The 123,473-nt window shown below is 32.8% G+C and overlaps 8 protein-coding genes across 11 annotated transcripts; 5 read left to right on the forward strand and 3 right to left on the reverse strand.

Moving 5' to 3' along the window:
* The first annotated feature begins 51,422 nt into the window (after positions 1 to 51,422).
* Positions 51,423 to 54,367, forward strand: LOC137811502 (protein SHI RELATED SEQUENCE 1). Of its 2 annotated transcripts, XM_090298604.1 has the most exons (3): positions 51,425 to 51,659; positions 52,136 to 52,829; positions 53,545 to 54,367. In XM_090298604.1, exons 2-3 carry the CDS (start codon positions 52,217 to 52,219, stop codon positions 53,892 to 53,894), a joined length of 963 nt encoding a protein of 320 aa, XP_090154730.1. In that variant the 5' UTR covers positions 51,425 to 51,659; positions 52,136 to 52,216; the 3' UTR covers positions 53,895 to 54,367. The 2 variants fall into 2 exon arrangements, with proteins under 2 accessions (XP_068469387.1, XP_090154730.1); XM_068613286.2 differs by having other exon boundaries at positions 51,423 to 52,829.
* A 16,385-nt stretch (positions 54,368 to 70,752) lies between these two features.
* LOC137811503 (FG-GAP repeat-containing protein) lies at positions 70,753 to 77,256 on the reverse strand. The gene is made up of 13 exons (XM_068613287.1): positions 76,998 to 77,256; positions 76,720 to 76,878; positions 76,240 to 76,488; positions 76,038 to 76,157; positions 75,478 to 75,558; positions 74,962 to 75,057; positions 74,187 to 74,282; positions 73,439 to 73,492; positions 73,141 to 73,344; positions 72,514 to 72,639; positions 72,168 to 72,233; positions 71,753 to 72,052; positions 70,753 to 71,441 (listed from the first exon to the last, which is right to left on the reverse strand). The coding sequence occupies exons 1-13, from the start codon at positions 77,058 to 77,060 to the stop codon at positions 70,965 to 70,967; spliced, it is 2,091 nt and encodes a 696-aa protein (XP_068469388.1). The 5' UTR covers positions 77,061 to 77,256; the 3' UTR covers positions 70,753 to 70,964.
* A 1,160-nt stretch (positions 77,257 to 78,416) lies between these two features.
* LOC137811504 (protein WALLS ARE THIN 1) lies at positions 78,417 to 81,064 on the forward strand. Of its 3 annotated transcripts, none has more exons than XM_090298605.1 (6): positions 78,417 to 78,797; positions 78,913 to 78,970; positions 79,058 to 79,174; positions 79,547 to 79,949; positions 80,260 to 80,411; positions 80,658 to 81,064. In XM_090298605.1, exons 3-6 carry the CDS (start codon positions 79,065 to 79,067, stop codon positions 80,830 to 80,832), a joined length of 840 nt encoding a protein of 279 aa, XP_090154731.1. In that variant the 5' UTR covers positions 78,417 to 78,797; positions 78,913 to 78,970; positions 79,058 to 79,064; the 3' UTR covers positions 80,833 to 81,064. The 3 variants fall into 3 exon arrangements, with proteins under 3 accessions (XP_090154731.1, XP_090154732.1, XP_068469389.1); XM_090298606.1 differs by having other exon boundaries at positions 79,863 to 79,949; XM_068613288.2 differs by having other exon boundaries at positions 78,419 to 78,797; positions 78,908 to 78,970.
* Positions 81,065 to 82,042: 978 nt separating this feature from the next.
* Positions 82,043 to 83,903, forward strand: RTH (RTE1-homolog). Its single transcript, XM_068613289.2, has 3 exons — positions 82,043 to 82,243; positions 82,737 to 83,068; positions 83,384 to 83,903. The coding sequence occupies exons 2-3, from the start codon at positions 82,796 to 82,798 to the stop codon at positions 83,804 to 83,806; spliced, it is 696 nt and encodes a 231-aa protein (XP_068469390.1). The 5' UTR covers positions 82,043 to 82,243; positions 82,737 to 82,795; the 3' UTR covers positions 83,807 to 83,903.
* Positions 83,904 to 86,154: 2,251 nt separating this feature from the next.
* Positions 86,155 to 88,656, forward strand: TRX1 (thioredoxin H-type 1). Its single transcript, XM_068613293.2, has 3 exons — positions 86,155 to 86,423; positions 88,082 to 88,204; positions 88,277 to 88,656. Exons 1-3 carry the CDS (start codon positions 86,328 to 86,330, stop codon positions 88,418 to 88,420), a joined length of 363 nt encoding a protein of 120 aa, XP_068469394.1. The 5' UTR covers positions 86,155 to 86,327; the 3' UTR covers positions 88,421 to 88,656.
* Positions 88,657 to 90,665: 2,009 nt separating this feature from the next.
* On the reverse strand, positions 90,666 to 96,511 carry LOC137811507 (beta-galactosidase 3). The gene is made up of 19 exons (XM_068613292.1): positions 96,036 to 96,511; positions 95,850 to 95,945; positions 95,641 to 95,753; positions 95,463 to 95,529; positions 95,235 to 95,327; positions 94,958 to 95,101; positions 94,615 to 94,703; positions 94,431 to 94,536; positions 94,251 to 94,338; positions 93,912 to 94,030; positions 93,643 to 93,807; positions 93,295 to 93,479; positions 92,862 to 92,971; positions 92,664 to 92,773; positions 92,253 to 92,363; positions 92,054 to 92,167; positions 91,765 to 91,967; positions 91,343 to 91,679; positions 90,666 to 91,240 (listed from the first exon to the last, which is right to left on the reverse strand). The coding sequence occupies exons 1-19, from the start codon at positions 96,213 to 96,215 to the stop codon at positions 91,112 to 91,114; spliced, it is 2,559 nt and encodes an 852-aa protein (XP_068469393.1). The 5' UTR covers positions 96,216 to 96,511; the 3' UTR covers positions 90,666 to 91,111.
* A 6,024-nt stretch (positions 96,512 to 102,535) lies between these two features.
* On the forward strand, positions 102,536 to 104,401 carry DIM1B (Ribosomal RNA adenine dimethylase family protein). Its single transcript, XM_068613294.1, has 2 exons — positions 102,536 to 103,058; positions 103,180 to 104,401. The coding sequence occupies exons 1-2, from the start codon at positions 102,723 to 102,725 to the stop codon at positions 103,861 to 103,863; spliced, it is 1,020 nt and encodes a 339-aa protein (XP_068469395.1). The 5' UTR covers positions 102,536 to 102,722; the 3' UTR covers positions 103,864 to 104,401.
* Positions 104,402 to 113,181: 8,780 nt separating this feature from the next.
* Positions 113,182 to 119,316, reverse strand: LOC137811510 (3-epi-6-deoxocathasterone 23-monooxygenase CYP90C1). The gene is made up of 9 exons (XM_068613295.2): positions 118,745 to 119,316; positions 116,454 to 116,778; positions 116,210 to 116,359; positions 115,582 to 115,863; positions 114,118 to 114,207; positions 113,928 to 114,006; positions 113,720 to 113,826; positions 113,498 to 113,625; positions 113,182 to 113,415 (listed from the first exon to the last, which is right to left on the reverse strand). The coding sequence occupies exons 1-9, from the start codon at positions 118,957 to 118,959 to the stop codon at positions 113,325 to 113,327; spliced, it is 1,467 nt and encodes a 488-aa protein (XP_068469396.1). The 5' UTR covers positions 118,960 to 119,316; the 3' UTR covers positions 113,182 to 113,324.
* Positions 119,317 to 123,473: the final 4,157 nt, after the last annotated feature.

Below are 123,473 nucleotides of genomic sequence, written 5' to 3' on the forward strand. Positions count from 1 at the left end.
TCAAACCTCCAATTTTCAAGTTTATACTGCAAAGATGTCTTTTCCTTTCAAAACTTGAGTTGCCTCCCCCAACAAATCCTCTCGCTATAGCATTGATTGTCCCTCTAATGTCATTGGGATTTTGTTGAGGTTGCTCCCTTTATTCTTGCTCATATTAAGGAAATAATAATTATCAAATTATATGCAATTATTGTATGCAATATTTGACGATATTGTACTCAATTATATGCAATTAATTTAATAATTATAGAATCTCATGATTAATATCCTACCTAATTAGATTGTAATTTGGGGGAGAGAAACTCCCTATATATTTCCTATACATGAAGTGATGTAATATACACATAAGAGAATAAGAAACATCTCTTCTTCTTACCATTTTTTATCATTTTCTTATATGGTATCGGAGCACCGATCTTGGTGCCTTGACAACCTCTCCATTTTTATCCCCTAAATAAAAAATCATGTATGGCAAAGAAGTCACCAGTAACGAGTCCGATAGAAACCTCGTACAACGCTTCAGTGCCGAGCAAATTCAGCAATTGGCAAGGGCTATTTACTCGCTCAACAATAACGGTAAAAGTGACACATTTGTTAGCTTTGTAGGTCTGCTTGCCCATAACTCCTCTTCTAGTTCTGCTTTTACGAAACCATGGATTTTGGATAGCGGAGCAACCCATCACATTGCATCTGATTCACAATTTTTCACACACAACTCATCATCATTTATTTCAAATTTTAATCTGCCCACAGGCTCAACTGCGCCCATCTCATCTATAGGCACAATTAAATTCAATGACAAAATCACTCTCAAAGATGTTCTTTGTGTTCCTTCTTTTAATTTAAATCTCATGTCCATTAGTAAGATAACCAGTTCACTAAATTGTTGTGTCGGTTTTACTCCACATGGTTGCGTTTTACAGGACTTGGCTACGGGGAGGATGATTGGCTCGGGTAAACAACACGCATGCTTATACTACATGTCCCCTCTTCCAAACCAAGCCCACGCATCTCAAATATCAACCGATCCTGATTTATGGCACAAGCGCCTTGGACATCCTTCTCCGGCTTGTATCTTCCTTACTACCTATCCCTATCAGTAAAAATCTCATTCCCATTTATAATCATTGTAGTATTTGTCCCAAAGCTAAACAGACAAGGCTACCCTTTCCTTTAAGCACAATAAAATCTCATTCTCCATTTAATCTATTGCATTGTGACATTTGGGGTCCTCATAAAACCCCAACTCATTTTGGAAAACGTTTTTTTTCTCACTATAGTCGATGACTATACTAGATGTACTTGGCTATTTCTTATGAATCACAATTCTGAAACCCAACATCTCTTAGAGTCATTCATTACATTTGCACAAAATCAATTTCAAGCATCTATTAAAACCATACGCGTTGACAACGGACTGGAATTTATTTCAATGTATGATTTTTTTCTCAAAAAAGTATTGAATGTCAACGCACTTGCGTTTACACTCCTCAACAAAATGGAGTAGTAGAACGCAAACATAGACATGTTTTAAACACAGCACGAGCCCTCCTATTTCAGTCCAATTTACCATTAGAATTTTGGGGAGAATGCGTTTTAACCGCCACATATATCATTAATCGTTTGCCATCACCTTTACTAAAAAATAAATCACCTTTTGAGCTACTATATAATCAACCACCTTCACTTTCTCACCTAAAAACTTTTGGTTGCCTCTGTTACGCAACTGTTGTTTCACCTAAGCAAAAATTTGATCCGCGCGCCCGACAATGCATCTTCATTGGTTATCCTCACAGTCAAAAAGCATACAAATTATTTGATATAGATGCAGGCACTTTTTTTACAAGTCGGGATGTCATCTTCCATGAAAGTGTTTTCCCATTCTGCCAACAGTCACCGACACAATCCTCACCTCCATTACAAGGTATTTTGCCCACTATTGACATTGACTTACCCACTCCTGTCCAACATTCACTCGATCAACCTTCTTCTCTTACTCATCACAATGCACCTGAACCTCCATCAAACCAACCTTCTTCTCCTACTCGTCACAATACACCTGAACCTCCATCAAACCAACTCTCTTCTCCTACTCGTCACAATGCACCTGAACCTCCATCAAACCAACCTTCTTCTCCTACTCGTCATAATACACCTAAACCTCCAGTAGACCAACGTTCTTCTCCTACTCGTCATAATACACCTGAACCTCCAGTAGACCAACCTTATTCTCCCATGCCAAGAAGTTTAGCACCCATTACCAAACCTTCTCCAACCGACCTTCCTGTTCGACGATCCAGTTGCACATCAACCCAACCTTCCTGGCTTCAAGACTACGTAACGGGATCCCAAGCCAATCATTCGACCACTGCCCAAGACCGACCAAATGGAACCAGGTATCCTATGCATCATTTTCTTTCTAATTCACGATTTTCTTCTACACATAGTGCATATCTTGCTAACATCACAGCCACCAAAGAACCTCACACTTATGCTCAAGCTATCCTTGATCCAAATTGGCAAAAAGCAATGGACGAAGAGCTTTCCGCCTTGCAGCTAAATCAAACGTGGACCTTGACACCGTTATCCGCTGGGCAGAAACCCATCGGATGCAAATGGGTCTATAAAATAAAGTACAACTCAGATGGTAGCGTCGACAGATATAAGGCGCGCCTTGTCGCAAAGGGGTACACTCAGATTGAAGGTGTCGACTATTCTGAAACTTTTTCACCAACAGCAAAATTAACAACTTTGAGGTGTCTCCTCACCATTGCAACAGCCAGAAATTGGTTTACTCACCAGCTAGATGTGCAAAATGCCTTCTTACATGGCACATTGCATGAAATTATTTACATGGACTTGCCACCCGGGCATCATCGACAGGGGGAGAACATTGTATGTCGACTCAACAAATCCCTTTATGGTCTCAAACAAGCATCTCGAACATGGTTTTCAACATTTTCTCATGTGATTAAATCTGTAGGATTTCAACAGTCCAAGACAAATTACTCTCTATTCACAAGACAAAATAACTCATCATTTACTGCCCTTTTGATTTATGTGGATGATATTCTTTTGACAGGAAATGATTTGACAGAAATTCAGCGTGTTAAAGATTGTTTATTACAACAATTTCGCATTAAAGATCTTGGAGACCTAAAATATTTTCTAGGGATTGAATTTTCCCGTTCCAAAGCTGGTATTTACATGTCCCAAAGAAAATATGCGCTTGATATTTTGCAGGATACGGGACTCACAGGTGCTCGTCCAGACAAATTTCCAATGGAACAATACCTAAAACTCACACCAGACGATGGAGAGTTATTAAAGGATCCAGTCAAATACAGGCGACTTGTGGGACGACTGATATACCTCACGGTTACTCGGCCTGACATAGCATTTTCGGTTCGGACCCTAAGTCAATATATACAGGATCCACGGAAACCTCATTGGGATGCCGCAATTCGAGTCCTAAAGTATATAAAAGGATCACCAGGACAAGGATTGTTATTGCCATCCGAAAACAATCTAACATTGACAGCTTATTGCGACTCAGACTGGGGAGGTTGTCAGACAACTCGGAGATCAGTATCTGGATATTTCATTTTTCTTGGTTCCTATTATCTCATGGAAGTCAAAAAAACAGACAAACGTATCAAGATCATCAGCGGAAGCAGAATACCGCGCAATGGCCAATACTTGTTTGGAGATAGTTTGGTTGCGATATCTATTGCAGGATTTAAAGGTGTCATGTAACTTGCCAGCTCAACTTTTCTGTGCAATCAAGCGGCATTACATATAGCAGCAAACCCAGTATTTCATGAACGCACAAAACACATTGAGATAGACTGCCACATTGTGCGAGAAAAATTACAAGCTGGGATAATCAGTCCTTCATATGTACCGACACAGTATCAGCTCGTAGATATTTTTACGAAGGCATTGGGCAAGGAACGATTTTTGACGCTACGACACAAGTTGGGGGTTCTTGATCTTCACCTACCAACTTGAGGGGGAGTATTAAGGAAATAATAATTATCAAATTATATGCAATTATTGTATGCAATATTTGACGATATTGTACTCAATTATATGCAATTAATTTAATAATTATAGAATCTCATGATTAGTATCCTACCTAATTAGATTGTAATTTGGGGGAGAGAAACTCCCTATATATTTCCTATACATGAAGTGATGTAATATACACATAAGAGAATAAGAAACATCTCTTCTTCTTACCATTTTTTATCATTTTCTTATAGCTTAGGCTCTAAAGTCACATGGTCCTTGAGATTTTCCTTTCCTCTACCATGGAAACCACCTGCCTTCGGGATAGTAACATCTTGACTAACATTCAAAGGGGTTTTATCATACTTAATAACATACCTTCTCTTAAAGGCTTGTGTGGTATTCAGGGTAAAGGTAGAAGCAAATTTTCTCGCCTTTTGTTGGCTGGTGAGTCATTATATAGTGTGTCAAGGAATTTTTCAGGGCGAAAGCCTACCAAATAATGTATGCTTGACCACCATTACGTGTAGGTTTAGAATATGTATTCTATAACAAGAAATTATTCCCATTGAACTTCTTTATCTTATATTTTGTTGCCATGGATTTAAAACCAACTTATGCACTTATCACTATGAATAGTATTGTCTATTAGGACAATGACCTTAGACCATGAACTAGTACACCAAGTAAATTATTAGGAAAAGGAGGTGGGTGACTAATGAACATGCTTAAATACCAATTATTTCCTTTCCAGAACTTTCTTAGATATGCACTTTTACACTACCGCAGTCTATATTCAGTAACAAAAATAATTCTTTTCTAATGTAAGTTATCAACTACTTGCAATCACAAAGCATAAATTCTAGCAATAATATAAGCGAAATATAATTAGGAACTAAGCTCTCATACTACTATTGGATATTAGAGTAACAATATAAGAACTCACAACTAAAATAAAAGAAGAACTGACGGTTGCGAGGTGCATTATGGTGATGATGATGATGAAGCAAGAATTATGCTTCTAGTTAGTACCATAAGACTTGTGGTCAACAATTTTACATGTGCTCCCATAGTAGGCGTCAAAGAGTGTTGGTCTCCCGAGATGGAAGAATGTGATTTTCCTTACAAGTTGACTTATGACTTGAGATATTATTGCAAAGTTTTCCAAAAATGATGATAGGAGATCTACCTGCAAAAAATTCTTCAACCCTAAATTAATAAGAGTATAGAGAATTATAAGTATATAAGTGAATATCAAAATTGAATAAGTACTTACTGGGTGATTAATTTGTATTTGTAAACCTTTTTAATTTCAGTTGAAATATTCAAAAAAATATTTAAAATAAATAAAAGGTATGTTTAATTATTGAATATTTAGCATTAAACCATCAATAATTACTTTACAAATACATAATTTGATTGAATTATATATGATTTGATTATACTATATTCGATTTAATTAAATTTTATATTAATTATATTATATTATTATATGTATATCCGTATCTGAAAAATTACACTAAGATTGTTTTTACCGGTTGTTTCTTCCATTCTTTGTCCAAACCACTTAAACTTGGTTACTCTTTTAAAAGTAATTGGTTGTTTTTTACTGATTATAACATTATATAAACAGAATAAAATTATTAACAAATAATTTTTTTCATTATTTTATATATTTAGAGTTTTTTTTTTATCGTCAATACAACTGTTAATAAAAAATTTCATCCAGTATGTCGATAAATATTATATCATACTTTTTATCTTGATAAAATAATTTATTGCTTAGACATCACAACACTATTGTTCATTATTACACAATAGTCGTTATTAATATTTTCCATTGCATAATAGTCATCACAATTTGTCATTGTATACCAGTTCTCGTCATCACCTACGATCATACAACAGTCCAATTAGTGTAATTGTCGTCACTGTTAAGTTGATCCTTTAACTCATAATATGTTAGAATTTTAATTTAGATTGGAGTGAAGTCAAGTGAATGAAAAAGGATTACACACTATTAATGCATTTTGTATAGATTGATAATAAGGATTTGTGTTCCTGAAGATTGGTAATGAAATTTTGGATATTGGTTTTACTTTATTTATGCGTGAAGATTTTCGCATATATAGTTTTTTTTAATAATTTTCATTTTGTAATATGCTTATAATATTTTTGGGAAAGTATACTCCTTTTATTTATGAATTCTTTAGTAATCACTAGTTAAATATTTTTTTAATCTTGACTTGAACTAAAAAAGATTATAATATAATAAATTAGACTTCTAAAATCTTTTTTCATTCATATTTGTTTCTTCTTAGAAGCATCTTTTGAGCACATTACTAGATAAATTCCATCTGGGTATGTAAATATTAAAAAAAGGTATTTAAAATAGACATTTCATTTGCTAAAATCGGAGTTTTATAAAAAAAAAAGTTATCTCTTTTCAAATTGTAGGTTTCTTATTTATGAATATCGGTTTCTATACATACACTAATACACTTTGTTTATTTTTTTCTATCAGATTTTTTTTAGTAAATATATTTAGAAGTCTCAATCCTATATAAAAATAATTATTTGACATAGTCACCTGAAATTACTAAAATTTCCTATTCTTGTTACAAGTAGCTAATTTATGAAGAAATATACGTACTTTCCGTAATAAAACATGACAGCATTTGTTTGTGTTTTTGTCCATTTTATTTATTTATATAGATATCTTTGTGTGTTAATTTTTTCAATGTTGATATATTCTTCTTGGTATAACTTTTGTCACATAATAATTATATGCAAGATTCTTGAAATATTTGCAGGGAAGAAAATGAATAAGCAAACAAAATATTTAAAAACAATTTTCTATTTTTATCAGCAATAAAAAATAAATAAATGAGAACCACTTGAGGGGTGGTCCAACCCTTATACATAAAGAGCTAGAGTCTTACCAACCTCCAACCAAGGAACACCTTCCAACTTAAATAAGGAACAACAAAACCAACTCAAGAAAGCATTAAACAACCAGCCTCATACAATCCACTGAGTTCAAAACCCAGTTGGGGGTATGTAAAGGAATTACAACAGGACTTTGCACAAATCCAAGACCAAACATTTACCTGCACCAGTGCAAATACCTCGAGCGCATCTACCACGCCCCTATCGAAGGTCACCGAGTTCCTATGTCTCCAAATTCCACTCACAACACCAACCCAAATCGTCCCTCAAACGTCATTAACCACATTAGAAACCGAAGACAACCTGAATTGTTGGAAGTTATAACCACGTCAATGATAGTTATAACTGACATAAAAACTCAATTCTTTTGTCATAAGTCTTCATGTTTTTTTGTCATTATATGATAGCTATAAAGAAATTATAATATAAAAAAGTTCAAAAGAATGGATAAAGAAAATATCCTTGTTATAGTAGTAATGCATAATTTATTTTAAATATAATTATAAGTGTTTATTTTAAATTTACTTTATTGAGGTTTATTGTTTTCATGTTGAGTGTTTGTGATTCATTCACTGGTCTAAGTATTCATAGGTTTATGCACCAGTTTATTACGATTATCTTATAAAGTTGTAATTCTTTATAAAAATATTCTTTTTGTTTACTAAATAAAAACAAAAATAGTCAATTATGCTAAAAATAATCAATTGTCATAAGATATTCAATTATCTTGACTCACAATTAATTAGTATAAACGACATACTCCATTATTATTTTAGGATTTAGATCTTTAAATCTAAACTCACAAATAATTGTTATAAACAACACACTCATAAGTCAACATTTGCAAATAATTAATTAAAATAATTAAATGATTAGCTTGTTCTTTATTAGTTTTTAAATATACTTAAGAACACAAAAATCAATTATCATTTATAATAATCGATTACCTATTTTACGAAAAAATTTAAGATGTTACCTTATGTATTGTAATTTTGCTTCATTTTTTTATTAAAAATTTATTTTTGTAAGAATAGCTACTTGATTCAAAATTACAATACATAAGCTTGCTAAAATGTCTACGATCTTCATTCCATTTTCTTTCCATCACTAAAATTCTTGTAACACCTAGAGCTAGTACTGTTGCTGATAAAAAAAACCTAGATTTAATATAATTGTGTAGTAGGTCTCTTCATTTTTTTATTGTTTTTTTTATAAGTTTTATATATTCTTGAATGCATTGCATAGTAGATGTGAAGTGTGTATCTAACGTTGGTCTTTTAAGAATAGTGTAGTAATCCAACTCAGGTTGTTTGAATTGAAATTAGATGTAAATTCGTAGTAGGATGTTAAATTTGAAATCAAACAAATTTATAAAAACTTTTGAGTTTTTTCTCTTCTACTATCCTTGGTTTTTTTTATTGACTTTCTTAACTTTGCTTCTTAAAAATATTATTGATTAAGTGTTTTAAGAAATTTTTTTTAGGTATCCAATTTAATTAAAAACTTTATTACACTAATTCATCTCCTAAAGGGGGTGTATAACCTTTTTCTTTGAAAAAACAAGATTTAACTACACTACTACAAGAGAATCACTAACTAAAAACTAATTTTAGAGACAAAAAATAATTAGTCACTATATTAGTTAAATTGTTTTTTATAAAAAGCTTTCATGTTAGGCATCACTATGCTACTTGACATCTCAGCTAGACTGACACCTCAAGTAACAACAATTATTTGTCATCACATGAAAAAAGTATTATTAAAAAAAAATACAAAAATATGGGGAGACTAGACCAAAACACATATGTTAACAAAAATGATACATAGGTAGACTCTATGAATAAATCCTAAATTAGCCAACTTATCAGCACACGCATTTCCTTCACGAAAAATATGAGTAACCATAAACCTGATTTTTCTACAGTAATTAAGACAAGTATTTCATTGATTACGAAGCATCCAAGGAACATTTGTCCTAGCAGTGAACACAGCACAAACCAAGGCAGAGTCACATTCCAGCCAGACATTAGTAAGACCCAACTTTTGAGTTTCCTCCAAAGCATATATAACTCCATGAAATTCAGCAACCAAAGCAGTTTGAACGTCAAGAAACGCAGAGAAAGCTCCAATAAACTCCCCATATTCCCACGGAAAATACTTCCACAAGCGACAAGACCTGGATAACCCCTAGCAGCCCCATCAATGTTAATTTTAACCCATCCCGGTGAAGGAAACTCCCATCTAACAGGAAGATGACGTAGAACTTTACCACTATGAGTGTTAATACCAAAAAACTTGAGCACATTGAAATCGAACATATCATTCTTCATTGAAGCTTTAGACGAATTACCCACTAGACAAGTTAAATCTTTAATAACCAAAATAGCCCTAAAAACTTCAATCTTATCTTGAAAATGAGTATAATTCCTCACACGCCATATCATCCAAATAGAAAAAGTTATCACATCTAGCTTAACCAATTTAACCAACGGACTACCATCACTCTTAATAAAAGAAAGAAGATCATCCTTATTAGAAAAATCATAAGTAGGAAAAATGTGTCGAACACAACTCCAAATACGCAAAGCATTAGCACATTCAAAAAATAAATGTTGAATAGATTCCTCGTGCTTTTCGCAAAGCGTACACATAGAACAAATATGCAGACCTTTATTTTGAATATGTTGATCTGTAGGAAGCCACCCATGAAAAACTTTCCAAAGGAAAAGAGTTTTGGAAGGCGGAATATATGAAGACCAAATAAATTTACCCCAACCACAGGAAACCCCTGGTTCCGAGAAAAAAGTCCTAGCTGATTTAAGAGTGAGACGACCAGACTCATCTAGAATCCAACTAGGAATATCCTATTCCACCCTAACCATGATATGACTAAAAAGATGAGGCATCTGTTGTAAAGACAATGAAATATTCCAATCACCACCTGTCCAAAACTGAGAGACTGTATCCGGAATACTAGCACCATCAGATAATCCTACAATATTTGCTAAAGAAGTAGAAGCACACCATTTATTATTCCATAAATTAATAAAAGAATTTGTACCAACAGTCCAAGAAGTATAATCAAGTATAGTAAAATGTTATATTAATTAAATTAGATGTTATTTTAAATACTAAAAAAATTATTTGTATCTAAATTAGTTTCTATTATTAATAAAATTTATAAGCTAGTTTCTAAATTGGTATCTAAATTATTAAATAGAAACCAACTTTAGAATTTGAAGTAATTAGTAGTTAAAATCTTAGTAGCTAATTAAATACCAATTTAGAAACTATTTTATAAATTTTATGAATAATAGAAACTACTTTAAATATCAATAATTCTTTTAGTTTCTAAAATAATATATAATTTAATTAATATTGTAACTAATTATTTTTAATCTCTAAAATTGGTTTTTATTTAATTTTAATAATTTTTTTTAGCTATAATATTTAACAGTAACACTTGGTAAAAGTTTTACGGATGTATTGATGAATTTAACTGTTACCAAATAGTAAACCATTAGTACCTTTAGCTATGATATATAAAAGTGAATTTTGTCAACTACACGGAAAAATTGTAATTTATATCTAGGTCAAATTTTGTTAAAATAAAATAACAATAATAAAGTAATTAAATTATTTATATATTTATATCAACATACAGACTATTATATAGATACGTAAGTAGATTCAACATAACATACACATATTATATTATATAAGTAATGTTCCTAATCATTACATGCAAATTATAGTTATAGTTGTAGATAATGCACCTAATAATTATAAATAAGTTATTCCGTAGATAATGATCTAGTCATTATATGCGAAAGCAAACAACAATAACAAATAACAAAGTAATCAAATAATTTATGTATTAGTATATTTTAAAAAGTATGTATTATATCACTTTTAATCTATACAAATAAGACATTAAATTATTTTATATTAACATTAATATTTGTAAATCTGATTTATATAAAAGAAGTTTTCATTCTAACATTGAATTTTTTTTTCTAAATGCAATTTAATATATATTATTGATCTTGTTGAATAATTATAATATAGACGATAATATCTTATGATTGTAGTTTTACCTTTATAATAATAGTTAGATAATATGGAATTAAATATTTATAATTGTTTTTAATAGAAAAAGTAATAATGATTTATATAATATTTGATGATTCAATATGAATCTTTATAATTTTCACGTGCTTTCTCAATTTTTTTTTTTTTCCTTTTACCTAAATAATTGACATATTTAATCTTTGCTATTGTTAGAAAAAAAAAAAATCAATAATGTGACTTTTTATTTTATATTTTACGTTATATGTCACGGAGGCTTCAAACACTTAGAGTCACTAAATTAAAATTAAAATTAAAATTTTATAACAATTCGATTTAATTTAACAAAAAATAATATTATATACAATAGCTTTAAGCAAATTTTGAGTACCTAAACCAATATTGCATTTCCTTTGGTATGGATAGAACATATTACAATTTATTTAAATGAAAAAAGAGAGAGTTGAGGATAGACTCTTTTTTTTATTGAAAAGGTTAAAGAAAATAATTAATGTATTATTAAGTCAATCGATAATGTATAGCGTATATATATTGAATATGGTGTATTTTGATGTCTAATCAAATGTCCTATTTAATTTGTAAAACTTGAAACTTGAATTATTACCATTATAAATCTATATTTATCTATAACAGTATTTTGTTTTGGTAATTAATATTAATTTTGAATTTTTGGTTACATTGCGTGCTAGTGTTCTAATCCTAGATTAATTTTGTAAATGTTAAGTGATAATATAAAATATTGAATATAAAAGAGTTAAGTAGAAGAAAGAAGAGGGAGGCTAAGATTGTGATTAAGCATTTGTTTTGGAAGTTGTGCGTGCATATAGGGTATGGCATGGTAATCTTAAAAAGTTAGTGAGAAGTGACATTGTAATCTCACATGTGATCCTTAACTTTATCTGGGTATTTTAATTTGGAGAGTTGAAAACTTTGGAGAATTCTGGTAGGAGCAGAGTGGGCAGTGCTGGTTTCACTTTCAAGGGTCACCTCCTATGATTGATTTAAAGAAAGACTCCTATCTTATGGCCCACGACCAATGCCACAACTTATTTCATTCTCCTCTTTTCAACTCTCTCTCACAACCACAACCTCAACCTCTCTTCTCCGTCCAATGCAACTTCACCTTCTGCAGATTCTCCTCCTTTATTTCCTTTTACATCTTTTTCACATCCATAAATTATATTTCATACTCTCATATTTTAAGAAAAAGTATTTTCACTCTGATATCACATAATCTTCCTATCCTTTAAAATAACTTGATTTGTTCCTGCTGGAAAGAAAAGTTTATGTAGGGTTAGAGTGATTTTTCCTGAGTATTTGGGTTGTCTCTCTAACTTGAGACACCTCTATTGTATCTAGAATGAACTTTTCATATTGTAATTAGGAAATGAATAGGATTTCCTTAAGGAGACCAGTAAAATATCTCTTATATCATATTGCATTGCATGATTTTGTCATATTTTAACATTTAAATGCAACTATACCAAATAATATTATTTCATGTGAATTGTTTTGGATCTTGTCCAGAGTGGCTCAAATGGATTCTTACTATCCAATCTCAGCTCAAATAAAGACCAATTAAGAATTAAAAGGTAAAAAAAAAATAGAATTTATAATTTAGATCGACATATAGATTGACTTGAAGGTAATATAGGGATGTAATTCACATTAAATAACATACATTAGTTAAAAATCATAATAATTATTAATAAAAGAGGTGATTGATTAGCTAATTAACTAAGTAGCACTATGGGCAAATTAACTTCAAAAAAATTCGAACTTATCATTGAACAATGTTCGCAATAGATTTTATAAATAAAAAATATTTTACAGATAAATGTATGTTCTTTTAACTTACTTAAATATTAGAAAATCTTTTAAAGATATTCTTTCTATCTCTAAAATTCAGACATTGTTAGGATCTGAAAAGTATTAGACGAACAACGATGACTTTTAAAAAAGTTGAAGATCATATTCCAAACAAAAATCATAAATAATCTATGATAGATTACAATTTTCATTGTTATGTGGGTCATGGTTTCATTCAACTCCTCACTGGTTCACTAACTTAGTATTTTCTTAAAGAATACTAATGACATAGTTAACTAGGAATTGACTTGGATCTCACTTGTAAAACTCACTTATTCAACTTCACTAGTACAAAATTAATAAAAGAAATTAAGTTATTTTAAAATGGTAAGAGTAAAGCATAATTATAAGGTGTAAAAGTAAATTTAATCCAAAATTATGATAATAAAAAGATATTTAGTTAGGGATACTATTAATGTCGAAATATAATAGAAAGATGTTTAATAAAGAATATGACATTTTTTTAATGAAGATGTAATAATAATAGCAAGTGTTCCTACAACCTAATGTCTAAGGGTGATAAACCAGACCTATAAATAACTAACGTTGGTGTAATGTTACTGTGAATAATGTATTTTTTTCTAGTGCAAGCAGGTATTGGCCTAGGGCATAGATGGCATCTTACTTTGAACCCCAAAATGACTTGAATATAGGTCAAAGTTTAATTTAATTTGAAAGGAAAGAAAGGACCAAGCTAAAGGAAAATAATAATTGGAAAGGTAGCTGCACCAAAATGTTCAGTCATTAACTAATTATTAGCTAGGTTCTCAACCTAGCTAGCCTCCTTTTTCTTTTTTTCTATCCCAAACTTGATCCTAGTCCCAATAAGCAATTAGTGGGAAACACAGGCATCTCTTATATTCAATCTATGTTCGAACTTTCATTTGTCCTTAAAGTCTTCTAATAATTACCTCAATACAACTTTGTACTCTTTAAATTGAGTTCAAATGGAGGAATATAAGTATTAGAGATATATAGGTGTTTCATTTTAGCATTATGACGAGTAAGCACATGTTAAAAAATAATTAAAAGGAGGGTTTATGCAAAAGATTGGTGTTTCAATTTTACTATTTTGGCCTGTCACTTTCAGCTTGCCCTACACCAAATTGTATATGTATGGTACTAATAATAACCTGCTTGTCCAATCTAGGCAACTTCAAAATTTTGTAGAAATTCCTAAAGATAAGGTAAATTAACACATGAACTATGTTCTCAACCAACAAAATATATCTTTCATATTTTTGGTTGTCATTTTTTTTTCAGATGCAAGGAACATATATAATTAAACTATATGATTGGAGGGGTTTTAAAAGATAAAATTTCTTAGGGACAAGTGGACTGACAAGAAATTTGTGACTTTTTTTTTATCAACAATAAACAATAAATAAATGAAAATCACTTTAAAGGTGGTTCAATCCTTATACAAAGATACACAAATAACTAGAACCACTTACCTAATCAAACGAAAGCAAGCATAAACTAAAATCACAACCTGAAAACATCAAGAAACCATCATCATGCACGTCAAAGATTTCAAACACCAATCAAAAAAGGAAAACGAAGCAGAACGAGATTTTGCAGAAATTCAAAACTAATCATTTACTTGCACTTACAACCCCGCCCAAATTATACTCCATACAATATTAACCGAGTCAAATGGTGACAGTACATAATAGAGAACACACAAGTTGAATATAATGTTTAAGGAATTTAATAACGAAAATGATACTCTGCGCTTTTGGAACCATAACAATCAATTTGATGATCTAATAAAAAGATTCTTCCCTTTTGTTCACAGAATGGGTTTATTACTATTACAGTATTTAGAGGCGTGGTTAAGTGATGCATGTGTACGTACTTACGCGTGCAACCAAATCTGAATGTAATGCATACTGAATAGTGAACAAGGACTTCAATCTGGAATTAAATGTTTTAGTCAGTGTATACTACTTCAAATATATAAAAGAAATTGGTTCAGATATGTCCAGATTTTGGTATTAAAAGAAAAAAAAAATATTACTTTGATAACTATAAATTAAAATCCATAAATTTATAATTGTGATTTAATTTATACAACTGTAATTTGATTTATATAATTTTAAAATTATTTTATTCTAATAAAATATTATTTCTCTTTCTAATTATATGATGATATATTCTATATTCAGACATTGAAAAGCGGATCCTTAATGCCTCTGTGTGCTTCTTTTAAAACTACTTCATATGTAAAACTAAATCCAGCTCAAAATTAAATGAGTTTTGTAAATGATTAAGAACTAGAATCTGACTCATCAGGAAACTTGGTGGGTCAGACTGATACACTAGCTCACTTAAAAAAATCATCTCAATTAAAAATTAATATTAAAACTTGAAGATTTTATAGGTTAAAAAGTTGAAAAAACTTTGTAGTTGACATATAAAATTTAATTTATGAAAATAGAAAAATAAGTTAGTGTGATATTTTTAATCATGTAATTTTTATTTATTTATGAAGTTTTAATTTTTATGGACTGTTATTTTTAAAATATATATAATAAATTCTAAAAATGATTTTTTATTTATTTTGTTATAATTTTTTTTATTGATCTCTTCAACCCGTACAATATGTGGAAAACTAAAGCAAATCAAATTTTTTAAAGATTAAATGCCAAGGGAGTTAAGCTGGACAGACGAATGCTATAAAGTGGATAAAGATCAACAATTTGGCAACTTTACAAAATTATTTGTTTCCATGTTTTTTTCTATTTTTCATCAATGATTAAACAAAAAAATACTATCTTCATTTTTGTACTATGTAACTCACGTCATAATTAATATAAATTTTAAGATAATTATAATAAAGTTCTTAAATTTATGGCATATATAATTATGCTTCACTGGTAATATACAATTATTTTACATATAAGAAAAAAAATATGTTTACCTTATAACCACGTTTTTTTCCCCTCAGCTATAAATTACACATAAAGAGCTAGGTAGGTGGTGACACTCCCAATATCATTTCATGGTGTCTACTATATGTTTGTGAATGAGAAAAAGCAAAGTTAGTGATGACAAGGAGTGAATGAAAATAGTATTAGTATCTTACTGTCAATGAACATTTGAAAACAAACAAACGTTAAGTGCAGAGTATAGTTGGGGTTTTGTATCCTAATATACTTATTTCTTTTCTTAAGAATTGGTTAAACACAAGTACACGGTTTTAAATGCAGTGAAAGTGGGGATAATTATTTTTTCTCTTACATTATATTTTCTGCATGTCCTAACATATACGCTGCCTAACAATGTTGTAAAGTAGAAAGAATGATTGAAACCAAATGGTGGTTCCTCTTCTTGTTCTTTTCACTAAAGACTGGTTCCTGCGGTCACATTTGCTTTCACTTTCTTAATTTGTTTTCCACATGATGAATTTTGTAATAATTAAGTTAGTGTTCGTAAAGCTAGTAAAAGGTATCATCAGCCCACAAAACCATAATTGATCCAAAAAATAGTTGGTAGTTTAGTTAATTACACCAAACTTTTGAAAGTCAACTATCACACGTCTTTAAACTTGATTAAGTATTTAAGTATTACTGTTAACATCAGTTCATCGTACTTGAATTAGCAAGATGTCAATTACACTTGTAAGAGATGAGGAATAATATGTGTTTTAACAAGAGTTTAATTTATTAGAAGATAATAGAAACTCTATAGTTCCAGTATATTAAATTATTAATATTTGTTATCTAAAGAAAATAAAAAGGTCTCAGAACGAATAAGGTGATTTGATTAAAAAAATTACATTGATATACACCTTTGTACACTTTTTTCATACTTTTGGGACCAAATGTTAATCATAATCATGAAATAAAAATTAATTTTAGAAATCATTTTAGGTACTAAATAAATTTTTGATTTTTAAATTAGTTTATTATTATTGTTAAATGGTTTCTAAAATGGTATCTACTTAGCAACCAAAATTTTTTTTACCAAATTTAGAATCTAAATAATTGGTAGTTAAAACTTTAGTGGCTAATTAGATATCAATTTAGAAATTATTTAACAATAATAGAAACTAATTTATAAACCAATTTTTTTTAAATGGTCTTTAATTTAATTACTATTTCAACTAATTATTTTGGTCTCTAAAAATTGATTTCTATTTGATGATTTTCTTGTAGTGACGGGTTCTTAATGTTCTATATTAGTTAAATTGAAATTTGTATGTCCTTGCTATTTGAAACCAAATAATAATTATAGTTCAAACAAATCAATAATTTCAAATATTATGTAAAAAAAAGTTTCATGAAAGTCCAAACAAATCAATAATTTCATCTAACTACATAGAAATACATAATCATATTATGTGATGTCAACTATAAATATAAACTACAGGTTTCTGAAAAAGGAATGAGGTTCTACCTCTTCTATGACATGTATTTTTCCTGTTATTCTCCCTTGTCATTTTCTTTACAATGAGTTATATATTATGAACATTGTTTTCACAATAGAATGTAACAAACTTTTGCATCATTATGTCGCTATGAGCCTTTTGTGTTTTTACCTTTTTTTCTCCCATGTTTGACATTCACACTCACATTGATCCTGAAATTTCCCTTGACAACGGGATTACAAATCCTAGTTTTCATCCCTCCAACCCTTATTACATTCATCACAGTGAAGGATCCAGTTCTGTAACCATTACCTATGTCCTCGGTGGCTTAAATTATTATTTGTGGTCCTGAGCCATTCGTACAACTTTAATCTATGAAAACAAAATGGAATTTCTCATTGGTGATGTTACTGAACCTGCACCCATTGATCCTCTATATGCAACATGGAAATGTTGCAATTCCTTAATTATGTCTTGACTTTTCAATCTTCTGTCTCAACCTATTGTCTAAAGTTAGCATATATCCTCACTAAAACTCTTCCACCACAACTATTTCACTCCAATTTATCCAAGTTGAAGCTTCTTTACATCTTCAAACCTCTATCTTGTGAGGGGTTGAAAGAATGTTACACAATAACCCAAACAAACTAGTAATTCCAGCCCAATCACATAGAAATACAGAGTCATATTATGCAATGAAAGATGTTGTAGTATGAGATGTAAATATGCACTATGTACCTCTCATATGAGTTGTATTTCTTTTTTTATTCTCCTTTATCATTTTCTTTACATAATGAGTTGCATATATTTTGAGCAATGTTTTCATAATAAAATGTAACAAACTTTTGCACCATATTTATGCATCATTCTTTTGCTATGAGCCTTTCATGTTTTTACCTTCTTTTCTCGAGATTTTTCCTCATATATCACTATTTTCATTTTTATATTTCCGTCTAGCATTGTTTAGTTTTTATTTTCTTATCTAGCACAATTTTGTTTTTATTTCCCTATCTAGCATGTTTCAAAAGTAAAAAAAATTAATAAATTAAAAATAATTGAGAATTTTAATTCTGGATGCATTAAAATAAATAAATATATTGGTTGTAAAAAATATATTTTTAATTTTTAAAATAGTTAGAAATATAATTATTGAAGAAAGAAATTATTTTTTACAAAATAAAAATAAAAATTAATAAATTAAAAATGTTTAGTTTAAAATTTAATTTTTTTGTAAGAATAAAGAAAATAAAAAATAAAACCTTACAACAACATAAAAGTTGAATCTATAAACATAAATTAGTATTTATTTTTTCTTCTCATTTTTAAGTCTCAATTGTAGCATTTGTATTATTTTTTTTAGTGAATTTAAATATTTATAAAATTGAAATAGAAAAAAATTTGAAATTTGAAAATTAAAATTAAATATGTAAAAATTTATGAAAAAATATCAATACAAAGAGAATGAAATAATGTATTTTATTGGTATTTTGATATAAGCAAATATTATGAATAAAATAAATATAAAATTGTAACATTATTTTGCTTTTTTTTGTATTTTTACAGTAAATTTGAATTGTGGAGAATAAATTATAATACATTTGTAAATATATTTTTATAATGAAATTTGGATGAAAAAATTATAATATTGGTACCAAATTAAATGCTGATATTTTAAAAAAAAAAGATATTAAAATAAGTAATAGTAAAAATTAAATAAAATTGTTTGGATATTTTATAAAAAAATATTAAATAAATGGAAATTATAAATAAAAATTAAGTTATTCATGATATGTATGTAATAAAAAAAATTAAGTGAATAAATGTATTATTAGGTTTAATAAGAAAATAATTTTAAAATAAAAATTAAGAAAAAAAATTATATTTAAATTGAAAGATTATGTAAATAATGAGTTATATATAAATGTGTCATAAATTATAATAATAAATATTATATAATCATATTTAATTATAAATAAATATAAAAAAATTTAAAGAAATGAAATATGTGGTGAATACTAATTAAAATAAAATTTATATATTAGTTAAAAGTGAAAAAAAGACAATACATGATATTTAAATAACATAAATAAATGTGAATTGTTTTTAAATGTTTTAATGTTTATTAGTTGTGAATTGTTGTTAATTATAGAAATGATATAGTATATGTTGAACATAAAAAATGAAAATAAATTAGAGATGATCATTCATTTAATATTTTCTTCAATGGTAAATTAAATAATTTATGCGAAATGAAACATAATTAATGACGAGAAGTGGACGCTCTGCAGTAATGTTGGGACACGTCCTTATTACTTTTATTCTTATTTTTTTAAAAACTTATTTATTTCTTCAATAATTATATTTATAACTATTTTAAATATTAAAAGTATTTTTTTTTACAACCAATGCATTTATTTTTTTATGCATCCAAAATTAAAATTATCAATTTAATTTAATTTATTAATTCCTTTTTAAAAATTATTTTATTTTATTTATTGGTTCTAAAATATTAATAGCTAAAACTTAAGTAGCTAATTTAGATACAAATTTATAAATTATTGTATAATTTTTTATTAATAATAGAACAACTTTAGATATGAATAAATTTTTAGTCTCTAAATTAGTATCTAATTTAGTTAATATAGTGACTAATTATTTTTTATTTCTATATTTGGTTATTATTTAATGATTTTTTTATAATGATAAATTTTAAAGAAATATAAAATTAAAGTTTAAATAATTTTTTGATAATTAATATTTCTCTCTTCACTAATTTTATTTTATTTCTTAAATTTAAAAATAGCATGAAATTTCCTTTCCATCGTAATTGTCTATTGTAATAATATTATTATTAATAATAATAAATATGATTTTCTCATTAAACACAACTAGTGGGAAAACTAGATGCGAGAGTGGATAAATGCTTATCATTTCTAAGTAGAAATGTAAAATGTTCTTACAAGGTTAGATTCTTCCTGAAGTAACTTCTTCTTCGTCCACTTCCAGTCTTCTCGGTTTTTAGGTGTTATGGTCCTTTCGTATTCATCAATGACGGGTATACCTGTAAAGATGCTTCGATACTCAAGTCAATATGAGTAAAATCTATAGATGTAAGAATTAAAAAAAGTTACTTTGTGTCTCTTGAATGTCTCTCTTATTTATACTTTTTTGTTGGATCCTTATATATTGTCATGGGCCTATGCGTAGGCCCTAAAAGAAGACTCAATTATACCTTAATAATGTTTTCCATATAATTTAGCATGTTAGCTAATGATATTTTAAGATATCGTAATTTGAGTTTAACTATGATGAATAACATTCGACGATGTCGACCTTCCAACCAAGCGATAATACGTAAAGTAAGGGGTAAGAAAACATAACAATGTTACAACATAAAGAGACGACAATGGAATAATATTGTGATGTAGGAACATAACTCTTAAGTTCTCATATTTATTTTACTTTTTTGTGCAGATGTAACTTGGCTTTAAGAAAACATAACTCTTAAGTTCTCATATTTATTTTACTTTTTTGTGCAGATGTAACTTGGCTTTAAGAAAACATAACAATGTGACAACATAAAGAGACAATGAAATAATATTGTGACGTAGCAACATAACTCTTAAGTTATCATATTTATTTTACTTTTTTGTGCATATGTAACTTGGCTTTAAGTGAACATAGTTTCTTAAGCGAAGATAGATTTTTTTTGTTTGACTACTTAATTAGATTGTAGGTAGGTAAAACAGAGTTCTACTATGTTTATTTTATTATCATTTAACCGAGTGGAACTTGAACCGAAATACAACATAATAGTGTTTATGATCAAGATCAGTTAAACATAACCTTTTCAGTAGTTCTTCTATTATTTCTTAGTACGATGGATTGGAATGTCTAACTTACAAGTTTGGTTCGTTGGCAAAATAAGCACATACACTTTAGTTTATTTTGTCATCCAATATTCACTATAAATATAACTCTTTCCTGTATTTACATAGTTACAAATATTTAGTGAGCAGATTTTCATTGGAACCAAATCATCCTCTTTGAATATTTAACATTAGAAAAATATCTTTGAGTTAATTATAAATATGATTTAAGAAAAATCTGTTGTCATTTTATACCTATCAAAGGAATTTCTCTCATATCCATTGACATTAACATCTAATATCCTGCCACATATTTAAAAAAAAATAAAATCATAAAACTTATCTTTCCACAGTGCTGAAGTTTCTACTTGAGAGTGACCTTTTTATTTTGAATCATTTCTCTAATTTTCACATAGTGAAATAACCAAGTACTATAAAAAAAAGTGTAAGAAAAAAAAAATAGTGTTGGTAGCATAGTAATAGAGGAAGAAAGAAGGGAAGCATGATTCAGTAAGAAGGTAGTGGTAGCAGTGAATTGATCTGAGCACATCTTGCATCTCATTGGTTTGTGAATCTATGACATGAAAAGTTGATTATTTTATGATAAAATAATGTTTCTGCTATTTATATCAATATTTATGATACAAGAGACAAGAGGAGGAGAGTGGGACCAAAAACCTAAGTGCATGTGATGAGTTTGATATGATATGGTCAGTAGTTTGGATTATTTGAAGCGTCAAGTTTATTGACGACTTGCTAGATTTTCTGGCACTCCATATCTCTTTTATCTGAAGCAAGCAACGCGTGACATTTTTCCCTTCTACTTTTTTCTTAACCACAAATAAATATTATTTGAGGGGAGGGAGTGTGAGGCTTATTGGCTTGTGACAGTGAATGTAGGAATAGGGAAGAAAGAGAAGAAAGAGAAGAAAGAAAAGAAAGAAGTAATTGCTCACATTTTAGACTTCACACATCACATGCTTGATGGGTTGTTTTGTTCCCATCAAAAGCCCCCCTTCATTTATGGTTCTGACTGTGACCCTTAAACACTTTCTCTCTCATCTTTTTTGGAAAAATATGTGAGGGCTGCCTGGGGGGACTCAACTGCCAAGGGAAACCAAAAACACAACACAAACATTTCACCAAACACTTCTGCACCCATTCACTAACGCCACCCAAACATTCTATTTTTACTTCTTTTTTTCTTCCTTTAATCAATTTTTTTCTTTTTTATATTACTATCTAAAACATAATATTATTAATCATACAATATTTCATTTTAAGATTCTTTTCAAACACTCAAAAAGAATACATGAATTTACATGTATGCCTCTGTTGTCTATATTGAAATGAGATGAGATGACATTGCCAAAAATAGCACTTTTCTTAATAAAAACAAACCAACAAACTCCTCACATTTGTTGTGTTATTTGCCGCAATTGGCTTTGTGGAGTTAGTTAACTTTGGGATTGGTGGATGCTTTTGGGACCCATAAAACCTCTGCATTCTACAACTCTTAACAGACCTCATTCTTAAATATAATTAACAAAAATATATTACATTAAATAAATTATTGATAAACTAGAAATAGACCAAAAACAAATTACACACTCTGGATACTTAATTAAAAAGAATGAAGGAATAGAGATAAAAAGGAAAATTTATATAATTACGGGTTATTATTATGAAACATTGAATTATTATTTTTGTCTATAATTGAATATGAGTTTATATGTTCTATATCATGTTGGTAATTTGGTTTATTCATAATATTTGTATTTATAATATGAAACTATAATTTTAGATTTAAAATTTGAAAAAGAAATTTTAGAAATGATTTTTAGAATTGGTTTCGATTAAAATTGTTCTTTTAATATTAAATTATTAAGAATAAATTTTACTATGTTAATTTATTTTATTTTTAAAAATTGTTTTCTGATGACAAACACAAATTTTTAGGTTAACATCAATAAATATTATTTTTATTTGATATTATTTAATTTTTTTTAAGATGTTAGTTAGAATGAGTTCGAATTATTTATCAATCAATATTAATAAAATTTTCTTAACTAATATTTAATTAAATAACGTGTTATTTTTGTCTGATATAAGTAGGATTAAGTAATAAATTTTATATTTTATATTTGGTGAAAACTAAAATAATTTATCTAAACATATAAAAACTAATAAATATTTTAAAGGGTATTATCCAAACAAAAAAATTTAAAAATTAAACAATTTGAATTAAAAACAATAAATTCAACATATATTTACATTTTCTGAGAATTTTAAAATATTATATCTAAACATAACATGTGTGATTATATTAAAAATATTAAAAAAACACATTTAATTAAAGACTTTTTATTTTAAAATGTGTAACCCATGGATATGTGATAAAGTTGAACCAGATTAAAAAGTTTTGTAACTACACAAGTTGAAGTGGATTGATCATGATGGAGCTTATGAATTTAAAACTGAAGATATAGTAATGAAGTGAGTTAACCTTTTTTTAGCATTTGTATTGTTTTAAATTTTGAACATGTTTATGTGATTGGCATGATTTGCATGAATGAGAAAAGAGGTGATTCTGTGAAGAAGGGTGAGAGTCCCAACAATTGTGGTGTCTCTCCTCGAGCCCACCGTCTGCTTCCTGGTTGACTACTTCTCCTCTCTTACTTTATCGCAAACATAGTCACTAACCCAAATGCTCATGGAGAATTAAAAAATATTTGCTTTATTACTAGTGGATGTAGATGCAATAAAGAAAGACAAAACAACATGTTGCTATCACAAAAGACATGGATTATAATAATGCTATGAGTTATGAGAAGTGATATTTTCATTCATGTAAAGTTTGTGTACCTCACCAACCTCATTTCTCCACACTTTTTCAGTGTGTTTGAGGTTGAAACAATTGGATTCTATCACTTAGTATCCTCCCAAACTTTTCCCATTAGAAAGGTCAAGTTTTGAACTTTTGAGAATCACTCAAGTCTATCAAATTGATCTATTTAAATAATAATAATGCATATTATATAAATAATATATAACTGTTAGTATTAATGATAGATTTTATTATAAAAATCATATCAATTTAAAGCTGTTGGACATATTATAAGTGACCTACTGTTATTTATCTATATTTTTTCCTTACTTATAATATAAGTCATAACAAATTTCTTAATTTATTTAATATAAATATTACTTTTGCATAGACAAGAAAATCAAGAACAAGATTACAAAGTCAAATGAACAGTGAAATAAAAGTCTAAATCAAATTAAACTCGAGTCAAGGTTTGAGAGTTTACGTAATTTTATGAAAGTTTGGTAAATTCATAAGAATTTATTTCATGTGGAAAAATAATTTAAGTAACAAACATACCATAGTACAAACCTACAGATATCTAAGAGGCCATAAAAAACATGGTACACATATTTTATTATGTACTCCATTTTGAATATTGAAATAAAGATATCAAAAGTAGTGTGCATGTGAGAATTCGATTATACATGTGTATAATTGTTGAAAGAGATTAGAGCCTTTCATTGTATATAAGTGGGTGCAAACCTCACCCCATTGAGCCGGTTTTATGGGGTTGAGTTAGGCTTAAAGTCCACTTCGTAATAGTTTAGAGTATGGTTTTAAAAGTAACAAGATATGATAGTCATATTGAGTGTCTAAATTGGTGGTTTGAAGTAATTAAAAATGTAGAATATCTATTGAAATGGAAATGTTGTAATTTCTATTTTTAGGTTGATATCACTAAACAATGGGTTACTGCTTTAGTGACGTCCAAGCGGTGAATCGTCGTTATGTATATCGATCAATGTTGTTTAAGCGCCACCATGAATGTTCAAGTAATAAAACATATTGCTCATGTTAGAGTTTTCTTTTTATCATCAATGAATAAATAAATAAATTAAAAGGGGACAGTTTAGGGGTGTCTCAACCCTTATACAAGAACCAAGAAAACCTTACCACCTAAGATACATTAGGCCTAGGCTTCTTTAGCATTCCACCTCATCTAAACATAACAATTATACACCAAGTACTGCATAACCCCAACACTGATGTCCGAGCTGTTTTAAATTACAAAACTGATTTTTGCCTTAATTTTACAAAAGAAATCATGAGCCCTTCCAAACCCAAAAAAGCAAAAGAGAGAAAACGAAGCCCAAGTGCCTGTGGAGTGATCTGAAATCACTGCAATGCCATGTTAGAGCTCAAGACATGAGTGAGAGAGATGCCAAAACAATTCTTTCTTCTCTTAAACAAATGACGTGCAATGAGATATCGTTCAAATGTTGAGATGTTATTATAGTAGTGCATGAGTTTTTGAAATATGTGAGATTATATAATTATGTTATATCACTCAAACAAGAATATGATCGCTCAAACGACAAGATATAATGTGTTTGATATTTTTGAAACTTATTAGATTATATAACAAATAACATGTGAAGAGGACACTCAAGTAATAAACATGAATGTTGGAACAAGCAAGAGACTAAATTAACTTTCTCCTATGGAGATGGTTTCTCAAGTCACGACAAACTAGTCGAACAAAAAGGAGGTCTATTAATTATCTTTTTTTTCAGTATTGCTCAAGTAAGAAAGTTTTCCTTTGTGTAAGGAAGTAAACTCACTTAAGTAAGAAGATATCACTCAAATAAGAAGATATTATATGTATAAATATGAATTGACATGATAATATAACTAATATGAGAATAAATAATATTGTTAGCATCACTCGATAAACCAAATAAGGGTAGGAGAATAATTTTTTTCAAGTGCTTTTGAGTTCTATACATGACTACAAATATATTTATAGCTTTAGAGACTTAGAAGTTTGAATGAGTAATATTACATGTATTTTTTTAAGTTTGTTGACATAATTAAATTTATTATCAATTCCTATGAATTTTCTAGGTTAAGTGGCTAAACTCCATCTTAAAAGATAGAGTAAATAAACACGTAAGCCTTTTTCTTCATAATAAATACATATAAGTAAAAGCTTATCCTATTTTGAAAGATATTATTCTAAAAAATATTGTAGAATCGTGTGATATGATCTCATAGTGTTCATAAATAAAGAACTAATACATAAATATATCGAACAGACATAATCATGACAAACAAAACAAAATCTCTAACTTTTAAGTCTAAAATAACGTATGATATGAGTTTTATAAAAATAAATTCTAATACATAATTTCTTTTATTAAAAATTTCTTTCTCTAAATATCTAGTTATCTAAAGTCTCTTCTAGTTTTTAGAATAATCAAAAGATCATATTGGATATTTGAGAAGATATTAAGGTGATTATTAAGTAGTTTTTTAATTAGGGATTATATTTTTTTCTTTTTTTGGATAAAGTTTGATAGTGGAAACTTAACGATAGTTGTGTTATACTTCTGAAAATAAAAGGTAATATTCTACTTATCTGAGTTCTTTTTTACACATACTCTTAATAATATTAACTAGATGGGTGAGTGGTATGATTATGGAATGTATGATAGTTGAAAAACTATATATGTGAAAATGTGATCATGAAATACTAACGTGATTTGAGTAATTCAAAGATTCCCCAAAACTTATTTTTTTATTGACAATAAATAATTGAATTAAATGATGTACTTAGAATGTACCAATTCATAAACAAAAAGATATATACAGTCTATTAGTGGGTAACTCAAATAGACAAATCATTAAAATGTAAGTCTAAAACCAAAATACCCCCACTGAATTCAAAATGTATGTAATAATCCCACGCCATCACAAAAAAATCCCATAGAGATTATCTGCATATTACTCCTACACCCCCGTTTTGAGAAATGATGATTATTGCATAATCATTAATGCTATGTTAAGATGTAAGAATTGAAACTTTATTATGTTAACACTAGCTTTGAAGATATAGTCCCCACCATGTTGTACATATAATATTACAAGAAAAAAACTCATTTATTTACGAAAAATTTCATAGATAAAAGTCAAAATTCGTAAATAAATTAACATTACATACAGATTATTTATGGACCAAAATCTGTATGTAATATGGGCGTAGATAATTTACCTACGAACAGTTTGTCCATGGATAACGTAAATAGTAGTTACCTACCAACTTTAGTCCGTAAGTAAATCAACATATTTTATTTTTATATTTTTAATTATTATTTGATATTTTTTATTATTGATAACTATTATTTACTAATATTACACAAATGTCTATTTTTAGGATTATTATTAACAACTATTATATACGTTATTATAATTATTATTAATATTAGAAATAAACTATATCAGATGAGACCCGAAATCAAGTCTCTTGAATAATTAATCATGTTAAAATCAACTGCATCAAGTTTAGTTATCATGTTATGATTATTATTATATTTATTAGTATGATTATCAATATTACTATAATTAATAATATTTATATATTTAATATCATTCATATTATTAGTTTCATTAATATTATTAGTTATTATAATAATTGATCCGATCGGTCATCGGTAGTCGATGACATCAGCAGCAGATAACCATGTGGACCACTCGCGGGGTGACACGTGGATCAGGTGGCAGAGAAATCAGGGAGGAGATCACCCGGTATGGAGATCGGTGGTCAGTAACCGAGTGGCCACCGACAGATCAGTTACAAAATAAACACCTGGGGGAGAACGCAAGAAGCAATAGAGCACCGATCAGTCATCGGGTGCATGGTCATCGGGGTCTCGTGTTACACGCAGTTAAACTGGGACTGAGATTCCCAGCGAGAGCGTTACGCATGGACCTCGCATGATCATACCTCAGAGAAAGAAGAGCTCCTTGTCGGTATAGTCGTGCACGAGAGTGGCCTGAGGGAGTTAGTAAACCGGTCAGTGATTGGTTACTCTCTCAACCCATTACGTGCATGGCATTGTGAAGGGGGAATCGTGTGTGCAGAGAGCAATGCTTGGTGAGTGTGCCTAGTCCAGCCACACCTGGCGTTCTCCTGGGAACGTGCGATTCACCCAGATGGAAGAAACGCGCTAAGTTACTCCGCAAGGGAATAACTTAGGCGCACAAAGAGATGCGCTAGAGCCCTTCAGGTGATGGCACGTGCACGGTTAGATGTGAGTTGCATGCCTCCACGTGTCGCTGTCTGAGAGGGGCGGGGCCCAGATAAAGGTGCACTCCGTGTCGTGAAAGGTACAGACAGAAAACCCAGACACCCACCACCCTGACTGTGGTACGTTTTCGTACAAAAGCATAACAGAATTCTGAAACACGCAGAGAACAGCGAATAGAATTCTGCTAGGCACAGACACAGAGGGGGATAAAAAGAAAATCAGAGAGAAATACAGACACACTTTTTTTACACACATTATTTTTCATTAGTGATTCTGTGACCTAACTTGAGCGTTGGAGTGCAAACGGCCGCTAGAGGCGCCGTCTGTGTATTTTGCAGGTTGCATTTGAAGTTCCCAGAGAAGGTTCTAAGAGCACTCTTGCAGATAGCACAGTTGCCATAGGCGGGGCAAGGAAGCGACGAGGCAATTCCTCCACGCTTGAGTTGTCGGCAGGATCATTTGGCGCCCACCGTGGGGCCCGTTTGAATCGTGGTCCCATCCACACCAAAGTTTCTAGGGTTTCTCAGAGTCTTTGTTAAGAAAATGAGGAGAACAAGACAAACATCACCTGAGCCATCTGTCGAGGAAGGAGCTGTGACAATGAGCAGTACATCGTTAACAGAGCACCTTCAGTGGTGTCGTACGATCTGTTCGACGTACGCCAGTACCAAGGTGAGTCGTTGAAAGACTACCTCAACCGCTTTGGAGCGCAAGTGGTTAGATTGCCCAGCAAGGACGAGGATATGTTGGTGCATGCGTTTAAGAAGGGAGTGCTGCCTAGTCCTTTCAGTGAATCCCTAATCAGGAGCCATCCCAGCACCTTTGCAGAGATACGGCGACGCGCGGTGGCGCACATAGTGGTAGAGACAGAGGTTTCTGAGAAAAGAGGAAGTGCGGCACCGCTGAAGCCGCGTGGTGGACAAGGGAAGCAACAACAGCACACGAGGGTGCATGAGGCAAAGGAGGGAAAGAAGGTGCAGGGGAAACCTCGTCCTTATGCACCCAGGAAGGACCAGGGCAGGGGGCGTGCAAAGGAGAACAATGCACCCCCAAGATATGATTTCATGGTAGATTGGCGGATCTGAGTGCCCTTCCTGCCGTAGCCGCGGGACTCCGAGTACCAGAGAAGACAGACAAGGTACTAGGGAGAAAAAAGAACGAGTGGTGTGAGTTTCACCAAACCTTTGGTCACACACTCCACTCCTGTTTGGCGTTGGGGCACCAACTGGCAGAGTTGGTAAAGTCTGGGTTCCTAGCAGATTACTTGCGAGAGGCGCCGGGTGATCGCTCGTCGAGATCCCAGGCAGGAGAGCAGCAGCATGAAATCCCTGTGCATAGGGAGGTGCAGACGATTGCGGGGGGCTTCTCCGGTGGGAGATGCACCGCATCACAAAGAAGGAGGTATGCTCGATCGGTAATGGCCGTGGACTCGGTAAACGAGGGCCATTTCCCCGAGGTAGATATCACTTTCAGGAAAGCTGATCTGTGGGACGTTGTACCGCACGACAACGATCCTGTGGTCATATCCCTCATCACAGCAGGAAGGCGAGTGCACAGAGTGCTCGTAGACCAAGGGAGCTCGGCAGACGTCATGTTCTGGCCAACGTTCAACAAGTTGGAGCTGTCCCCTGATCTGTTAAGGTCGTATACTGGATGTCTTTATGGCTTTGCAGGGGATCAGGTAGAGGTGCGGGGGTACATTGAGCTGAGGACGACGTTCACCGATGGAACGACAGCCCGCACCGAAAAGATAAGGTACTTGGTGGTTAACGCCCCTTCTGCGTACAACATCTTGATGGGAAGGCCAACACTCGGCGCAGTGCCATCGACGAGGCACATGAAGCTGAAGCTGCCGTCGATGGAGGGGACCATGATAACCATCAAGTCAGATCAGGCTGAGGCTAGACGCTGTTATGTGAACAGCCTCAGGCAGAAAAGGAGCGTATGCCATGTCACCACGACACCACCACCAGGTGTGCTCGAAGAACGATCGGTGGCTAGGGGAACACGTGGCGATCAAGAGATGGAGGCTGCTACGCTGGGGGGCTCCCAGGTAGCTCAGGTGGAAGCAGAGGAGGAGGGCATGATCACTCCTCGTGAGTCAGGCATCGTGAGGGCGGTCATCGCCAGCGAGAGAAGACCCCACCCAGTTGAGGGGTGGGTAGAAGTAGATATAAAGGGGAGAAAATTCAAATTGGGAGGATCGCTCGGTGAAGAAGAGCGAGGGTTGATCGCCGGGGTGATCGAAAGGCACATGGGCGCGTTCGCATGGTCAGCATCTGACATGCCAGGAATCGACCCTGACTTCCTCTGCCATCGCCTGTCGATGGATCCTAAAGTCTGACCTGTGCGGCAGAGGCGAAGGAAGTTCAACGAAGAGAAGAGGAAAGTGATCCATGACGAAGCGCAGAAGCTCCTTGCCACAGGGCACATCAGGGAGATCCAGTACCCATAGTGGCTAGCGAACGTGGTACTGGTTCAGAAGCCAAACGGCAAGTTGAGAATGTGTGTGGACTTCACTGACCTCAACAAGGCATGCCCCAAAGATTCCTACCCTCTACCCAGCATAGACGCTCTGGTGGATAGTGCGTCAGGGGGGAAACTGCTCAGTTTCCTGGATGCATTCTCGGGATACAACCAGATCAGAATGCAAGACAGCGTTCATGACTAAACGGTCTTGCTACTGCTACAAGGTAATTCCGTTTGGGCTGAAGAATGCGGGGGCTACCTATCAACGACTTATGGATAGGGTGCTCTCGCCCATGCTTGGCAGAAACGTGCATGCTTATGTAGATGACATGGTGGTCACGTCCCAAGAAAATGAGCAGCATGTGGCCGATCTGGAGGAACTACTCACCACCATCGCTAGGTACAGGTTGAAGCTCAACCCTGAGAAATGTATTTTTGGCGTGAAGGCAGGGAAGTTCTTGGGTTTCCTCCTGACAGAGAGGAGAATCGAGGCCAATCCAGAGAAGCGCGCCGCAATCGTGGCAATGAGGAGTCCAACGACGGTGAAGGAGGTGCAACAGCTCACCGGTCGATTGGCGGCATTATCCCGGTTCATGTCCGCGGGAGGAGAGAAAGGTCATCCGTACTTCCAGTGTCTCAAGCGCAACAGCAGATTCCTTTGGACACAGGAGTGCGAGGAGGCCTTCATCAAGTTGAAGGAGTACCTAGCAAGCGCGCTGGTCTTGCGTAAACCACAGGTAGGCACCCCTCTTCGTCTATACTTTGCTGTGACGGAGAGAGCAGTCAGTTCAGTACTGGTGCAAGAGCAAGATCAGGTCCAGAGACCTGTGTACTTTGTGAGTAAGGTGCTGCAAGGCCCTGAAACAAGGTACCAAGCCCTCGAGAAGGCTGCCCTGACGGTGGTATTCTCAGCAAGAAGACTCAGACATTATTTCCACAGCTTCACAGTAGTGGTAATGACAGATCTGCCCATCGAAAAGGTGCTAAAGAAACTAGATGTAGCGGGAAGGATGGTCAAGTGGGTGGTGGAATTGTCTGAGTTCGACATTCAGTACGAGCCCCGAGGATCGATAAAGGGGCAGGTGTTCGCCGACTTTGTGGTTGAGCTGTCGTCGGTCGCGACACCTTCAGAAGGACTAGACTTCCGATGGGTATTATCAGTGGATGGTTCTTCCAATCAGCAGGGAAGCGGCGCTGGGGTCATCTTGGAAGGCCCGAACGGAGTGCTGATCGAGCAGTCCCTCCGCTTTGCCTTCAAGGCTAGCAACAATCAGGCGGAGTATGAAGCCCTGATCGCAGGAATGTTGCTAGCAAGAGAAATGGGAGCAAGAAGTCTGCTTGCTAAGAGTGACTCTTTGCTAGTCACCGGGCAAGTTACGGGGGAGTTCCAGGCGAAAGATCCCCAGATGGCAGCTTACCTAGAGTATGTACAACTCCTGAAGACATCCTTCACCGAGTTTGAACTGGTTCATGTGCCCAGGGAGCAAAATGCCAGAGCAGACCTGCTTGCCAAGCTGGCCAGCTCAGGCAAGGGGGAAAAGCAGAGGACCGTCATTCAGGAGACCTTGAAGGTACCGCGAGCGTTCGTGTCAGACAACCAGGTACTTCAAGTGTACAAATCGATGGAGCGTCTGGCGATCGGTCATCGTTCACTAACCCAAGAAACGTTGAAAGCGCCAAGGGTTAGAGAGCGACCGGCAAAGACCGATGAGATGATGGAAGTCTGCGCTATGAGGGAGCCCGACGCATGGATAACACCGTACCAGTTGTATTTAGAAGATGGTGTACTCCCACTGGACCCGGCAGAGGCAAAAATAATAAAGCGGAGCTCGAGTAAGTTTACCTTGATTGATGGAAACCTGTTTAGTTTGGGTTTTCTCATCCTGTGCAGATCTGCGTGTATGGAGAGCAATGCACTAGGCTTATGTCAGAGCTACATGAGGGGGTCTGCGGAAGTCATGTGGGCGGTCGCGCTTTGGCAAGTAGGATCCTCCGTGCAGGGTACTACTGGTCAACGCTGAAGGAAGACTGCATGAAGTATGCTCAACGTTGCAAACAGTGCCAACTTCACGCAGATTGGCATAAGGCACCCCCCGAGGAGTTAAAGTCTATCCATTGCCCGTGGCCATTCCACACATGGGGAATCGACATCCTGGGACCTTTTCCCCTGGCGATAAGGCAGATGAAGTTCCTCATTGTGGCCATTGAATATTTCACCAAATAGGTGGAGGCAGAACCAGTCGCACACATCACCGCACAGAAAGTTGAACACTTTGTCTGGAAGAACATCGTATGTCGTTTTGGAGTACCCAAGAGGCTGGTCTCCGACAATGGCACCCAGTTTACAAGTCATCAGCTAAGGAAGATGTGCGAGGAGTTAAAGATACAACAGGTCTTCGCCTCAGTGGAACACCCACAAACCAATGGGCAGGTGGAGTCAGCCAATCGAGTATTGCTCAGGGGGCTGAAACGAAAATTAGAGAAAGCTAAGGGAAAATGGACAGAGGAGGTCCCCAGAATCGTATGGTCCTACCATACCACTCCACAGTCCAGCACCCATGAGACACCCTTTAACCTTGTCTACGGGACGGATGCCATGATCCCTGTAGAGATGCAGGAGAGCTCCCACAGGTTTTTGAATTTCATTGCCGAAGAATCCAATGAAGAGCGAAAGGTGAATCTCGACTTACTGGACGAAGTGCGAGAAGAAGCCAGAGTTAGTGCTGAAGCCGTCAAGAGAAGAGTAGAACGGAGGCACAACTCCAAGGTGAGGCTCAGGCGCTTCCAGGAAGGTGATCTGGTGATGAGAAAGACGCATCAGAATGAGATGGAAAACAAGCTGTCTCCAAAGTGGACAGGCCCATACAGGGTGGTTGAGGCATTGGAGAATGGAGCCTATCGGCTAGAGACTCTGGAAGGAGGAGCAATCCCCAGGACGTGGAACGCCACCCACTTGAAATTTTATTTCAGTTAAGTTGTAAAGTAGTTGCGTTCTCGCACTAAAGACACACTCAGTGTATATACTGAAGACAGTTGAACAGATAAGGGGGCACTCTTTTCCCTAAGGAGAGTTTTTAATGAGGCCACCCAATAAAAAGATTATCAGTATATCAAGTGTGCGAAAGTTTTCAAGTTAAAATCCTCCTCGCCCCAGGCGCGAGTGCAGGTGGCCGGTTAGGCCTTATTCGCCCTAGGTGCGAATATGGGCGCTGATCTAAGTCCTCCTCACCCCAGGTGTGAGTGCAGGCGACTAGGGTTCGAAAGGCCAGGGGTGCTAGTAAGACCAAGAGAGGGAAAGGAAGGATTTTGACAAACGTCCTTACCCACTTGGCATGTACCAATACTGGCCCAGTAAAGCTCTCAGTTTAAACCCTTCTCACCCCAGGAGTGAGGCAGGGAAAGAATAACCCGATCCGCCCAAGGTTGATGACCTTGGGGAAAGTAAGAGGGGTTACCGAGAAACACTCTTCTTCCCCCAAAAAACAAGGTATCACCTCTGACGATCGATGTCCTCTATGCACTTAGCGCTAGAGCGACAGAGAAGCAAAGTGAAGTATGAAGAACGATGACTGATGAGTTATCGGTGGGAACGCTGCCCGAAGAACGATGACTGATGAGTTGTTGGTGGGTACGCTGCTTGAAGAACGATGACTGATCAGTTTCGCTTTGTCGGATGAAATTTTTCCAAATAAATTCTTACACAACAAGCTGAGGCAGACAGACTACGCCTAGTCAGTCATCCAGTACGAAGCTATGCATAAGAACTATTAAAGACAAAGCTAAGGGAGTAGCTAGTCGTGATCAAGTAGAGGCCAAGATCAAAGAGTACAAGATCGCGCTAAACCTAAGCTAGCTAACAGTTAGTCTTGTGCATAAAGAAAGATGAAGCTCAAGAAAGTACAAGAGAAGAAGCTTATAGCTGAAACGAGTATGTATTCACACCAAGTTTTATACAAATTCCAAGTACAAAAAGTTGTGCAGAAGTATAAATTTACAAAAACGAAAAAGAGCTCAAGGAGGAGGAATGAGCTTTCCATCCACCACCTCATGATAAATGCTGAACTGTGAGAGGTCCAAATCCGGGAGAACGCATTGGATCTGCTCGAGCGCCAGCTCGAATCCGTCAGCAAGGGCTTCAGCACCCACGCTCATAAGGTCGGCGTTCTCAGCTTCTAATTTTTGCTTTGAGGCCTCTGCAGCATTCTTCTCGGTGGTAAGGGCAGCAATGGAAGAGGCAGCTTCTTCCAATTGGCCCTTTGCCTCAGACAACTTGCTCACCACCTCCTCAAGCTTCTTGTCCCCAGTAACGGTCGTTTCCCTGGTAGACTCGAGCTCCCCCACTAGTTGTAAGTTCAGTTGGCGTAGGGAGGAGGTCTCGGCCTCCAGGTGGATCACCTTGTTCCGCAGTTGCACCACCTCGCAGTTTAGAGAGTTGACGGCTTGCCCCATCAAGATCTCAGTCTTGATGGTCTCTTGGACCTGCGCTAGGTACTCTCCCCTGGCTTTTTCCACCATACCCCTCATCAGATCTACGGACCCTTGGGCAGCCTCAAAGTCACTTTGCAGTGACTCCTTGTCATGCTCAAGCTCCTTGATCCTTTTCTCCAGGATTAGTTGCTTGCGGTGCTGGGTGGAAAACTCCAGGGAAAACACTATCTGCTTAGCCAGGTGCATGTCCACCTCCTCTCCGCTCCATTCGATAAGCTCCCGCCTACGGATGAGCTGTCGGACCAAAGCAATGACTCGGCTGAAATTCTCATTGCTAGCTCCAGAGCCGCTTGGTCACGAGCTGCCTCCACCACCTTCAGCAGTAGCAGTGGAGGTTGGTGGTGGTGGTGGCGATGCGAGAAGTCCCAGGGGACCCCCCGAGTGAGCAGAATCGCCCCCAGCAGGTGGAGTGGATTGACCAAGAGCTTGGCCTGCTGGGGGAGGAGATGGAAGTGGAGTTGGAGATGGTGGTCGAAGAGTTGGAGATGGTGGTCGAAGAGCTGGAGATGGTTGTTGGGGAGAGGGGAAGGATGTTGGCGCTGGGGCAGGTTGAGCAGAAGGGGGTGAGGCTGAACCTTCCTCTATCTCCACCACTTCAATCTCCCCAGGCTGAAGGGATGAAGCCCCCCAACCTCTGGAAGTTTCCTCTTGCGGTGTACAAGAGGAGAGCCAAAACTCTCCTCTTCGGTTGAGGGGGTAGGAGCAGCAGCTGTAGTAGACGAAGGAAAGGCCTTCGCTAGCCTTCTTCTTTTCCTCACTGGGTCGGGGCCTTTAGTTGGCGCGACCGAGAGAGGAGGAGCTGCGATGGGTTCGGTGGTGAAAGAAGAAGAGCCAATCATCTTGGCGCCCTGGATTCGGGCAAGCTCTAGCAATGCCTTCCTCCTTTCCTTCCCTGAACTCATGTCTACATCGAAGGAAAAAAGAAGAGTTAGATGGCATAATTGTGCAAGTGGGTCAAAATGTATGCAAGTATGCATGAGAATGTGCAAGTATCCAAAGAGGTGAAACAAGAAGAGCCTACCTATGTACTTCTTCAGAGCCAACACATCAAATTCGTGTTTGATGAGAAGAGCTGAGCTGTACTTTGCCCTTAGAAACAACCCACATAGTTCGCGCTCGTAGGGGGCCATGACTTCGAGGCCACGGGGTTTCTTGAATTCTACTCCAGGAACCCAGTAAAGGGGAAACCCCTCGAGCAATGTTGGACTTTGCAGGGTAGCAGATATCATATAGAACCTGCCCTTCCAATCTTTGAAGGATTGCTGATACAGGCCCAAGAGCACCCGTCAAGCAACCCCGTTCAGGCTGACCCAGGACCTATCCCCGGGGTTCTTCGCCTCGAAAAAGTATAAGAATACATCTACGGAGGTGTTATGCCCGAAGTAATTGCAGAGGATCTCGAATGCCCGTATTAAGGCCCAGGCATTCGGATGGAGTTGGCAGGGGGCGAAGTTTAGCTCCATCATCAACTCCTTCTCAAAGAAAGTGAAGGGCAGGCGCAACTTCAACCTCTTGAAGATGGCAGAGTAGACGAAGGTGAAGGGCACCCCATTGGTAGCCCTATCATCCGCGCAGATGGGCATCCCTCGAGGAGGGATGCGTGTACGGATATTAAAATCGTTTTCCCTGTCGACGGCGCAAGAAGGCTCATCTGGGTCGTCGCTCAGAAGGGATTTGAGGTGACCCTGCGGTAGTAGGGTGGAGGTTTCTGCCAGCAACGCCAAGGGAGCCCAGTCGTAGACCCTGGCGTTGTCATGGTAGGAGGTTGCATCGGGTGGTGGCGGCGCCGGTGCACTTGCTGAAGGCTGTGCACCAGAGGACGAGGTGACGATTCGAGCGGTTTGTTTCAAGCGAGCCATTGCGAGATAATTGCAATGGAGAAAAATGAAGGGTCAGAGGAATGGAAGAAGAGGAAATGATGAATGGTTCGGTGAAAAACAAAGGAAGAGAAGAAGAAAGAAATGTCAAGGCGAAAAAGAGGAAGAGGGGGAAGCAAAAAGCAGAGTGAGGGGCGCGAAAACCCTAGCGCGGGTCGAGAAGAGGAAAAACAGAAAAGATGAATGCATGATAATGAAAGGGACGAATGCAATCGGTGAAAAGAGCCTAAATAGATCAAGGAAGAAGAAAAACCGTACCTTTGAGTGATCGCGAAAGGTTGGGAGGTAGAAAGCTTGAAGGAAGATGGGCGCGCAGAGAGGGAATTCGAAGTGAGTCTGAGAGTGTTGAAGAAGATGATGAAACAGTGAAAACGCGCGCCTATTTGAATAAAGGAAGCGCTAGCGACACTCCACGCTGGCCGTTGATGCCACCACGTGTCGCAAAATTAAGAAAGGAAGTTGTAACGTTAAAAGGCAACACGTGAGGTGGCACGTGATGCGGCCCCACTTGCCACGTGGACCGAGAGCGCGACCACATAGTCTCTTCGCTGAGAACGAGTTCACAGCTCGAGACTAGGGCGCTTGTGATCCGATCGGTCATCGGTAGTCGATGACGTCAGCAGCAGATAACCATGTGGACCACTCGCGGGTGACACGTGGATCAGGTGGCAGAGAAATCAGGGAGGAGATCACCCGGTATGGAGATCGGTAGTCAGTAACCGAGTGGCCACCGACAGATCTGTTCCAAAATAAACACCCGGGGGAGAACGCGAGAAGCAATAGAGCACCGATCAGTCATCGGGTGCATGGTCATCGGGGTCTCGTGTTACACGCAGTTAAACTGGGACTGAGATTCCCAGCGAGAGCGTTACGCATCGACCTCGTATGATCATACCTCAGAGAAAGAAGAGCTCCTTGTCGGTATAGTCGTGCACGAGAGTGGCCTAAGGGAGTTAGTAAACCGGTCAGTGATTGGTTACTCTCTCAACCCATTACGTGCATGGCATCGTGAAGGGGGAATCGTGTGTGCAGAGAGCAATGCTTGGTGAGTGTGCCTAGTCCAGCCACACCTGGCGTTCTCCTGGGAACGTGCGATTCACCCAGATGGAAGAAACGCGCTAAGTTACTCCACAAGGGAATAACTTAGGCGCACAAAGAGATGCGCTAGAGCCCTTCAGGTGATGGCACGTGCACGGTTAGATGTGAGTTGCATGCCTCCACGTGTCGTTGTCTGAGAGGGGCGCGACCCAGATAAAGGTGCACTCCGTGTCGTGAAAGGTACAGACAGAAAACCCAGACACCCACGACCCTGACTGTGGTACGTTTTCGTACAAAAGCATAACAGAATTCTGACACACGCAGAGAACAGCGTAATAGAATTCTGCTAGGCACAGACACAGAGGGGGATAAAAAGAGAATCAGAGAGAAATACAGACACACTTTTTTTACACACATTATTTTTCATTAGTGATTCTGTGACCTAACTTGAGCGTTGGAGTGCAAACGGCCGCTAGAGGCGCCGTCTGTGTATTTTGCAGGTTGCATTTGAAGTTCCCAGAGAAGGTTCTAAGAGCACTCTTGTAGATAGCACAGTTGCCATAGGCGGGGCAAGGAAGCGACGAGGCAATTCCTCCACGCTTGAGTTGTCGGCAGGATCAATAATATTATTCATAATATTAATATTATTATTATTTTTAATATTATTAACATTCATAATATTTATAATATTATTATTTTAATTAATATTATTAATATTAATAAAAAATTAATATCATTAATATTATTTATATTATTAATATTATCAACATTATTAATACCATTAATATGATTAATAATAATAATATTATTATTTTTAATATTATTATGTTAACATTATTCATTAGTGTATGCATATTTATTAATTATGATTATTATTTTGTTATTATTATTTATGAATATTAGTTATGATTTTATAATTATTCATATTATAATAATATTATTAATAATTTTATAATTATTCATAATAATAATAATATAATTATGATTAATATTATTTATATTAGTAAAACTTTTAAAACTATTAAGATTATTTATATTTTTAATATTTTTAATATTGTTAATAAAAATATTTATATTAATAAATAGTAATAATATTGAAGTTATTTTAGATATAAATTCGTGGATAAAATTGTGAATAATGTAAAATTCACCTACGGATAGAGATCTATAGGTAATAATCTATAGGTAAAGTTGAATTTACCTACGGATTCAGATTAGTGGAAGATATCCGTAGGTAATGCTGAATTTACCTATGGATTCAGGTACGTGGATAAAAATCCGTCGGTAAATCTGATTTTTTTGTAGTATAATTTCCTTCATTATATTTCATTTCAATTGTTTGTTTTGTTATTCTTCACTCCTTCACACTTGGAACATACTACCTATCTTTGACACAGATAAAATCATGTGTAAAAAAATACGATTATGTGAAAATTGGTGTGTGATTGATATCATGCACTAAGGTCTTCTTTCCTAATTAAAGAAGCGATTTAACACAATTTATAGGATCAATATACCAATTTGAATATGTAAATTTTGATCTAGGGAACTTGTTCCTTATCCATGTTGATACCTTCAATTGTGCCTCACATAATACCTTTTCAAAATTAACACTCCATTTGGAAAACGATCAAAAGTTGTTTCCAAATAGTCCAAACTACCACAACCCACACCCTTTCCAGACCTAGTTCTGTTTAGAGGTGAAGAAAGCAATTTAAAATTGTTTGAAGTTATCCTTTAGACTATTATGTATTGTAGTACATGTTCCTACACTACTACAGAAAAATCTTTTAACGACGGTTAAAATTACCATATAAAGAGAATTATGGACGTGTAAATCTTTTAACGACGGTTGTTATTGCGAATGTCGTTATAAATCAACTGTTTATAATGAAACGTGTAAAAACTATCACTCAGCCAAATAAATAAATAAAATTAATAAAAAATACACTTATAACAACAATTCTAGTGGGAACCGTCATTATAAGTGCTTCTGGCGTGCTTTTAAAGACGGTTCTAGTGGGCTCTATCGTTATAAGTGTATTTTTTAAAATGTTTTATTATTATATACTCACTCAAATCCTGCATAAAATATCAAATTTCTAGAATAATAATGCATGTAATATCATAATTTAAATATGAAAGTTTACAAAAAGTTCTATAAATATATGAAAAAACTTTATGTCATTCTAAAGTGTTATACATGGTTACCTTAAGGTGCATCCAAGTGGGTTTCTTTGCATTTACCATTTCTCTTCTTCCACTCAACATGTTATATCCAGAATAAGCACTGAAATAATAAGATTTCATGTTAGAACACACATAACATTATGTAATGTAATGTATGAGTAATAAATTTGTGAATGTAATGTAATCATAATCATAATGGTTTGATGGATCTCTAATTTATACTAGGAAACATCATTGCAAAATTTCAGAATTTTCTGACAAGTGTAAGTATGAGAATTAAAACCTTAAAATACCTGAAAAAACCCTAAGTAATATTTATAGTAAACAGTGAATTTTTGGAATTTTTGGTGGACCCTTTGGATATTGGCTATGTTATTCGTTACCTCATTTTGAGCAACTTTCATTTTATACGCGTCTCCATCCGACTTCTCTATCAAAAGTTATGATCATTTGAAGTTTCTTCATGCTAATTTTTGCTAACTCTAAATCTATCACTCTTCTCTTCAATGTTAGGACTCCTCCATCAAATATCTACTAAATGAAATTTCCACAAACCCTAATCAACACATACATGTAAATATTTATTATCAAATTAATTAAAATAATTAGGATTTAGAGAGACATCGTGCACCAGTCCTGGCAGTATGTGTGTGGTGGGTGTTGCCGCACGGAGGTGAAGGGTGGGCGTTTATTAGATTCGCCCCGCAAGGGTTTGACACGTGCAGAGGAGGGCTAGAGGAGTGGAAGAGGGATGAGGGCTGTAGGAGGGCTGAAGGAGTGGAAGAAGGAGGAGGGCTGGTCGGTGTGTGGTGCGCTAATGGAGGACGCGTGATGGTAGAGAGAGTGACGCGGTTGAGTGGCGCGGTTGAGTGTTGCAGTTGAGTGATGTTGGAGGGAGGCAGATGGAAGTTGCAGGGGCGGCGCGAGGGAGAGTGAGGAGGATGAAGATGAAGTGGAGTGAGAGTGTAAGGAGTACACGCGAATGAATAGGTTCAAGAACACACTTATGACCACGGTTCATGAGGAATTGTCGCAGATTACACACAAGCACACATATAACGATGGTTCAGGCGAGAACCGTCATTAAAAATTTCAGAAAAATTACAAGAATGCACTTGGTAAGGTTTTGACTTTCCAAAATTCAGAAAATATTTCGTCTCGCCCCTATCCACTGATTCAATAATACATCGTATGATGATGTTACTTAGAATTCATGTTGACCCCAAACTTATTCTTAAGATTTTAGGTTTCTTAAGATTTTAGGTTGAAGGTGAGTCTTATTGTCTTATATATGAGTATGTTCACGACTCATTAATATCAAATTTTTAGTTTGATCAAATAGATTAAGAAATCAGATGGTGATAAATTAAAAAAATTATGTTTAAAAATTTAATATACTCTTATGTGCCAAATATTTTTGTTGAAATTGTTTGAGTCGCATACATAAAATATTAATAATAATATGATGAATATATTTATATATATATATATATAATCAGTTTGAGTAAAGTATATTTTAAATTAATCTACTCATATAAATGTATATATATGAACAGCTATATTTATTATGTGAAAAAAAATATTACATATGCTATCTAAATAAATATGTTTTATTTATGTTAGTTTAAACATATATATATATATATATATATAATTAGTTTTAAGGATGTAAAAGTTTAAATTAGTTTTTCTAAAGGGTTAAGGTGAAATAATTGAAACACATGTTGAAAATGATAAAAAATAAAATAAAAAGCAGTAAAAATATAAAATAATAGAAGAAATGTTATGACCTATTTCATTTGAAGATGATGCGGTGGATGGTGTCAGCATGGCAACCCCATATATATAGAGAGAGTTGAATTACTATTTGGCTTGTGTAGCACGCCAGCTGTGATTATTTGTAAAGTTGACAGTGACATATTACCCTGGTTGAAATTGAAATATACGCATCTCAACTCAATGAAGAAATCATAAGAATAAAAACAACAGAAACTCAACTTGACACAGGTTTGTTTTACAAGGTCAGTTTCGTCATAAAACGGACATCAAGAGACAACGTCTTCTCTTCCGTACAAAATTGTTGCCTTCATGATGGACATATGTAGGTGACACTTGACACAGATTCAGAGATGGACGGATGAGGGAACATGCATAATAATTTAAACATTTTAATCTAACTCCACCTACGTACTGCTACGTACATACTCCTGCTACATACATGTCAATTTATTTTTTCACAGCAAATATTCTCCCTTCAATAATCACACACTGCTTCCTTCATAAACACAACAAACCCTTCTACACTTCAAAACCATTCTGTGCGTAAATAATGTTTTTTTTTTTACATTTTTACCTTACGTATCATTCTGCTTTACTTTAATTTAATTAGTAGATCATCCAAGTCCATCTACTTATAGAGACGAATTAGGATCTAAGATATTGGCTTATGTTACCATATTTACTTACTTTGTCTAACATGCATTGCAATGTTAGAAAGTGTGTGAAAAAAAAATGTTTTGGTAAGTTAAAATTATGATCTTTTTAAGAAAAGATTTGACTTGTGGAAGAAAAATGAGTTTGGCTAATGACAATCCCAAGTAGGAGTGGTACGTGCATAAACATAAACAGATAAAAGTAATGAGTCTGTCAATAATAAGAGGCATAGTGTAGCTGTGTTGTCCACTTGTCCTTGGACTAATTAACTTTGTACCACCAATCAGGGAAGCAGTGGTACAAGACGTGAGCTTGTCAGATCGATCAATGCTATTTTCGACATAACAGTAAGTTGCTGTTGCCTAAACCAGTAAACGTTCCATCTATTCCGCTACAGGAATAAGGTTTCACTGCATTTATGTCCAAAAATATGTCTTTCATATAAAAAACTAACTACTAATGGTTTCGATACGGACCGAACTTCCAACATATATGAACATATATCAATAAGTGTGTGTTTCTGTCTATATGACAGCAAAAAAAAAATGGAAGCTTTTGCTTCAATAGAATTTCAATGTGTATTTCAATACACCTAAGTTGTTAACAACTTATTGAAAAACAAAACTTTTTGTGTGCAAATTAATTTATAACTATAGTGGAAGTTAGCATAATATTTGATGAAAACAGCATCCCATGTTGGAATGTTCTTTCTCCTAATACTTAATTTGGATAAAATCCAGAAAAACACTGTCATGGAGATGGAAATAATAGCATTTGTTACAGGAAACATCCTTCTCCTCCTCTTTTTTTTTTTTTTTATTATAACATGGTTGGCCTTCACCTGTCTGCAGAAGCTAGGTGGTTTCACTGTGGATGGAGCCTTGGAAGAGGTATATCGTACTTTGTCCGATACCAGAGATAGAAAACAAAATCTGTCCCTTACACTCCGATAGACTTCATTAACCACAACACCAATGGAATCACTATGACATCGACATATGAAATGGTAAATGTTTCACTTGTGTGTGTGTTTGGTTTGGTTTTGAAAATTCACCAAATTTGAAAACCCAAGTGAAATAATGCAAGTGATATTGAAATAAACTATTTCAATTTACACTAATTGAAACTTTCTTGACGTGAAATTACACATGTAGGTAATTAACAATGGCGACAGAAAAAAAGTGCTAGGAAAGAAAGGTAAATAAAAAATGTGTAAACATGACCTTTTAAGTAATTTGGTTAAAGAGAAAGTAGAAAATATTATAATAAAATAATAACATAAATAAAAATAAATAAAAATGTTATATATATATATATATCACTACAAGAAAATCATGAAATAAAAATCAATTTTTAAAGACCAAAATAATTAGTTACATTAGAAATTAAAAAGAAACCATTTTAGAAACTAAAAAAAAAATGTTTCTAAATTAATTTCTATTATTTTTTATTATTGTTAAATAGTTTCTAAATTGGCATCTAATTAGCAACTAAGATTTTAACTACCAATTATTTAGTTTCTAATTAACAATAATACAAAATAATATAAACTAATTTAAAAACCAAATTTTCTTTTAATTTTTAAAATGGTCTCTAATTTAGTTATTATTGTAACTAATTATTTTAGTTTCTACAAATTGATTTCTATTTCATGATTTTCTTGTAGTATATATATATATGAAAGATAATTTTATCTCTATATATGTACACATTTTCCATTCTCAACTCTCTTTCTAAATTGGAGGAATGAATATTTGTATGAAACTACTAATCTTTTTAATTCTTTGATTACTTTTAGGGTAAATTATACTTGCCGTGTTCATTTTTTTTTTAGAGACAAAAGACACTACCCATAATTTTTCTTTAATTAGTGCTTTATGAGTTTTATATTTTAAAACTTTTTAGGAAGTTATATTTATTGTATCTTCTAAAGTTTTATTGCAAATAGTTTATCAAACATTATTTACACACATATAATTACTCTTTAAAGTATTTATTCCAGGTATAATTACTTTTTCAAGTATTTATTTCACCAAGTAATCTCACATCGTTTAGAAGTTTAGTTAAAAAAAATTAAATGTATCTTTCACCCTTTATCGTTGGAGACACTGTTTAAGGAAAAAATCATGACGAAAGTCTAAGCTTTAAAATTTACAAGACCTCAGTTATGATAATTGACCCTAATGATGTTATCACAACAAACTTTGTGGTCAGAACATTAATACCGACCATGGACAAGAGGTTCTAAAGATGAATAATCCTCGCTACCATGGAGAATGGAAAATGATTCAAAAAACAAACCTTGTTTCCCATGGACCTTGACTGACGTACTTATTTTGACACGTTCAATAGTTTCACATCACTTAAGAGTCGAAATCAATAACAATTTAAATATACTTTCTTTTCTTAATCTTAATCTCAATGAATGAACTTGAGGTGAGACATTCTCACACAATTCAATTAAGTAATTATCATATGGTCACAACTTATATCTTTTTATTTTGTTGAATATTAGAAATTGTATCATAAATAGTCTACTTTAATAAAAAATTTATTTTGATAAGCTTTGTGGTGAAATTTGTTGACATAAATTTGAAGAGCTTTGAATAGAATATCAACTTTCTCGTACTAAACTTCTTAAAGGCCATAAAAATAATTCTTGAAAGTCAATTAATTAAGTTCTTACAAAAACACATCAATTTGCTAATGAATTAATTAACTTGAGGTGTTGATAGTGATTAGATATCCTTGTGTTGGAAATCAATTATAGTGATGGGAAAATGTGTGTTTGATTCTTTATTAGAATAAAAATTTGTTGAATCTGAGACCACTATAATATTGCCAACGAAATTAATTTATGTATTGAATTAAAATAAATTGTGATAAAAGTTAACTTGTGTAAACACTAATGTGATTTATAAATCCTGAAAAAAAATTATATTTTTTATTAAAAAATAATAAATAAAATAAAGATACATTTTAGAGTGATGAAAAAGAATTGAAGTAGATAGAGAAAGATGAGCAACACTACCAAAATGAAAGGTCCATAACATAATTTATTCGTAAACCATTGGCAATGCAAAAAGGTCTTCACCTCCCACCAGTGAGATCTTTCTTTATCGTTTTTTATCAGTAATAAAAAATAAATAAATGGGAACCACTTCAGGGGTGGTCTACCCCTTATACATAAAGAACACAACACCTTACCATACTCCTACCAAGAAACACCTACCTGATTATCTAAGGAACAGCCAAACTAACCAAATGAAAACATTAAACAACCATCCTCATACAATCCACTGGGTTCAAAACCCAATTAAAGTACGCGAAGGAAGCACAACAGGACTTTGCGTAAATCAAAGACCAAACTTTTACCTGTACCAAGGCGAATACTTCGAGCGCATCTACCACTCCCCTATCGAAGGACATACAGTTCCTATGATTCCAAATACCACTCACAACACCAATCCAAATTGCACCACAAACCGAATATGAAGACTGACATAACCTGAACTGTAAAAAATTTGCCAAAGGATCCTTATGAATAACAAACGACACGCCTAGCCACTTAACACAAAGACACCAAACACGCCAAGCGAAGTCGCAGACGAAAAACAGATGATTGGTCGACTCTTCCACCTTTCCTCACAAACAACACAAGGGATTCTCAATCACCACCCCGCGTCTTACCAGATTTACCCTTGTAGCAACCTTATTCTCTATCACCCTCCAAATTGTGATCAAAGCAGAAGGCAAAGTTTTGCACCTCCACAACTTACTGTAAACTGGAGAGACCTCACCAACTATATCCTTCCTAACTTGAACATAGGCTGAGTTAACCGTAAAAGTTTGGATCCCCCCAACCTTCCAAATCTAACAATCCTCCTTCCCCAGTTCCAACTTCGTCCCTTGCAACAACTGAACCAACTGCTCTTCCAAAGACTTTTCCCATTCGAAAAAGGATCTACGCCAAACAAAGTACCACACCCAAACACCATTAATCCAATTTCCAAGCTCAGCCACCTTTGCATCTTTAGCCAAACTAAGGGAAAACAATCTCGAGAAAACAATCTTTAGAGCTCCACAACTCAACTAACTGTCCTCCCAAAAATGGTCAAACCAACATGCTCAACACCATTACTCTACAAAACAACTACCAATCCTCAAAGATACATGATAAGAGATTCAACAACCCTCATAAAATCTTATCAAGATTCTTATACCCAATCTTTAATCAAATAGGGCAAAATACAATACACACAAAATTTTGAGAAAAAATCATGTTAACAATATAAAATGTTAGATATAACGTTTTATTTGGAATATTGGAGATTAAATGCTTAGAACCTAGTGTAAAATATTTTTTTTTTACTTTTCATTATTTAAGTGAAATTACATTAGTTTAAGAATTCATATAAATGCATGTATAATTAAAAGGAATATATTTTACGTTTATTAATTATGTGAGGTAAAAAAATTCTATTTTATGTTGATTAATTACATGATGTAAAAACTTTACTTTATGTCAGTTTAAATCATCAACAAACATAAAAAAAAAAGATAATTTTTTAAATCGATTCAGGTGGCTGAGATAACCTTTTTTACGTTAATCAATGCTTTACTTTATGTATTAAAAAAATAAAAAATAAATTTTTTTGCCAGTTAATTTAATTAAGAACTAACATGTCAAAACTATATTGTATGTCTCCTTTTCAATTAATCGATGTCTCATTTTTAAAGTTAACTCAAGATCAGTCATACAACAAATAATTTATAGTCAAACAATTTGAATAATAAAACACACACACACACACACATATATATATATATATATATATATATATATATATATATATTAACTAAATTGTCTATTTCAACTTAAAGAACCTAGTATAATAAGTTATCTAAAGTATTTTGAACAAAATAAAGGCGTGAATGCGAGTGACGATAGCACAACACCAGTGTGGAAGAAGGCGTGAACACCAGTCACAACAGAGGAGCAAAGACATGACACTGCTTAGTCATTCAGTCGATGTGTAAAACACTTTCTACTTATGTTTTCTCCACACTGAAATAGAAAATTTGCAAAAAATTATAGAAATTTTACCATGCATTTCTTTTTTCAATTTTTTTTATAGCCAACTTAAAAAGGCATGGCACAATCTTTTATTTTTCATCAGTGATTAATAAAGGAAAATTGACATAACTAATTACGGGGAAAAAATATAAAGCAGTAAATTTGTGAATGTAGAAAAAGGAAGGATGAACTTATATAAATATAAAAGTTTAAATTCCTCCAACCTCATATAAACATACAAAGAAAGGACACAGAGTGAATTAATTAGTACCAGCATTTGGTACTGGTGAGTGACACTGAAACTAAAATATAGCCAAACACGCATCATCAGTACAATAATTTTCACAGCTTATCTATACCATTATATGAATAATTTGTTTCTAGTATTTACAGGACCATCCTAGGTTTAGCTAGCTATGCCCTGATCCTTATTATATATACATGCATGTATAATTCATTTACTTTTATAAGTTCAGACACAACTAATGTATATGAACTACCTTTCAGATCTGAATATTGGTTACAATCCTTGCTGATAACACTTGAGCCACTGCATTGCTGGTTCATAGTCCTCTTGTAAGGTACAAAACGATTATGCTCTTTCATTTTCATGTAAAGTAACATGATACACGTACATAATTCAAAAAATGAGTGGTCCATACATGTATATTTTCTTTTTTTAAATTATTTGAAACTGGACTTGTTCACAAAAGACATTTTTTACTCACTTAAAAGTAGTTTATATATATTGTAGATACAAATTTTTATAAATTTATTATTTCATTATATAATTTTGTTGAAGTATTATAAAAACATTTATTTTCCAATTTTGAAAGCATTACACAGAAAATTATGGGCTTCAATAGCAAACTAAAGTTTTTTACACTAAAAAAATGAAAGCAATTATAAATAAATTAAAAAAGTATAAGTATGAAATGAATTAAAACATTAATATTTTTTACTTGCCTTGAAAAATGAAACTAACAAATTAAAACCAACTCAGGATAAAGAAATCATGAAATAGCATTGGAGCATGTATCAATCTCATGAAATAACCTAGGAAGAAAACCATCAAGCTATTTTTAGCATCAATGCTAAGAGTGTTAGGAAAATTAAATTATCAATCCACAATAAGTGTTAGCTAGTCTAATGCTATGTAATAATGTATCATTTGACTAACACTTTGTTAGTTGGCCATTAATGTTGATTTTATTATTGGCTAGATTGATGCTCTTTCTTTAAACTCGTTGTAAAAGAGTTCATAAATTTTATCTCACCTAATACCTAATGTATATCAAACAAATACCAAAAACTAGTTGTATAAGTTGATTTCATTTAAGTTATCCAAAGTGTATGAATTAATTTTATTTTATAAAAAAGCAATATCTATCTTATATATAGAGAGAGAGTGAGAGAAAGAGAGAGTGAGTCAGTGAGAGTGTGAGAAATGAATATAAAATGACATACTTGCAATCCACAACAATATATGTAAATGAAATGTTCAAAATTAAATTAAGTCTTTTCTGATTATCTATATCCAGGAGAAAGAGATTCGGTTAATAAATGAATAAAATTCTTTGGATAAAAGTTGTAAGTAGCAGTATCTTTTAAACCCCACATTCTGGTTGTTCAATCAGTAATGTTTTGTATTCACTGAAATTAATATTCATGTGTGATTCCATTATTATCTTTAAAAGATTGCTATTGATCATACTATCTTTATGGAATCTAAGCTCTGAGTACATATAAACTTTTCAATTTGTTTTCTGTCTGATCTGGAAATAGATGTTAAATAATTTTCTTTATGAATTTTAACATCAGTGTGAAAACTTCCATTAAATAAGTTACAATAATATCAACAAATATTTTTTTTATTATAATTTGCATAATTGATTAATGAATCAAGTATATAAATGACACATAAGAAAATTTTACGTGTAACCATTTAAATATGTAATATTTTTAATAATTAAAAAATAATTAACAAATAATTTGTACCTTGTTTGGTTAAATATATTTTAATTTTATCTATAACATTAGTGAGGATATTTAAAATATATTGATCTCTTCTCTACCAGTCACAATAGTTAAAAATATAAAAATAAATTAAAGATGTTTAATGATTATAAAACAATAAAGACAAATCTGAATAAAATTATATAAAAGAATTCATTAGTAAATTTCATAGTTTTCAGCTTTCTTATTCTAAACAAAGTTGGCATGCATGAGTATAATATGTTTTTCAATATGAGTTAAGTTAATTAAGTATGTGAGCTTTAGAAAAATTTGTAAAGTGAGTATTGTTATGAAAAAGAAAGTTTTTTAGTAGTATTGTATGAAAGAAGAGAATAGTGTAAAGAAGTTGTAGAGGAGATTAACAGTAATTGAAGTGTGTAATTGAGAAAGATAAATAGACTTTAGGGTTGAGTTTAGGTGAGATGGAAATGGTGCAGTGATGCATGGTGGGAGTATAGATACAAATAAACAAGAGTACGGGGTGGAAGTCTGTGGCATCAGTCTCATGGTCTCATGGTCATGCGCTGGTATTGCAGGTCGGCGCCTTCCCTTTCTCTCAATTCTCTAACTGTATTAATCATCACACTCCCACTCCAATTTTACTCATTAAACTATTCATCATGCGTTCCCACATACCTTCAATGCCCTCCTCCAAATACTCACCAGAGTCAACCCCCTTCTTCTCCTCTCTTAATTGCACATTGTTTAAGGAGACACTCACATAAACCTAAGAGTCACTCCATAATATTATAACAATCTGTGGACTCTTCACTTCAACACCAAACGAAAACCCTTTCACTTCATTCATTCATTCTACTAGCTACCTCTTTTTTATTCAAATCATAATTTAATACAAAAAAAGAATACATGTACGATCACGATGTGGTGGCGCTCTGTTCCCCTTCATCCACACATAATGTTTGAGGCCACATGATTATTTTTATGGAAACCCGATCAAGTTACCTCTTTTTCACCATCCAAAATCTCTCTACCTCAATAAACTATTTACACCAAACTTCATTCCTTCATTGCCATAGGAAAACCAAACCCTCCCTTATGGAAATGCCACAAATTTCTTCCAACTCCAATGTTTCTTTTAATTCAATACTCCTTCTATGCATACCTATACTCATGTCATTGTCTCACAATAAACCAGTCTTACAAAAATTTAAATAAACCAATGCCTAGCATATCATATAATTTTAAGAGGTAGATAGGTATTATCTATGGGAAGTAATGGTAATTAGTAATAAATATAAATGGATAGGTAGAGAGGGAAGAGAAGAATTTGAAGAGAAATAAATAAAAAGGATAATAATGCTAGAAATTAAGGAAGATAAAAAGGACAATATGTCACAAAAAGAAGCGGGTTTTCCGGTAGAAAAGGACGTGGGGCGCAGAAAGGTATTTGAGATGACACGTGGAAGAAGATGGAACGTAGGATGATGATGGGAAGTAGTATGGACGGTGGAGATGAGATGAATGACATCCATTCCATTAGAATTAGAATTTTTGTTTTTGATAAAAAAGAATGAGAGGAGTACTAAGTTACTTAGTGTGGAGTGAGTTTGTTTTTGTGATAGTGCTAAGTTGCTTACTTAACCACATCACAGGCCACAGACACAAAAGGAGAAGTGGTCAGAAGAAAAAAAAAAGGGCTCTCATAAACTCACGCCAACAATCAGAGAGAGAAAAAACAAATAAAGGAGAATGGGATTGGAAACTTAAATTAGAGGTGCAGCACAGAACAGCACAGAACAGCACAGCAGAGAAGGCATGGCGGCGTTTGCAGTGCTGTAAATCACGCTTTTGTGATTGTTGCTTCGCTCTAATTTATTAATGCACCTTGGCGTTGGCCGAGGGAGAATGAGTTGAGGGCGCGATTAACGCTGCCCCGACACTGTTCCTCCTCTGTCCTCCACCAACAACCCTTCAAATCAATTCTCTCTTTAACTACCCACCACACAACACCTATTACTACTGCCTCCACAACTTAATCCATATCAGAACAACAAAGAGAGAGAAACACAACACAACCATACAAGAACCTAACATTTTTTAACTTAAAAAAAAAAAAAACAAAAGATCCCTAGTGGTTGTGTAGTTGTCTCTCTCTTACCTTCTCTCTCCCAATTTCAGAACGTAGGGAATTAATTGAAGCAGAAGCTGTTGTCGTGGATTGGAGTGTTTTATAGTAGTAATTAATAAGATTGGAGTGTTTTATAGTAGTAATTAATTATTATTAATTATTTATATTTATAATTGTGTGTAGAGCGAGTTGTTTGGTTGAAGATCGAGGTATTGTTCTTGATATGGATTTTCGAAGGACAGAAACAGTAGAGGAGGCAGAAGAATGGCGGGTATTTTCTCACTAGGAGGTAGAGGAAACAACAACGAAGAGGAGATTCCTCCCCCTCCCGATACCCTATACTGGTATAACAACAAGAATGACGACGTTTCTTCTTACCACCACCACCGAGGAGGCGGTGGCTTTGAGCTATGGAACCAACAGCAGCAGCAACACTTTATGGACCAGGGTCCTCCACAACCACGACCCCTCTTTCACCAAGATCTATACTCCGCCTTGGGTGTTGGTGTTGGACCCAGCAGGCCTATCTCCGATGATCAGTCTTCATCGAGATCCGGCTTCATGGTGGGAGGAGGAAGCGGGAGTGGAAGCGGTGGGATTAGCTGTCAAGATTGTGGAAACCAAGCTAAAAAAGATTGCCCTCACATGCGGTGCAGAACATGCTGCAAGAGCCGGGGCTTCGATTGCCAAACCCATGTCAAGAGCACATGGGTACCGGCTTCACGCCGTCGCGAGAGACAGCAACAACTCTCCACGTTACAACAAAACATTGAAAGTTCTGGAGAGCTTCCGAAAAGGCAGAGAGAGAGGGATCATAATAACCCCACCTCCTCTTCTCTCGCCTGCACTCGCTTGCCTTCCAATCCCTCCTCCTCAGGTATATACTATATATCACTACTACTACTATAGTCTACGCACTACTACACTTATACAATATATCTTCTTCTCTTCGTCATCATCATCTTTTACTTGTCTCGTCTTGTCACACTGCTACATGGACTACCACAAGCACCTCACAGTTTGAGTGATTGACTCTTGAGAGAGAAAAAGGGAAGGAAAGCAAAGAAAGGAAACGTGTATGTGTTGTGAAAGAAAAGAATAATGGAGAGTCGTCCAGGGAAATTCTCTGAAAAGATATATGGAGCAACTGAGAAAGTTTTGGAAGCATACATCCAAACAAGGACGGTATCGATTGCGTGTGTGAAGCAAAATTTCTCTTTTTCTCTCCTTTCTCTTTATCGAAACACTGTTATTTTAGTAGCCCTGACCTGACGATTAGATTGACAGTGAAGAAGAACCTGTTCTCACTCTCTCTCTTACTCTCTTTCTCTCTGCGTGACTGACTGTACTCCTTTCTTTGCTAACACTCACTGGCGCATACCAACACAACACTACACATTCATTTTCACCTTCACTCTTTCTATCATATGTATTTGTCTCAGTATCTTTACTTAGATTCTATTTCCTTTGTTAACTCTCACAAACACAATCCATCTGCTTCTGCTTCTGCTTCTAAAGTGCATCTAACTTGTTCTTGTTTTTTTTTTTTTTTCTACTTTCTCTCTCTACACATTTTACCCTATAAAAAAAAGGGTTAGAGGAGGTTAATTTCCCGGCGGTGGTGAGATCTTCTGCGGAGTTCAGGTGCGTACGTGTGAGCTCGATGGACGAGGCGGATGAGGAGTATGCATACTCAACTGCTGTGAACATTGGAGGGCATGTGTTCAAAGGGATTTTATATGACTATGGTCCAGAAGGTAACCGTAATTACATGGGTGGTAATGGGGAAAGCTCTTCCACTGGGGTTGGAGGTTTGAACCTCACTACTGGTGCTGTTGTCTCAGAGCCACTCCTTGATCCTTCTTCTTCCTTGTATCCAGCTCCTCTTAACACCTTCATGCCCGGTAGCGGTACGCAATTCTTCCCTCACCCACGATCTTGAACAAACAAAAGCCAAAACAAAGCAAACAAACAGAATTTTTATGTTGTTTTTATGTTTTAATTTACTGCATCTTCACTCGCCAACTTTGTTTTTCCACTATTTTATGATCATCTTGTAGTCTTAAATTGATGCTCATTCGAGTAGGAGAGAATGGAAAGAGAAGAAGAAAGAGAAAAAAAGAAAATGCACACGTGTCGTGTTTTGTTTTTATGCAAATGCAAATGATCAATGCTTAATTAGTCTGAAAATGTATCATTCTTGGTAAGTAAGGATATACAATTCGTTAGCCAGTGTTATTTTATTTGTATCTTTCTCTGTACGATATTAATGGACACCTGGTTCTAATATCGGGTTGTTCTCCGTCTTCTTCTTTTTTTATGATGGTTTTAGGGGTTGATTCTTGCATTAGTTTGTTGAATTATATCACAGCTGTCTGGTTTGTTCTCAATACGAAGCTGCTTTTTCTCTGTTTATCCGTATGCTTGCCCGTTTGAAATTCAACTACAAACACAATCTTGATCTTTACAAATTCTCCAAGATGATCTCTACTCTTTTTTATCTTTTAAAATTAAAATTTTCATTTTCCGGTATGGGGTTCCAACCATGCATGAACATTCAAATTTAAAAGGTGAAAGATTTCTCTCCCTATTTCCCATGCGATGCTGTAATTCTAACATCTTACTCAATCTACATTTGCACAGATGTGACGTTCATTGCTAAAGAGGAAATATTGTTAATCAATATGCTCATATTTAATGCACATGCAGCAAACTATACGTATATAGGCGAACACTCCATTTTATGTCTAATGAGTATAGCTTATGGTATAAAACAAATTGTTGCTTGATCCAAAAACACTAAAATGTGTAAAACAAAAGGGAAAGGTTAAGATGTCAGCAGGATTCGAAAACTTGTGATGCTACATGCTCTCTCCATCTCATGACTGCCAACCCCTGTACTCTCTGATCAGTGTCATGTAATTCAGTTTTTCCATGAGATGTCCGCTAAATGTGTTATAATTACCTACACTACATTTTATAGACAACCAAATAACCTCTAGATAATAACTACCTATTATGGATAGTCAACTTTTTATAATGTTGTGTGCCACTCAATATATCTTGTTGTTTACTTTTTGTTCAACATGATTTTTATTTAAATGTTGGACATAGGAGGAACAAGGCAGACAAAACTTGAGGATAGAGAAAATACTAAATTGCATTTTATTTAATGTTTTTAAACAGCATTTCTTTCCAATAGCAAGTTCTACATGGAAAGTCATTAAAGTTAACTTATTCTAATCATTACTATTTTTTTCAACAGAATTTCTTACATCCATTTGATGAAAATATTTCACATTCCATATGCTATGATTTTGAGTTATGTAGGCTTCATTTTCTATTCCGAAACTTATTTGCATTTCTAACATACAATGATCTATTGCAATTCACTCTCTTTTCTCTATATAAATATTTCTTACATCTCTGTAATATTCCCTTTTCCATTTCTACTCTTTATTACTGAGTTTTTCATAGATTTTCAAACATTAGCAACTTATTATAGATTTTTATCTGTAATATTGGAGGCATGAAAAATATAATTAATTTTGAATGAATCCATCCTTAATGTAGACGATGATAATAGAGAAATCTGTTATGAAAAGTCACTTATGACGAATAATGCATGAAGGTATTGGAATCTGACATATCTCTGATCTTACTGATTCTTTTAGTTTGTCTCTGGTTTCTGAAAAGCTTTTCTGTTTGGATTTGACTACATAGTTTATAAGTTCAATATCTGGGGGACTTGACACTTCATTGGTTCTAGTGGTTAGTCTTCCTTTGCATATAAAGTTTGAAGTTAATTAAGTGTTCAAAATCTAAGCCTTAATGCTAATATTCTCTCTTGTACTTCAAAGAGGTTGTGATCTTGAATTTTATTTCATGTTTGGTTGGTCAAGGTTCACTGGATTTTATTAGAAGTTTTTGTTTTTATCTATGAAATGAGCGTTATGGAATTATTTGTATGTATGTATGTATAAAATTACTGTATAAACCAAGGTTATCTGTCTGTAAAGTTTTTATCATGCTTGTTAGATTAGATGTTTAATTAGATGTTTAAGTAAAAATGTTAAAAGTATGTTACTGTCACATATGTTTATTTATAGGTTACTGTTAAAAAATGTTATATGAGAGAAAATAATCAATACCAAATATAGTAGACTTTATTAAAAATTATAATAGACTTTATTAATGTTGTTGTCGTGTAAGCATTTCTTATCAAAATAATCTCACAGCAATTCACTATTTGATTTAGTAATTGGAGTATAGAACTTGTATTCTTGAAAAACAAAATTAATGTAGAATATCTCTTCTTTGTACAGTGGGTTTCACCTTGTCTTGTACCTATTATACTTTTTTTTATGAAATTTATGTTTGAGTCCTATTCGTAATGTAAATAAATACATGTTATGGCAGCTACCATGTGGACTTAAATTCTTGGTAGCAATCAGATGCAACCACATCTGTATACAAGTAAAATGTATGTTTGACCTGAAGTAGTGTAATTAGAATTTCCTCGTACCAACTTAACCCAAAAGTTTATTTTCCAAATTTAGTTGCCGATGTAACTCCTTATTCACTTCCTCCGTTTTTCAGTCCTGCTTTATTGGGATGCACGTGTTTTTAATAAGGAATTTAATCAAACTAGAACTGTAAAACACAATTATCCCTACAATTAACATGAGCATTCATCTTCACCAATGTATATTGGTTCGATTCCGGAGTTTCACTTTATTATTTTAATGAATAATAGTCATGGTGAATATTATTTAATAAGTTTTAAAATAGGTGCAACTAATGTATTTATTGTCTACAGTAAGAGAGATAAGTTCAAATTTATACAGTTGGTTTGATATTAAATTTTGACACAACTTTGTATTGAGCAGTAGAAAAGCACTTTTGCTTTGGTTTTTCTGGTATTTGTTGTTAAGAGTTTTTTCATGAAATTACACAAATAAAACCAGATGCACTAATGGAGATGCAAATTGGTTGTTTGATATCATCAGGAGGGAGAAGACTGTATTTAACAATTAAAAGCAATTAAAAGATGTAGTATATGTACGTCTATGTTTTGTAGACAAAATGAAAGACTAAATAAATAAGAACTTGTGGATTCTATTATTTGACTTTAGTAACATAGTTATACCACTTTACCAATTGTCTTGGAAGTGGCTGATAGTGGCGAACTGATCTCTATAAACTCCGCTTTAAATTTTTGCCCTCTTTCTTGGATTCGTATTCTTTTTCACGCAATAAAGAGTACAACAGCATAGTGGACTTTGGCAGTGCCAACTTGAAAGCAAGGGAATAAACTTGAATGTGTTCATTGATGAATCTTGGGGTAGATATTACAATTCAACTCTATCCATTATTTTGATTAATAAATGATTTTAACTTGGTAGTTCTTGTTTAGCCCTAACATGTTCCTCTCTATTAAAAATAAACTCAATAAAATAAGAATAAAAGGTTGTTTTGATGATACACTAATCATACAAGTTAGTTTACATACATATAAAGAAAAAAGTATTAAAGCTGACATTTGAGGGAATTGTAGGATATACACACCTTGATTTGATAGGTAGCCTGTGATCTAACCCCAGCATTTGAAAACTGAAAAGAAAACACTTGCCGGTTGGGGGAGAAGAAACTTAAGCTAAAACTGAACTTGGTTGTAGGCCACAGTGGTTTACGGTGTTGTGTACTGCTGCTATGAATGCTTGTTTTCCAGAAGTATATATTTTGTGAAATGGTCAAAAGGTTGTGAAAACAGATGCCACACTACTGGCATTGAGCAGTTTGAAATAGACTACACAATTCACGTGTCCATAATAATTGTAGTACAATTGAAGTAAGGCGTCTGAGGAGGTCTAAGCAATTGGAAGTCTGATTTGATATTTGTAAAGCAGGACCAAAGAACCCAAATCTAATGAACACTAGGGCTTCTTGCAGAATAATGGGTGGGTTATGTTTTCGTACTGCTTCAGCGGCAGCATGGCAGTACCATAGGGTGAGCCAGAGGCATAGGAGCCTAGTGTGCACCATAATGGAATGGTGGTCTCAACACTGTGCATAGCAGTTTTGGTGGTCCCACCAAGACTTGTGCTGGTTGGTTAGGGATGACTCAGGCAACTCTCTCTTGTTCTTCAAAATGTTTGCGTGTGTTGTCTAGTGAGGGATGGATGGTGTGTGTATGTGTCTATGTCCCCCGGACCAAAAAAATCTCAAGTGAAGCATGTGTTATCCTTACAAAGGAATGGGGCTAGGAGTAGGTTTGATGATGAGGTCGAAATAGTGTGTAAGAAAGAAAGCCTCGTATTAATTTGTGTTGATGAATTGTGTACAGTGGTCAATGTGTAGAGGGGGTGATTGCTTTGATCATGTGCATGTGTTGTCATGTTTGTGCAGAATTGTTAAGTGTGTTCATTTTATGGATGGGGAAGGATAGAATAGCACATACAATGCAACATAAGTACCTATCTCATAATATAACTCTTCTTCTGTCAGCCATTTATCTAGCACTGTATTGGTGCTGCTCTCTGTGGGACTAAAAACCTATCTCTTCATTTATCAAATATTACTTATTGGATCTTTTTTGGCACACATTTCCAACCTCTTAATAATTAGTGTTATTCAATAACTAGCAAGAAAGAAAAAAGATAGAAAATGACAGGTTTAATCGATAGTATGATATGATAAAAGTGCAAAAACATGAGGTATTTTAATATATATATATATATATATATATATATATATATAGAGAGAGAGAGAGAGAGAGAGAGAGAATATGTTTTAAGAATGAACAATATATAAAATGTTACTCTTTTTTGGATTACTTACTATTATTTAACAATTATAATTACATATACATGATTTGATTGTTCTAAGGTACATTATCAAAACAAAAGAATACAAGATAATCTATTAAGTTTAAGTTTTGAAAAGAAATAAGGTACATTAATCTTCTTGAAAGTCCTTATCAATGGACCTTACGAAGAACTAGTTTACATCTAAAGGGACTGGTTTCACAATAAGTTTTTATTTAATCCAATTAAATTCATTTGGTTATATTTATTCTAATTTTATATTTTATTAAATTGAGTTTCTCTATCTTACTTAATAACTCTATTCAATCTAAAGCAATTATCATTGAGTTATGTTGGAATTATGGGATTTAGTAATTTAAAAAAAAATCTCTTTAACTTTTTAGCAAAAGTATTTAAAAAATATAGACAAACAATAATTTTTTCGAATTTTATGATATCAAAACAATAATTACAATTTTATCGTACAACTTTCTTAGTGCAATCTTAAAAAATAATGTACCAAATAAAAAAAGTACTTTAATAACAGGTGCCATATGAAATATTTAATTATAACATTTACAAAATAATACTCTAATAATTAGTTAGATATACAAAATTTGTTTTCTTTATGTATATGAATTATGTAGTTGAGTTGGAGATTCGTCATATTTAAAAATATGGACTTCTTACTTAAACTAGATTTAATTGTAAGTACTGAATGGAATTAACGTATCCAATAACCTAATCTAATTAATGCTGATAAAAAAAATTAATCTAATTAACCAACAAAAATGTGATGAGTTAGATAAGATTAACAATATTTCTTTATTCAGTATGACTAGCTTTTACACTTAATGTTGAAGCTTGTTATACTTTGTACTTATTTCTTTTCAATATTAAGATGTGTTGAGTTTACATCCATAACGAAATAAATAATACTTTTGTCTTTATCATGAGAAATTATTTATGGATCAAACAATATAATACTACATTATTTAATATACATTTTACATTACAGTTCTAATATTAACTGTTTTATTTGCAATTAAAAAACAGCGTAGCTCACCGAATGAACTTCTATCAATATGAATTGTTGATTTATCTATCAATTATTACAAATTTATATAAAATTTACTAAATATGTAAGTAAAATCATATGTACACATTACTTATAAATATTTTTTTAATGTAAGCCTAAGTTACTCACTTACAGATTTAACATGTATAAAATATTGACACCATAAATCAAGAACCATATTAAAAGATATTGTACTCATGTATTTATAACCTTATCTTAATCTATAGGTAAGGTAAATAGTTATTTATGTACCCATATTTTGTACAAATTTAACAAAACAGTTTATTAAAAAAGTTTAATGAACTTTATAACTCATGTTAAAAAAAGTTAAAAAACAAAATTAAAATAAAGATATGTAATCATCTAGAAGTTAGTTGTCTTTCACCACTATTTGCAATAGAATTTGTTCCCATATAAAGTACAGACTATAATAGTGACAGAAGATGAATTAATTAATATAAAAAAATATTTATCACACATACAAACATGGTATAACACCAGATACTAACACTTGATATATTTTTGACTTGATATATTTTTGACACATTAGATGTTAGTTTATCTATATCTCCAATATTAGGATGATACGAAAAATTGATACCAAATTAGATGTAAGTCTCTCACAACTTCTCATCACTCTGAATCATGTATATGTGATTAGACAATACTGAAACAGGGATACTCCTTAACATGAGTTCCGAATTTATCTTGGATAAGAAAAATTGTTGGATTTGGAAGGACAGTGTGACCACTGGGTACTCGGTTAGCTCAACTTACAATATTCTAAGGGGCTCTTTTTGGAAGGGAATGTTCGTCTGTGTTCGAATCTTTTTGGAAGATCAAAGTTTGACTTTCAACTCACTTGACAACTTGGAGAGGGTTGGGTAATACGATTGCTTTTAAGGCCAATTTGGTAAGAAGAGGGGTTACAGTTGATAGTATTTCATGTTGTTTGTGTGGAGAGGAAAAGGAGACATCAAAGCATTTATTTTTTTACTATAGAATTGTTTGGTTAGTTTGGAACCAGTGTTATGTTTGGCTTGGGGTGGTGTCGGTATATCATTTTGATCCTGTTTCACATTTCTTGCATTTTAAATTGTGTAACGTTCCAACCTACATTAATGTCATTTGGGGAAGTGTTTAGATTGTAGTTATTGGTGAGATTTTGAGGCATAGGAATAAGTACATCTTTAAAGGTGGAGTGATAAACCATTCTGAAAATTTTTCTTTGGTTCAACTAAGTTTGGTCTTGGATTACATCTAATGTTGTGCTGCTTGTTTTTCCTTGTCAGATTGGTGTCTTGATCCGTTGACTGGTTTATTTCTAATTAAGAGCCTTTGATTCTACATGCCTTTAGTTTGAGTAGGGTGATTGTGTGGTGTTATTCTGTATCTGTGGTGCCTTGAATTGGTAGGATTTTGTAAACTTCCAGGGTCTATCGTTTTTAGAGTAGTTGCTGGATGTTTCTATTTTGATTTGTAATAGGGTTAAACCACTCCTAAAATGATTCATATTTATTTATTTTTTTCTTGATGATAAAAAAAATGAGTTCCGAATTTGTGACAACCATCAAGATCTGATATCATCCCGAGTATCCATACATCAACTATTAAAGACCATGTAATCACTCAACTAGGGTCAACCATCCAGGGTCAAACCTTATATACATATATATGAAATCCATATACATGTATATAACCAATCCAACAATATCACCCACGAAAGCCACCCAAAAAGAACATATTTCATGCATACATCATATCATGCATCTCATAATCAATTATATATTTATCCTAAACATATATAATTAATCTCACATTTTATATATCATATTCTCATTCATAAACATGCATAAAGAAATACATTTAAACATGTATAAACATCAAACATAGCATAACATCATCGTTATCTCATAATATTGTCGTTCAAGCGAGCTCTTCTTGCAAAAATGACCTATCAACCTTCATAAGGTAAACTCTATTTCATTTGAGCAACACAACCACTATTTAAGTGAAAAAAGCTACTCACGAGTAATAGTCTCCAAAATCTCTCATGACTCCAACAACCTCTTCATCGCTTGAGCAATATCTATTTAAGTTTCAGAAACTCCTCCATTGCCACAGGATACTTGAGAGTCCTATTAGCACCTGACCCCAATGATATGCGTCACACACCACCACACATAGTTATACGTGTACACCATCTCATCTTTCCTTTAAATGTTGACAAGCAGTGTTGCTAGAACCACTAGCCCTATCGCTTGAGGAGAGAGAATTGTCTCGGCCTCTTTGTCACTCAAAGTACAACACGTCACTTGCATAACTAACACTTTGCCTGAGCAAAAATAGGTGGTGAACTCTAAGTCTCGAGTGGTTGGGTTTTTTTGGGCCTCTCTTTATGATGCACAAATGCATTTTAAGTTGTTTAAGCCTATAGGTTTGAAAGATGCTACTATTAGATGTTGGGGGATCTAGGTAGTAATTATAGGTGAAATTTAGAATCATAGGAATAAGTTTATTTTTAGGAATCGATGAGTTGATCTGGTTGGGATTTTTACTCTAGTATAAAGGAACACTTGGTTTTGAGTTACGGTAAATGAAAGATTGACATATTTCTTTTAAGAAGATGGAGAAGGTTGTAGGGTAGTTGTTTTATCCTGTCTTCCTTTGTGAGAGTTCCTTTGAATTGTTATTTTAGTTGGAAGGTGTCCTTTTGGACATATGTTGTATTTGCGTTCTGATGTGGTCATGACTATATATGTCTAGTCATATTTATGACACTCTGGTTGTTGTTTTGTAGAGTCTGTTGGAACCTCGGTTGGTTAAGTGTTATGTAGTTTGGTTTGAGGTTTCTTGTATAAGGATTGTGACACCCCTAAAGTGTCTCATTTTATTTTATTTATTCCTTGTCTAAGCAATTAAGTTGGAGTCAGACAATATTCAATTTGAGAACAACTCAAACAGAAAGAACACATATTTTCTAAAGTAATATTATCATGAAAAGAGAATATGTATCTTTTTATACTCATCAACCGTTTTATTGTCATGCTTAAATAAAAAAATATAATAATTCTCACTTAGATTTTTTTCAATCTTCACATAATACTCATATATTCAGTTTTACAGATATATTAAATCCTAAATCCTAAACCTTAAACCCTAACACATCACAACAACCCACTTAACAACCAATATATTGTATAGAATATCTTTAGTTCCTCACATTTCCTACAGTTCAACATTTGTAATGCTTATGAAACTGCTAATTTAGTTTTGGAGAGTGTGTGGATTGTGGTGGTAAGGGAGATTTGGTGTCATAGGAACAAGGTCATTTTCAAAGGTGTGTGGTGGATCACTCTAAAATGTTCTCTTTAGCTTAGCTGAAGACTTGGTCTTGGGTTACTTCCAAAGTTCAATCAGCCTGTTTCTTGTTTTCAGATTGTTGTCTTGATCCCCTGGTATGTTTGTATTCGATTTAGTTTGTTGGTTAGCTTTTTGGTTGGTGGGTTGTTGTTGCCGAGGTGAATTATGTTTGGCTGTATGGGTGTTCTTTGAATGGTGTTTATGTGAGATTTTTGAGGCAATCTGTTTTTGGATCTTTTTCTCTACTGTTTCCCTTTCATTTGGTGTTTGTTTTGGATTTTCTAGTTTGGAGACTTTTTTCCTAATGTTATGGGCATTGTTATAAAATCGAAATTCAAAATGTGAATAGTAAGATACATAATAAATAAAATAAGTATTAAAATAACTTTTTAGTAAATTTATTTTTTTTAATTTTTTACATTTGTTATAAAAAAATTATATACTAATTTTCATATTTGTAGTGTTTTTTTTATTGTATTTCCTCTTATTAGATATCTAGTGATATTTCAACATCATTTTTATTATTATGTATGTCAATTTCTTATAAATAAAAGCTTAGAATATAATAAAGGTTATATGGGCACCTATATCTTTTAAAAAATTGTTTTTTTTTTCAAATTAAAAATTTATACTTACAAAATTTTTAAACTTTTATTTTTTTTATAAGAAAAAGATATTAAAACTCGTTCCCAATAAAATTATTTTACCAAAAGTAAAAGTACCATAAATCCTAAAATTACTGTCTCTTCTTCCTCTCCACTCTTATTCTTCTTTTATCTTCTTTTTCACTCTTCTTTTGGTCTCTCTGCGTTCTCAAAGTTCTTCTTCATCTCCAACTTTCTCTACCAACTCTTCTCTTCGTTCTTCCCTTTTACCTTCTCCATTTCTTTTGTTCTTATAATGTTTCTTGTCTTAAACGTGTGATTGTTCTGTGATTGTCTGTTTTTTGTTTTATTTTTTTGGATGAAGCTTAGAAAAATTAATTGTATCGGACGTAAAGAAACTGAATCGTGAATCCCATGATTCATTCAATTCATATAACGATCCAAGACCTAAAACAATTCAACTTCATTTCTGAATCGGCAAAGTTATGTTTTGATTTGAATCGCAATTTTATTCTAACTACTATGATTCTGAGTCTGTTGTTAGGTGTTAGTTTAGTTATGGGTTGAGATTATTTGGACATATCATGTATATCTCTTGTGATATGTATAAGTGTTGAATCATTCCTAAAGTGGTCACTATTTATTTATTTTTTCTTGTTGATAAAAAAAAAATTAATTCCTTACCTGGATTGAAGAATATTCTAATACTGACACTTGATAACCCTTGCAAATACTCCAACCAATCCAAAACAGTTCTCACAATATCAATCCTACACCAATAACATCTTCTTTCAACCATTCACTTAAGGAGGAGAAGAAAAGAACTTGAAACACAAAAAAAAAAAATTAAACTATTAACTAAAATCAACTTCATGCACAATCCACCAGCTTCACAGAATCCTAAACTAGTAAGGAAACCACACTTGTGTTGTGGTAGAGATCATGTAAACAAGTAAAAGTTTTCTAAAACTGAAATTATGGAATGAACATCTAATCTTTATTTATAAATATTATAATTAATTTATTTTAAAATCTATTAATAAATAATATTAAGTCTTATAGAAAGTGTACAAACAAAATAATATAAACTTCTTATAATTTTTCATAAATAAAAAATAGTTTATCCATAAACTAATTTGAAAAAACTCTTATATAATTTTTATAGTCAAATTAGTTTATATATGAACTAATTTGTACAAATTCTTCTATATAATTCTTATCTTAACTTGTTTATAAGTTTATTTTATTTTATTAAAAAAATATTTTATTTATTTGTTTTTAATAAAATTGAAAAATTTGTTCAAATGGCTTTATGATGTAGTTTATGGTTTTAACTTTTAAACTAGTGGGTTTATTGTTTATATAATTTATTCTATGTAAAAATTAAAATAGTCAACACATCTTTAAAATTATCTCACGAACACATACTGAATTAAAATAGTTTCAGTAGTCACTGTATTATTGTGCTAATCTAGTAGTTCACATAGATATCAATGATATGAATTCTTTTTACCAACTTTCTAATGAATATATAATTAAATTTATCTAGATATAATAGCACATATAACAAAATCAAGCAGTAATTAATCAAGTTAATCATGTATTAGTTTTATTTCTTTTAAATAAATTTCTTACATTAATCTTAAATAAGTTCAAACTAAAACACTTATTATCAAACTTATTAGTTTTATTTTACCTCTTTTTTAAATTTGTAATGTTATTATATATTTATAACTGATAACAAAAAAAAAAAAAAACTTTTTCACATTCACATCTAAAACTCATAAAGAAATCTCCTATTGTCCTCCCCAACACTAACAACTAAAGAAGAAAACAAAAAATTAACATTAGATCTAATACATTCATACTAATGATTCAAGACAACGAGAAATTCATTGACAGTATCTTAAAAATGATCCAAGACGAAACATTAACCTGTGTCAGGAAAAATACTTTAGTATGATCAAGTTAACTTGTTTAAAACTATTTATAAAAAAATAGAATTTTTAAATAAATTAAAATACAATAAATTTCAATATATTTATTTTAAAACAGGATAAGTACTGCACAAAAGTCATTTTTAATGAAAGGAATTAGCACTTGTTGACTAATCTCTCAAAAAAATTCCTTAATCTCAAAGGGTTTAAGTTCAATATGTTACTCTATACTATCTTTTTATCATCTTTTCCTGTTTATCTATTTTTTTTATCAACTTTGTACACTCATAAAAAGAGTTTTACCATCCTCAATAACTTTATTTGATTTGAAGTACATTATTTTGAATAAAGATAAATGTGTGTCTTTTAAATATGTAACTAAGAAAACTAAGTTATGATATGTCCTTAAGTATATCTACATTTTCTAGATATGTAGTGAAAAAAAAGTATAATTAACCCTCAAAATGTGTACAAAATAAAGTATTTTTTTTTATTGAAAAGATAAAAATAGAAAATGTTGTGGCTAAAATGCGAATAAGACACAAAGCCATGAATAATGGAAGCACGAAGGTGCCTACTTTTGGCTGTTGCTTTTTTGCTGATCAACTGAAGTTTGGCTCAGTAGTCAGCCTTCTCTCAACAAAACTGACAGTAAATAATGGCATAAGTAAAATCAGAATCATAAATAAACATAAAGTGAAAAAAGACAAATAACTATAACACTTTTTTTCCAGTATGCATCAACAACACCTACAGAGACTTCATAAAGATTCCTGTAAGAAACAGTTGGAATATAATTAGTTATAGTCTACATCACATTTCTTTTAAGTTCAATGTTACACTTTTCTACAATTTTTTCTGCATTTTAATTCAAAGGGTATTAAATCTAAATCAAATATACTAAATATTTTTAAAATTTAAGTGTTTTTAACATTTACTCCAATTAATCATTTCGTTGATTTGTAACAGGAACAGGTAGAAATATATTTTTTTTAATTTTTTTAGCATTAAGCCACTATCCATTGAGTTTAGCTAATTGATGATAATTATTAGTTTTTTTAATATATAGATGATAATTAAGTTTGAACCCATGACTAGAAGCAGATTACTCAAATATCTTTTAGCTAACTTAATCCTATAGTATCTTAATATTATTAATATTTTGGTAATATTAGTTGTGAGAAAAAAACTGTCTTAGGTTTATTAACTAACTGTATTTAAACTTTTGTCATATTTTTAACTTTTTTGTGATTTCCTTAATCATTTTAAAATCAAACCAAAAAATTGATCCTCAAATTAGATCCCATAAAAAGATAATTTTATCCGTTCTTAACTTTAAGTTGGATATGATGATGCGTTCCAAAAATAAAGATTATTTAAGTAGATTTAATGTTTTAAAATGCATTTTATAGACTGTTTGAAATCAGACCTTAATAAGTATGTTTAAGGAACTTCTATCAAAAAATGAACTCAATTATTTGCTGACTGAATTGAATTTTGAGTTGAATAAAAATTGTTTGAGAGAAAGTTGGGGATGAGGGTTGTTTGAAATAAATTATTAAATTCCCAGATCCAGACAGACATACCTTGAAAATAGCTGCGTACGTCACTGCCTCCCTTTTCCCGAAAGCAACAGTAATAAAGTATGAATGAGTTGGATACAAGAAACCCATTTCTATTTTTAACCCTTTTCTTGCTTTTTACAGGTTAAAGCATGTTCCTTCACTCACAATAACTAAACAAAAGCTATCACTACCATTCTTTTTTTCTCTCTCGAGGTTCTGGATCAAAAAGCATTATTACCAGCTGATTGATCCTTAGTTAAGATCATGCTACATTCTTCTTGTTATTGTATGGATAGGGGAAAATGTACTCTTTTCTACCTAGTTGGTTTGAATTTGTGTGTAAGTTATTTTTTGGTTTTGGTTACTTAAAGGATATCCATTTGGATGAGGAAGATAAGTGTAAAGAGTTCTTCCATTTTAAATTAGTAATTAATTAGAATAATAAATGCTATAAAAATTATCTTTTTAAGTTGTGATATTCATCTATTTATAAAAATGAGTGAGAACATTGTTCAACTTTTAGTTTAAATTATCCCAAATTTTAGATTAATTTTAGTGTATATTATCTGTTTTTCATTTGACTTTTTCACCATGACTACATAACTCGATATATCTTCTCTTAGTGTTTTATGTGCTTAATGAAGTCCCCATTTGAATACGACGGTTCTCATCTTGTAATCATAACAGGATGGCGTCCTCTCCTAGTTCCATTCCATGTCATTTCTTCTCAGATCTAGGATGGTTAATGAGACAATATATTCTCTACTTGGGCTTGGTTGATCTCGATATGGAAGATGATCTTCGCTAAACTTTGGTGGTTCAACTTTCAAGCTTGTCGCATAACATTCTCTTGTAGTCTTCTAATCTACATGGATAGTGATAATGTTGTCCAACACTAAGGGGAATTTCATAATCAAATACGAGGTAAAAACTATTGCTCCTAGCTTATTAAGGGACTGCCTTCCCAAGAGGATGTTGTACGACATGTTAGCATCGACGAGTAGGTATTGTATCTTCATTGTTTGGCTTTGCAACTTTCCCTTCCAAAACTTGGTGTAAAGATCTATGTATCCTTATGAATCAATCCATTCACTAGAAGATCTCACAATCTGTCATGATTGGGTTGGATCTCATTTTTGGATATCTATAGCTTTTTAAAAGTTTTCCAATATAGTATGTCTATTGAACTTCCTTGATCAACCAATGTTTTCATTATTGCTAAATTTTTTGCTTTAGTTGTTATGACCATGGGGTCATTTTGAGTTGGGTTAATGACTTTGAAGTCAACATCGATAAAGATTATTGAGGGCATCCTTCGCTGAGTGGAAGACGTGATAACATTCACTGACTGTACTGCACAAAGATGTCACTTTCTTGTAGAGTTCAATGCCCCACCTACAGTAAATCCTTCGACTGTTGTGTTGATGACTCTTCTAAGTGGAGTTTACGGGCTTGTTGTTCTCGGTCGGTGTGAGCACCTTGACCTATCTTCATTGTCTCAATGGGATTCTAGTCTCGTCTTTCATAATCTCATCACGATCGTTCTTCCATTTTTCTGGGGGAGTGAGGTGTGGAGCGATACTCTTGTCTAACAATCCTCCAACGGTGCCCTACTTGTATCAACTCCTCTATCTTATCTTTCAATGCCAAACATTCTTCGGTCGTGTGGGCGGAGTTACAATGGTATTGACATTACTTGCTCATGTCGGCATTTAGAAGCGTAAGAACTTTTGTGGAGTCGGGATTAGGTCGGTATTTAAAGCCTCTTACACAATCTGACTCCTATCTACATTTAGCAGAGTGTAGTGGAGAATTTGGGCAGTCGATATACTCCTTGTCCTCTCTTTCTACTTGGCCTTCTCGAGTCTGCTCTCGGATTGGACCTGATTTAAAAATTAGTGGAGCTCTTGAAGCTGTATGAACTTTGACCTCTCCTACTTAACCCATCCGGGTCGGTAGTTGGCTTTTTACATAGACTACCTAAGAACGACCTTAGTTTGAATGTTGTCATGGAGCGCAACCTCTAGGTTGAGGTTGATATCAGAGTTACTTTTTTTAACCTTTCCATGAATAGGCTCAACGACTTGATCTTCTCTCGTTGGATATTAACAAGGGGTGATTGATATCATGTGATGCGGTCGATTTGTTGCAAACCGTGTTCCTAATTTTCCGACTAAGGTCTTCAAGTTGTTAATAGAGCATGGTGGAAGATGAGTAAACCAACTCAACCCTTGTCCTTTCAATTATGTTGGTAAACACACAGTAGAGCATTGTGTCCTCCGATGTAAAGTGGCTCATTTGGGTCACAAACATCAACATGCTCGTGAGGGTCACTCGTCCATCATATTGACAAATGCTTAATCCCTTCCAATTGGGAGGGAGTTTGACACTTATTATTTTGTCGAAAAAAGGGTGTCGCCAAGTAACCCCCTTCCCCCCAATGTTAGTGAGATATTTGTCGATGTGTGAAGATGTGACTTCGCTTCCAACATATAGGTTAGTGTAACTAGGGGTGTTCGGGGATGTTGTTATGTTTTTAATCATCAGTTTTCGATATTCATTTTCTTGAGACTCCAAGGGGTGCATCCCTTCCATTTTTCTTTTAATTTCCTTATTTTCTCTTCTAAAGGCATGAATTTCTTCGGTATTCCTCCATTTTATTTTGGCCATCTCCATTTGAAGAGCTAGAATAAGAGCCATGTGTTTGGTTCCAACTACTCTTGAACCTATAATCCTTTAATCATTACTTGTGTTTCTTGTAAATACGACTAAATTATGTCGCTCCTTCTCAACTCCACAACAAACACCAATTATTCTTGTATAGATAGAGAACGAGTCATCTTTATCTAGTTGGTTTGAACTTGTGAGTTGTTTCTAAGATTTTGGTCGAGATAAAGAAGATACCTACAAAAGTAATCAATATTTAGTAATTTAAGTAATTTTGACATAAAAAAACAATTTCATCCAGTGTGACATTCACCAAACGAAAGTATTAAACAATCACAACTTTTTAAATTAATATTATTTTAGTCTAACGAACTAATTAAAGTTTATTAATTAGTTTTTAACCGTTGTTATCTTGTTTAGGGTTTAGCCTAAGTGCAATCTCAGCGGCCATCTCGACCATGTAGAGTACAATTCTAAATACTTCTCCTAAGAATTACGTAACATTATTATCAACCAGTAATTTTCTCAACAAACCATCCTTAACTCACTCTCAAGAATTGCGTAGCATCTTAGTCCCATGCAGATTTATTTATAAAGTTGGTTCAAAATGAAGAGCAATTTTGGTACGGTGAGTTAAATAACTCCCTTGAGCAAGAAATCCTTGGGAAGAATTAGAAAGACCGTCTGGTGAGTTTCTGAAGCGCATCAACTAATTCTGAACAAGTAACCACTGTGTACAGTATAGGTTCCTCAACGACAGGTCAAAAATCCAGGAAGCAGACAGCATAAGTTTCCTTATAATATTATAACATCAAATTTCCTACATTCTGTCCAAATTTTACAATCAACATTCTAGGACCGTTCAGCACCTCCTAGAGATTTACTCAAGCTCTATGCGTTTTGAATACTCTTGACTGGTTGCACACACTTCACTGTATCTGTTTCTTCAATAGCGTCAAGTTGGGCTAGTATAAATTTCAGTTCCAGCTTTTCACCGAGGAACGGATGAGGGACGAGGCTTCCCCTTTGTGGAATTCAAATGCTGGGTGACAAATATAACCCCCATCACGACTATGAGGCAACCAACCAGCATGCTGAAGAAGAGAGCACCTGGTTGCCTGGTCTGAACAAAGCCGTACACTCCATTAGAGGTGACAAGAATAAGGTCAGTGAGCCCATCATTTGAGAAGTCCTCACAGATCAAAACGTGTGTTGGTGAACCAGGTAGTTCAATTGTAGCTAGTACACTTCCTCCTGGTGATATTATCACGGCTTCCTGTTCCCCAGCTGCAAGGATCACTTCCTGATTATCATGCAACCGCAAAGTAAGAGGCTTTAGTGTGGGAATCACCAGACCACCTTCCATCATTCCTGACGGGGATGGTAGATTTGACCATGTAACACCAGTTGATTGTTGCCACTGCCAAACAGCATCATGACCATGCAAGCCAGGGGAGTATGATGTAATCTGCAAGAAACAATTTTTTCCAGGTCACCGATATCAGTGTCAATAAAATTGCAAGTTTATCTTAGAATCTATTCAAGCACTACAAAAAGCTTCTCCCGCATTTCGAAAGATCTTTATTTCAAATGGTCACATGAAATTTAATCCAAAAATTCCATGTTTCAAAAGATTCAGTAAACGTTTCTTTTAGAGAAATAACTCCCAATTATGATATATCTCAAAAAACCACAGTATAAAATATTTGTGACCGGAAAACTTGGAAATATCAAAGAAATACTATTGGTGCTCAACAAACAATTGAAAAAATGCTGTACCTCTCCACGATTTGTCAAGAAGATAACATCGCCATGGCTTCCCTTCCTATGCCTATGACCATCACTTCGAGGAATTAGAATAGGCGTTGCTACCTCTAAAGAGGCACTCTCTGAACCTTGACTGTAGCTTCTATAAAGTTCTCCATGTTGGAATAAGTTAAAATGGGTATAATGACAAATGGATACGTTAAAGAGTTGTTCTCGTACTGGTACACCAGATGTTGCAACAGCCCAACAAGGACGTAGCACATCCATAGACCCACTGGCTACAGTCTGCTCAGCACCATTTCCTCCAACAGCCTTATAGGATGAATATTCCAGAAGTCAGACAGAAGAACATTCTCTGTTTGCTATCATGCTAAATTAATACGGTCTAGCTCGATTTTTTAATTAAAATGGGTTAAGAAACATGAACCTGCACATGGTCTAGAACTCCATCACCATTAATATCAGCATGTAGACCACCTTCCTGAAGATGAAGCTGAAATAAACAAATTTGGCATTACATTAGACATGAAAATGCTTACGAATTATATGACGGAGCTAAATAGAATTTTGGCCGAATAGCACAAGGTATATCTTTTGAGTAAGAAACCAATGTGCTCCAAGAGCTGAAAGTAGTATCAGAAGATTGAGCTTTACAAATACTTGCAGCCTTTAATGGCGTCAATAGTTTTTTTAGGTAAAATTGTCTTCTACGCTAATCAAGAAATGCATGGTAAAGCAATAAGTTCAAGTTGACTAAAGGATTTTATGTTTACCTTGCATATTGTTCGACCAGATGCCAGATGAAGAGCTTCTATGCCCTCCTTCTGATGAGCCACAACAACATTAGGAACCCACCAAACCTGAGTGTAGTTGGTTATGGTGGGAACATAGGGAAGGTGCTGCAATCGAAGAGAGAAACATCATGATTGCAAATTCTTTACTCTTTTCTATCAAAAAGTTAATTTTCTCAGTGCCATAACATGTCAATTTTATTTCTTAGAAAACCAATCTCATGTTAGGAAATAACATGAAAACTAAAATAATATGACGCAAAGAAATTACTTCAACATAGCAAACCCCTAATCAAGAATATCTAATTTAGACATGCTATGTTTCACAACAGTAGTGATCTACGACTATTCTTACTTTGCACCTAAATAGCTTAGAACCAATAGATGATGCAAATGAATACCAACTCAAGTTTAAATCATAAAATAAAAATTGGATGTGCAATAGAAGTAAACAGGGTGTTTCTATTACTGGATGAATTTTAAGTTGTCAAATAATAGTCATATAAAAAACTAACTATCATTATGTCAATACAATTGAATGAATTCCAATACAAATAATCAAATATAACCAGCTTTTTTAGCAATTACATGGCATGGTTAGTATATAACCTTCTTAGATTTTGCTGAACCAGCATAATTTGCTGCTTTTCCAATTATGTTTGAAATTTTTTTGGTTGTGTCCTTTCCTGGAGGATGGTTTTCCTCAGGCTTGTGAAAAGGGTAACTCATCGACTTTCCAGGTGTTCTCTTCAATGTTTTTCTCTTGTGCCGTCTGAAGTGGGCAAGTTTCAACAAAGTATCTTCTCTCCTAGCCTGATAAACACATTCATATATTGTAAAGTATGAACGGTATTTGAGATTAAGATTTGGTATAAAAGGCTAATAAAGGATGTCAAATATAAGGTACCCAGCGATGAGGCATAACTCCCAAGATTGATTCTCTGAATTCCCTGCATTCAAACTACAATCTCACATGTCACATGAAGCAAATTTTAGGGAAATATCTATAATTAAAAAACAAAGATTTCTCAATTACATAATTTAAACAAAAATACTCCACCATATGCATGTTTCAGTGTTTCCACACATAATGGAGGAATTGATGACGGGAGTTCTTCTGGAAAGCTCATACAAGCAAGCAAATATTTGTTTTAATGGTTGACCATTGTAAGAGAAAAGGTGGATAGCATGAATATATGAAAGGAGCATAGTTTCCGTTCTTTAGGAAGTTAGGAATATGTTGACAATAAGCACGGAAACACTTTTAAACAATTATGTTTGAATTGCTTAGCTTATTGCAATGGAATCGAATGGAGTGGGAAGGGTTGGTATTACTTATCCTTTGTTTGGAACTTACTTTGACTTTAGGGGATTAACGAGAAAAAGAAAGGAATGAACAAGTTATTGCTTTGGATTACTTACAACATTTAAACTAAACTAAAAGGGCATAGTAGTAAAATCAACAACTACATTTTTTAGATTTTGTAAATGTAACTGAAGAAGAAAAACAGTGATTTCATTGCTTCCCCTCAAATCTCACTGGGTGACTGCTGAAAGGTTATAAATAACAATAGTTTTGTGTACCTTTATTACATTTCACTAATCCAGCATACCCATAGACTTATGATTTAGTTGAATAGCTAAAATGTAAGTACCTCTCCAGGTTGACGGGTATTCAGAGCATGAACATCAAGCTTGTAGTTATGCTGTGGAAGTAATTGCGATGCGTCTGAAGAATGCACTTCAATGTTCTAAATGAACAGAAAATACCAGCAATTAGAGTAAAGGATAACACTACACAAGAGCTTTCAACAAAATAGATGTTAGGTAAGTGAACACTAAGTTGCTTTATCCATGTAGCCCAGGTTTGGTTGTAGTTATAGTTAAATGGCAGGTTAGCATCAATCACACAATTCAATCAGACTTAACCCTGAAATCGGTTCACTTGGTTGTAAAACATCTAATATCTGGTGTCAAAAGCCGACAAGACTAACTTTGATGCTTGTTGGGAGGTGGTTCCATTTCTTTCATGGGTATCTTTTGGGAAAAATATATAATGTGCACCAGTGGATTAAAATGCTAGTGCATATGCTAACAGCATACCTTTAGCATCCTTCTTCAATGCTATAGTTTATTGGCAAGGGAATACAGCTCAATATGCTCTGTATTTTTTTTACTTAATCATTAGTTTTCTTCAGTTTTCATGTTTCCTTGCTACACCTATATAAACTTCGAAAGATAAAACAAACGGGGAGAGAATAGAGAAGATGCACTTACTAAACTTAAAAGATAAAAAAGTCTATCCTTCAAACAAAAATAACAAAAGGAACAAAATGCATTCTTATATAATGAAATTTTAGTTCAAATTTAGAAAGATGACAACACCCAAACAATAGAACATACTGAAGACCAAAGAATAAAGCACGGCACCTCATTTTTTCTGCTCCATCGTTCAGCACCAGATCGACCAGCAAATGCATAAAATGCAAAGTGGCGTAAATCCACAGTTCCAGAGTTTTCAGAAGCCTACCCAAGGCAAGGATCATAACAAAAAGTCAAACTTCCACCACACAAGAATAAGAAAAGAACTAACATCTGATACATTTTTCAGAATAAAAGAGAAATTTAAAGAAAACCTTCTCCAAGTCCCTATGGAAAAGTTTGTTTCAGTTTTCCTTATTTTTTTCTATAAGAACATATAAAGAAGTTTATACAAACATACACTTAAAACTGTCTCCTATTTATTTAGGTGCCTGATTATGAAGGTCTAGAATCTTATGCAACTACCTGCAAAATGCAGAGTTTATTGGCTTAATTATATCGACTTAGCGAAATTTTAAGGACTACAACTACATACAGTGTTTTTTGTAGGTATACTTTAGTATGCTACAGGGTGGTAAACAAAACAGGCACAAAATATAGCATCCACTAGCAAACAGACTATACCTCCTTTTCAGTGGTACTTCTTCGTTGATGCTCCGAAAATCTGGCTCCCATTCCCATTTCTTCAAAAGGATCCATAAAAATCTAAAATTATAAAACAGTCAACATAGCTAGATTGAAACAATTGATTACAAAATTAACGGAAAAAGGACCCTGTTACCAATTTGAGCAAAGAAACAAGTTTAGATTAGAAGATAATACTGAATAGTAATAATTCTGAACATACCTCAGAGATGCATGAACCAAAAACATTACAATTATAAGAATCAAATAACAAATAGAAGTTTCTGAAATTCAAGAAGTAATGCAAAATATATATTACTAACATACTTCATCAAACAAAGATGCAGAGGAACTTTCACATTTGCCCTTGCAGAATGTAAAAGAATACGAGATGACCACAACGTTGTGTCACTCATAAGCTGTTCATGGTCTCTACTTTTTAAAAAGGATGATAAACACCATCAAGGATATATGGAAATTTTTGCTATTAGAACACAGAAAGGGGCCTGGTAGGAAAATATAGTAATGAACCAGGAAACAATGAGCAAAGTGACACGTACATGTGGCTGCATTTCCATCCTGCCACCAACAATTATCAATCCAGTATCTCCATGCTTCAGAGTATAATTGCTTATAGAGATAGAAACTTCCCTATGGTGAGCATTATGTGGAAAATCCTCCTATAACAACCACTAGAGGAATTAGTAAAACCCAACATAGAGTAATAAATAACGATATAACAGCACAGCTAAAACATTGTACCTGTAGATTATTTTCCCACAACTTTTGGAGGTTGGAATCAAAACACATTACGGACCAACCTGATGTTACTACAACCAAAACCTGTTTCTGCGGCTGCCCAATTTTATACCGGTCAATAATGCCGGTGGCCATAGCAACAGGCCGTCTACCAGACATGACACGTACTTTGTCAGGCAACAGAGACACTTCAGCCAACACACGCGCCTCACTGAACCCTTCATCGACACGCCTAGTATGGGGCTCCAAAACCTGAGAGACCCAGCATAATTACACAACCCAGTTACCAACAGTAGTGGTACCAATCTGAACAAAGCTATTACCCAGAAAAACCAACAATCAAGTATAAACTAGACGTTTCTTGTCCTATGCAAACACATATTGACACTAGAAATGAGAAGATGCCAAAACAAGCATGAAAGATTACAGGTGAACGAAAATTAGAGCAATAAAGAAGTGGAAACATTCCAAAATCGAAGCTACCTGAATTTTGGCGTCGTTAGTAGCTACAAGAACTTCCTTCTTACCGTCTCCATTGAGATCAGCAACCAGGGGCGGAGGAAGACGATCGGCCTCGTATTTGATTGGATACTCATCGGTCAGGTGCATCCATGCTTCTTTGAACGAAATACCACCATCTTGCTAAACAGCGATCAATGAAAGATACATAAACGTGAAATTGGATCGAGGCATAATGAATGACCAAATTAGGGTTTTAGAGTGAGAGAAAGTTGGATAACAGGGGAAGAGTAAAAGGGCACCTGAAGAGTGAAGAAAATAGCAAAAGCGGAGAGCATAAGAATGGCCAAATCCCGCTTCCTCATGGCTTAGGTGCGCAATTCAGCTAATCTCTCCTCTTCCTTTCTTTTCCTCTTCCTCTCCTAAACATTCAACATGCCTCCACCTCTTCACTTCTACACTATACCACTTAGGTCTTCTATGGCTGAAAAAAACCAAGTCAAAATTATTTTTATTTCATTCTCTTTCAGAAGCATGGTGGTTTTCATCTTTATATGTCCTAAAATTTTGATAAAATTATTTCATCTGTTTATAATAATATAATTTTAATAACTTTTAACTTATTTTAATAAATTATTTTTAATACTTTTTAAATAATTTACTCAAATAAAATTTATATTTGACCATATTATCTATTAAATAATAATAGAAAATTTCAGTGTCCATACCTTAATTGTAACCACTGTACATTTATACAATTTTGCATTATTATCTTAATGTCACTTGATTATTATTTATTTTTGTATTAAGCATCGGTGGCTATTTTAAATTATAATAAAAAACAAATTTTGAATAAATAATATTAGTTTAATGAGTGTATAATACTATCTTTTTCATCCTAAAAAAATTATAAACAATAAAAGTTTCAAACTTTATTGTACATAAATATCTATTATTTACACTATCAATATATAACCTTTTCTTTTAAAGCAATATACCCTACTAAAAAGTATTGATTGATTAGAAAAATGTTATAAATTATATTGTAAATGTATCATTTCTATAGGAACTATCATAGAAGTATGTCAAATAATATTTTCATTTAAAAATATAATTTATTATTAAAAATTTATAATTAAAATTTTGAAGAAGAAACAATTGTGTTGGAGTTATTTTCTCTTAAAAAAAATATCATTTTCATGTGTTCAATTAATTAATTTAAAATTGTTGATGTTTCATATTTAATCAAAAATCATTCATGAAACATTGTCTGTAATTATTTTGACTTTGAATAATGTCTTCAGGTAGAGAAATCTTCTTATAGGAGACTTAATTATCTGACATAATAACTAATGAATGGAGGATTAAGCTTAATTCAGTTTACCAAGCACTCAAGAGTCTACATTTAGACAAAGGAACACTCATCAACACTTATACAAATGCTACTGGTTCTTATTCCTGTGATTTAGTTTACAAAATCATTTCAACAATGTTGCTATGAAAATGTGAATATTACTCGTTTTAACTATTTTATTCAATTTATTTTATTAGTTTGTTTTTCATTCTTATTACTAAGTCAAAAACACTAAGATGGAGAGTTGGTATTTATTAGAGATGAAATATTTAGGTAGAATAAAATCATAACAAGTTATTAACAATCACATGCAAGCAAGTGATCTGATTCTAGATGTTATTATATATGAAAAAAACAAATGGGACTTATATTTTATTTTTTTATTTTTTGATTGTCCACAAGTTAGATCGATCTATCTTATACACTGATCTCTCTCCTCTCTTACCTGTGTTTTCCTGGTCAAACAGTTCTTACAAAATTGAACTCTCCATACTCCTAATCCTGTTCTGCTTCTCTAGAGCGAAAAGCATTATCACTATCAGCAAACAATACACAAAAGACCAAGAAACATGATGCCCCAACGAGCTAATCTGCACATAGCCTTAACGTTTCTACAACTTTGTTATGCAGGAAATCATATATTTCTGAGAATTGCACTTGATACAGGAGTAAGCAAGCTTATTTTTCCTGTCTATAGAAACATCACTGCCTTGGTTCTTCTGGGTCCACTCGCATATTTTTCAGAGAAGTATGCAGTTTAGCTCTATGGTAAATAGATATATAGGAACCCTTTACCTATTCCCAGTTAAACTATCTAACCTTTTATTTCATTTTTGTATCTGTTTTCTTCTCTGCAAGGAAAGACAGGCCAACAATAACCACTTGTTGTGTGGTACACTTTTTTCTACTTGGACTTGTTGGGTAGGATCCCTTCATGAAGCCATCCATTTATCATAAGATATATATGTTAGGCGTAATTGTTAAACTCCCCCCTTCTGATTCTGGCAGAATAACAATGAAAGAAGGATTCTACCTCTTAGGTTTGGAGAAAACTTCACCTACCTTTGCCGCTGCTATGCAGAATTCTGTTCCAGCCCTCACCTTTCTCATGGCTGCACTACTCAGGCAAGCTACAATCTTTAACCTCTAAAGAAATGTTAACAACACATCTCTAAGATGTTTGTCTAAAATGCAATCTCTTATGGTAAATTGTATTGAAAAGAACAATTTTTTATGAGTCTCACTTCTTATTTGACAAGTTTCTCTCATGATTTTGTAATTTTTGATAAACTTAAACAAGTAGTAGAGCGTATGTTAAAATAGGTATATTAGAAAATGTGTTGTTGACCCTCTTGTGTCAAAAGTCTAGAAAATAGGATACTGACATGACAAAATGGTCAAAATTTATTGAAAATGTTTCACTTCATACACATTGTATATGGATTAAGCTCACGAGTATAACTTATTTGTTCAATTATATATATAAGGGAAGTGCAGATATGAGAGCGTTCACTTCAATAGAATTGATGGTGTGGCTAAGGTCCTTGGTGTCCTTGCTTCTGTTGGTGGAGCTACTATCATTACCCTTTACAAGGGACCTGTTATTTATACTCCACATTTAACATTTCATCATGAACAATACTTGTCTATGTTGAGGGATACCCCAGAAAAGAATTGGAACTTGGGTGGCATCTATCTCTTCGGTCACTCCTTATGTTGGTCTGGTTGGATAGTGATGCAAGCATTCGTTCTGAACAAATACTCAGCCCCGCTCACAGTTTCTGCATTTACATGCTTCTTTGGTGTTGTGCAGTTTTTGACAATTGCAGCCTTTTTTGAGAAGGATTCCAAAGCCTGGCAGTTCAATTCAAGTGGAGAGATCTACAGTGTTTTGTTCTCGGTTTGTAAATTAAACTGGTTTCTCTGTTTACATTTTCATCAGCATGTTTGTTCACTTGGTGTTTCTACCTACACAAAAACTGATTTCTTTTTCATCTTGGCTAATGGTGGAAGTTAAAGTTCAAAGACAAAGCACCACTGTAGCAAGCTTAATTTGGATTTTCTTTTAACTTAATCAAGGATCATAATTGGTGACCTTGACATCAAGAAACTTCATTTAGTTGTTAGTGTTTATGGTGTGAGTTTGTTTTTATGTTAAAGGGAAGTGAAATATGACAACTGAGATGACAAAATAGGTTGGTTTGTATCAGGGACTGGTGACTTCAGGCCTGGCATCAGCAATACAGATATGGACCATTGGCAAAGGAGGGCCAGTGCTTGCTTCAATTTATCTACCTTTACAAACATTACTAGTAGCTGTGATGGCATCTATTATTTTCGGTGAAGAATTCTTCTTGGGAGGGTAGGTTTTGATAGTTCAAATAACTTTAATTTCATTGTTTTCTTAAACTTATTTCTAAAGCTAAATATGTCATCTGCTAGCTAAAGCCTCTAAAGTTTGAGTTGGACTATCATGGAATCAAACCAATTAGATAAGTTAAGTAAAGTAGATGTATTGAATCATAAGATTCGAATGGTAAATTACAAAATTATGTTAACTGTGGCTTGTACTACATAAAATTTTATTATTTTCTATTTTGAGGTGCAGGATTATTGGAGCATGCTTAATCATATTCGGTTTGTATCTTGTTGTATGGGGGAGAAGTCAAGAATCCAAGACAATCAAAGAGGTCATAGTCCCCATTGAGGCCAAGAATCACAGGGAAGAAAAAAGTGATGCTTTTTCCCTTAACCAACCATTGATTACTGCAGAAAGCTCTTAGAAGTAATGGGACAAGAAATTAATATGATTATAAAAATGTAAATGTCACTTGTGGTATGACCTAGTGGCACAACATTTCTTTGTTGTGGTGGGTTATTAGTTGTTTTGTTACTACTTTTGGCAACATGTGATATTGATGATAGGCATATATAGGGGAATTTGAATCCCTAAACATTTAGGTGACATTCCATTTCATTCTAAAAAAAAAATTACACTTATATTTTCTTTTGTGACTTTGCTCAATTGCTCACAATATATCTATGTTTTTAGGTTTATTCCAATTATTCATAATAAGCAGATAAAAAAATACATCAAATTAGAATAATGACATCGAGAATTTTTGTAACGTTGAAATTTTTTTTCACCTTTTCAACTTTAGAAATAAAAACCCACAGGACATAGTCCAGAAAATGTCTTCATTATGAAAGTAGGATTACAATATTTGTTTCTCTCACTATGTGAGAATAACACTCAATCTCACCTAACAAGAATAGAATACAACATCTCTCTAACATTTCATTGGATATCAACTCTCTATATTGCTCTTCTCACTTGTTTTCTTTTTTCTTCCTTACAAGTTCCATTTATATAGAGAATGGGAGAAAGATTTATCACATAAAGGAGATGGTGAATAATTAAAGCTTATCACATTTTCAAGAAAGAATTATAATTCCAAAACTTGTGAAATGACAATCAGAAAATATATTCAATGGACCAGTTATCAAGATTTATCGATCATTGTGCCCACTAAATTAAGAAGGGATTTCCAATATTATTTTTAGAGAAATTTGTAGTTAATATTTTTTAAATAATTAAGAGACTGATGAAATATATTTTACGGATACTTATAATAAAAAAAGTTGTTAAAATGAATTTTACATGTGTTTTATTTACACAACAAAAACAAACAGACAAATCAAACATGGATTAGGAGTTAACTAGTGTAATTTAGGGATTAGGAGTTAATCACAAACCAAACATGGAGTAGTTTCAATAAGATCACTTCAATCACTTCCACAAAGTTCTTCTACGTGCTCTCAAATTCAAAGCCATTGAAGGGTTCAATTAAATTGATACACTTTATTTCCAAATTTTTTTTTTCACATCCCGAATTTATTTCATAGTTTTATCTATTCCTTTTAACTCAAAACCACTAAGATTTCTCAGTTTGCCCCATATAAATAATACTGGGACAATTTGTTGATTAGAAAACGCAATTAAATTTAAAATTAAGATTAGACGGTAGAAGAGTGTGTGAATAATATTTGTTTCACACTCTAACAAATAGGTGATGAAAAAGTAGAGTTACGAAGATAATTAATTATACACATTGCGTTTACTAGGCTCTGAAATTGTGCGCAGTTGCACAGTGTGCGGGCAGAGTAGCGATCCTTCTTTGTCTGCTGTAAAAGGTGATTGGATCGGATCCCTTTCACTTTTTTATTTTCTATGTTATGTGTTGACTATAATTCAAGCGTATGCTAGTCTAGGGTTTCTTCTGCTTTGTAATTTCATCATGAATCGCGCATATTCCAGTTTAGGAATCATTGTCCCATCAATTCATTTCGCGAAACCGTACCTAAATCTCGAATTTTGAAACCCAAATCTGTCTAAGGAACGATGTAGTTGTCTGGTTGTTATTGGTCAAACTAGATTTAATGCTCTGCTTCATGGTTGTTCTTGAAACCAGAAATTGAGAACCTTAAAAGACATGTAACATTTGAATTCCATCGCTGCTTTACTTGAATCTTGGAATTGAAATATTAGACACTACACCTGCTTCTTAGTGATGTTTTGGTTTTAGGTTCAAATTATATATATATATATATATATATATATATATATATATATATATATATAGTATGCGCCTTTGTTTATAAACATGTTTGATGTTATGACTTTCAGTTATGTAATTGCTTGTTGTGTATTGGGAAGTCCGTGATATAGTTCTACCGACTTTTGCAATGGGAGCAGAGTTGGATATTGAGCAACAGCAGCAGATGATGGAAGGAAGTTATTCGCAAACTACGCAAATTGATCCGAAAAGGGCTCGATTTCCATACTCCGTTGTGTGGTCACCACTTCCTGTGATCTCGTGGTTCATTCCTTGCATCGGGCACATTGGCATCTGCAGAGAGGATGGAGTAATATTGGATTTTGCGGGGCCTAATTTTGTGTGTGTGGATCATTTTACATTTGGAGCTGCCACTCGCTATTTTCAGGTTCCCAAAGAAAAGGTATATGCTATTGTTTAGTCTTTCTTTATGTGAAGAGAACATAGACAAGTTTGCTTCCCCTTAGTAAACAAATTGTCCTAAACTAAAGCTGGGACAAATCAAGAAGCGGAAGTAGGACTATATCATGAGACTCTTATTTCTTTGTCTAACCACTTTGACTCTAACTTCCTTTTGGGGTTTTATTTCTCCATAACGCTGTGATATACACTAAATGGAAGCTGTAAAAAGTTATATTTTGCAGGAACTTGATTCTAGCTTGTTGGTTTTCTGTTCTTCTATTGCTTCTCAAGTGTTTTTAAAAAAAATTGTTGGCAGTGTTGCATACCTCTGGGCCAGTCTGCATACAATGGTGTGGAACACAACACGGAAGGAGAAAATAGGGGAGATTTAAGGACTTGGGATGATGCACTAAGGAAAAGCACTCAAGAATTCCAACACCGATCTTACAATCTCTTTACCTGCAACTGCCACTCGTTTGTTGTCAATAATTTAAACAGGTTGGATTTCTTGTCTGGTGGATGGAATGTGGTGAACCTTGCAATTTTCATTTTATTCAATGGACGTTGGGTCAGCAAAGCATCTATGCTTCGATCCATCTTACCATTTGTGGTTGTATTTTTTCTTGGAGTCATATTCGGGGGCTTCACTTTCTTAAAGTTTTGGTTCTTTTTCACTTCCATTCTTATTGGCTGGTTCCTGCTTGGTACGTATTGTTTCAAGAATCTGATTCAATTGTAGTATCCGGTTCTGTGGCTCTACTTCGTTTACAACTGTAATACGCTATATTTTTTTATGAAACATGGCTAATTAATCATATACTCTGTGTTCAGATAAATTTTATTGTCGGCTTGTTGCTTCAGTAGGACTTGTTTTCTTGTGTGTATGATTTTGTTTTAAATAAAGTGACTTGCAGCATCCTGTCCCATGTCTTTTTGGTGCCAAGACATTGTGTGCTACGTCTCTGTTACAGATTGAGGTTGGTATAAATGGATTTCGATTGGTGTTGGTCACAAACTGCCTTTTACGTTTGGAAATAGGAAGGGTGCTGCCATCCTCTTCAATGAGTTTTGAATTGGACTTTGAATTTTGTTTTAAAATAATTAAATCATTGTGAATTTCACGAACATGAAAAAGCTCAGTACAAAAGTTTGCCGCATAAAAAAGACACACTTCACCATTTTTTGCAGGTATACAAGACCAGTAGCATGTTCACCCTTGATGCCAGCACCTACGGAGCTTTTTCTTATTGCTTCCATTTACACTTTTTTTTTAAATCACAATGTCAGTAGCAAAAACATTTTCTGTGTGCTGTGTGAAATAGAACTTTGCTATTTTAGTTTTTTTAAGTGGAATCCTTTTAAAGCAATGTGTAGTGAATAAGGAGAGACGAATTTTTGCATACAATTGTTCATGACCCAACTCTTGAAAAAAGATAACTGTTCTGGTAACGAGAAATATCCATGCGTCAAAATCAAATAGTGAAGAATTCAGAAAAGGGTGGCCAAAAATAAAAAGAATCAAATTATTCTCTTTTTAAACGCGTCCATTTTTCGTACAACTTGTGCATTATGCATGGCCATTTCTTAGAAAAAAATACAATAATTTTGGGAGATTGATATTGATTTTTGGGTATCAAGTAAACTTGGCCATAAATTATGATATGCTTAGTAGCATTGACTATATGTTTGATTAACCAATGGATACAGTATCAGTTTATTTATTGAGTTTATACTTTGAATTATTTTATTATACATTTGAAGATAGAAATGGTTCAATTGCATATAAGTTGAGAGTGTTCCAGTCTGCTATCATTCAAAAACGTTCTGTCCATTTTCCATTTTGTTGTTCTCTGCACGATCTACTATATGTCTTCATTCTAAGACTTAAAGAAAAGAATTAAAAAAAATCCAATCAAATCTACACTGCTAATTGGGATAAATCATATGATTTTTCCTTTGAAAATTGATATATTCAATCCAAAAACACATAAAGAAAAAGATACATGACTTCAGGATTGAAAAATGTATTATGTTTATTTTCTGAAGTCTTTCCAGATTTCTACTCTGTCCTCTAATTGTAGCTTTCTATAGTCTATACTATCTAATTAAATTGATTTACTTATTTATTTAGCAAACTAAGATTAAAAATTATTGCAATATCTCAATGTTATATGTTTATTAATATTATTTTTAACTATTTTATATAATATTTTTTAAACCAAATTTTAAATGAGTTCAATTTTTATTAAATGCATAAAAATTGGATCTTATGTTTACAAAATTTATGACCATTTAAGGTAGAAACGATGCATTTATTTATTTTTTTCATTTTGATTAAAATCCACAAAAAATATTTAGGAAAATATATAAAATTCGGATAAGATATGCCTATTTAAGGTAAAAACACCTACTTTTATTTATTTTTTATTAATTAAATAATACAAAAGGCCAAAATGATAGAGAAAATAAAACGCTTTAATTTTGTTATTCACCCAGATAAATCTAAAAAAATGCACGCGTGTTCCAAAGCAAAATATTGGGTTAAAAAAAACTTTCATATACATACGTATACGTGTATATATATATACCCATTTATTTTTAATACAAAGTATATTAACACATTTTTATTGTTAATATTATTACTTTAAAAAACAAAAGTTACAACTTGAAAAAATACTTGTAATAAAAAATAAGTGAATGTGCACAAACAAATATTTACAAAAAAAATCACTTTTTAAGATTTTTTTTATAAACTGTAATTATAATAATAATTTTTCTATAATATACTCAACGTGCAGCATCTAACGTAATATTAAGTTAAGAGATTTGAAAAAAATTACAACAAAATAAAAAATAAGCAAATTACATGATATAGTTATAGAACAAGCACGACTCAATTAATTGTTTATTTGGAAAATATTTTGTGACAAAAGAATTCAAAATTTCAAGAAGCTGTGCACTTAATTCGAAATCCAAACCGTGAAGGATGAATTTTTTTTTGTATCTGAGAAACGGAAAGCACCAATAAAATTAATTGGGCAATTTAATTTTTATTTCGTATGCACAGAAAAAACATAGTCGGTGGCAAAGTGGTAAATAATGAGAAAAGCGAACCCATTTTGGCGAGAGTGGATACCCATGCGCCTTGCTTATTTAAAGTTGTGACACAGCAGCGGCTATGTCTTTGTATTTTATTTGATATTCATATTGAAATTTGTAACCGTCGAAGGTTTCTTTCTGAGAAAATAAGGATTGAGAGAATGGCCGGCGCATCAGAAGAGGGACAAGTCATTGCCTGCCACACCGTTGAGGCATGGACCGAACAACTCCAAAAGGGCAATGATTCCAAGAAACTCGTATGTATCAATCAACTCATTAATCTTTTGCCAAAAAAAATAAAAATCAACTCATTAATCTTAATTACTTTTAATATATGCATGGATCCATCGATCTCAATTTTTGCTATGATTCTTAATTTGTTTTGTTTTTGTTGTCATCTTCACATCATGCATTGGACTCTATAGCTTACGTCTCATATATGGCTTTATTAATAAATTGTTTGAAGCGTCATCCTTGGATTTGATCTGAGCTTAACTTTGCTGTTATTTTATTGTTGTTATATTTTGATTCGGCCTTCATTGGTTTTGAAACTCGACTAAAAGAGTATTCTGGAAAAAAGTTCTGTTTTTTATTGCTTTGGGGAGAATATATATGTTTCTCTGAATCCAATGAGGACGAAAGAAACTGTGGAGGACTCTACTGATTTTATTTTTAATCATCAATTCTATATTAGTTTATTAATACATGCCCTTGTTAATCTTAGGTTTTTCATTGACTGTGTGAAATTGCACTTTTCTTACACTCTGTGTGTGCAGGATTATATAATGATTTGTTTTTACTGTTTTTGCACACTATACTCATGAGAATTATAACTTTTTTTGTAAACATGTGAGTTTGGATTTTAAAATTGATTTTGAATTAAATTAATTGGGTTTTCTGGATCTTGAGTGCTATGTATATCAGATTTACCAAAAAAGTCTTGTGGTAATCAAATTGAATCGTGTACCATTTATGTTAACCTTGCATTGTAAACACTACTAATCAAACGCTATGGATTAATTTGTTATCAACGGCTTGATATTATTAAGCTTTGAAATCAGTCTTCCTCACTTTGTCTTTTTGCAAGATCTGTGAGATATAAGAATTGTGGGGGAATTCCATTTATGTAAGAGTTACGATTTTTTCACAACCATAAGGTGATGAGATGTGTGGAGAAGAAAATAAGAAAGAGAGGAAACGTGGTGAGAGATGTTAAAAGAAGAAATGAAATGGCGACAAAACCTTAATAGTGAATATGAAAATACACTGAAATAAAATATTTCATGTTATATTAACTAATAAAATGTGAGAAACAAAATTCAATTTGAGAAGTTTTGATTTGTTCTGCCGTGGCGGTAGCAGATGACCAGCAATTGAAATTGTTGTCAGGATTTGAAAGAGTAATGAACTGTTCGGTTGTTGTTTTTCTGTTTATGAAGTAATCTGCAACAGTGCAATTAAGCAGCATGTATGTAATTTCTGCAGTAAACATGTTAATTACAGACTTGATATATACATATAAACATTATATCTAACTTTCATTCTTTATTTGGTTATTGAAATTTGTTAGTGTATATTATCTGTTAAAATAATTATTTCGTTATCATCTGATTCTTCTTGGATAGTCTATTTCAACAGGGTATGGTTCGCCTATACCCTTATATTTTAACATAATCATGCATTGCAAACTTCAATCTGCAGTACCCTACAAGCAGTTCTAATCATTTACATATGTAGCTATCATTATCATATAACTAATGACAGAACCTGTAAAAAGTTTCATAGATTCTCTAATTGGAATTGAAAATTTTCACCTTAACAGGTCCAAAATATGTGAGTTTTATCTTATAAAAATGTGTGATATTGTAGTTATATTTCACTGGTAATCATGCTATTACATTTGTAATTATGTCAGATTGTTGTGGATTTTACTGCTTCTTGGTGTGGACCATGCCGTTTCATTTCTCCATTCTTGGCTGAGCTGGCTAAGAAGTTTACAAATGTCGTATTTCTGAAGGTGGATGTAGACGAATTGAAGGTAAAAATAAAATAATCACACAGTTATGTTTATTCGTTTAGAGAATAATGATAAATAATTTGTTGATTGCAGAGTGTTGCTGAAGATTTTGCTGTTGAGGCAATGCCAACTTTTGTGTTTGTGAAAGAGGGAACTCTTCTGGGCAAAGTGGTGGGAGCAAAGAAGGAAGAATTGCAGCAGACAATAGAGAAACATGTGGCTGCATCTAGTGCTTAATCTTTTCTCATCTCAGTAGTTTACTTTGGTTCCAAGACATTTATGCTTTGGTCTTTATATTTTACAACCTTGTACTAGACTTTATTTTGGTATTTTTGCTATTGCACAATGTACCTTTTTACTCTGTCATCTATTTCTGAATAGCAACTGGTGCTTTGTTTCAGTCTTAAATAATAGTGGATGGTGTTATATCATGAATCATGATTACACAGGCTCTCCTGATTTTACATTGGCAATTCTATTGACTGAGATATATTTTTATTTAAAACTTAACATGATTCAATTATAATTGAGTTTGAGAAGAATAAATTATTAAAAAGTTATTTTCAACAAATTTAAAATAAGTATTTTCAATGTTTATTAATTTTTACATAAATTCTTAAATATTATAAGAATCTCATCTATTTTCGTATCAACATCTTTTACACTAATTAAGTATCATTAGATGGTGACAGTCCACCCACCCAATATAAACAACTAAGATGTGAAAAATCCAGTAGTAATGATGAGTCTAAGTTATGTGACGTAGAAATGTGATGATATATAAATAAGTTAATTATGATTAAGAGTGAGAATCAATAAAAATCTATATTATTATAGTAAACAAGATAATACAATACTAGAGGACTTAATATTTTAGAGGAAAATGAAAAATTTGATCCACTCATGAAATTGATTTGGAGTTATAAAAAGACGAAAACAATTTCATGATAAATGTGAAAACCCCAATTGTAGCATTGACGAGTTACCTTTTTATTCAATAAAAAAAGGTAAACTAAATATCTTATATATTTTTAATATTATGGTTTACTAGTTTCATAAACAATTTTTTTTATCGTATTCTATTTATTTAATTCATTATACTTCCCTCTAGATCATCTTTAACTATTATTATATAGTTGTATTGTTATACTACAATAGTTTTTTTATGCATTCACATGTGAAATTCGATTCTTTTATTTTTACTTAAAAAATTAAATAAAATGTTTTTCTAAGAAAAAAAATGTGTAGTTTTAGTTAAAAGTTTACTAAATTATCTATTTTCTCAACATACTCATCATCATCATTTTCTAACAAAATTACAATATTACGCATTCAATAAGTGCACTACATTCTAATTATTATTAATGCAGGGTGGAAAAAAAACTTTGCACAAGTAGAAATGCATAGTGGGATCAACGACTTTACACCAGAGTATGTGCATGGTGGGATCTTCACCATTCCACCATAAGAGAATGTTATGTAAAACCTTGTATTAATTGCATGCAGGAAAGAAGTGTTTTACAAAGAAAAGTAACATGTATAAATAGAGTTGCAGAAAGAAAATAGAGAGCATAAAGAGAAGAAAAAACATAAAACATAAAAGGTAAAACGTAAAACAATTATATTTACAATAGTTTCCCTCACCATGGATATCAAGGATACCAAGCTTGGATATTTTTTCAATTTTTTTGGTTTAGGGGACTTGTTAAATATATCAGCAAGTTGTTGAGCGAAATAAATGGGAAGAAGATGAAACAATTTGGCTTGAAGTTTCTCACGAACAACATGCAAATCGATTTCAATATGTTTCAATAATTTTCTGTTTTCTATTGTGTTCTCTTCATTCGATTTGGTGGAAATAATTATACAGGAACTAAATAAACAAACCAAAAAGTCATTTCTTGTCCTATTTTATATAAGAAATAGAATTAAATGGATGCGTCTTCTTTATCATAAACTCATTATTAAAAAATTAAGCATTGACTCGTTTTAAAATGTATTAATTCATTATTAATCTATTATGAAATATGAGCCAATATGCATATATTCATTAAGTCTATTGACAATAAAATTAAATTTATGACATTATTATTTAAAACCGGCTAACTTGGCATATTATTATTTTGTTTCTTACATGGTTTCTAATATAACAAATATTCTCCCAATAAATAAATAACTTACGTCTCTTTCAATGAATTTTTATAAAAAATATTTTTAGGAAAAATAAAGTTAAAAATTCCATAAATTCAAATTAATAATAGATATATATTAATTCATAAAAAATATTTAATTACTCTCAATTTATACTTTTAATAATTCATATATAAATTAGTTTTAACTTGAGGAGAGGTTTTTTTTTCTCATAAAAATGTTTAAACGCTCGTCCACGTGAGCCCTAATGCACGGCACTTACAAATCTATGTCTGACAGACATTGGTAGATGGTGCAACATAAAGGCAAAAAGAAAGAATAGGACACAAAGTGCAAAGAACAATAAACTATTAGTAAACGTGGTTGAGAGAATGGTTACAGTAGGATCCGCTCCTAACTTAAACCTGATTTGGAGTTTAATTTACCCACAAACTAAAACCAAAAAACTAACATCACACAAACCAAAGTGCCTATGGTTCCCCTGCCTATAGTTAAAACTTTGAAGGCAGGGAACTACTACTTAAAATTCACACACAAGTGTCCAAATTTTGGACTCTTGGTTTAAAACTCTCTCCTATCCAATAATCACTAATTTATACAATTCCGTTGTCACATCACTCCATAAAAATCATAACCCTTGTGCCTTCGGCACCAACACAGAATGTAGTTACTCTCCCCAAAACAACTATGGCACTTAACTTTACCTATACTATTACTGTTCTTGAGTTTTTCTTGTTAAGTCTCTGCAGATTGCACGTAAAATGTGCTTTTAACCATTCATCCCCTCCACTTGGTTGGAGCGCAAACAGCTTCAACTGTTAACCTCTTCAGCACATTTGGACAAGGGTCATGCCCAAAGTTACTGTTTGATACAGTGACCGTGCATCTGGGCTTTCCTATACATTTCTGAGATAAATAACAAAGAACATTAGTTGTGGAATCTATCGCCCATAGAAAAACTTATTACAAAGTTGATGAGTCGGATTAAGAAATGAAGTTGGGGAGTACCTTCTCTAAGATGGAATAGGAAGAAGGAGAATGACAAACTCCTTGCTCATAACTTCCACAGGTCCCCAAAGGAGTTCCAAAGCTTGCAAATTTAATGGAAGAGATGGTTTGGCCAGAACTGCAATGCAAGTGAACTTTGGGGGGATGGAACTCTTCTGATTTCCCATAGCTCTCAATGTGCCAATTCCTAACATTAGACTGGAACTCAGACACATCAGCGCAGACACTGCTCACTGATCTCTTTGCAAGTGAAATCTTTGAAGGATCTCCCCCAAGTTCCTCAAAAACAACTAGCAGATTATGATTTGGCTTCAACCAAGATCGAGGTACATGGTACCTGAAATATTTAGTGCCAAATATAAGGGACTCTGGCCTGACAGAGCCACGCATTACCTACAATGTCGACAAAAAATAATACTTACCACCGCTGGGTTGGTTGGCCACAACCAACCTGGCACTTTGGAGGTCTGAAGGTGCCTGCATAGCTGCAACCCTTGCAATCACCAGCAGCTAGAGCAGTCCAGTATCTTCCAATGCTCAGTCCATTAATCCATATTTGACCTTTACCCATACCCTCCATGTCCAATGCCAACGGCTCATCTCCATCTGGAGCATCAAAATAAGTCTGCAAATATACCAATAAATTTTATCATTTTCTATGGCCAAGAATTGGTTTCCACGAACCTTAAGCACATTTCTGTTTATTTTTACCTTGTGCCATGTCAGTGGTTGATTTTTGTCTGAAACTAATGCCGACTGCATCCACTCTACAGAAGTGATACCATTTGGAGATGCAAGATTCATGGCCTCTCCTTTCAGCCCAACCTGTTTAAAAAGTGGGCATGTCTTGATAAAAAAAAAATCCTTTGTAACCAAGACAACTCAATAAACTGAAGTAAGACTAACCAACCTGATAATTCCATTTCTGCCAAGATAAATCCCACTTTCCTTGGTCAAGTCCCCGCAGTACAACTGGACCAAGGATTCCTGTGTTCCAAGTCTCAAAATGTCCTCCCACGTTCTATTACAACACATCCGAAAATAATGATTTAATCATTAACACACAAAAGAATAAAGCCTTTATAATCAAAGCTGAGACAACTATAGGAGAACGAGTGGACACGGTGACAACTCGCTCGATTAAAAGAAGGTTAGAAGATCTTTCATAAGAAAACTCAAGGAGAAACCATACAAAATAAACAAAAGTAAACCTTAAACGTTTTTTCTGAAATATTAGCTTTTGACATTGGATTGCATCGATCGATACTTGGATGTTGTAGGATTTTTTCTGGAAAGTAAAGGTGGAAAAAAAGAGACTTACAGGAAGTCCAACAGCAACACTGAGCAGAGCTATTCTGTTTGTTCCAGCACGGAGGTTTACTGGGCCAATATATCTGAATCTCCTATCCTCCCGTGTTCCAAAGGCAGAACCTGTTTTCAATCATATTTATCATGCCTCCTTTGATTTGACTATTAACATGGAAAGAAGATCTAGTTAAGAAGGAAGCAGACTACACACCTGAAAGTTGACCATTGATAAAAACATGCACGGCATGGCCCGTGGATTGAACAACGAGAGAGGGTAGTTCGCCTCCTCGGAGAAAAGATTCCGATGAACCTATATCAACACTAGAAAAATAGACATGAAATAATTAGTAGGGTAAAAATGGTTTCTAAACATTTAGTAGCAGGATCCTATGAGAGATTCCATTAAATGTCAAAGTCATCCCATAATGTCAATTCCGTACTAAGTATCTACAAAATTAACCATTTTTTTTTAATTGCCAATGCAAGTAACCTGCTAATTGAAAAATGAACATAGAGAATTGTTAAGCAAGAGGACTACATACTGGTCACAATGTCAATATGTGGTGGGTGGAATTAAAACACAAGATTGGCAAAGTGGCTTAATTAAGAAGCAAGCCTAATCAAATTTAGAAAATCAAGCTTACCTAGTTATATACCAAAGATAATCACTTGTATCCCGTGTTACATTTAGCTGTTCCAGGAGACCAGAAGCAGTGATTGCAATTGCAGAGCTGTCATCAAGAGAAGAAACGTCTTCATCAAATCTCTCCCATGATAACATATGAGTATTTGTCGGCAGCATTTGCATCTGAGATGTTTGTACTCCAACCTAACAGAGGAGAAGATGAATTTAGTGGCTTTATACAATTTAAAATTGTTGAATACCATTGATGACGATATTGAAGGGGAATAAATTGTGTGCTAGGAAGCATAACGGTGACCCCAGAGTACCAAAGGAATATGATTTTAAATCCCAGACTTTTGTTACATACTTTGGCTGTATTGAAAACAGCATTTCTGCAATCAGGAAGGATGCTGATGGACCACGGAGGTAAGTTATAGTGCATATTGTTGAACATCACTCTAACAGAAGATTTTGTATCATAGTTTGAGAGGAATGCGGCACAGTCTCCAGATTTTGTTGAGTATACATAAGCCTGGGAAAAAGAGAATATTCACTAGGGTCGGTAAAGGAAGCTGTGGCACAGTGAAGAGAGAGAGAGAGAGAGAGAGAGAGAGAGAGAGAGAGAGTATGTTAAACCTGTTGATAGTTCCCCAATGAAGTAACAGCTGGGTCAGTTGAAATTAAAGCCGGCTCACACATCTTCATAGCCTTATGAAGATCCTTCAGATGACCATACTTGGGTTGCCTAATCAAACCTATCATTTTTGTTTAACAAATGTATTCAGTAAAATAATCAGTAATATAGTATGGGGGTAATGTTGGAACTACGAATGAATGCAGTTAGAGAGTGATACTTCAGACCAGTGAACAAGTGTTTCGGACGTAAAATTGTTGATATAGATGTAATTGAAGCAGCTAAATAAAAAGGCAGCCATAGCCAGCAGTTACATAAATTACAAAAGTTTCAGTTCTCACCATATTCATCCAGTGGAGCATCATAATCATAACTTGTAGTGATGAAAGGGCCTCCAGCTGTTCGGCCAAAATTGGTTCCCCCATGATACTACACGAGCAAAGGAAAGTTACCAGAGTAAATGCTGTTGTCCCATCTTCATTATCAATTTCTAAATTGAGTTAGTGGATAAGAAAACCAACCATGTAGTAGTTTACAAAAGATCCTCCTTTCTGTATGAATCGGGCAACTGCAAATGCCAAATCCTGAACAGGTCTTTCATGAATTGAACCTCCAAATTCAGAAAACCTTCATATTTGAGAGTAAAAATTATACAAGCTCGTTTCTTTAATTCCAAACTTAGAGAGTAACAATAAAAATGATTACCAGCCACTCCAAGCCTCAGTCCAAATTGAAGGCTTATAGGGTTTATTAGGAGTAAAATAATCACAGTAAAAGCCATTGCATGTGTTTATCTGCCATTAAAAGGAAACAAACAGATATATGAATCACATTCCTGAACATGCAAGGTTCTTGAATAGAAAAGGTTGGGGCTACAAAGCGTTGGATGCTCATTTTTTATATAATAATAATAGCAACAATAATAATAACAACAACAATAGAATCAATAGAATCAAAGTACAAAAATGTGTTGATGGTACATTTTGACCTCAGCATGTTATACTACCGTACATAACTTTCAAGAAGAAGGAGGAATGAGAATGCTCACCACAGGATCTGGTGCGTCATCTTCCTTGCACATCACCCAGGGGACCCCCGTTCCCGTTTCAATAGCCATTTTTGCAGCCCAGTTCACATAATTTTGGCCAGCAGGTCCAAGTAATTTACTCTGTGCCCCATACTCATTCTCAATCTGAAATAGCATAATGTACATATTTCACTATTATTATAGCCACTTGGTCAGATCTAAACTGAAAAGTCTACAGCCAGTAGTGGCTGAAGATAAATACACAAAAAGCAAGTAAGGAATGGAGGCTAAACAACACCTGAGAGAGTATGATAGGGCCACCCTGAGATTCATAGAGACGTTCACTCTTCATCATTCCCACAATCTTCTCGGTGAACCCTTGCATTGCCCTCTGCAACGCCGTTCACGGGTCATCAACAAAACCATTTCAGTTGAAAGAAATTCCATACTTTCCTTTAGTTAGTTAAAGTAATGAAAATCGATTTTGGTGTGTGTACATGCGGGCGCACGCGCTAGAGAGACTTACCTTGAAAGGTTCATTGTCTGTTCTAAAGCTGATGCCCGGAACATACTTGAGCCAAACAGGAAATCCTCTGCACATTACGAGAGAAAATCATTAAAGGTATCGAACACGCCCCCACAAGGCCAAAACCTCGGGTTAGAAACAAACAACACAAAAGGGTGTGAAATTTTTTTCAAGGTACCCGAAGTTCCATTCTGCACAGACATAAGGTCCAATGCGAAGATGAGCATATAGCCCCGCTTTCTGTATTGTCTTCACGAACCTCACCAGATCGTACCTTCCTTCAAAGTTGAACTGAAACAAATTGCGTTAATAGAGAACAGAGATAATAAACCTCAATTGCAACAAGAAAAAAAAAATTAAAGAACTGAAAGAGTGTTAGTGAAATACATTGCCAGGAGAAGGCTCGTGAACATTCCAAAAGACGTAGGTTTCAATGACGTCTAGACCTCCTTCTTTAGCCTTGTAAATCAGATCTTCCCACATCTACACAGGAAAAAAAAAACAGTAAACAAGGCAAAGTTTGTTTGGCCAAACAAGAAAACAAAATTATAGGAAATGGAAGAAGAAAACTACATCTGGGGTACTTCTGGGGTAATGTATAGAGCCAGAAAAAAGGAGTCTCCTTTGGCCATTGATGAGAATGGCCTTTCTGTCGTAGGTAACAGTACAGTGAACCCACTCCAGCTGAACACCCAACCACAACGCCAAACAAAACAATGCAAACTGCATTTTGGAAACTGAGGTGGTTTCCATGCTTTCCCCACCACTGACGAAGACAATGGAGAAAGGAGAATGCTAAGAGAGAGAGAGAAGAAAGAAAAGGTGGAGTGGGTGTGTTGGTTTGAGTGTATGGTTTTGGTATCCAAGGAGAAAGAGAAAGAGAGAGAGAGTAGTGAGGTTAATAAACTCACTCTGCCCAGTGTTAAGTGCTGAGTATACCATTTTATACAAGACGTAACACAAAACAGCTTTTTTTCACAGACTCATTCGTAGCCACAGGTGTCAAGGACACCGCTGCGAGCGTGGTTCCGTGCGACCAACCAATGCTCGAAAGTAATAATAATAATTATGTAATAATAATGTACCTATCCGTATGTCTATTCTCTATGCCAAACAACCATAACACAGAGAATGTGATCTAAATAAATACCGCTACGGCAACAACTCTGTAATTAAATGCACGAAATATTCAATATTTACAGTTTATTTTAAATTAAACCACTCAACTAAATAAATGTAAGAAATTACCTTTATTATCCAACAAGACTGATTGTAGTAATCTTATTTTCAGTTGATAAGCAGCAAACCCTGAAGTTCGTTTGGCGCATAAAAAGTGGTGCTGGTTCGTTACCAAATATTAACATCGTGCCGCAATACATGAAACCGTTATTTCTCATACTATGTTTATCGTGTAGAGCTTAACATAGAATTAGTAATAGTAATACAATAATAGAATACAGCAACAGTGGGTTTGGTTTGATGAGTGAGTGGATGAATGCGACATTTATGAGCAATCATGACCCATACATGAGTGGCGATTTCATGTGAACCCAAACCCTTTTTCCTTTACCTTCTTGGTCCTTTTAATTGGTGATTTCATTTCATGTGAACCAACTGTGAGCCAACCCTTTACCCTATTGTCTTCAGAACAGCTATTTACCACTGTCACAGCTTCACAATGTTGTTGGCCAAAGCTATATACAACAAAATAAGGAATTACTATAACCATAACACACACAACCCTCTCGCCTTGGATACCATAGAAAAACAAAATCAAGCCTCGCCTTTTTTGTCAATTTCTTTACACTCTCCACTCATGCCAAATTCCTACTACCTTTACTTTTTTTGTCTCAACTTTTCCGCTAATGACCGAACCCTAAGGAAAAATTAAGTGAACGACACCACACGAGGACAACCTAACATTGTACTATGAGACATATCATGTAACATATTTCAACTGTAGATTACACAAACTGATACCATGTTCACACTTATTTTAATTTCAGTCCACTTTCAATATTTATATTCATATTTTATTTATTAACCTCTTATTCACTTGCTTGATAAATAATTTCTTATAAATATGAATTTCTATTATGTAATTTTCCCAACAATTTCTATCAAAGATTTTTTAATCTCTAATAATAAATAGTTCACTACTTAATATAAGAGGTTCAAGTATGTATTAAATAATTTTGTCCATCAAGTCACCATAACCAACCTTAACAAAAAGCAAAAGGCATGTACTAAAGAAATAAAGTAGTCCATTTTTATACGTGAAACGGGGTCGTATGGCCAAAAGGGAAAATTAAGCTAAATATAAAAAGGCATAAAATATTCCTTCGTTAATAATTTTGACAAAGTGGTAGTTCTAAGTGAATAAAGAAGTGTGAAGTCAAAATTTGACTATAATATTCTGTGTTCATGTTGTGAGTCAGTGCACATATTTTAGCAATTCTCTGGTGCTGGGTTACAAAGTGATTCAGAAACATCATATGCATCTCTATTAATAAAACAAGAGAAAAGATACAAGTTGATTGAACAGTAACTCAACTTTATGGTATTGAACAAGTTTTATCCACATATTACAAGAAAATATAATATCCTGCATAACAAAAAAAAAATCCAGCAAAATATGAATATCACCCTATCAACTGGGAACAATTCCTTAAACAGCTATATAAAACACTTACACTTTGCTAAATTATTAGATGAACCTAAAAATTATTAACTACTAAATTTTATGATACATATTAAAAAAGAATTATTAAAAAAAATTAATTTTAAAAACAAAAAATAATTAGTTATTATATTGACTAAATTAAATATTATTTTAAAATTTTAAAAATTATTAGTATTTAAAATAGTTTCTATTATTAGCTACTAAAGTTTTATGATACTAATTTATAAACAAGTTTATAAATTTTATTAATAATATAAATTATTTTATATACCAATAATTTTTTTTAAATTTTTAAAATAATATTTAATTTAATATAATGATTAATTATTTTTAAAATTGGTTCCTATTTAATGAGTTTTTATAGTGTTATTTTTTTTGTTTTAAAATATTTTTTTACAGGTTTTGAAATCAAATTTAAAAATAAGTTACCCTGGGTAATAAATAAATAAAAATAAACTTATACAAATTAATTTAAATTTAAGAGATCAAGGTTCACTTGGTGATAAAAATGGAAGGGAGAAAGTGTTAAATTGTGAGTTTATATCTCTCCAGCAGATAAAAACTAGATGTTAATATAATTTTGAGTTCAACATTTGATCTTTTAATAAAATAGAAAATGATTGATGTTCATGATCTCATTCTAATGAAGCCAAATAGGGATGGTGTTGAGTTATTCTCTCACTGGGGGGACCTTGTTATTTATTTTGTACAGGTTTGGTTTGGGTGAATATCTTGGTCGCAGATAAAGAATTAAAGTTCGTTATTCGTTGATAGAATATTCACCTTTTTTTGCAAAAAGATAGAGAAAGCAAAAGTAACCTTTCAGCACTTGTGTTGTGCGGGTAGATGATCCCTTAAAATACTTTGTTTTAACCCATTATTTAAGCCATAAAAAAGTATTCTACCATGCATGTGCTCCTTAAATTAGGTTTAAGGTGTTGCGACCAACCCAAAGTGAGAGGTTACGAATGAGTAAATGTGGTTTATAAATATGGTTGGTTCTTCATGATATATGTCCCTGAAGCTGAAGCACCCACGTGGCCATGTTTTGTTCTCAACCCTCCCATAATCTCGTTTCACACTGTCGTTTACGATGTCCTAAATTCTTATTAATTACATTTGATGTTTCTCTAGTTTTTACTTGCTTTGGTGTTCATGTACAACGTTTAACGCCGAAAAGAACGGATTGAGATTGGAACTTTGTACGCTGATTTGGTCCACCCACTTCATAGCGCATAACTTGGACTTTCAAGTATACTCACACCATAATCCCACACTAATATACCATAATTAAGTTGAGTCTATGAGTCATACTTCATAGTATATAAATAGTCTCATTTGTGTGCATTATGAATGAAAACGAATAAAAAAACATGTTCTTCTGTTGATACTATAAAATAAATCATGCTTTTGTGTTATTCCTCCATAAATCTCGCTCCACCCACTTTGCTCCTGTGAAATATTCAATGATCACATTAAGATGCTCTCTAAAATCATAAAGTAACAACATTTTAAATGGTCTCCCACCCGTATACACTTTCATTTATCTTAAAATATTTTCAGATTTCTTTATATGCATCTTTAACACTTTCATAGAGCAAGATTATCTGTTGACATAATTATGTAAGCCATTTATTTTTAATAATAACATCAATTTCAAGTTTCAATAAGACTACAATTAGGGTTCCTCATGGAATCGTGGTAGTGTTTGCTTCAACTTTTTCATTTATTTTAGGTAAAAATTAATAAACTTATTTCTAATGTAAACAGGGTAAATGTAGTTTAAAAAATACTAAATTAACTTACGAAATTGAATGCTCTAGTTTCTCTTTGTGTATGGATTAATTGATGCGACGCTATTAATAGGGAATGAAATCAGTACAAACTCATAAGGTGAGTTAAAATCTTATAACGTGGTGAACTAAGATTTGAGTCTATGCTTGAAGATAAATAAACATTTAATATTTGATTATGTTTCAAACTAAATTATTTATATTTCAAGAAAGATATAAACTACTAAAGAATGAAGCGACTGTAAAATTAAACTAAAGTTATGATATAGTTTTATAAATATTTGAAATTAACCTTAAAGTAGCTCCTCATTATCCCCTATGGATGATGTAATTTATATTTAAAAGTGAGTATCCTTCATTATCTTGTAAAAAAACAGTATATCATTGTCAATGTTATGAATTATATGTTAATAGATTCAACCTTTACTGCATCCTAAATTATAGAAATTTCATTTCATTGTTTAATTATGTCCTGTGGATTTTATTATATATGGTAATTCAGTTATTTTATCTGGCCTTGAAATTTGTTTACTTATTTATCAACTTTTTTATAAGTAAGCAGAATATATATCATCACATTTTGAGAATAAGCAAGTTTTTACCACCAAATATATCTTGTCATGGAATTAAACAAATAGATTAGGTCCACTATTTCAGTCATATAAAGTGAGACATTCTATCCTTATGCTCCTTTGCTTGCCAAATACAATTAAAAACATGAAAAGATTCCTCACTTCATTCAATTAAATTTCAACATTAATTTAATATTTAATTCATTATACATTGCTTGCATAGGGTCATGAGTTCATTGCGTGGGGAAGTAAATCAAAGTAGAAAAAGAGATAAAATAAATACATGTAACCATATTTATGTGAATTAAAAAACATGTTTTACTAAGAATGATTTTTAAATAACTTAATTCTAACTTCACTACTATTAGTATTTAGTAAGTAGGTGGTTACTTAGCTTTTAGTATATTGAGGAAAGAGGGGAAAGTAACAGGAAGAAGAAGATCCAACAAAACCTGATTCAGTCTCGCTGCTGCGTTGGAACCTGTTTATGCTCATGGGACCCTGTCGCCGTTAATATAATCAATAATTAATTATGATTGGGCATTAGTCAAAACTCACAACTAACCTTATCTCTAATTTTTTTTCTAAAACTAAAATTCCAAGTATACATTTAAGTTATTAGCTAATGTTAATGGAGTATTAAAACACTTTGCACTTAGAAACGATAAAAGAAAAGTTTATCAATTAAGGATAAACAAAATCATTATTAACTAAGAATGACAGAGAATTTGAATAAAATCATTTTGGCACTCCACTGAGCAGTGAAATAGAGACCACAAAAATCATGTTGTTATTGTGTGTCGTAGAAAAGGATAACACAACTATGAGACAACAACCCGCATAGTCCTCCCCTAACCAAAGCAAGGAATCATTTTGGATTTCAAATGCTAAAACGAAGTACACATTCATAAAAGGGATTGAGAGCTTGAAACAATGATTGGTTCGTTTCATGCTTAGTTTAGTTTCTTCATTTTGATAGCAGAGCAGCACATTAGGTAGAGTTTGGTTCCAATCATTCGTATAAATATAGAGAAGCTGAGAGCTTGCAGTGATACCAAAGACAAGAAGATGACTCCAATGTTGTTGCATTATCAGCTCAAATACAAAGCCATCTGTGTCCCACAATACGCGTATGCAATGATGTATGGGACACATTCAGAAATCATATTTCCAAGCTTTTCATACGTGGCCCTTTGACCAGAGAAAGGACTAGGAGAATCATAATTGCTATCAAATCTGGTTCCACACCACACCTCAGTTTGACCTTCCAGAAACTATTAAGTAAGTAATTTATACACCTATTACATATTGGGCTTAGGTTGGTGAGGATCGAAGTGGATTTGCCCCTAAATCCAGAGACAGAAGAAATTTCACCTCCACAATTTCTAATTACACTCTCATATTAAAATCACCTTTTCTAGAAATCTTTTGGAAATAAACTTTTCATAATTTTAGGAACATGATTTCTAGAAAAGGATTTCCATAATAAGCTTTTCAGAACGAGTCAGAATATATGAGATGTTTTTCAGAATAAACTTTCTTTAATAGGATTTTTAGATCTTACGAAATACATTCTTGTTCCAGTACCAAAATACGTCCACATTGTTCAGAAGTCAAAGTCAATAACAGTTTATATACTATTTCTTCCTTTAATCTACCAAGACACCGTCTTTTAAAGATAAAACCATAACATAACATCGACCTCCAAAACAAATAATATCTTAAATACATATATTGAGCTTGGTGATGATGTTATATCTCATAGCTAAAGTCGAAACAATAAAACAAACTTCTAACCGAAACCCATCATTTTACTCTCTCTCTTCTTCTTACTTCTAAAAGAGTAAGCGGCAATGACAGCCGCAATGGTGGCATGGTGCAGTGAGGAAGTGTATTTTAGTAATTTTCTTCTTGTGGTATGGGGTGCAGAAGGAATAGGCCCAGAAGGAAATAGCGTTGATGGGCCTATGTAAGAAAGGAGCAAAGTAAGTTTGTATTTTACGTTGATGTTGGGAGATTAATGAAGGGAAAATGATACTTTTTTACAAGGTGTATATATATTTCACGGTTTAAAAATAAATATATATAATAAAAATTAAATGATAAAAATATAAAAATAATAATATTAAGAGTTATAATGTAATTTTACGAAAAATGTGAATTATTATCAATCTATTATTACCTTAATGAAGCATGTTGATGAGGGCGTACCATGTTTGGCGCCACCAGACGCGTAGTTGGGTTCATTCCTAGGAGGTTACGACCAGTGCGGCAAGTGCATGGAGATGGGGATGGCGAAGAGCGTTTACACTTTCACAAGAGCAAAGGTCAACACATTCTCATCAACCCTAGAGTTCTTGATACCATCGTTCGCAAATCCGCCATAAATCCAGCAGACACTGTCCTCGAAATCGGACCTGGCACAGGCAACCTCACCCTCAAGCTTCTCGAAGCCGCGCACAAGGTAGTAGCCTTCGAGATTGACCACCGCCTGGTCCAGGTTCTCGAGAAGCGTGTTCTTCAAAGTGGTCTCAAAGATAAGCTCAGGGTAAGCGTTGACTGACTCGACCACATATGATACCTTACACCTCACCCGTTTGATGAAATGCCTGAGCCAAAAAGTATAGAGTTAAGGAAGAAGGCGTAACACGTGGGTTTTGGTTTTGCAGGTTATTGAAAGAGATGCAATGAAAGCCCCGTTTCCGCGGTTTGATCTTGTTGTGGCCAACATTCCTTATCAGATATCGTCCCCTCTCGTGATCAAACTGGTGTATGGGTCGACGCCGTTTCGGAGTGCCACGCTTCTTCTTCAGAAAGAGTTCGCTCGAAGGTTAGTGGCTAATCCCGGTGACTCTGACTTTAGCCGGTTGTCGGTGAATGTGAAGCTTCTGGCTGATGTGGAGCATGTGATGGATGTAAGCAAGAGGGACTTTCTCCCTTCCCCCAAAGTTGATTCTTCTGTGGTCATAATCCGCCCTAAGCCTCAGGTTCCCAATGTGGATCTCCGTGAGTGGAGGGCTTTCACCTCGAGTTGTTTCAATAACCGTAACAAGACACTAGGGGCATCTTTTAAGAACAAGAGGAAAGTCTTTGAGTTGCTCAAAATCTCCAATGAAAACGATAAAGCTTCTTCCCACAAGGGTGATGATGCTGAAGATGATGGAGGCTTTACCTCGTTCAAGGAAAAGATTATTGGGGTGCTTAGAACGGGAGAGTTTGAAGATAAAAGGCCTGCAAAACTTTCTATCGAGGAGCTTCTGCATTTGCTCTCTTTGTTCAATCAAGCTGGCATTTATTTTGCATACCGTGGACATTTCAAGAGGGAAGATAGGTTTGATGCCGATGATGAATAGTGCACACTGCTGATATGTTTATCAACGGCTGTGTATAACATTATCATTGTTTCTTCTTTTTTACTAGAATGCAAGCCTTCTTCATTTGATAATATTTTTGAGAAAAAAATAATGCACGAGGGAGCTAGAAAGAGTATGGGAAGGGAGAAGAGTTAACACTAACCATTAAATCTGGCTTGATTGATCCAGACTGGTTTTACTTAGATAAAACATCAATATAGCATTGAAGGACCGAGATCAGCTCTTTGTATGCCTTCTCATGGTACTCCTAAAATATAAATGTATTTTAAAGATTGGGGTGCATTGGCCAAAGCCAGAAGCTGCAAATCAAACTTGTAGTACAGTTTATGGTAGTGAACAAGGGCAGTGCTTGTGTCTAAATGGGATTCAATTGAAGTTTTATAGCACAAGTTGAAACTAACTTCTGGCATCCTGGTGTTTAAGAAAGCTGTTGTACCTATAGGATCATGATAGAAAATGTGCATGTTTGTTTTCTGGTTTAAAATATTTGATCGCAAATAAACCTTTCTTTAGTGCATCTTATAATCTATCATACTGTCTTGTTTTTTTGACGACATTGCATATTTAACAAGAAGATTTGGTTTAATATGGTTAGGATCTTTCTGTTTGGTTTATTTGTTGCTAATGAAGAAAATTTGGATTGGTATGCTGCAGTCGTGGCTCATTGGTCAAAATCTTAGCTTGTAAATCTAAAATGCACTTTTCTTTTGATTTAGCAATCTTATGATCGTGTACATTATTGCATTCAAAACTGGATTGCAACATATGTATATATATTAATAGAACAAACTTTGGGCTCTTCACACATCAATACCACAATAAACAAATATTTGCCAGACTCCTTGGCTCCTTGCATGTCTCTCTACAATGATCACTTCCAAGACTACAAAACTCAGCGATTACAAGTGATAGACTAGGAAGTTACTTTCCCTCTTTAATTGTTCTTTATTTTTTTTCCCTTTCATTTTTCTTCCAAACTTAATCTTCTCTTTCATTTTTTGGTTGCTTCTCTTTATTCCCATTTTTCATGTTGATCAAGAGCTCATCTAACAATTTGTTTAAACTCGGCCTCTATAAAATGCATTTTAGAATAAGTTTTTTAAAATAAACTTCCAACCAAACTTGTTAGAGGACAATTTAGTATTTTTACTTATAATATGGGATGCATTTAGCACTCATTGGGTGCAAGAAGAGAAAATCACATATATGGACTTTTTGGATAAAGGCGAATCTTGACAACTGAAGTAGTTATCATTGGTAGTCTTTTTCTTCATCTATATCTATATAAAGGGAATTCTCTATTATCACCGTTTTTTGGTATACACAATTTTTTTCTGATTCTATCCTTATTTAATATATCTCATCTTATTAATACAATGTAGTATTTTGTCATTTCATATGAATTGTTTAAAAAATAAAATTATTTTTAAATTTTTTAAATTATGTTATGTGACAGTTTTTATGTATAAACTAACTCTCTACTCTTCCCTTACTCTCACTCCTCCATTCCCACACGCAATTAATCAGTTTTGTACATTATTTTTTGTTTTTTAATTTCGACCAATCCAAAATTATTTTTATATATACGTTAAATTTTTATCATCATATAACTTAAACCGAAGAAGGAAATGCGGATATAAAGGCGCTACAGCGTTTTTGCTATTGCTAGTATGTTTTCACTAGTATTTATAATGGTATTTTTACATATGTTTATTTTATTGAAATGTAAAGATGAGTGCTGATTCCAATATGTTCATGAACCTAGATGACGTAAGCACCAATTTATGTATCTTTTCCAAGATTACTGTATTTTTCAAAGGTGAGCACCGATTTTGTTATCTTTCTTTTAAAGAATACTTTAGGATTTTATATACTATTTTCATTAATCATGGGTAACCGGGCTATATTTAGTTTATCACTGTTTTATTTTAAAGATATGTGTCTTTTTCAAAAGTGAATGTCAATTTTGTTGTTTTCATTTTGAACAAGATTTGTAAGGTTTTAAAAAATTTGTATGATTTTGTTGTTTTTTTAATACCAAAAGACTTTTTTTCTCATATAACACTATTTTTATTTTTATTTCTCTATCTAACACTCTTTTGTTTTTTATTTTCTTATCTAATACTCTTTTATTTTTATTTTCCTATCTAGCACCGTTTTTTCCATTTCCCATGTTTTCATTTTGTATTTTAAAAAAAAAGCTCTCTTAGAATTTGGTTTTTAAGGCGGGTGTTTTTAGAATTTTTATTTTATTTTATTTCTTTATCTATAGTGAATGAAAAAGAAAAAAAAAGAAATATAAAATAGAATAAAAATAAATTTAAGAACCAATAAAATAAAATAAAATAAATTTTAAAAACTTAAATGTCTTGAAAATTTCAATTAAAAATGGGGAGAATAAATTTAAAATATTTATAAAATTGTAGTGAATTTAAATATTTATAAAATTAAAATAGAAGAAAATTTGAAATTTGAAATTTAAAAATTTAAAATGAAATATATAAAAATTTATGAAGAAATATTAATACAAAGAGAATGAAATAAAATATTTTGTAGATATTTGGATGTAAGTAAATATTATGGGTAAAATAAATGTAAAATTGTAACATTATTTTGCTTTTTTGTATTTTTATAGTAAACTTGAATTGTGGAGAATAAATTATAATACATTTGTAAATATATTTTTATAATAAAATTCGGATTAAAAAATTATAATAAATTATAATGTTGTTACCAAATTAAATGTTGGTATTTTTCGTTTGTTAAAAAGATATCAAAATAAGTAGTAGTAAAAATTAAATAAAATTGTTTGGATATTTTATAAATAAAAATATTAACTGAATGGTTTAAAAAATTATAAATAAAAATTAAGTTATTCATTGATTTTGTATATAATAATAATAATAAAATTAAGTGAATACATTTATTATTAGGTTTAATAAAAAATAAATGTATAAATTATAATTTTAAAATAAAAGTTAAGAAAAAAAATTATATTTAAATTGAAAAATTATGTAAATAACGAGTTATACATAAATATATGTCATAAATTATAATAACAAATATTATATAATCATATTTAATTATAAAAAAATATAAAAAAAAATATAAAAAAAAATATAAAAAAAATGAAATATGTGGTGAACACTCATTAAAGTACAATTTATATATTAGTTAAAGATGGAAAAAGATAATACATGAGATTTAAATAACATAAATGTGAATTGTTTTAAAAAAATTCATGTTTATTAGTTATGAATTGTTGTTAATTATAGAAATGATGTAGTATATGTTGAACATAAAAAAAAAATTAAATTAGAGATAGTCATTCATTTAATATTTTCTTCAATGGTACATTAAATAGTTTGTGTCAATACTCTTCATTTTTTGAGTTTACCAAATAGTCCTTCGTAAACATGAAAGACATGTTGCAATGTGTACAGAGTGAGATGTAGCTAGCAAAATCATATTTGCATGCAGCAAGCACATGGGGAGCATGATAGGTGTAGTTTTTGGAATTTCCCACAGTCACACCATAATTCATCCAAGCGAATTGCAAATCAGCCTGGTGGCCGCACTTCTCTTCGATTTTGTCTTTCTTCTACCAAAAATTTGGTGTTCCTCCTATTAAAGGAAAGCATTGTATGAGTGTTTGCCTTTGACTGTGCATCTTCCAATGCTTTCATGTGCGCTATTATGGTTGACCATGGTGTGGAAGGGTCAATCTGGATGATTTCATGAATGCTTTGTGCAATCATTTGATACCCAACTTATTGTGGTCTTGTGAGATACACAGGTGTGAACACCTTCCAACTTCATAATTTCCCACAATTGATCTTGGTTCGCAAAATCACTCTACACCTCCATGCGCAATCATCATGAACACATTGAACTAAGAGCCTTGATTGATTTGATGATGACACCTTGTACGTACAATGATTGATAATGTGGAAACGATTGATGGAATTTTGAGCTTCTTCCTTAGTGTTGAAACCTTTTCCCGACAAAAAGTGTCCCTAAAGGATACACTACTGTGTCGCGATCAAAGGCATTACCAAATGTTGGGTCATACATAGGTGGTTCAGGTGGAAATTGCAAAAAATGCTCCGATGGGACATAAGATGAGTTATGTTCATGTTGTTGATTGTTTGTATGGTGTGGATATGGTTCTTCTGGCTCCTCATCATCAGCAGCTGTAAGTATTTAGTTTTCATCCTCACTAAAAGGATCGAAGACTTCATCGGGAAGACCAACAACCCCATGCTCTTATGGTGGTTCTTGAGGGAGGTGTTGGTTTTCGTGTTCGCCTAGGCTATGGACCTCTTAATAGTTGGGTATATGACTACATGTCTTTTTTCCATTCCCCAAGATGTTGATGGGTGGGTTCATTTAGATCTAATGAGAAAAGGTGTGGTGTTTCATGGGACAATAGTTGTGATAGGTGGTGGTATGAAGGTTGAAGTTCTTGTGATTGTTCAAAATGAATGTTTAGTGAAGGAGAGGAGTGTGTGGGTTGACATTGTGTTGATGAAGATGCAAACCTCTCAAATGTACACTTCAGGTTCAGTTTATAGTTGAATGGAGTCACGGTTTGTAGTTGAATGGAGTCGTAGATGACAAAGAACGCCTTAACATCATCATCCTCATCTCGATGGCGTTGCCATCAAGTCTAGTCAGGTAGCGGAAGTGAATTGTTGCGACCCTTTCTTCTGCTTCCCTATGCAGTTTTCTGAGGATGACTTCTTTCATTCTTTGTAGGCTCATTTCCCTTTTGATAGCAATAACTATTGGTGTCATAGAATTGAATGTACATCCTTCAATCATACATTCTTTCGTTGCTCCATCATAGTGAACAATGACATATAATTAAGTCATTTGTTGACAAAAAACAAAATGTTGGGTGTGAAATAGAAAAGGAAAGATGGAGAAATGAAAGATGTTGGGTGTGACATACTTTATTTTATCACCTTATATCTCTTATCTTTATCTTGTTTTGATTTTTTTATATATTTTATCTTTATCTTTTTTTATTTTGCCTTTATTTTATATCCTTTTTGTTTTTGGTTATGATTTTTTTCTGTCATTCTTTATTTATTTTTGTTTTTGTTTTTATTTTTGTTGCTGTTGTTTTTATTTTCAATATTTATTTATTTTTTGCATTTTTTTTCTTGTCATTTTTAAGCATTAAGTGTAGCATTTGCATTAGTTTTTTTTTTAGGATTTTGTGTTTAGGGTAGACACTTCAATTGCTACTCTTTGATTTTCTTTTTAAATTGAAAGTAATTCAGGGAACACTCTGACTAGGAAATACTTGGTTTTTAAGTTTGTCCACATGTGATTCACCTCTCTTTCCTGGGAGTTTACATGGAATGGTACATGGTGAGGACTTTCTACGACAAATGCATCGCGTTGTCATAAGTAATAATTGTCCCTAAGGACGAATATCGACCCACAAAGAACAATGAATTATCGAGTACAATAATCGCTAAATATAAAATTGAATAGAACAATAAAAATAGTGTTGAATTGATTGTATGGGCACTAATCAATAAGAAAACATACAAAGAATTAGTTGCTTCAAGTTGGAAAAATAGGGTTTAGGTTTCATCTCTCTCACTTTCATATATTTTGATTAGCATGTCAATATTAAGTTCTTTGATTGAAATTGATGCCCGTGAATTTTTTTTTATATCGATCTCTCGCATATAAAATCCTTAAGAATGTTTCTGAAATATCGGTCTCTCGCATACTTATAAAAACAACTTAGAATCATATTCAGACGTTAATGACAATTAACATTAATTCAAGTCTATCTCTAGCACTCAAATATGTTATATGTTAAGTATTGTTGTTTAGGTCCGAACCCTAAAAATACCTCTCGGTCAGATTTAAGATTCTCAATTTGTCATGGAAATTTAGAAGTAAAACAACAATACCAATAATCAATCAAGAACTGAATATTTTAATATAAGATATCACCTTAATACATAAGAGTTCGAGCAGGTTACTCACAATCCTAAAGGTAGAATTAGTCACGCATACTTCTAGCACCTTCCATCCTTTCAATTGGGTTACAATTCACTCAATGGTGTTTTTCTCTCAATCTGGCACACTAGGGTTGAGTCTCTAGCCCACTATTTAATCTAATTTTCTAGAGTTAGGTCGCTTCATGTGTCGTGTTGATGGGCTAAGTGATAAAACATAAAAAAGTTCAATCTGTCTGACGCATTATCGCTCAAACGAGGAATTCTTGCTTGAGCGAGATAGGCGTCGATTTCCGAAAACTGTCCTGTAGCATTGTCGCTTGAGTGAGAATCTCTTGTTGCAAAATTGACTTTTTCGACACTTTTCTCCATTTTGGGACCTTCCAGCTTTCTCTTTTTTAGCTTAAATCATTCTTCTTTACTCCAAATCTTCAATCCTCCATATAAACATGCAATTAACACAAAATTTGGAATAAAATGCTCTTATTCAAATAAAGATCATAAAAAATGTAAAAAAGTATAAATTCATAAATTAGAGATTATTTTTATATGTAAATTAGTAATAAATCCTCATAAGTGTTTATATTTTAATATGAAATATTACTAAAATTAGACACTTATCACATGGCCAATTCAATATATTTTTGGTCAGTGCCATAATTACTATATACGCACAAAAAAGGTCACCATCAGAGCCCACATTTCCAGCTGCAACTAATTACAACAATGAACAACATGATCCTTATCGACATTCATTTGTAGCTGCAACAAATTATTATCAGTAACAACAAGAACCTTACCGACATTTGTTATTAATAAGCAACTTCAATTTCTCATTTCAATATTATCTGTGTGTCCATTACTAATTAATATTAATTGACTTTGTTTTTTTTTTATAATTATGTATTGTATTTTTACTTGAAATTAACATGATTACATCATCAATAATAATAATAATAAATAATAATTTATGTTTATAGATTCAACTTTTATGTTGTTGTAGGGTTTAATATTTTATTTTTCTCCATTCACAAATTTTTTTTTTAAACTAAACATTTTTAATTTATTACTTTTTATGTTTATTTTATAAAAACTCATTTCTTTTTTAATAATTATATTTCTAACTATTTTAAACATTAAAAATATTTATTTTTTACAATCAAATACATTTATTTTTTTATGCATCCAAAATTAAAATTATCAATTCTTTTTAATTTATTAATTCCTTTTTAAAAATTATTTTATTTTATTAGTTCTTAAATTTATTTTTATTCTATTTTAGATTTTTTTTCCATTTACTCTAGACAAAGAAATAAAAAATTATAAAAATATCATCCTCAAAAACCAAATTCTAAGAGGTTTTTTTTTTTCGAAAATACAATATGAAACCATGGGAAAAAATGGTGCTAGATGGAAAAATAAAAGTTAAAATAGTGCTATATGAGGTATGAGATATGAGATGTGATATGAGAAATAAGATATGAGATGAGATGTGATGTGAGAAATGAGATATGAGATGAAATGAGAGATGAGATGAGATGAGATATGAAATTTACTTTTATAAATGAATAATTAGAATATAAATATTCAAAGTTAATGAAATAAAATAAAATAAACATAATTTTTTGTTTATATATGTTTTATATTCAAATAATAATTAATTAAAATAAAATATCAAAATAATAAATAAAAGAAACATGATTTGTTTATATTTTTATATTTTATTTTAGTATATTTTTATGGTAAACTATATTTTTTTTATTTATTAAAATTTTGCAATTTTTTTTATTTTAATTTAAATTTGATTTTAAATTTTAAAATATATTTTCTAGATATATTAATATATAAATTTTTGTAATATTTTTTCTTTAATAAAAATAATTTAACTTTTCATTTTTTTCCCTTTTCTTTCCTTTACTTCCTTTCTTGTTTGATTAGAAGAAGAATGAAAAAGAAAAAAAAAGTAAGTGAGATTGTTTAACTTAAGGATAAAAGAGTCTAGAGTGAATAAAAAATTAGTAGTAAATATGATTAATGTAATAAAATAGTTTGTTGGTGTATATAGTAAAAAAAATTAAATTCAAGTAAAAAATTACTATCTAATCTTAGTAACTAAAAAATGTATATATACTAAAATAATAATATGTGAAAATAATTACTTTATAAAATATTAAAAATTTAGATTAATTAATTAAATTTTAATTATTACTTAGATGATTTATTTTATTATAATATAAAAGCATATATATTAATAAAATATTAAATTTATTTATTTTATTTTATTTATTTTTAACTATTTATTTTTTCCTAAAAAACATATATTAATAAATAAGTTAATATATTAAATTATTTTGCTTTATTTATAACTAATTATTTATTTGATCATAATATAAAAATATATATTAATAAAATAATAATAGTATAATTATTAAAAAAACTATCAATTATATTTATAATTTAATTTAACGTTCATGTAGTAAAATATTTAAAAGTATAATGAATCATATATATTTTTAATATGAAAGAAAACAATTACTATTCACTTTCTTCGTAAATACTTTCTAAATAGTGCAAAAAGTTGTCATCGTTTTCCCGTAATTTATGTTTCGTTTTTCTAACTTTCACTCCTCCTTCTATCTGAATAAAGAGTGTATCTATATACACAAAAACAGGCTTAATCCAAACCGTAACAATCATCAGGCATGGCAGAGGTCACACGTACTTTGTAGGGTTGGCATATTTATAGTGTTTACAATGCATGTTTCTAAAATATTAGCGTGGGTGATATAATGTGAAGTATAAACCTAATTATTTGTGCAGTAATACTAGTTAAGTAGACGGTAATGTTGAGAGTTTGATGATGGTGATTGCAGAATGATTGTGCTGGTACTAGAGTTGTACTAGGAGTCCACTATTTGATGAGATAGTAACAGGGGGTAGTGGAGCACGAGGTAGTGTCATGGTATGGGACCAAATGTACCGCAAAACCCACATGCAGAACAAACCCACCACAACCCTTGCATTGGCATGAAACACAAATCAATTAACTCACGATGTGAGAGTTAGCTTCAGTCATCCCCACTTGCATTCTCTTTTCCAAAATGGATTCAGGTACCTTTCTCCTCTCAAAACAGATGTGACATAACAGCTAACAGCTAACACAATAATACATTATCCCATTTTCTTCATGACCACCATCTTGGTCTCTTCTCTTCACTTTAAGTTATGTTATTACATATCTATGATTGTGTGATAGAGTTATACAAGAACACTTATGAATGCTTATGGATGTGAGTCTCATTTAAGAAAAATATTATTTCAAGTCTCTTTTTATTCATTCTGCTCTCCTTCTGTGGCTACAACCCCTTTATTTGCAATAATTTACCCTATAGGTTAAGATATAAGCAAGTACAGTTACGTCTCTCCCCAGTTTTTTGATGTTGTAATCCAATCCAGTCAAGCGTTAATGGGTTCCAAGCTAATTGGGAGCTTCCTCTTCATCTTGACAGTTGGAAAGTAGATGATTTCATCCCTCTCAGCCACCCACCTGCATGGTAATTAAAACCAATTACTCACTAAAATAATCGATCATGAATAAAGCAATTATACACATGTAATATTTGTCTGACCTGTAAGTAGTGACAAGATGGTGAAGGAAAATAGAGAGCTCTAGCCTGGAGAGTTCTAATCCAGGACATAATCTATGTCCACCGCCAAATGGGGTGAAGCTGTTGTTACCAGTCACAGCTCCAATTTTCTGCAACCAAATTGAGTGTTAGAATAGCTGCAGTAATTATGAACTAGTTAGTATTCCTTAATAAACATGATGAGATATGGCATTGGAAGTTCACCTCCCATCTCCATGGATCAAATTTAAAAGGGTTTTCATAGTTCTTCTCATCCATGTGAACCGAGGTAAGAGATGCCATGACACACCAGTGCTTCGGAATTAGGTACCCTGGATATGCAGAATGGCGAAACTGCATGCATCAGAATTTTTTTTTCTCTATATGCATTATAGGAGGCCAACAATACCATTACCTCTTGTAAAGAACTCACCTTTAATTTCTATGTCATTGACCGATTTCCTCCAAATGCCATTGACAATATTGGCCATTCTGAGAGTTTCGCTGATAACCTTTTAGAAAGGAAATAAAAGAAAAACAATGAACAAAAATGTCATACGAAAAATCGTTATGCATTATTATCAGCTGATTTTGCATGTGGTAGCTAAACATTAGAGGCTCACATTTTGAGTAAATGGCAGTGACATGTATTCAGTCCATGAATAATCTTCTGAGCAATTAGTCTTCAGCCTCTTCAGTTCCATGTTCTCCTCCTGATAAGAAAATGGAATAAAATTAGCTTAACCAAATATAAAACTTCCTTCCAAACATTAGCAAAATACTTTAGCCAATTTACTAACTTCAGGGTTCGCTGGTGAATGTTGTCAGAATAGACTTGTTTGAGTTACCTCATGTGAAATATGGAAATACTATTTAATAATTAATTCTGTGAAAATACCATAAATGAAAAATACCAGCTTTCAATTTTTGAAACGTCGGTTCGTTCTCAGTACCCTCCCAAAAGTGAAGGGTACGTGCAGGGAATTCATAAACAGAAAAAAAAAAAAATTATTCATGGGCACTCATACGCTAGTATAGACCCAGAGAGAAAGGTACAAAAAGCCGTAGGGAAATGATAAGTAAGTTGACAAAAAGAAGGATAAAAAAATGTGAATGAAGTACTATAGTACTACAATTTATATGTGGCAATTGGCAACGCTGGGGATGGAGTACTCAACAAGGGTTCACATGTCGGCATCGAAGAAAAGGAGAGAATAAGTATTCATGAATTTAATTAAAATGGATTAACAGTGTAAATTTGTACAGTGTCATTCAATACCTGATATGATTCTCAACTTTAGAATAATTGTTTTAGAAACTATATTTCATATTTCATTTTAGAAACTAAGTACAATATGTCAATCACTTTTAAGTTTTTTCGTTGAAACTGTGTTAATGTGACATGCAGTAGATGGGTCCTTTGCGGCAGAAATTCAATTAATGGAGCTATTTTTCAGCCGTTGATGCACTCTCACACTATGTGAGGCCCACACTCCCTCGTGTGCGTTTTATAGGGCTGATTTGGAAAGCGACTTCTTAGTCAAGTTAAAAACCATTCTAGGGCATAGCTCTCACAAAACCAAAAAACTTCCCAATGTAACATCCTATGTCAATTATTTAAGAGAGAAGATAATATAGCTTACTATAGCAGATCACACCCAAAACTTTTATTTGTCGTTCACCATAAAACTGGCTGGAATTTTGTTTCAGAAATCGATGTTTTAATCGTGATGGGATCAAACAGATACTAATATAGGATGAAACATATAAAAAAAGGTAGAATCTGAATCTGGTTGAAATTTAACAAATTTTTTACCTACAGAAACCTTGCTAGCTTCCTAAATAATTGTCATGGTATGTTAAATGGGAATTTGGTTTTTGGTTTAACCAGAAAATCCGGGTCCACACCAAAGTGGACCACCCTTGGTAGGGACTCAAACCAATCTTCAGTCGCAACTACCAACTGTTTCCGTTCCGTTCGACAAGTAAAATAAAATGTTTCATTTTATCATAGTATCATAGCTTTCCCTTGCTATAGCATCATAGTAAAATTTTATTTACGTATATATTATTGATTTTGAAGGAACCTGAAGTTTAGATAGAGCGAGAGGGGAGTCAGTGAGGAACTTGATGGCCATGGTCATAGCTGTAGGAAGTGTTTCCTCCCCTGGTATCATCATCTCTATGATGTTTTGGCTAATCATTTCAGGACTCAAGCCTGCGCTTGAGCTGGAGTCACCCTTATCCCGTAATAGTGCGTCCAATACATCATTCACTGCATTACCTTCCTCATCTCCATTGTTATCTCTCATCAGCTTCTTCCTCTCCTCTACTATCTTCCTCACCATCTTCACCATCCTATCTTTCGACTGCACAATTCACACACATAAGTACATAACAAAAGTAAAACTTTATTATAAATTTTTTCTTATATAGATTACAGATAAGACGTATTCCCTTTATAACTTAATGACATACTAGGTTAATAATATAAAAAATGAGTTTTTTAGACGTATGCTGTCAAGATAAAAGTCTTACACAATTAGCCAATCAAAAACAACTTTTTTATGACTTTTGAGATAAATATTACAACATTCTGATAGGTTAAAAACATAGTATAAAAAGCTTTTGAGCCGTCATGTATATATGTATTAATTTATTCTATAAACATAGAACAATAACAGAAGTAATATAGTTAGGTATAGTTTATGGGACCTGCAAGGATTTATATAGTCTTGTTCCCGGAAATTTGAGGGGTAAACAAATCAACCCTTTAATGAATTCTGCAAATTCTCTATACAGGAAGTCCAATTCTTCACCGGGACCAACGCTCATCAGAACTTTGACCAAAACAGGAAATGTAATCTGATATACACGCACAAAGGAAAAGGTTGAAGCGAGAGAAAAGTAAGGGATAAGGAAAGAAGGGCTAGAGAAAATAATGAAAAAGAAAAAAAACCCTTTTGAGTTGATCTTGAACGTATATTGGTTGGTGGGGCGTCCAAGAAGCGAAGCACTGTTTGACAGTGTGTTCAATGTCTCTGGTGATTCGAGCTTTGAATTGTGGGGATCGGAGAAACCCTGCGATGAGTGTGTGCACTTTCTTATGCATGGTCCCGTTCATTTTGAGTATGGATTGTTCTCCCATCAATTCTCTAATCGATTTTGGATAAGCAGGGACGAAGTTGGCCTGGTGGTTCTGCAGAACCACCTTGTTCACGTCCTGGTCAGTCGATATTATGACATTGCTTCCCAAAATGCATGTCTTGAACACATTCCCGTACCTATACACACAAAAGAAAATGATTATATAATATAAACACCTTGTTACTTTTTCTGAGTTTTGTTGCAGTATTTATTAAGGGAAGGCTAAGAATGTATATGTATAGTTGCTGCTCATAGATACAGTGGCAGGGAGGGATCAAAATATATCACATTCCCTTCCACACAGTTCAAGAGGCAATCTACTCTAGCTAGTTGTAGTTACTGCAGAAGCAGGCTTTTTCTGCTCTTTCTTCTTCCAAAATGTGTGCCCTTATCTCTTAAGAATGAGGCTATGTGAGCGCAAGCAGGACCACAAGGGGGTAGACATTTATTATTAGATCACGGGGGTGCATTGATAACGCTAATTCAATTGATTTTTAGAAGTTAGCATAAACAAGGAGCACTATTTTCAATCTCGTTCTTCTTTAAAACTCACCTTTCTCCAGTCACTTATAGCAGTTAAATTTACATAAAAATATGAGTGTGTTTCCTCTCCATCGTTCAAAAATTCTAGTACGAGAAAGACAAGCAAAATGATTGATAAATGTGTCAAAATTTTGAACTCAATGTGCTTTTTTTTTTCCTGAAAACTTGTAATACTAGAGAAGGTATACAAACACAACAACGATACTGTGGAGTATTATTTTTTACTAACTCATTTTCCAAATTTAAAGGAAACCAAATCCTGTTTCGTTCCTTCGTTTCATGATCCATTCCAAACTAAGTAATGGACCCAATACACTCTTTTCCGTCCCCTCTTGTTCTTTCTTCTCTCACCCGTAACGAACAAAGCTAAATATAGATACATTTCTCAGTAAAAACACAAAGCTTAGTCCAAGTGAGCCCGTATTCCCAAGTATCACTCATTTGTTGAATTTAATACAAGAGGGTGCCAATAAAAAACATAAAACATAAGAACTTAACTTTTAAAAACTAAAAACTGCAAAGTAAATCAATTAGATACAAGTTGCTTAAATTTTTCACTAAATGGATGTTTGAAAACCAAATTTTCTAAAAAGTTTACTTATTTTCTTCAAAAAAAAGTTTCTGTCAAAGCCTCAAACAATAATTTTTTATTTATGTAATTTTATGAATATTTTTATAGTATTTTAAAATTTTAAATTTAACCCTTAACATTTATCTATATTATTATTATTTTAAGATAAAAGTATTTACTTTTCTGTTAAAAAAAAGGTTGTTCAATTAAAAAAAACTAAAACCAGGAAAAAAAATTGAAATAGAGAAAGATCATTTGCCCTCCTAAAAAATGCTAAAGTTAGGGAGAATTTTATTTTTTTTTAAATGAGAAAAAACATCTATCCAATCTCTCACCTATTTCTATCTTTTGTAAAGCACATATTATGAAAACATTCTGAAAATCTAATATTTTTGAATAAGAAATTGACAGAAAATAGTACGAAATCATTTTATATCTTTTAAAAAAATGGAACAGATTAGGGGAGAAAATTGTGTAAAGCAACTGAAATCGAAAATGTTAATTAAGGGAAACAATAGTCCATCACCATCACTTGAACTAATAGTCCTTAACTAACATGTGGGCCAGGAGGACAAAATTGTGAGCAACACATGCGAACATCGTAAAGGAGCTTAGACATCTTAAAAAATTGGGCCTTCACAAGGAATAGACAACTAGAGAGGAACATCATATGGTTCCGGTGGACAAAAAAAACTTGTGCGGCTTCGATTCATTTTTTTCGTTATTTCATATGTGTGTGTGTACGCAATAACATTCCAAAGAACATTCACTTTGGAAAATTGACAAATGGATGAGGATGCATGCTAGATAGGCATGCACAGAAGAAGAAAAAAGCATTGGAATTTTGAAAGCATATTAGATAGACATGCATGTCACTGGTGTCGTGGAAAATGAAAGGATGAAAATGGAAAAAGCAAAAGAAAGTTAGCAGAAATAAAATTGATCCACATATATGTATATAGCCATGTGTGGTGGGGATAGAAGCTTACAAAGACTTGCGTTTTTCCAAGAAGGTGACAGGGTTTGAGGTGTAGCCAGAAGCAATGAAATCAAGGGTCTCTCCGAGTAAAGGCCAACCTGAGTTCCCTTTTGGGATTTTCCCTTTTCCCACCGTCTTCTCATCATTCTTCTTCCCATATAGTAGAATCCACCAACTCATCACCAACATCCCCATCACAACACACACCCCTATCATCCATTCCATACTCTCTTTAACTTCTCCTCACAACTCTTAACCAGATACACTTCTCTGATGCAGCTAGATGCTTTGTTGCACTTGCTCAAAAAGAGAGGGAGAAAGAAAGGTTAAATGGTTGGGTGAAGGAGAAACTTGTTTTTGTCCTTCCCTTGGGAGAGAGAGAGAAGAGAGAAGAGAAGAGAAGAGAAGAGAAGAAAAGAGAAGAAAAGGGAAATGGATAGTGAAAAGTGAAAATTTAGGGCTGAAAAACAATCATTTATTGAGATGGCCATATTGGGTTCACCTAATGCACCACGCTAGTGTATTCTGTCTTCACTCAATTGAGACGGATATTACCCTCATGTTCCACCCACCCATGCCATTACTACCTTACTCTCTCACTCCCTAATTATTTCTTTTAAGGAAACATTAATTATTCTTCAAAACTTAAACCCAATTATCTATTTTTTAACTAATTTATTAAATAATAAAAGGACTGAGACTATGCACATCTGGCAAACTTAGAACTTTCGATATCATGTATTTAATGTTTGACGTAAAATGAGGAAAACGGAATAAATATGGTATTATTAAGTTTTTACAGGATTTAACGTTCTTGTTAATTTTTTAATTAGTAATGTTTTTTAATCATTCTTCATCATTATCTTTTTGTTCTGCTTCATCGAGTAATATCGTGTCAGAGACGGACGTAGGCTAGTAGGAGTTGGGGCCAAGGTCCACCTCAACCTTTAATTAACTTTTTAATACAAAATTATTTGTATTTAATGAATTATAATTCTGTAGTAATAATATTTAAATTAATATATTTTCTGATTTTAAAAAGTATTATTTTTCATTATTAAATAAAAATTAATTTTAAACATATAAAAATTAGTTAATATATTAACTAATAATTTGATATTAAAAAATTAAAAAAATATTAATATCTAAAATATTTTTTATTAATAAAAATTTATAAATTAATATTTAATTAACTAGATCTAATTATTAATTAATTTAAATTTAAATTTTTAAACTTAATAATTAAAACGTTGGTATTGGTAGTTAATTAATATTAATTTATATTTTTTTATTAATAACGGATCTACTTTAAATATTATATTATTTTTTTTATTTTTTAAATAATATTTAATTTAATTAATATAATAATTAATTATATTTTTAAAAAAATTAATTTTCATTTAATAATATTTTTGAACTATTTATTTTATATTTCTCTTTATTTATTTGAGCAAATCCATGACATTGACATTATTATCTTACTTCTCTCTTTAAGACTTTTTATTCTGTGTAATGTGTAATAATGATCAATTAATGTATCTATCATGCATATTTAAACAAGTTTAGCAAAGTAATTAAAATATTTAATGCTTTATTTGAAATAAGGAAATTGATAGTTAATATCAAATTAAAGATAAAATTAAAATTATATATATTTTACAAACATTACAATAAAATCATGAAATAGAAATCGATTTTAGAGACCAAAAATAATTAGTTATCATAGTGATTAAATTAAATATCATTTTAGTGATTATATAAATTTTTAATTTTTAAATTAGTTTTTATTATTATTAAATGGTTTCTAAATTGATATCTAATTAGCAACTAAGGTTTTTTCTACCAAATTTAGAATCTAAATAATTGTTAGTTAAAACCTTGGTAGCTAATTAGATACTAATTTAAAAACTATTTAACAATAAAAGAAATTAATTTAAATTTTTTTTTAATTTTTAAAATTGTCTCTAATTTAATTACTATTACAATTTATTATTTTTTATAATTTGATAATTTTTTTTCGAGAAAAGTTATTGAAATACTAAAACGGCTTATATATCTTTCTCAATCAGTTTTAAACTATAAAATGATTTTTAATTTATTTTACTCTCTCAAGTGTTCTGTAATTAAAATCTGGATAAACTATATTTTCATTTATTTGTTAAAAAACTTTAAAAACCACTTTTAAATTTTAAATAATTTTTTAATTAATTTTACTAATTTACTATTTGTAATTATTGTTTTTATACGATAGACGTTACTTTGAAAACTTCAAATTAACCCTATGCAGTTTGTAATCAAATTGGTCACTCAACTATTGTTCACCATTGTTTTTGTTACTCGCATATATATTATTAGAATGTTTGCTCAACCCTCTCAACCTTTTTTAACCCAACAACTTCACTCAATGTTAGTATTTTTTAAACAATATTTTATTTTTAATAGAATGCAAATATTAATACTTACACAAAAACTAATTTTTGGAAGGAGCTAGAAAATAACTTTAGAATACAAGTGATATATTTTAAATAACACCTGAATATTTTATTATTAAATAAAAAGATCATATAATAGAAAATTTAGTTATTTAGGTTTCATTTTAAAATAATCACCATCTTTCTATAAGTTTTTTTTTTTCTTCTCCATTCTCTCTAAGATTATAATCTTCTCTAATAAGTTTGACGATCGGAGTTCACCATTAGACTTGTGACAATGAGGTCTAAAAGACTATTTGATCAGAATCTCTGATAGAGTAAGTTCATTTTTGTTCTTCTCTTTAAGTCAAATTTTGAACTTTTTAGGTTGTATCTGTCTATACTTTGCATGTGACTCTTTTAGCTTCAGGGTGAATCTCTGTTAGCTTAGGGTCCTAGTGATATAATTATATTTTTTATCAGGACTCTGTGGTGCAGGTTAATTACCTTTAATCTTTTAGTAGATTTGGAGCTCTTAGTGACACTACTACAAAAAAGTTCTTTAACAACGATTAAAAAGACATATAAAAATGGTTGTGGAAGCGTCGTTATTGCGGGTGTCATTATAAATCAGTTGTTTATAACGATAGTTCTAGAATAGTCGTTACAAAACTACATTAACGACACATGTAAAAATTGTCATTCTATCAAATAAATGAAAAAAAAAACACTTATAATGACGGTTCTAGTATGGAACTGTTGTTGTAAGTGCTTTTGGCTGGCTTTTAAAGACAGTTCCAATGGGAACTGTCGTTATAAGTGTATTTTTTAAAAAAATGTTTTATTATTATATACTCACTCTAATCCTACATAAAATATCAAATTTCCATAACAATTGTAAGGATCGAGAAAAATAGTCTTAGAGTAGAAGTGGTAAAATTAAAATGACACCTGAATATTTTATTATTAAATTTAAAAGAGCATATAAATAGAAATTATGTTATTCAAGTCTCATTTTAAAAAGAACTACCATCTCTCTAGAAATTTCTTTTCCTTTCCTCTCTCTTCTCTCTAAGATTCTGACTTCCTCGTTTATCAGTTCGACGATCAGAGTCCACCATCAGACTCCTGGCAGTGAGTACTACAAGACTGCCCGATCAGAATCTCTGATAGAGTAAGTTCATTTTTGCTTTTCTCTTTGAGTCAAATTTTGAATTTGTTAGGTTGTTTTTGTCTTTGCTTTGCATGTGACCTTTTTAACTTCAGGGTGGTTAATCTCTGTTAGCTCAGGGGCCTAATGATATAATTAGATTTTTTATTAGGACTTTGTGGTGCAGATTATGTTACCTTTAAGTTCCTGGTGGATTTGGAGCTCTTAGCGAGTATATGCTAAATTTCAGGTAAGGGAAGCTAACCTTAACTTCTAATAGAACACTAGTCTAGAAGATCTAGATGTGGGGGGTGACGTGGTCACCAGTCTCAAACTTTCTTCCAGGATTGTTTGTTTTAAATATATTAGAAATTGACTGAGATTTAAATGTGAAATTTGATATATGGTTGTTGTTATACAATTTTAATGTTGTTGAGTATTGGATTGTTTGATGTGGATTGAGAGAAATTTTCAGCTATAGCATGGACTTTGTTATTTCTGGGTGCTCTCTGGTGTTATTTAGATCAAATTAAACTCTTTTCGATCAATCCAAATTTCTTGGATGCTCTCTGGTGTGATTTAGATCAAACAAAACTCTTTTCAATCAATCCAAATTTCCTGGGTGCTCTCTAGTGTGATTTAGATCAAACTAAACTCTTTTCGATCAATCCAAATTTCCTAGGTGCTCTCTGGTGTGATTTAGATCAAACTAAACTCTTTTCGATCAATCCAAATTTCTTGGGTGCTCTTTGGTGTGATTTAGATCAAACTAAACTCTTTTCGATCAATCCAAATTTCCTGGGTGCTCTCTGGTGTGATTTAGATCAAACTAAACTGTTTTTGATCAATCCAAATTTACTGGGTACTCTCTGGTGTCATTTAGATCAAACTAAACTATTTTCGTTCAATCCAAATTTCCTGGGTGCTCTCTGGTGTAATTTAGATCAAACTAAAATATTTTCGATCAATCCAAAAGTACTAGATGCACTTTGGTGTCATTTAGCTCACACTAAAATATTTTCAATCAATCCAATTATGTATACACATATAGATATTACTATTATTATTATTTTAGCATAGTTTATTTTGGATTATTATTGTTAAATAACTTTTTGGATATATTTGGATTGTTAGAAAGTTTAAATTATATGTTATGATTGAATGGTGTATTGATGTGT

Source organism: Phaseolus vulgaris, chromosome 2 (genome assembly GCF_051622355.1).
Source record: "Phaseolus vulgaris cultivar YP4 chromosome 2, ASM5162235v1, whole genome shotgun sequence".
Lineage (NCBI taxonomy): Eukaryota > Viridiplantae > Streptophyta > Magnoliopsida > Fabales > Fabaceae > Phaseolus > Phaseolus vulgaris.

What these genes read in the sequence shown, in the direction of transcription:
- LOC137811502 (XM_068613286.2), top strand. Translation starts at nt 52,217, where the DNA reads ATGGCGGGTATTTTCTCACTAGGAGGTAGAGGAAACAACAACGAAGAG. An exon ending in TTCCAATCCCTCCTCCTCAG is followed by an intron (nt 52,830 to 53,544) that starts GTATATACTATA and finishes TATAAAAAAAAG; the next exon opens with GGTTAGAGGAGGTTAATTTC.
- LOC137811503 (XM_068613287.1), bottom strand. Translation starts at nt 77,060, where the DNA reads ATGAGGAAGCGGGATTTGGCCATTCTTATGCTCTCCGCTTTTGCTATT. An exon ending in GATGGAGCAGAAAAAATGAG is followed by an intron (nt 74,283 to 74,961) that starts GTGCCGTGCTTT and finishes CTGTTCATTTAG; the next exon opens with AACATTGAAGTGCATTCTTC. An exon ending in GAGTTCTAGACCATGTGCAG is followed by an intron (nt 72,053 to 72,167) that starts GTTCATGTTTCT and finishes TCATCCTATAAG; the next exon opens with GCTGTTGGAGGAAATGGTGC.
- LOC137811504 (XM_068613288.2), top strand. Translation starts at nt 78,619, where the DNA reads ATGATGCCCCAACGAGCTAATCTGCACATAGCCTTAACGTTTCTACAA. An exon ending in CTCGCATATTTTTCAGAGAA is followed by an intron (nt 78,798 to 78,907) that starts GTATGCAGTTTA and finishes CTTCTCTGCAAG; the next exon opens with GAAAGACAGGCCAACAATAA. An exon ending in GAAGAATTCTTCTTGGGAGG is followed by an intron (nt 80,412 to 80,657) that starts GTAGGTTTTGAT and finishes TTTGAGGTGCAG; the next exon opens with GATTATTGGAGCATGCTTAA.
- RTH (XM_068613289.2), top strand. Translation starts at nt 82,796, where the DNA reads ATGGGAGCAGAGTTGGATATTGAGCAACAGCAGCAGATGATGGAAGGA. An exon ending in TTCAGGTTCCCAAAGAAAAG is followed by an intron (nt 83,069 to 83,383) that starts GTATATGCTATT and finishes AATTGTTGGCAG; the next exon opens with TGTTGCATACCTCTGGGCCA.
- TRX1 (XM_068613293.2), top strand. Translation starts at nt 86,328, where the DNA reads ATGGCCGGCGCATCAGAAGAGGGACAAGTCATTGCCTGCCACACCGTT. An exon ending in GCAATGATTCCAAGAAACTC is followed by an intron (nt 86,424 to 88,081) that starts GTATGTATCAAT and finishes TAATTATGTCAG; the next exon opens with ATTGTTGTGGATTTTACTGC. An exon ending in TGGATGTAGACGAATTGAAG is followed by an intron (nt 88,205 to 88,276) that starts GTAAAAATAAAA and finishes TGTTGATTGCAG; the next exon opens with AGTGTTGCTGAAGATTTTGC.
- LOC137811507 (XM_068613292.1), bottom strand. Translation starts at nt 96,215, where the DNA reads ATGGAAACCACCTCAGTTTCCAAAATGCAGTTTGCATTGTTTTGTTTG. An exon ending in CAGACAATGAACCTTTCAAG is followed by an intron (nt 95,328 to 95,462) that starts GTAAGTCTCTCT and finishes ACGGCGTTGCAG; the next exon opens with AGGGCAATGCAAGGGTTCAC. An exon ending in TGCTCCACTGGATGAATATG is followed by an intron (nt 94,031 to 94,250) that starts GTGAGAACTGAA and finishes CAAAAATGATAG; the next exon opens with GTTTGATTAGGCAACCCAAG.
- DIM1B (XM_068613294.1), top strand. Translation starts at nt 102,723, where the DNA reads ATGTTTGGCGCCACCAGACGCGTAGTTGGGTTCATTCCTAGGAGGTTA. An exon ending in GTCTCAAAGATAAGCTCAGG is followed by an intron (nt 103,059 to 103,179) that starts GTAAGCGTTGAC and finishes TTGGTTTTGCAG; the next exon opens with GTTATTGAAAGAGATGCAAT.
- LOC137811510 (XM_068613295.2), bottom strand. Translation starts at nt 118,959, where the DNA reads ATGGAATGGATGATAGGGGTGTGTGTTGTGATGGGGATGTTGGTGATG. An exon ending in GACTATATAAATCCTTGCAG is followed by an intron (nt 115,864 to 116,209) that starts GTCCCATAAACT and finishes TGAATTGTGCAG; the next exon opens with TCGAAAGATAGGATGGTGAA. An exon ending in CAATGACATAGAAATTAAAG is followed by an intron (nt 113,827 to 113,927) that starts GTGAGTTCTTTA and finishes CTGCATATCCAG; the next exon opens with GGTACCTAATTCCGAAGCAC.